This window comes from Nomascus leucogenys, chromosome 15 (assembly GCF_006542625.1).
Source record: "Nomascus leucogenys isolate Asia chromosome 15, Asia_NLE_v1, whole genome shotgun sequence".
Lineage (NCBI taxonomy): Eukaryota > Metazoa > Chordata > Mammalia > Primates > Hylobatidae > Nomascus > Nomascus leucogenys.
Window position 1 is genome coordinate 107,935,206 of NC_044395.1, and position 143,841 is coordinate 108,079,046.

The following is a 143,841-nucleotide window of genomic DNA, read 5'->3' on the forward strand; positions in this document are numbered from 1 at the left end:
ACAGTGTAAAGAAGGTGGAGATGAGAATATCACCTTTACTCCTGATACAGGCTTGGAGAATGCAGCTTAGTTGTGGGGCAGCATTAGCTTTCTGATATGAAGCTGAGATTAGGTGGATGTGCCAGGCCAGTCACGGGCAGCCTTGGGTACCCAGAGGCCTTCTCATGTAGGTCGAGGCAGGTGGTGGAGGTGGTGGCAGTGGTGCTGGCAGCCCCCATAATACTTCTGGGTGGAAGAACAGACCACCTGAGTGAGAGAATTCACTCCTGAGCCCTGGGGGAGAACTGTGTGGAGGGGCACATGGGAGCCTGGCGTTTTGAGGGAAAGAAAATCTTTCCTTTTGGAAGCCAGACGTAGGGAAGAAGCATATTGATCATAGTGACTATTAAAGAAAGCTCCCCAGCACCCCAGCAAAACACCCACAAAACAAGAAACACTTCTGCCAATGGTTCTAGCCAGTTTTCTCCACCACAGTTCATGACTGCTTCATCCTTTTAGGTGATCACACCCAAAACTTTTGGGTCTTCCTGCCTTTTTTTTTTTTTTTTTCTTTTGAGACCGAGTCTTGCTCTGTCACCCAGGCTGGAGTGCAATGGCACGATCTCAGCTCGCTGCAGCCTCCGCCTCCCGGGTTCAATTGATTCTCCTGCCTCAGCCTCTCGAGTAGCTGAGATTACAGGCATGTGCCACCATGCCTGGCTAATTTTTGTATTTTTAGCAGAGATAGGGTTTCACCATGTTGACCAGGCTGGTCTTCAACTACTGGCCTCAAGTGATCCACCTGCCTCTGACTCCCAAAGTGCTAGGATTACAGGCGTGAGCTACCACACCCAGCCTTTTTTTAAAACAAAAACAAAACCAAAAGAGACAGGGTTTCTGGTGTGCAGTGGTGTGATCATAGCTCACTGCACCTTGACCTCTTGGGCTCAAGCAATCCTCCTGCCTCCACCCCCTGAACAGGTGGGACTGCAGATGTGTACCATCACACTCATCTAATTAAAACAATTTTTTTTTTGTTAGAGATGGGATCTCGCTGTGTTGCCCAGGTTGGTCTTGAGAACTCCTGGCCTCCAGCAATCCTCCTGTCTTGGCCTGCTAAAGTGCTAGGATTAGGGGTATGAGCCACCGTACCCAGCCTTGGGTCTTCCTTGACCCCTGACCCTCAAACCTCATATTCAGTCCATCTGCCAGTCTGTGGTTCAACCTTCAAAGCAAACCCAGAACCTTACTGCTTCTCACCTCTCCCCAGCCACCGCTCTGGTCCAAGCCACCATCGTCTGTCACCTGGATTAGTGCGGGGCTCTCTTCCCGGTCTCCCCACTTCTGCCCTTGTTCCCTCTTCAGTGAGGCCACCAGAATTATCTTTTTTAAGAACCGAAGTCAGATCACGTTGCTCCTCTGCTCAAAGCCCCGCGGCGATTCCCTGGCACAGCGAGGGGAAAAGGCGAGACCCTCCCAAAGGCCTGTATGATCTGCCCCCAGCAGCTCCCTGGCCTCTTCATTTTCTGCCCCCTCTGCAGAGCCACGCTGGCCCTGGTAGTTTCTAGAACACGTCACGTTCGTGCCTGCCTCTGGGCTTTGCATGGATGGGCCTTCTTCCCGGGCATAACGTGGGGCTCTCCCCACTTCCTCCACCCGACAGAGGCCGGCCCCGATCAGCCGTTTTCTAATAGCTTCTCCCGATCAGTACTCCTGATCGCTCACTACTCTGCTCTGCCTTTTTTTTTTTTTAAGGCAGAGTCTCACTCTGTCGCCCAGGCTGTAGAGCAATGGCGTGATCTCGGCTCACTGCAACCTCCGCCTCCCAGGTTCAAGCAATTCTCCTGCCTCAGCCTCCCGAGTAGCTAGAACACAGGTGCCCGCCACCATGTCCGGCTAATTTTTTGTATTTTTAGTAGAGGTGGAGTTTCATCATGTTGGCCAGGCTGGTCTCGAACTCCTGACCTCAGGTGATCCACCTGCCTTCACCTCCCAAAGTGCTGGGATTGCAGGCGTGAGCCACGGCGCCCGGCTGCTCTGCTTTTTGTCCATAGCTCTGGCTCTAATATATGACACTGCCCCTCCCTGAGTTAGAATGGAGGCTACAGGGGGATGCTGGTCTGTTTAGTTGACTGATGCATCTTCAGCACTTAAGACAGTGTCTGGCACAGAATGGGAACAGAATATGGTCCTGTAACAAATACTGAAGGTTGTGCTCTGTGCACCCGGGATAGAGCAGGAGCAAGACACATCGTCCCTGCCCTCACAGGGTTATGGTCTCCTAGGTGACAAGGCGGTGCACACTTCCATAGCTCTTACTCTACAAGTACTGTGCCAAATGCTTCCTCCCAGCCGCCCGACGAGGTAGCTACTGTTAGTTATCACGTCTGATTTACAGGTGAGGCAAAGAAAGGATAAGTAATTGACCCAAGGTCACACCTAGCGTGTGGTGAGGCTGAGCCATGGGTCTTGGCTTCAAGAATCTGTGCTCTTACCCACCATACCTGCTGCCGCCAGACTCAAACCCGAACTGGGTTAAGGAATCGTCATACCCTGTTTGATTGAAGCTGTAAGGGAACTTTGAGCACGGTGAATGGGGCGCTCTGTGGAAAAGGGGTTCTGGGAAGCCTCTGTGGAAGGGAGGTTTTGAACGGAGTGATTGGCCCCCAATTAGCTTGCTTTTCAGACACTTTTCGAAAGTGAAGATATGCCTATTTTTTCCCCTCTAGGTCTATAAAGTAGATTTTTGCCGTTAGTAAAATTTAAAGTGATTGGGGGCTATAGTTACTGAGAATTCAAGAAGTGGATTAACGAAATAACATTTGAATGCAGTTTTATTTTTTGAAAAATGTTTTCGAGATGTCCTGTTTTTAGCCAGGAAGCAAACTCCAGGAAAACTCTCTTTTCCATTAAAGTGTGGATGGTGTACTGAAAACAAAGACTCAGCTCTCGTGAGCTGCCATGTTTCGGTAACTTACAGAAACAGAAGCTGTTTTTTTTTTCTAAAGATCCAAACTCATGTTGCCACACAAGCAACAAAATAAACCAGTGTGTTCCAAAAACAAGCATTTGCTGTACCCACACGCACAGTTGGAAAGATGCAGGGTTGATTGAAGAAGTCGGAGCCAGTGAGGTAATGGCAGATTCTTTTAGGGGCTCCTGTTAATTTTAGTAAGTCTGGAAGAAGCTTCTAGGTTGTTTAGTGTTTCTATTAGAACCATCACCTCAACGAATTTGTTATTGTAGAGATTGATTAGGAGATCTGCCTCCTTTGAGCAGCCAGGATCCCCCAGCCCCAGCTTCTAGCCTGCTTTTCTTCCTCATCTCTACTCTTCCAGAATAAATGCATGGCTTTCAGGTCCTGTGTGATAGGTGGCTTCTTAGCGGGCCTCTGAAGGGGCTGAGATTTGTTCCTGGGGCTGAGACTTTGTTCCTCTGAGTGGGCAGAGGCTGCTCCCTGCTCAAGCTGCCCCCACATTGCTCTTGTGTGCTGCGTGGGGACCAGTCCTGGCTCTGCCACCATGGCGGACGCTACTGGCTTCCTCTCAATCTCAATCTCTTCTCTCCTTTCTTTCTTTCTTTTTTTTCTTTTTTGGAGACGGAGGGAGTTTTGCTCTTGTTGCCCAGGCTGGAGTGCAGTGGCGCTATCAATCATTCAAGCGATTCTCCTGCCTCAGCCTCCCAAGTAGCTGGGATTACAGGCGTGCACCACCACGTCTGGCTAATTTTGTATTTTTAGTAGAGACAGGATTTCACTATGTTGGCCAGTCTGATCTCGAACCCCTGACCTCAGGTGATCCGCCTACCTCGGCCTCCCAAAGTGCTGGGATTACAGGCGTGAGCCACCATGCCTGGCCCTCTTCTCCTTTCTAACACAAGCCTGCTTCTCCGTTTCAGTCACACATAGGAGTGGCCACCTGACCCTGTGTTGGCAAATGATTGCAAGCTGTTGTCACCGGTGGGGCTCCTGGAAAAGCCTTCTATGGGGGATTGACTCTGGCATGACCGGGGTGTGGATGCTGTGCTCAGAGGTGCCGCAGTAGTGGTTCTGCTGCTGCTGATAGTAACACAGGCAGTGCTGTGTCATGCACAGTAACCCTGTAAGGGAGATGCTGTCATGATCTCTGTTGGGTGAATGAGGAAACAGTCGGAGGAAAGGCACCTGGGATCCTGGCACCAGCATTTGCTCTCACCACCTCTCTGTAATGTACCCCTCACACAGGTGCAAGTCCCACCCCAGAGGGGCCTTGAGAGGCTGCAGGTGTCCTGGGTGGGCTGCCTGCTTCGGGAGGACTTATTGGGGAAAAATACCCCCCTTACTTATTACTAAGCGCCGAATGCTTTATGTAGTTGATGGAAACACTCCATGTTGTGTGACTTTGGACATGTTCCTTAACTTTCTTTATCTTGGTCTTCTCAGCTCTGTAAAATTGGGATCATAATGGCACCGACTTACAGTTTTGTTTTTTTTTTCTTTTGAGACAGGGTCTCACCCTGTTGCCCAGACTGGAGTGCAGTGGTGTGATCTTGGCTCAGCCCTCGGGCTCAATCCCCCCACCTCAGCCTCCTGAGTAGCTAGGACTACAGACATACACCACCATGCCTGGCTAATTTTTTTTTTTTTTTTTGGTGGGTTTTGCCATGTTTCCCAGGCCCTCGGCCTCACAAAGTGCTGGGACTACAGGCATGAACTACCATGCCCGGCCAGCCTTCTAGGTTTCTTAAAAAAGTGCCTGGCAGATCCTCAGTGCTTGTTGTTCTTTTGTTGTTATTGTTAAAGGATCATTATCAACAACATTGGCAGGTAATCGAGCAACTGTTGGTCTCCTTGTCAATGTGGAGATAGAAAATTGCCTACGAGGTTGGACGAGGTGCTGGCGTCAGGAGAGATCGAACAAGAAAACTGATTTGCCCTTGGACAGCTTTGTTTCTGAAGCACTTTCTCATATATTCTCCCGTTTAATCATCCCCTCCCTGCCAACTTTTCCAACAGGTGCATACTTAGGTAGAGCTATTCTTTATCAGCCTGGGGCTAAGATTTGTTCCTGGGCAGGTTACCTCTGTCTCTTCCTGGGATAGAGGCAGGGGCCGTGGAGTTGTCATGCATTCCAGGCTACTAGCTATGCAGAAGCAGGAACAAGGTAGGAGCAGATTTGTATGAATGAGGGTGTCAGGGAATGTCTTAGATGTCCATTTAGTTGTTGAAAAAGAGAACTGATGCCTATATTTCAAAACCCAACTTTGATCCGGATGCAGTGGCTCATGCCTGTAATCCCAGCACTTTGGGAGGCCGAGGTGGGTGAATCACCTGAGGTCGGGAGTTCGAGACCAGCCTTGCCAATGTGGTGAAATCTTGTCTCTACCAAAAATACAAAAATTATCTGGGCGTGGTGGCACATGTCTGTAATCCCAGCTACTTGGGAGGCTGAGGCAGGAGAATCGCTTGAATCTGGGAGGCGGAGGTTGCAGTGAGCTGAGATTGTGACAGTGCACTCCAGGCTGGGCGACAGAGCAAGACTCCATCTCAAAAACAACAACAACAACAAAAGAAAAAACCCCTAACTTTGGAGAGGTTATCTCCTGGAAAGGAGGGTTTTGGTCTCTTTCGCTCACCGCTCTAAAATCGTGACTGGTACATAGTAGGTAGTCAATAAATATTTGTTGAATGAATGAATGAATGAAAGGTAATTGGCCTTCCCTGCTCAGTTCTCATTAAAAATTCTGGTTTTCACATACATGGGCAGTGCCCCAACAGGCTGCTGGGGGGTGGCCGTTTGTGATGGCCTCACCAGGCTTTCCCAGAGAGAGAAGTGCACATTTTTTAGCTACTTTTGCTCTGACTGATACACTTGGCTGCCTAACAAAAAGCCAGAGAAGAGCTAAGATTTTTAGCATCATTCAAAATGCTTGCCATTCCTTTTGCTTTGTGAAATCATGAGCTAGTTATTTTGAGTTCACATAAAGGTCAGAACTTGATCTGGGGAAGGAGGTTCCCCTTGGTTTATGTGAGGGGAACTTTTTCGCCCTTCTGTTTATTTTATCCAAAGGCTTCTGTTTTTCTCCCAAGCTAAAATCTGGCATTTGTTGTAGAAAGTTCTCAGCTTATGTGTGTGTGTTTTTAAAAAGAGCTCATATTTTGGCTTTAGTTTGGATTCTCAGTGATTTTTTTTTTTTCTGCCTGAGAGTTGATTTTCTGCTTCTTGAAAGTCCAGCTCTCAAGTGGGTGCCTGAAGTTGTTTGGTTTTAGAGGTGCCTTAATCATTTTTTTAGAGGTGCCTTAATCATTTTTTTAGAGGTGGCTTAATCATTTTTTAGGCCTTTAAGTGCTGCTCCCAGCTTGTGTTCCCTTCTATTTTGTTTTTATGTGGGACAGGGTCTGAAAATACACGGGCTCTTTTCCCCACCCTTCTACCCTCGTTTCCACTGTGCATCAAATGGGTCCTCTTTCTTCTTCGTGTATAATTTTGTGAGTCGGGGAAGCTGGTGAAGGCCCTTGAACTCTGGCTTTGTCATGGCCCTTCCTTAAGGACCCGAAGGTCTCTTCTCCTAAGGGCTGGGTTGGTTCAGAGAGTGAGATGGGCTGGACCTTCTGTGGGGAGAGGATACAGCAGGGTCCGAACAGCTGGGCTGACACCGGGCAGCAGCCCAGCGGCCGTCGGAGCTGCAGGGTCAGGTCACCATAGGCTGAACTTGGGCATTGCCTGTTTAAGCAGAGTCTGCCCGAGCCTTTCCTGCTCCCCGAGGGTCCTCCGCATGTTTTCCTGCTGAGCGAGGAGTGAGGAATGAAGCCCACTTTGCAGCCCGAGCTGCACATTTATTTATTTATTTATTTAGAGACAGAGCCTTATTCTGTCGCCCAGGCTGGAGTGCAGTGGTGAGATCTCAGTTCACTGCAACCGCCGCCTCCTGGGTTCAAGCAATTCTCCTGCCTCAGCCTCCTGAGTAGCTGGGATTGCAGGCGCCCGCCACGGGCCCGAGACTGAGTCTCATGCATCTAATTTTTGTATTTTTAGTAGAGACAGGGTTTTGCCATGTTGGTCAGGCTGGTCTCGAACTCCTGACCTCAGGTGATTCGCCCACCTTGACCTCCCAAAGTGATGGGATTACAGGCGTGAGTCACCGCCTCTGGCCAACTGCTTTGGTTTCTGAGTCCTCCCTCCTCCTGTAAGCCCGCTCAGTGTGTGTCATTCCTGGGAGGAGGTGGCTTTCCCAGGACCGCATGCCGAAATCTGCACTCTTCTTGTCTTCACTCCCCCACCTGGGGTACCCCTCAGTGTTTCCCCATTACACAGATTCACGTTTACATGTTCTAGAAATATCTGTAAGTCTTTTTCCTGTTTGTAAATTGTATATCCTCTGTTAGATGAAAAAACTTTTAAAAGTAAGCGTCAGCCGGGCGCGGTGGCTCACACCTGTAATCCCAGCACTTTGGGAGGCTGAGGCGGGTGGATCACGAGGTCAGGAGATTGAGACCATCCTGGCTAACATGGTGAAACTCCGTCTCTACTAAAAATACAAAAAATTAGCCAGGCGTGGTGGCGGGCACCTGTAGTCCCAGCTACTCGGGAGGCTGAGGCAGGAGAATGGCGTGAACCCGGGAGGCGGAGCTTGCAGTGAGCTGAGATCCCGCCACTGCACTCCAGCCTGGGCAACAGAGCGAGACTCCGTCTCAAAAAAAAAAAAAAAAAGTGAGTGTCTTTCTCTGTGGCGACCTATTTGTGTGGCATAGTATAGGTTACAAAGCCCTTTCATGCATTGTTTTACTGATTCTATGTTTATAGATGATCCTGAGGTAGACCCTATGGGGTGCTTACTATACCAGGTCTGTTCTAAGAATGTTATACATGTTACCTTACTAACCCACCCCAACCATCCATTGTGTTATTGTCACCCCTGTTACAGGGTGGAGAGAAGAAGGCGGAGAGAGGTGGAATGACCCTTCAGAATCCTGGTGTTTAACCACTATACCATGCTGGCCTTCATGTTATTGAGCAGGATAAGGAATTGTCACTTTTGACTTATTTTTGAAACATGAAAACCCTTCTCTTAAATTCAAAAGTAATACATAGCTGGGCACGGTAGTGTGCACCTGTAGTCCCAGCTACTCAGGAGGCTGGGGCAAGAGGATCGTTTGAGTCCAGAAATTTGAGACTGCAGTGAGCTCTATAATCATGCCACTGCACTCTAGCCTGGGTGGCAGAGTGAGACCTTGTCAAAACAAAGCAATAACAAAAAAACCCAAAGTAACGTGTATTGCAGCAAGTACTTAAATAATGTAGATGCATAAAAGCAAAAAGCGAGAATCCCCACTCCTCCTCCAGTGCTCTGCGATAGACTGAAGAGTTAACAAGGGACGTCCTTGAAGACTTTCCGCTTGGAAAGCTTGTGTATTTTATACATTGAGTATCATAAATATGTAGTTACCCTAATGGGTCCCCGCCATCGCTCTGCAGGCAGTGGGCTGAGGTTCAGGAGTTAAGTCAGCTCCAGGGCACAGGGTGGTGCAGCAGAAGAGCCTGAGTCGAATCCAGATCTCCCCTCTCCACGGTGACTGTTTCCTGGGAAACTAGTCAGGGGCTGGTTTTATAGGAATTATCCAGTCGTATTATTATTATTATTATTATTATTATTATTATTGTTATTATTGAGACTGAGTCTTGCTCTGTCGCCCAGGCTGGAGTGCAGTGGTGCCATCTTGGCTCATTGCAACCTCCGCCTCCCGGGTTCAAGCAATTCTCCTGCCTCAGCCTCCGAAGTAGCTAGGATTACAGGCTTGAGCCACTATGTCCAACTAATTTTTTTATTTGTAGTAGAGATGGTGTTTCACTGTGTTGGCCAGGCTGGTCTGGAACTCCTGACCTCAGGTGATCCACCTGCCTCGGCCTCCCAAAGTGCTGGGATTATGGGCGTGAGCCGCCGCGCCCAGTCTTCCAGTCGTATTCTTGACAAATGGTTTTCCATGAAGTTGTGGACACCTTCCAGGGTCACAATTAAATGGTTAAATGAGTCACAATTAAATAATGATTGTGGATACCTCCCAGGGTTTCAATGAAAAAGGGAATTAACCTTGGACAAAGACAGAATAATGCAAATCTTCAGTTTTGGTTTAGAAAGTCTGAAAACTGCGGTGGGGAATACAGAAAAGAAGGAAGTAGAAGGAGTCTGTCCCCCACCCCGCCCCTTCCTTTTTTCTCTCCTCTGGAGAGAGAAGGGATTAGGAGGCCTCTTGGAAAGGAGTTCCTTTCCTGTGATCAAACTCGCCCCTTCCCTCCCCCAGAGCAATTACAGAGCCTCCGGCCTGGAACCTTCCTCACCGGCCTGGAGGAGACACCATTCTGCGGACAATGGGGGGAAGGAAGGGAAAGCAACGCCGCTGCCAATGGTGCGGATAACTTCCTCAATGAAGTCCCTCCTCGGAGGTCCCCTGGTAGGACCTGGAGATAGGATGTGCTTTCACTCTCTACAGACTATTGTCCAGGAAAGAAAGTTTCAGACTTTCTTAGGCAGGGAAGGGCCCTCTGACTGTGAATTTATTTGGAAATTGGAAAGAGAAGAGAGTCTTATCCTAGGAAGTATTCTTTTTCTTTCCCCCTGGATTTGACAGGCCAGGCAACAGCAATTATCCAAACCACTGCTCTGCACCCAGAGGCAAACAACAGGAAAAAGAAACCCGAACAAGCAAGGAGAATAGAAGTTCCCCAAAGCATGCCTTCTTGTTCTTCTCAGAGGACAGTCTTTTCATTCATGTTTTACAGATTGGTCCAACAAGTGCAGTTCTTCTAGTTTCCTATCTAGATAAGCAGGATATTAGAAGGAAGAGGAGAGGCCTGCAAAAAGCTATGATAGACAGGGTGGAAATAGGATAGGAGAAACTGAAAAAAGGGGAGGCATGCACTCAAACACCTCCGTAGCCCTTGGGGACATGCTTAGTTTCTAATGAGAATACAGAAGGCCCATGTCTCAATAGGCCCGAAAAATATTAATCCATCCCAATATGAACAGTCTGCTAATTATATGACTAGGCCTGCTTAGAAGATCAGGGCGATATTACATTCGGAATACTCAGTTTAGGAAGATGACACAGTGTAATACGTACAGATTTCCATCATTTCTTTTATTCCTCATTTGGAGAGGCAACAGGGCTGAGATAGACATGTTAGCGATGGCTAGATTGACTGATTTATTGACTGAATGAATGGCCTGCTTTAGGCAGCGGGAACACTGAATGAACACTTTAAAATCAGCTGGTATAGGTCAGGAACTGTGCAGGTTGCTGGGAATGGGTAGATGAAAAGGCATTGCTGTGGTTTGGCTGTGTCCCCACCTAAATTTCACCTTGAATTGTAATAATCCCCATGTGTCAAGGGTGGGACCAGGTGGAGATAACTGAATTGGGGGGGTGGTTCCCCCATACTATTCTCATGGTAGTGAGTAAGTCTCGTGAGAACTGATGGTTTTATAGAGTTCCCCGGCACAAGCCCTCTTGCCTGCCGCCGTGTAAGACGTGACTTTGCTCCTCTTCCCCTCCCACCATGATTGTGAGGCCTCTCCAGCCATGTGGAACTGTGAGTCAATTAAGCCTCTTTCCTTTATAAATTACCCAGTCTCGGGTATGTCTTCATTTGCGGCGTGAGAACAGACTAATACAGACACGGACCTTGCCTGTAGGGAGTTTGCACTGTAGTGATGGCCAGAGCTCATGTGATCCACTTTAAGATAGAAGAGCGAGCTCAGTCAGAGGAACACAGAGCCAGGATGGTCCATGCACCGAATCTGGCCCTGCCCTTACTTTCTCCAGGAGCACGGGCTGGGTCCCTCTCCTCCCTAACCTTCACTTTGCTCATGTGTCAAATGTAGATCAAGTACGTTCTACACTCAGAGGTCTGTTGTGAAGATTAAATGAGAAAAGGCATGGAAACTGCCTTTGCACACAGCCTGCTATATCCTGATGTCTGCTGATACTCTCATTTTTATGTTCCTTGACATTCCAAATCTGCCCCAGGGGGAATTCCAGGACAGCTTTGGAGAGGAAGTGATCTTTGAATCCAATCTTGAAATCACCCTAGGAGGTGCAAAGAAGGTGACACCAGTTAAGAATAAGATGTGTACCCATTTTCAAATTTTCTTTTTTTTTTTTTTTTTCCAGATGGAGTCTCGCTCTGATGCCCAGGCTGGAGTGCAGTGGGGTGATCTTGGCTCACTGCAACCTCTGCCTCCCGGGTTAAAGCAATTCTCCTGCCCCAGCCTCATGAGTAGCTGGGATTACAGGCGCCTGCTACCACACCCGGCTAATTTTTGTATTTTTAGTAGAGATGGGGTTTCACCATGTTGGTCTTGAACTGGTCTTGAACCAGACTGGTCTTGAACTCCTGACCTCAAGAATCCACCTGCCTGGGCCTCCCAAAGTGCTGAGATTACAGGCATGAGGTACTGCACCTGGCCCAAATCTTCTCAATTCTAAATGGCTGTGATAAAAACTGCAGTGACAATTTTTTTTTTTTTTTTTTTTGGAGACGGAGTCTTGCTCTGGTGCCCAGGCTAGAGTGCAATGGCACGATCTCTGCTCACTGCAAGCTCCGCCTCCCGGGTTCACGCCATTCTCCTGCCTCAGCCTTCCGAGTAGCTGGGGCTACAGGCACCTGCCACCACCCTTGGCTAATTTTTTTTTGTATTTTTAGTAGAGACGGGGTTTCACCGTGTTAGCCAGGATGGTCTCGCTCTCCTGACCTTGTGATCCGCCCGCCTCAGCCTCCCAAAGTGCTGGGATTACAGGCGTGAGCCACTGTGCCCGGCCTTGCATTGACAATTAATTTTTTTATGGAAAGCCAGTTATCCAATGATGGTGAACAAATGCAACTTGACTGTATAATACTGATTTTGGTTTTGGACCAAAGTCACCATTAAAGATGCCAAGCTGTTGTTCAAGGGAACAGCTAATGTCGTGGACTTGCATCTCATTTGTAGTTGGTTCTCCCTGAAAAGTCAGTGCTGTGGGAGAAATGATACTTAGTCAAAATCATCAGTGAAAATCATCGCTTGGATTATCCCAAAATATAATGAACAGAGTGATATTTATCTGCCACATTGAGAAACATTCACCATATCTCAGTAGGCTCTCCTCAGCCAGTTGGTCCTTTTGTGGTTGAAAAAAGTGCCATATCTTTGGTTGGGCATCCAATAAAATATTGTATTTAGGGGCTACCTGTATGGAAAATCCATATCCTTAAAGGTTAGCTCACCAGGAGGATGCTGAGAAATGGCACAAGGGGCTGGGCACGGTGGCTCACGCACTTTGGGAGGCTGAGGCGGGGTGGATCACTTGAGGTCACGAGTTCAAGACCAGCCTGGCCAACATGGTGAAAGCCCATATCTACTAAAAATACAAAAATTAGCCAGGCGTGGTGGTGGGCGCCTGTAATCCCAGCTACTAGGGAGGCTGGGCAGGAGAATTGCTGGAACCCAGGAGGCGGAGGTTGCAGTGAGCTGAGATTGCGCCACTGCATTCTAGCCTGGGTGACAGGCAAGACTCTGTCTCCCCCCCCAAAAAAAAAAGGCACACAGGAATTGGATTGGGACTCAGTAGATTTAGATGTCCCAGCTTAGTCTCAACTCCATAGTGTGGGTGGGGTAGTACTCACACTATTTAAATTATTTTTATGTCACTACCTGAATCCCCTCAGCAAGTACAGTTTAATTCACCTGAGTAATACGCTTATGCGAGGGGATTTCTCCATGGGCCTTTTGTTTTTGCTCCTGCTGGTGATCTGATTTTAAATGTGAATGTGCCATTGCTAAGAGTTTTTGTTCTATGTATTATTCTGTGTGGAAGATTTCTTAAATGGGATTATTGAAATATAGTTCATTATTTATCTTCTGGCAATTTATCAACAACAGCAAATATTCATTATTAGTGTGTGGAGGACAGAACTATTTTTATATTCTTTAATTAAAAATGGCTTTGACATTTTCAAATTTAGAGGGAAGTTGATAATTTAGTGCTGTGTGATAGGACCTTTAGTTGGTCTGAATGTCACATAATTGTGAAAATTGCTGTTAAAGTATATTATTACTTATTTTCTGAGAGGTAGAAGGACTTGGTTTTCCTGGGATTGCATAATTATTGGTTCACTAGAACTACAGATGAGTTAAAAGAAGGGTTAGATACTCTCTAGTTCACTTTTCTTCCAGTGCAGGGAACATTCTATGGGGTTCCAAACACATATAATAGCTCATAATAACAGTGGCCATTGATTGAACTCTTTCTATCAAACAATGTGAAAAACATTAGTGGAGGTGATGTCTTAATCTGCTTTTGCTGCTGGAACAGAATAACTGAGATTGAGTAATTTTTTTTTTTTTTTTTTGAGACGGAGTCTCGCTCTGCCACCCAGGCTGGAGTGCAGTGGCGCGATCTCGGCTCACGGCACCCTCTGCCTCCCGGGTTCACGCCATTCTTCTGCCTCAGCCTCCTGAGTAACTGGGAATACAGGCTCCTGCCACCATGCTCGGCTAATTTTTTGTATTTTTAGTAGAGATGGGGTTACACCGTGTTAGCCAGGATGGTCTTGACCTTGTGATACCTTGTGATCCGCCTGCCTCGGCCTCCCAAAGTGCTGGGATTACAGGCGTGAACCACCGCACCCAGCCTTTTTTTTTTTGAGACGGAGTGTTGCTCTGTCGTGCAGGCTGGAGTGCAGTGGTGCCATCTTGGCTCACTGCAACCTCCACCTCCCGGGTTCAAGCGATTCTCCTGCCTCAGCCTCTCGAGTAGCTGGGACTACAGGTGCATCATGCCCAGCTAATTTTTGTATTTTCAGTAGAGATGGGGTTTCACCATGTTGTCCAGGATGGTCTTGATCTCTTGACCTCGTGATCTACCTGCCTCAGCCTCCCAAAGTGCTGGGATTACAGGCGTGAGCTACCATGCCTGGCCTTTTTTTTTTTTTTTTTTTTTTTTTTTTTTTTTTGAGACAGAGTCTCACTCTATCATCCAGGCTGGAGTGCAGTGGCATGATCTTGGCTCACTGCAACCTCCGTCTCCCGGGTTCAAGCTGTTCTTCTTCTTCAGCCTTTTGAGTACTTGGGATTACAGGCACCTGCCATCATGCCTGGCTAAATTTTGTATTTTTGTACAGACGGAGTTTCACCATGTTGGCCAGGCTGGTCTTGAACTCCTGACCTCAGGTGATCCGCTCACCTCATCCTCCCAAACTGCTGGGATTACAGGTGTGAGCCACTGTGCGCAGCCCCAAGACTGAGTAATTTATAATGAGCAGAAATTCACTGGTTCACAGTTCTGGAGGCTGGGAAGTCTAGTATCAAGGCGCCAGCATCTGGCGAGGGCCTTGTTGCTGTACTATCCCATGGCAGAAGTACAGGAGGGCAAAGAGAGGGGGCTGAACTTGCCCGTTTATAATGGCACCAACCCCACCCATGAGGGTGGAGTCCTAATGGCCTAATCACCTCTCTGAGATCCCATCTGTTAATACTGTTACAATGGCAATTAAATTTCAACATGAGTTTTGGAGGGGACAGACATTCAAACCATAGCAGGTGGCAAGAAGTATCAAACTAGTAGGTCCTTGGCATTGTGCTTTGTACTGGGGTGTATTTTTTCCAACAATCCTAAAAAGCATTCGAATAGAGATGGCAATATATATCATACCCATTTGGAAATGCACAGAGATTCAGGAGTGTTCACACAGAAACAGAAGATCATTGGCTTTTGTCCATTCCCAATGCCAGTGATCTGTTTTTCTTGACTCTTTTTGATCTGTGTTTCTGAATGTGTTGATATACTGCACTACTGGTGTGCAGGATGATTTTAAATGTTGCACAGGTGAACATTAATAGTCATCTATTTTAATATGTATTAGGAAAAAGCCCATTAAACAATGAAGCCCATTAAAACCCCATGGTTTCTTGGATAGTATTACATAGAGTGAAGCTAATTCTATTTCAGTAAAAAATATGCAGGTCAATTTAAATAAAAATATTAAATAGATAATAGTATAAATGGCCTGTGGCTGCAGCAAAAATGATGATGGTACTTGAATGTCCAAATTAATTTAAGTGATATATGTGTTCATAGATACCATTTCATTTTAACATGGTTCTGCTGGTCGGAACAGTCTTACGATGGGGTGGTCTCCAGGCTTCACCTTGTGCCCACTCACTCTGTTTGGTTCCCCTGGGCTCACACACAGGGAGCTATGTATGTCTCTCTCATTTCCTTTGGTACGTTCTCTGGGTTAAATGTCCCCAGCTATCTGATCTGTTCCCTGCGGGCCTTGGCCGTTCCTGCCCCGGCCTTTCTCCAGTGGCAGTCTCTGTTCTAAAATGTGGGCATCCCACGTGAGGCCCAGCTTCTCCTGAGATCCCCGGAGGTGCAGCTGCTGTGATGGTGACTTTGTTTAGCAGGTACTCCCTGCAGTCCAAACTCCCACCCGTTGTCCTGCCGTTTGATCCGTTTCCCATGCATTGCTCACCTCAGTTTTCTCATCTGTAAGATGGAGAGATAATAGCACAGACTACTGTTATTACTGTCAAGTCACTTTTCCTTTGCTGCCAGTAGGTCCTATTTTCTGTTTATGGCTTCTTCAATATGAACTGATCAACTGTAACTTGAAAATTTCCAGACTTAGGACTTTTGGACTCATAGTGAAAAGATCCTTTCCCAATTCCCTTGATCGGTTTTTCCTCTTAAAAAAAAAAAAAGATATTTGACATCTTTTCACTTTCGAGTTCAGTTTCTCTTCTCCTTTTTTTCTGGGTGATGGTTTATTATTTAAAAACTTTCTATGTATACGTGATTTAAAAGTAAACCCATGTAGCTGAAAATGTCTCACAGGTTTTTCTTGCATTTTCAGTTGACCTATTCATTTGGAAATCTTTAGAATATTATATTTAAGACAGCTTGCAGCTGTTTTCTTATATATATTTTACATGACAAAATTATATTTAAAACATATTAAACTTTTAAAAAATCATAGTTTATAATTTATAAGCCATGTAGCATATTTTTATTTTTGAGACAGGATCTTACTCTGTCACCCAGGCTGGAGTGCAGTGGCTCGATCATGGCTCACTGCAGCCTTGACTTCCTGGGCTCAAGTAATCCTCCTGCCTCAGCCTCCCAAGTAGTTGGGACTACAGGCACCTGCCACCATGCCCAGCTAATTTTTGTATGTTTTGTAGAGATGGGGTTTCCCCATGTTGCTCAGGCTGTAATTTTTAAAAACTAAAAAAAAAGAAAAAAAGTGTTTACAGGACTTTAAATTGAGAAACTTAAATATCTTCATGTATTCTGTGTTCCTAATTTATTTTTGCAGCAGTAATTATTTCAGCTGTCTTTAGTATTGACATGTTGGAACCTTGGATTAATTTGTGCATGGATATATTTAGAGCCTTTTACTTGACAAGAATCATGTATATCATGACTGAATTTGTAATTTCCCAGCATGAGACCCAAGTTAATAGACAGTATTTAGGCCAGGTGCGGTGGCTCACGCCTGTAATCCCAGCACTTTGGGAGGCCGAGGCGGGTGGATCACGAGATCAGGAGATCGAGACCACGGTGAAACCCCGTCTCTACTGAAAATACAAAAAATTAGCCAGGCGTGGTGGCGGGCGCCTGTAGTCCCAGCTACTCGGAGAGGCTGAGGCAGGAGAATGGCGTGAACCCGGGAGGCGGAGCTTGCAGTGAGCCGAGATCGCGCCACTGCACTCCAGCCTGGGCCACAGAGTGAGACTCTGTCTCAAAAAAAAAAAAAAAAAAAAAAAAAAAGACAGTATTTAGATTCTAGGCAATGATGCATTATATAAACCAGCATCATTTAGGGAATAGCAAAGACTCTCTCCCCACCTGTTCTGTGAACTTGGGCAAGGTGTGTAATCTTTCTGAGCCTTAGTCTAATTAGACCCTTTCTCCTGTAACCCAGAGGGGGTGTTAGTAAAGTTGGTGTGAAAAAAGTCAATTATTGTACTGATGCAATTTGGGTGAAACTGTGAAGTTCAGTGTTCACATGATGGTTGTGGAGACATTGAACCTTAATCCTTAGGCCAGGGATTCAAAGTTTTTTTGACTCTCATGTTGAACGTTGTCTAAAGTGCAGTGTGCCCTAGTTTTTAGGTAATTCTGAGAATTCTAAGGCCCTTGCTGGAATAATTAATGAGAATATGAGATTTCAGCAAATTAGGGCCAGGAGTCAGTGCTGTTGGCATGGAAGAATCTCAACCTCCAAAAATTTTATGTGGGTTTTACACATTAAGCAAGCATAGGTGAGGTGCAGTGAAGGTGAAGTGATGGCTGTCAGTCCTTTGGCCAGGTTCCTTTGCACATAGGGGAGCTAGTGGTTGTATACCAGCTGAGACAACTGAAGGAGGAGAACATGAAGAATAGTTGGAAACTATTGAACCTCCAAGATTTTTGTGTCTTTGTTAACAACCAGCAGTTACATGCTAGCATTATTTATTTATTTATTTATTTAGTTAGTTAGTTAGTTAGTTAGTTTTTGAGATGGAGTCTCACTCTGTTACCCAGGCTGGAGTGCAGTGGCACGATCTCAGCTGACTGCAACCTCTGCCTCCTGGGTTCAGGTGATTTTCCTGCCTCAGCCTCCCAAGTAGCTGGGATTGCAGGGGCCCGCCGCCATGCCCAGCTAATTTTTGTATTTTGAGCAGAGACGGGGCTTCACCATGTTGGCCAGGCTGGTCTCGAACTCCTGACCTCGTGATCCCCCTGCCTCGGCCTCTCAAAGTGCTGGGATTACAGGTGTGAGCCACTGTGCCTGGCCTTATTTATTTATTTTTGAGACAGGTCTCACTCTATCACCCAGGCTGGAGTGCAGTGGTGCAGTCATAGCTCACTGCAGCTTGGAACTCTTGGGCTGAAGTGATTCTTCTTCCTTAGCCTCCCAAGTAGCTAGGACTATAGTGCCACCATGCCTGGCTAATTTAAATTTTTTTTGTGTGTGTGTGTGGTGGAGATGGGTTCTCACTGTGTTGCTCAGGCTGGTCTTGAACTCTTGGGCTCAAGCGATCTTCCCACCTTGGCCTCCCAGAGTGCTGCGATTACAGGCGTGGGCCACCACACCTGTCCCGTGCTAGGCTCTTAACGTCTTTCCCAGATGTTATGTCCCTTCCCTTGGTGGCTGCTGCTTTCTGCTACATTCTACCTTGGCGTTCCGCACCTTCTACCATGTCTCCTTTTCCAGCCTCATTCCCTGAGACATAGCCGGAGTTCCAGTTCAGCCAACCTGCCCGTTGTTTTCTCTCCTGGAACTGGGTGTTTGAGTCTCCTGCATGGAGTGTTCTTCCTTCCCAGCTAAAGTCCTGGTCATCCCATTTCCACCTGAAAGGCCCCCTTGTTCATGAAGCCTCTCATGGTACTTCCCCCTACCCCAACCAGGTATACTTTCCTCTTGGAATTACCCTATAGGAAGAACATGGTGGCTTGACCTGGGTTCCAGTCTCGCCCATCTGTTTACCTGGGGAGTGATCTTGGGTGGGTCAATTTATGTTCTCAGTGCCTTACAAAATGGGGCAGAGGATACCTCACCCCCATGAGCTGGTGGACTGGAGTACCTTCCACAGGGCCTGACTGTAGTAGCTTCTCTCCAGGCATTGGTGTCTTACCTCTTCTGTTTCTCTAATGGTGTTTTGCACATTCAGTATTGTATTAGAGTTTGTTTTTTTGTCTTTTACCTTGTTTTAATAAATTATAATCTTATAGGAGATGACTGTCTTTTCTTTGTTTCATATATAAAAAGTGTTTTGCTGATATCCGTAGAATCAAGTCGGTCTGGAGTTACTCTGGATAAGGGATGAAATCAGAGAGCTCTTGTGTTCAAAGGGGCCTTCTTCCCTTTTTTTGTTCTGTCTTTCTCCTCATTTTTTAGCTTCCATTTTTACTTCCTTTAGTATTGAGAAAGTACCAGGCTCACTTCAAAGAGTTGACTTCAAAGCTCCCACCAGCCCAGAAATACTTGCCACTGAAGCCTGTAGGAATTGGCATCAATGGAAGACCCTGTGGCGGTTGCATTTAAGATTTTTTTGGGGACTTCTATTTTTATAATTCTTTTAAATGGTAAAGGGGGAGGGTTACAAAATATCTGCGCCTTTAAGATATCAAACATAAGCCAGTGAAGTTCAAAAAAAAAAAAAAGATGTCTTAGAGAAATGAAAAGGATTTTACAATTGGTAGAAAAGAACAACCCTTTTTTCTTTTTCTTTTTTTGTTTTTGAGATGGAGTTTCGCTCTTGTTATCCAGGCTGCAGTGCAGTGGCGCAATCTCGGCTCACCGCAACCTCCACCTCCCCAGTTCAAGTGATTCTCCTGCCTCTGCCTCCCGAGTAGCTGGGATTACAGGCACGTGCCACTACGCCCGGCTAATTTTGTATTTTTAGTAGAGAGGGGGTTTCTCCATGTTGGCCAGGCTGGTCTTGAACTCCCGACCTCAGGTGATCCACCTGCCTCGGCCTCCCAAAGTGCTAGGATTACAGGCGTGAACCACTGTGCCTGGCCAAGTCTTTTTTCTTTAAAAAAAAAAAAAAAAAAAGAAGGTTACTTTTACTGTTTTGTCCTAGTTACGAGATCTTAGGACAGAAATAAAGCCTTAACTTGTATGTAACATTTTCCAAGATGGCTAAGTAGGGTTGCAGGTTACATAGCAGAAAACAGAGGCTTGGGCCTGTTGAGACCTCACACCCAGTTCTTCTTGGAGCTGTGGGTGTGGGCTGAAAGAGAAGACAGGGAGATTAAAGACCAGTGATTTCCCTCCATGGACCCTTTGATGCTCTTGTTTGTTGACTTTTTGAGGCTTGGAGTGACCGACTCTTCCAGGAATGAGAAATGGAATCCCTCCCAGTTTTGATGGTAGTCCCAAAATATATTTCCTGAAGGCCTACTCTGTGTCTCAGCACCATGCCAGCACTCCCCCGACAGCCTTACGGAGCGTGCTACAGTCTTCCTGATCCAATATCCTGCCACCTGCCTACTCGTTCACCCTCGGCCCTACCCCATGCCTTTGCACGAATCTTTCCAGCCTGAGCAGCCTGAGATGGGTCTTTTTCCCTGCTCTGAAATCCTGACCTCATAATGGCTCATGAATCCCTATTCAACCTTCAAAACCTGGTTCAAGGGTTAAATCCTTTAAGGAGACATCTTCTGATTTTTCCCCAGCTGGTTGCTTTGTTCTCCAGTGATGTGTAACCTTGTGAACAAATATTCTACTCATTTTATTCTACTGAAATAATCTATTTACACTTATCTCCCTGCAAATTGTATCCTGCCCTTCAATGGCTAAGTGAATGACATAAACAGATGCTATAGGAATTGAGACTAAGTTGGAGCTGGGTGATCAGGGAAGGTTTTAAGGAAGAGATCTGGGACAAATAGCTAAAGATGGATTCAGTGTTTTTTTTTTGGTTTTTTTTTTTTTTTTTTGAGGCGGAGTCTTGCTGTGTTGCCCAGGCTGGAGTGCAATGGTGCCATCTTGGCTCACTGCAACCTCTGCCGCCCAGATTCAAGCGATTTTCCTGCCTCAGCCTCCTAAGTAGCTGGGATGACAGGAGCCCACCACCACGCTTGGCTAATTTTTGTATTTTTAGTAGAGACAGGTTTTCACCATGTTGGCCAGGCTGGTCTTGAACTCTTGACCTCAGGTGATCCACCCGCCACATCCTCCCAAAGGGCTGAGATTACAGGCATGAGCCACCGCGCCCGGCCTGATGGATTCAGTTTATGTGCAAAATTTAAGAGGATGGGTTTCGGCAGTTCAGGTTTTTAGGAGACAAGGATGGAAAGGTGTCCTGGAGCCCTACAGAGATGGGCCTCAAGTGCCAGCCAAGATGTTTGACCACTTTTAGAAGAGGAATGAGATGATTAAAGTGGAACTTTTAGGAAGATCTGCTTGAATAGGAGTGAGCGGGATGGATTTAAAAGGCAGAGTGAGAGGCATCAGGAAGGCTGGGTAGGAGAACATTGCTACAGTCTAGGAAGGAGGTGGCAGGGGTGTAGACCAGGGATCACAAAGCAATGACTTGCCATCTGTTTCTGTATACCCGGAGAGCTAAGAATGGTTTGTACCTTATTAAATGGTTGAAAAAAATCAAAAGAATATATGCTGTGATATGTGGAAATTCTATGAAATTCAAATGTCAGTGTCTATAAATAGTTTTTTTTTTTTTTTTTTTTGTGGAACACAGCCATACTTTTCATTTATGCATTGTTTGTGGTTGCTTTCACACAATCATGCCAGCCCTGAGTAGTTGCTGCAGAGACCATATGGCCTGCAAAGACTAAAATATGTACTTATGTACTATCTGGCCCTTTCCAGAAAAAATTAGCAAACCCCAGGTGTAGACCAACCAGGGTGAATGAGTGTATGACTGGAAATGCAAAGACGGGCAGGATCAAGGGACAGTTTAGAGCAGGGGTGTCCAATCTTTTGGCTTCCCTGGGCCACACTGGAAGAAGAATTGTCTTGGGCCCCACATAAAATACACCAACACTAACAATAGCTGATGAGCTAAAAAAAAAAAAAAATCACGAAAAAATCTCACAGTGTTTTAAGAAAGTTTATGAATTTGTGTTGGTCTGCATTCAAAGCCATGGTGGGCTGCGTGTGGGCCATGGGTTGGCCAAGCTTGGTTTAGAGGAAGATGCAGTACGGGAGAGTTTTCCCTTCTCTTCTGGTGTAACTCCATGTCTCGGTGATGGTGTTCTAGATGTAGGCATCTTTAGGCAGGGGAGTGTGTGTGGAAGGATGAAAGGGTTGTGCCTTCATGACGCTTGTGTGTGTGTGTGTGTGTGGTGTGTGTGTGTGAGTGATGCTGAGCTAGTCTTAGAGTAAACCCAGACACTGGATGGTTGCGAGTTTAGTGCAGTTTTTATGGAGGGACAGCTTGCTGCCTGCTGATGAAGCCGGACAAGACTGGGTAGTGAAGTCAAAGGCCCACACCTAACTCTGAGGCTCTTGGGGGCAACTGTGTTGTGCAGAGAAGGTAGGAGGGCAGAGGAAGAGGAGGAGCGGCCCCTGGGAGAATGCCTTCTGCCCAGCTGCAGCTTCTCCAGGGTGTGTTTGCGTCTGACCTAAGGTGTCGGAGCTCGTTGTTTCTGGCTGTGTTCAGGCTTTCCCCCGCTTGCCTTTAGGGGAAGCTGATGACTCCTTTAGAGTAAAGAGAGGGCCAGGAGGTCAACTTCCCTACAGTCCCGTGCCTGCTTCTGGGTTGGGGCTGGGGAGAGTGCTGCCCACTGAACTCTCTAAATGTGAAAAGATACAAAGAGGAAGCACAGAGTGAAAAGGGAGACCCCAGAGGACAGCAGAACATCCCGAAGCATATCCCCTGTCAGGGAAGAGGCATGATTTTCACCTGGCTTTCAGGTGCAGAATGGTCATCTCAGATGCTGTGAGTCTGAGGGCAGATGCCCATCAGTCCAGGACAGTTCCTGGGGACAAAAGCCTCTTCCCACCTTCAGAGAAATTGAGTCTTATTGTTAGAAAATATTTTAGAGAGGTTCTGGTCTAAGCCTCTCATTTTGCAGATGAGAAACCACCCAAGGCGCAAGATGGATGGATTTACCAAAGCCGGTTGGTGCTGGAACTTGGATTTAATTTCAGGTCTTTTATTTTTACTATGGAACAAATCTTAACTTCTTCAAGTGCATACCGTGTGCCCGGCTATGTGCTGGATGTTGATGCTTTACCTGCAGATTTAATCTTCACTACAACTATGGGAAGTAGCTATTGTCTCTCTATTGCAAGTGTGAAGAGTGAGGCTTAGAAAGGCCAACTTGCCTGTGATCCGGTAACTCAAGAGGGAAATTGGATCAGAGTCCATCTGAGACTGACTCCAGAGCCAATGTTCTTAGCCAATAGGGGCACATAAAACTGCTCTGAGTGGCTTCCTAGCTCCAATCCATTCTCGGTTTCTGTTCATTCATCAGATGTGCACTGAGTACCTGCAGGAAGTCCAAAGGGTGTTGGGCTGGCGAGGACAGATTGTATACCATCTTGGCTTTGGCCGAGCCAAACAGAATGCCAAAGATCGGCCAAGATAGGGAATGATTGTTCTTGGCCTCAGCTCCACGCTCCCCTCCTCTGTAAAACTGCCCCTGACATCCCGGCAGGATTGACTTCCTCCACCTTTAGGCTCCGAAAGTACCTCGGCTCTGTCTTTAGCACTTCACACTGCATCATGCCTCCCCTTGGGCCCTAAGGCCAAGAGCATGTGCCATTTATTTTTGTATTCCTACTTCTATAGCCCAGTGCATACTGGGGGCACTCAGGAATTGTTGAGCGAATAAAAGAATGAGTGAATACAGACCCACATTGTCAGCGATTCTCAAACCTGATTTTACAAAAGAATCACTGGAAAAGCTGGTTAAAGATTCAAAACTCCTGAGCCCTACTCCTGGTGATTGACTCCTAGGTTTGGGGTGGGACCCCAGAATCTGAATTTCCCGGAAGCGCTCAGGTGTTTCTGATGCGGGTGGTCTGCAAACCACACTTGCAGCAACCCTGGCACAGGTGCCCAGCCTTCTGGAATAAAGACAGGAACTAAGCATTAAAAATAGCACACCATTCATTTGCTTGTGCCGAGCCGCCAAGTGCCCCCTCCTGCCGGCGACAGGTCCGGATGTGGGCCAGTTCTCAGCCCAGGGAAAATGAACAGTGTCTTCTCCGTGGTGCCCAGAACAGTCTGAGTCAGTGGAATGTGCTGGCCAGTCAGGCAGAAGGGAACTTCCACTTCTTTTTTAAAACCTTGGTGGGAACTGTGCTGCCGAGGCAAACAGGGAGGAGAGGAAGCTCCATGTGGGGCTTGGGCTTGGCCGACGACGTGGGGCTGGCCGGACTTTGGGTGGCCGCCGAGGACCATTGCTAAATATGCCCCTTTCCTCTTGAAATAGTCACTTCCCCGGCTGGCTTGTGTGTTGGTCGGTCGCCACAAATGCGTGGCTGTTGTTCAAGGAGGCCTCCTGGGATATAAAAAGAGAGAATGGGGCCAGGCTGCGGCCAGGGCTGTGCAGGAAGACAGGAGAGCTGCCTTTTCTCCCGTCCCACCACGGACTCATTGTAAGATTCAGAGGGAGTGGCTTCTGGGCCCTGGGCTTACTTTTCCATCTGTAAAATGGGTGGGGGGAAGGGGCGGCATCATAAAGCTGCTTTCTTCTCCTGAAAGGGATGTTTTAAGGCCCATGTCAAGATTGAACACAGGGCTCTGTTGTTGGGCTGATGCTACTGATGAAGTCTCAGGAAGCTCGAATTTTGTAGTGAACTCTTTTCAGGGTAGATGTGGTGAATAGTCTCTTGGTGTTGATGGTGGCTCACTGGAACAGAAGGTCCCGGAGGGCAGGGGCTTGGTCTTTCTTCTTCCTCTCTGTATCCCCACTGTTTAGAACTGGGCTGGGCGCACAGTAGTCTCCATAAATGTTTATGGGGCCAATATCTCCAAATATTGGCACCTACGAAGCGTCAGTCCCATCTCTCTTTTGTCTTCTTCACAGGTTTAACTTGCTGTTTGAGAAGAGGGGATATGAGGAGCAGGGCATTTTTGGAGGAAGAAACTTTACCTCTGTTTTCAACGTTTCATCCAGTTTCTCTTCTTTTTATTTATTTTTTGAGACATGGTCTTAACTTTGTTGTCCAGGCTGGAGGCTGGAGTGCAGTGGCACAATTATAGCTCACTGCAGCCTCAAAACACCTGGCCTCAAGTGATCCTCCTGCTTTAGCCTCCTGAGTAGCTGGGACCACAGGCTTACACCACCATACCCGGCAAATTTTTTTTTTTTTTTTGAGAGGCGGAGTCTTGCTCTGTTGTCCAGGCTGGAGTGCAGTGGTGTAGTCATGGCTTGCTGCAGCCTCTGCCTCCTGGGCTTAAGCCATTCTCCTGCCTCACCCTTTGAGCCTCCAGAGCACCTAGGACTATAGGCATGCACCACCAAGCCAGGCTAATTTTTTTTTTTTTTTTTAGAGAGACAGGATTCATTATGTTGTCCAGCCTGATAGGCTATTTTTTTTTTTTTTTTTTAATGGAGATGAAGTCATCTTGCTTTGTCGCCCAGGCTGTTCTGAACTCCTGGCTTCAGGTGTGAGCCACTGTGCCTGGCCCAGTTTCTCTTTACATGGAGGAATATCAGAGGTTAAAGACTTGGTAAAAATTCATGCGGTGCAATAAACCATGTATTACTTAATAGGGGTGACACTTGTTAACTTCTCCCAGGCTCAGTTTCCTCATGTGTAAAATAGGTGAATAGTATCCAGCCTCCAGGAGTTGTGCAAGGCTCATGTATACATAGTGTATGTGAATGTGCTGTACGGGTGCAAGGGGTTGCAGAAGTGATAATGTGTGTAAGCAGATGGTGTGGTTGGCTCATTGGAGGGGTGGAAGCCCTAAGTGAGATGACCTCTGAGGTTTACTCTTCCTAGAGCGGTTGGAAAGCAATTCAGCCTCAGTGGTAAGCTCTCAACTCTTCTAGGGCAGGCCCCTCTTCCACCACCCTGTGTCTGCGTCTGCGTCTGCAAGCATTTTGGTATTAAGTTGTTTTTCTAAGGCCGGGTGCGGTGGCTCACACCTGTAATCCCAGCACTTTTGGAGGCCGAGGTGGGTGGATCACCTGAGGTCAGGAGTTCGAGACCATCCTGACCAACATGGTGAAACCGTATCTCTACTAAAAATAAAAAATTAGCTGGGTGTGGTGGTGTGCACCTGTAATCCCAGCTACTTGGGAGGCTGAGGCTGGAGAATCGTTTGAACCTGGGAGGCGAAGCTTGCAGTGAGCCGACATCATGTCATTGCACTCCAGCCTGGGCAACAAGAGTGAAACTCTGTCTCAAATAAAAAATATTATTTTTCTAAAAAGCTCTTATTTTATTGTGAGACACTTAAATTAGCAAATCTCAGGCTGGCTGAATAAGGCTTCCCAGGCAAACCACATCCCACATGTGCAAATGTCTAGTGACACAGTGCTTCATTTTTTTCCACTAGTACTTACTACTACCTGACATTATAGTGTAAGTTTACTTGTCTATTTGTGTATGGTCTGCCTATCCTATGAGAAGGTGAGCTGCATGAGGTCAGGACATTGTTTTTTCACTCATGAATTCCCAGCACCCAGGACAGTGTCTGGCATGTAGTGAGTACCCAGTAAATATTTGTGGAATGAATGAATGAATACTTAAGTGGGTGGGAAGTTCTTGGACCTTAGTCTAGACCCGTGGTTCTCAAAGAGTGGTCCTGGGACTCCTGGGGATTCCTGAGATCCTTTTAGGGATCTGTGAGGTCAAAGTATTTTTATAATAATAGTAAACTATTTGTCCTTTCACTCTCATTCCCTCATGTGTGCAAATCTCAGTGAACTGATATTTTCCAAATAACCAATGCATGAGGACACAAAGCCATGCAGGGTAACAAGAGCTATGAACAAAAGTTTTCCAGAGAGGAATCTGGAGGAAAGAGAGTTTATTCTAGTGAACAGTTTGCAAACTGGGAGATGCAGCGTTGGTGTAAAATGAAGGTGCATTCCAGAGAGCAAAGAGAGAATCTAGTTTTTTGTTGTTGTTGTTGTTTGTTTTGTTTTTTAAATTTTGAGATGGAGTCTTGCCCTGTTTCCCAGGCTGGAGTGCAGTGCAGTGGCGTGATCTTGGCTCATTGCAACCTCTGCCTCCGGGTTCAAGCGATTCTCCTGCTTCAGCCTCCCGAATAGCTGGGATTACAGGCACTCGCCACCACGCCCACACACCCTACTAATTTTTGTGTTTTTAGTAGAGACGGGGTTTTGCCATGCTGGCCAGGCTTGTCTCGAACTCCTGACCTCAAGTGATCTACCCGCCTCAGCCTCCCACAGTGCTGGGATTACAGGCATGGCGGAATCCAGGTTTGTATAGCAAAATTTCTGGCCCATGTTCCCAATCAGATTTGATTATGCAAATGAAGGGGGGGGGGTCAAACTTGCTTAGTTCTGATTGGTCGACACAGCTGAGTTCTGATTGGTGATGCAGCTGAGCCCTGATTGGTTGATACAGCTGAGCTCTGATTGGCTGAAGCAGACGAGCTCTGACTGCTTGGTTCATGTGAGCTCTGCAAGTCCCATAGTCAGAAAGGTGTGGGGTTTTGGGGAACTCGGAGTATGTAGTGTGACCTCTAGTCAGCAAATGGCTACTTGGCTGTATTTTAAATTTAGGTACACTTTGCCGCTTGGGGTCCCTCTTGAGGGATTGGCTTTTTCAGGTTCATGTTTGTTCACAGAGCCATTCAAAGTGCAATGGATACATTATAAATTATACAATTATTTGTAATTAAAAAAAGAACAGCAGCAAAAAACCCAAAGTGCAATGGATGCAAAGACCAATGGATTTTCATGTAACAGAATATGAAAAGTTCACCGACACAGTTTCACATTCCACGTTGCAGAGAAGTTTTTAGTAACTGCCGTCCACATGTTGAGTTTTGGTGTAACAGCAAAGAAAAATACCCACAGCTACTGAAAAGGCTGAGAAAATACTCCCTTTCTCAACTGCATGTTTTTGTGTGAGTCCAGAATTTATATTATTGTAACAGAGTGAACGCAGAAGCAAATGTGAGAATCCAGCTGTTTCTTACTAAGCAGACATTAAAGAGATTTGCCGATATCTAAAATAATGCTATCTCTCTCACTTTTTTTTTTGTATTGGAAACATCATTTTCCCTACAATGTCATTTATGTTAATAGGTGACAGATTTATTTATTTTTATTTTTTATTTTTTTGAAACGGAGTTTCACTGTGTCACCCAGCCACCCAGGCTGGAGTGCAATGGTACAATCTTGGCTCACTGCAACCTTTGCCTCCTGGGTTCAAAGGATTCTCCTGCCTCAGCCTCCTGAGTAGCTGGGATTACAGGCGCGCGCCACCACACTTGGCTAATTTTTGTATTTTTAGTAGAGATGGGGTTTCACCATGTTGGCCAGGCTGGTCTCGAACTCCTGACCTCAGGTGATCCACCCGCCTCGGCCTCCCAAAGTGCTGGGATTACAGGCATGAGCCACCATGCCCAACAACAGATTTATTATAAGCAAAAGCTCTTTGGGGTCCTCAGTAATTTTAAGAGCATAAAGGAGACCAAAAAGTTTAAGATGTGCTGGTCAAGACAGAGCCCTGTGGACTATGGAAGGGATTGAAGCCATTCTGTGGATCCTATAAGCTTCTTTTCTAAGCAAATGATTAGTGTTTATTCAGCAGCCCTATGTCAGGTGGTTTCTGTATGAATGATAGGTTTGCCTTTCCAGCGGTGGCGGGGCTTTGGGCAAGTTGCTGTCTCTGTGCTCCTTGGTTTGCTCATGTGTTAAAAGCTGGCCCAGGGGTCTGGGAGTGGGGTGGTAAGAAAATGGGTTGAGTCTCCTTCATCTCTAACATTTTCATATTTAATTCTTGGAACCTCCACGTGTTAGCTCTGTTCACTCCTCTGAAAGAGACTGGTGAGAATTGAAACAGTGAAAGAAGATTTTAGAGAAAAGGTGACACGTAAAGCTGAATAAGGGTTGCCTGTGAGACAGGCAAAAAGGACATTTATTATATTAAAAAAAAAAACTTTTTTTTGAGACGGAGTCTCTGTCGCCCAGGCTGGAGTGCAGTGGCGTGATCTCAGCTCACTGCAACCTCTGCCTCCCGGGTTTAGCGATTCTCCTGCCTCAGCCTCCCGAGTAGCTGGGATTACAGGCACACACCACCATGCCTGGTTAATTTTTGTATTTTTAGTAGAGATGGGGTTTCACCATGTTGACTAGGCTGGTCTCGAACTCCTGGCCTCAGGTGATCCACCCGCTTCGGCCTCCCGAAGTATTGGGATTACAGGCGTGAGCCACCGTGCCCAGCCCAGAAAGGACATTTAGATGTGGGGACCACTGCATCTTGCAGATGGGTAAACTGAGGTAGCAACAGGTGAAGGCTCAGTTACATTCATCCTGGGTCCCAGACTGTCTCCAACCTGTAGCCTGAAGCTTTGTTTCCTTCCTCCATAGCCCAGGATGACAGCAGTGACCTTCCATGGGATCTTTTCCTGGGATTTATTGAGCCACTGAGGTGATTGGCCTCAGGCCACCTGCGTCTCTCCACCGACCAGTTATTCTTCAAGGAAGACGCTGTGTGTGTTTGTTTTAGTTGCTCTTCTGTAATTTCCGGGTGCTCTTCTCAGAGCAGCAGTGCTTTAGAAAATGTCTCTGTGTGTGTTTCCCCACTTTGAGCCATGAAATATGTTCAATCTGTTTTTTTTCTAGTCCAAAGTGTTTCCATATCATTGTGCACCTGGGGAAATGCATACTTTGATAGAAAATGGACAAAAAAGTTGTATTGGGAGAGTTAAATGAACTAATGCATGTCAAGCACTGAGCACTTTGACTCAATAGTAATAATAATAATAACACGATGTATCATTATGATGACTTGTATAATTCACAGTACTGAAGCTTATTCTAAAACTAAAATGCTTTGGTTCTTCCTGTGTGCCAGGAACAGCAGTAAATTTTATGTCCTAAGATTAGTATGGTTGGAAATGCATGTGGCAGTGGTTCCCAAACACTGGTGTGCAGATGGAACACGGCCTGTGAAGGTTCCAGCTGTCCTTGTTAAAAAGAGATAAAGGAAAGAGATAAAGGATAGAGTGCTGAGATTCTCGTGAAGCTAAATGAAGCTAAATATTACTTGATTCAGATGATCATCCTTCAGTGAGAATATGTCCTTCCTGTAGTTTTTGGAGGAAAATATTTCCTTTTGTGAGACAAAAATGTTAGTAGGTGGTAAGTAGTTTTTATTTGGCAAAGTAAAAAGTTGTGGCCCTCTGTCAACCCTTCACATTTTGGTGTGTGTAACGTTTGAAACTGCATTGGTCTGTAAAATCCCAAACCCGAGTAGATAAAACCAAAAAGTGACAGGGCTGGAAGGGATCTTAGGAATTAGTTCATAAAGAACTTCAGGCTCAGAGAAGGCATGTGAGTTGCTTAAGGTCACACAGCCAATCTGAAGCAAGCCAGGGCTAGAAACCCACAGAGGATGGTCATGAGCACTGGTTTTGAGTCATCCATTTGAACACACCTGTGTTCAAATTCTACCTCTGTTACTTATGAGCTGATTTCTTACCTGTGAAAGTGGGATACCTGCCCAAGGGGTTCACGGGAGGATTTAATGAGATGATTTGGATTTGGAAAAACTGGCAAATTTCCCCTTCCTTCTTCTCCCTGCCTCCCCTTCACCTGTTAATAAACAGATCCTTGTGATAGGTCAGTGAGCAGCGCCGGCCAGAAGGGCGTTGTTTTCAGCAAGGTCCCTGCGTGTACGATTACAATCCTAAGTAATATCAGCTGTTGCTTGCGCTGGTTTCTCAGCTCTCTCGGTGATCTCTCTCTTTAGCTGTTGAATGAGTTCAAAGATCTAGGAAGAGCTTTGAAACCCCTCTACCAGCATTTCTGTCTCCAGTCCCAGCACAGGTCTTTGGAGGATGAGATAAAAAGGGTTTTGCCTAGGGTCAAATGCTGTGTAGGCAGCTTGGTCACTCTTCCGTTTCTTGAGATGACGTGTCCCCTTCTTGGAGACCCAAGATGATTGACAACAATAACATTCCTTTATAATGTTGTCTTCTCATCTAGAGCACTGGGAGGCCGTCTTTTAACAGAGATATCACAGAGTAGCAAGCATGCAGAAATTCTCATGACATCCTGGCAGATTTCAGACCAAAGAACATCCCATGTTCCCTCTTGAAGGCTTCTAATAACTGCCATAAATTATCTTGTGGGAATGGAGTGGCCCTGGCCTAAGCTGTGCTGTGCCGGGCTCTCCTGGTGACAGTTTTAGTGGCTGCATATGTTTGCAGAAGAAGGAAGCGTGGTAACTTGGCAAACAGCTCCAGGCGCTCCTGGCTTTGCTGCCACAGGACTGTCCTTGAGACCTGGGTACAGTGATGTGTGAAAAATGCCTACCTTTGCTCTTGGTGCCCAGTGGGCCTTCGGTGGGCCCTCTATAGAGGTCATCACCTGGGGATTCCTGACTCTGGCCAGGTCCTGAGGTCTTTCCATGTTACTCTCCATGTTACTTGAGTATCTGCTTCTTACGGCTCTTGTGTTCTGCAGGACGGATGAGCTAGGTACCCAGGATAGGTCTGTTTGTGCACAAGGCTGTCTCCTCCCCCTCCTTGGTTTCTCTACTGAGGCTTTGGGTGATGTTAGCAAATGCACTCTCCACCCTGCCGTGCCACATTAAGGAAATGCATGTTGTATTGGCTTCTGCCAAGTCAGCTCACATGCTTTGTTTTAGTGACTACGAAGAGTTAATCATCAGTTCTTTATTCAGGTAACACACTTCTATCCCTTAATTTCGGTGCTACTCCCATTTTTCATCCCTGGTCAGTGTGCTGTGCGGCCAGGAGGGCTGCCTGTTGTCTTTAAGAACCACTTTGGACATTTTTGCTTTGGTTATTTATTCATACCAACATGTTGTTGTTAAATGGCGTGAAATAAAACCCCATTTTAAAAAGAAATTGTAAAAGGAAGCTATGTCCTGTGTGGAAATCATGACAAGCACAGAAACATGTTACAAAAAATAAACATTAGGCAGGAGCGGTGGCTCACGCCTATAATCCCGGAACTTTGGGAGGCCAAGGCGGGCAGATCACTTGAGACCAAGAGTTTGAGACCAGCCCAGAGAACATGGTGAAACCCATCTCAACTAAAAATACAGAAACTATCCAGGCATAATGGCACAGGCCTGTGATCCCAGCTACTCAGGAGGCTGAGGTTACAGTGAGGAAAATCGCTTGAACCCAGGAGGCGGAGGTTACAGTGAGCCGATATTGCGCCACTGCACTCTAGCCTGGGCGATGGAGCGAGACTCCATCTCGAAAAAAAAAAAACCAAACAACCACACACAATAAAAAATAAATCTTGCCTGTTACCTATCACCTGGGGAGCCCATTGTTAATGGTTGTGTGTCTTTTCAGTCTTCTTAAAAATGTGTTAAAAAATTTAGTTGTCATAGTGTCCATATATAAATTTTTAAGTGGAGTTGATAGATTTCACTTGAAGGGCTGCTGTGTGATAAATGTAAAATGCAAATGCTTAGCAAGGTGCTTGGCACCTGGAGCTATTCACAGTAAATGGAAGGAATTTTTACGGAGGGTGTAAGGTAGAGTGGGCTCCTAAGCCAGACTGCCCTGGTCCAGGCCTGGCTCTGCTATATCTGGCTGCTAGAGCCTTGAGCCAGCCACTGAAGTGCAGTGCCTTCGTTTCCCCACCTGTAAAATGGGGGTAATTATCATATACCCCAAAGCGTTGTCACAAGGATTTAATGAAATATCCCATATAAGATCCTTAGAGTACTGCTGCTGGATGGTCATCTCATAGTAGGTATTGGTTGTTATTATTCAGGAAAATGTTGGAAAACACATTTTTAAACAAAACAGGTGTTCAGTCCCCTCCCTCCCCCCAGCCAAGGAAACTCTTTAATTCCCAGTCTACTGTGTGATTCAGTGCTGGCCTGGGAGCAGCCCTCGAGGGCAGACACAGCACTTGTCCCCTACCCAGCGCAGCACCTGCCCGTACATCCTTAGCTGATGAATGAGGCTCACAGCCCCAGGCGCCCTGCATCCTTCCCTTCCTCCTGTTACCCTCTTTTGTCTCCTCCAAACACTTGCTACTCAGGCTTCAGGGAGGAAGTAGGAAGTAGGAAGTAGGAGGTGGTTTCTCCCTCCCAGACCCCCAGCTCACACTGGTCTTGAAGGGCCTGGCATCTGACAGAGCCCGGTAGCTGGTTTTCATGTGTCTCCTGAAGCCACCCCTAAGGAGAAGGCTTCGATGTCATCTTCCGGTCAGAACTGAGCACAGTGACTCTCTTCAGAGACAGATCCGTGCAGCAGGATGGCACCTCTCTTGTCCTCCCAGACCAGCAGTAGGTACACGTGGGCCTCGCAGGCTGTTTCCTGCCCTGGAATGCTGCTGTTTTTTAGACCCAGCATACCTCAGTGTCAGAAAAGGCTGGTTGTTTGAAACGGTCAGAATTTCATAAATACCTTATGATGAACATTTTCCCAATTCGCTTAAATTCGAGAGGCCAGGAGTGCACCTTTCCCTTTCCTGAGAAGAGCATGGGCCACCGGCTTTCCCATCTTTGGTTCTCTCAGGTGCCTGTGCCCTGGAGCTGTCCGTGCCCTGGTCCTGCCTCCCTGGCCCTGTGGCCAGCACTCTCCATTGTGAGTCATTCAGGCCCGGTCCTTGTCCTGGTGGTGCATCTGCCTCATGATGTCAAGCACTGTGGGAAAGGCACCCAGCCTGCCCCACTCCAAAGGATGAGTATGGGGAGGTGGTGGTGCTTCTCAAACCCAAGGCTGTTTGTCATACCACATTCTGAGGACTTCAGAGGAGGGCATTTACCTGTTTGCCTAGGAGGGGTTCTTCAATCTGCAATCCAGCAAACCCCTCCTTGATGAAAGACGGAGGGCGTGTGGGCTTTTAGGGAACAGTTGTGCCCCGAGGAGGAAGGCGGGGCAATGTTAGGAGCCTCTGTGCCTTGGAGCTGCAGGCGAGTTGTCTGGTCTTGGGTGATTCCCTTCCTTTATGTTTGCATCTCAATTTTCCCTCTTGTAAAGTGGAGCTGAGAGCATCTCTTATATCACAGGAATGTTATTAGGATTACTTAAGGTGTTGGAATGTTTCCTTGCCTAGGGGAAGAGCTCAGTAGAAGCCTGTGCTATTGCCCTAATATCATTACTATCCCAGATTTGCATTTTCTTGTTATTTCCCTGTTAGGCGTTAAGTGTGTGAAAGTGTGTGTGTATACTTAAAAGGTCAAAGTAAAATTCTTTAGAACCTTAGGGCAGTATAGCTCTTGTTTAGTTTGGGGCATTTGGTGACTGCTGGAGAAGTCACCTACCCAGCTGATCTTACAATTACTGTCTGCTTAAAGGCAGCTCTTGACTTGGCCTTCTCTAGGGGAAAAACATGTAGTTTACACAACTTTTCTTTTCCCTTTCTGCTCTGGATTTGACCTTTTGTTCCTTCAGGTGGTTGGAAAAATTCTGAAAGTCACCTGTTTCCTCAGAATTGGTTTCAAGACAAGACTAAGTGAACCAACAAGAGTGAAGTCAGCTTTTTGGAAATACCTCCCAAGAGGCCTTGCTCTTTATGCAGGACTGTTATTTCAAAGGATGATGTCCCCTCCCCAACCGTAAGAACGATCCAAACCTGTTTTCTGGGGCCCAGAGTTTGCTGAGGATAGGACTGGGCTGAAACTTTCATTGCTGGTCTGTGGGGTAGAGGTAAAGCCTCCCTGTGAAGCTGGCAGTTTATAGGCTTTGGCAGCATGAATTGTTATTTCTGGAGTCCCATGGGTGCTGTTTAGAAATGCAGGTAGGTGGCTGGGTGTGGTGGCTCATGCCTGTAATCCCAGCACTTTGGGAGGCCAAGGCAGGCAGATTACTTGAGCCCAGGAGTTCGAACCAGCCTGGGCAACATAGTGAAACCCCAACTCTACAAAAATACAAAAATTAGCCAGGCATGGTGGTGCATGCCTGTAATCCCAGCTACTCAGTAGGTTGAGGCAAAAGAATTGCTTGAACCTGGGAAGCGGGGGTTGCAGTGAGCCGACATCGTGCCACTGCACTCCAGCCTGGGCCACAGAGCAAGATTCCATCTCAAAAAAAAAAGAAAAAGAAAAAGAAAAAAAGAAATGCAGGTAGGTGCTGCTAGCTACTGCTGTGGGATAGCAAGGTAGTTACCAAACTGATAAGGGTAGCATCTTACTTGCTGCTGAAAAATTCAGTGTCTTTTTTCTTTTTTTTTTTTTGAGACAGAGTCTTGCTTTGTTGCCCAGGCTGGAGTGCAGTGGCGAGATCTTGGCTCACTGCAACTTCTGCCTCCTGGGCTCAAGATATTCTCTTGCCTCAGCCTCCCAAGGAGCTGGGATCAGAGGCACTCGCTACCACACCCGGCTAATTTTTGTATTTTAGTAGAGACAGGGTTTCACATGTTGGCTAGGCTGGTCTCAAACTCATGACCTCAGGTGATCCACCCACCTCAGCCTCCCAAAGTGCTGGGATTACAGGCGTGAACTACTGCGCCAGGCTTGAGTTTGACTTTTTAAAAATATTCCACCTATAAGTGAAGTTGTGCAGTGTTTGTCTTTATGTGTTTAGCATATTTCACTCAGCATAAAGTCCTCCAGGCTCTGATGGACACTTGGCTTGTTTCCATGTCTTGGCTATTGTGAATAGTGCCGCAATGAACATGGGCAAATTGCCGTGTTGAGTTAAGGAAGCTCTTTTCCAGTCTGAGTTTGCAAACAGCTTTTCATAAATGAGCGTTGAATATTATCAAATGCTTTTCTGCATTCACTGAGATGACTTTATGTATTTAAAAAAATCTGATGCTGTAATAAATGGCCTATATTTTCTATTTTTAAACTACTCGTGTATTCCTGGTATAAATCAACTTGGTGTGTTACTCTTGTTTTTATACACAGCTGGATTCGTTTTCACTAATATTTTGTTTGGGATTTTTGCCTCAATGATCATGTATGTGATTGCTCTGTAACTTTTCATTCACATTTCATCCTTATCTGTCTTGGTATCAAAGTTATATTGGCTTCATAGAATGAGGGAAATGTTTATCCTTCTAAAAAAATTACTTAGTAGAGTGGTCTAAGATGACAGTATAAGTGAGTAAACTTTCTCAATCAAGTATTTTGTGATATGTTTCAGGAATTTCATTAGATGTTTGGTTCAATTTTTAAAACATTTCTTTTTATTATTTAAAACTTTTAGCATTGGTGACCATCCATGTGCTGCATTTATTGCCAGCTTAACTTGTTTTTATGACATCTTCAGGAAGAAAACCTCTGCTGTCTATTTAATGGAGATGAATTGTTAAACTTTTACCATTTGCAACTATACATCTCTATGAGTCAGACTTTTATTGATTGTGTACAACTAAATGAAACCCGGAAATTAAGGAAATGCAACAAGCGATTTTATGTATTTTTTGTTTGCTCAAATTGCGTTTTTAAAATAGATTGATACTCTATAATAAGTAAATGTCGTGAATTTGGAATTTTCAAATTAAGGCTTACTAATAATGTTACCTATTTTATCTGAGTTTATTTGGGTTTCTTATAAAATGTAATTTCTCAAGAAGATTTTGCTGCCCTAAAAAAAGGAAAAGAAAAAGACGAAAAGGGAAGCCACTGGTTGCTAATGGCTCCTGCGGCTCTGACGATCCTTGATGGAGTGTTCTTTGATTAAGTGTCAAGATGAGCGGTGCAGACCTTTGACAGGCACAGGATTGTGGCTGGAGAAAGCCCAGCATTAACTGCTGACCTTGCCATCTGTGAGCAGGTGTTGAATGAGCTCAGTTCCCTCCCAGCCCTTCTTTTTCCCTGGTGGGTCATTGGCTCCTGAGTAAGACAGACGCATGCGATAGAAGAGCTGTTAATAGCATTTACTCTTTCTTAATCCTTATTAATCCCATTCATATTTCAGTGTCTGAAACTTGGCAGGACGTCAAGACGCCACAGTGCAAGCAGGGAAATTTTTCTTTGAACAGCAAGGACCAAGTACAATGTTCCCCTGATATTTAATTTGCTAAAACATGTCAGAAGAAGAAAGTTCTTAGGTTGTTAGGTCCCAAAGAGAGTGCCACTGAGCAACCTTGCCAAAACCACCTTGCTGGAGCTTCTTGTTGTCTTTTTTTAGCGAATGGCAATAAAGTCATTTTGTCAAGCTAACCAAGTACCATAATGAGATCTTTGTGGCGTAAGTTTACCGAGTGGGGAAATAACTTTGACAGGGGTTGATGTCCGAAATGAAGTGTTGTCTGATGTCGAGCCTGTGGGGAATTTGAACCTTGCACTCTTTCCTGATAAGACATTAGCCTCTGCGTGGGCTTGTTGGCCCAACCTTTTGATTAACTGGATCTATTTTCTTGCAGACCTAATACAAGGATTTGGAGAACCCCAGTAAAATGCTAGAGGGACTTAGACTCTGATCTCTGTTGGGGTGTGTCGAACTGGAGATTTGGTGGGCTTTTCTGCCGTGTTTACTGCGATGGGTGTATTTGAAGCCTGTATGTGGCCTTTAAGGATGTGTTTGGTGCGCGGAAGTTCTGGGTAGCAGAGAGGCTCTCAAACGTTAGACTTTGGATTAGACTTCAGGTCAACTTCAGGGTAGCAAGAGGATGGATACCCGAGAACATGTTTTCCCTGACTTCCTGGCCCCTGTCTTCTAAGTTCTGGGTAGTGATGGGTCTTTGGAGGGGCAGCCCTTTCTGCCATGTGAATCTTTGCCCAGCCCTGAGGGGGTGAGGGCTGGCCAAGGGAGCCGGGCCACGGTCGGAGAGAAGGCTGAGGCTCCTTGAGGAGCATTTGGAGTTTGAGTCAGTTGTGTCTTTTAAAAAAATTACCCATTTTGGACTTGTCTGTGGAAGCAATTAGAGAGATCACAGGACCGTCTCTGATTCCTAATTCTGTCCAGTGTCTATTCAGAAAAATAGAAAACAGTCAACTGGAACAGGGGATTATTTGAGCACACACAGAGTCCTGTTGTCTCAGCAGCATGCCCTCAGACAATTTGCCTTTTAGTGAAGTTTAAGCCCATGAAAGGAAATAAAAAGTGTTTTATTAGATGGCAAAGAAAGATGGACTGGACTTATGAGACTTTGAGAATTTTTGCTTTTTCTTTGTTAATGCAAACTTTGGAAGAGAGCGGCTCTCTCTGTAATGCAATTTATTTGTACAATGTGGTAGTTATTGTTAATAGCTAATAATGATCTTCAACTGGGTAAAATACCATTGTGTGTTTGAGAGGGAGAGAGAGAGAGAGAAGGGTAGGAGGAGAGGGAGAATATCTTTTGTTCAAAGCCAAATGTTGCTACTTCTGAAGATGAGTGCACCTTATGGGCATAACCAGCTATAATGTTTATCAAACATATACTTTTTCTTTTTTTTTGAGATGGAGTTTTTGCTGTGTCACCCAGGCTGGAGTGCAGTGGCGTGATCTCGGCTCACTGCAACCTCCGCCTCCCAGGTTCAAGTGATTTCTCCTGCCTCAGCCTCCCTCGTAGCTGGGATTACAGGTGCACGCCACCACACCCAGCTAATTTTTGTATTTTCAGTAGAGACAGGGTTTTGCCATGTTGGCCAGGCTGGTCTTGAACTCCTGACCTCAGGTGGTCCACCCACCTCGGCCTCTGAAAGTGCCGGGATTATAGGCATGAGCCACCACGCCCTGCGTCAAGCATCTACTTTGTACAAGAGCTTGTGGAAGTTCTTTCCTGCCACAGCCGTGGTTGGCCACATTGCTCCCCCATGAATATGTGGAAACTGACGCTTTGGGAGAATTGGTGGCTCACCTGTGGCATTCAGCTCATGGGTTACGGGGCAGAGACTCAGACTCAGCCCTGATTCCCACAGCGTTGTTCTTTTGCTGTAAATTGCTGACTTAGTTGATCACAGTTCATTGCCGTTTACAGAATTTGTCTGCACCCATTGTGCCTTTTAAGTGTCGATTTTCTTTCCTGAAAGCACCCAGAGCAAAGCACGGGCTCTGCAGTGTGACCCACTGCGTGCTGTGTGGACGGATGATGCCAGTCAGCAGGCGGGAAAACGATCTGCTAGGCGCTGGGGGGTAGAGGATCGTTCTTCCTGACCTTGGTACGAAAACCGTGTGGAATCCTTAGTGAGGAAAATCATTCTTAGCCCAAATTCCTGCGAAGGCCGGTGGGATTGTTTTTAAGATTTGTTGGATTGCTGGATTTGTTGAAGGGAGAACTGGAAGAAGCTATCAGAAGTTTACAGGGCATTGGAGGGAGACCACTGCCTTTGGCCACTTTCTCCACCAAAACTATCCCGGTTTTAGCCCAACAGTTTCCCGTGCCCGCCCCCACAGCCTTGTTTGTTTAAAGACCATTAAAGAACGTCTTCAATTTATTCTGGATTGAGTTTTCCTCAAACCAAACCACCCCTCAGTTCACCCCCTAGAGCTGTTCAGGCCCTTCCTGGGGGCTTGTGGCTGTGGCTGCCTCAGATCAGAGCAGACCTTGGGCTGCGTCATCCTTCCACATTGTCTCTCTAAAGTACCTGAAGCCAGTTGTTCTCAAACTTTGGAGAGGGTTTTGAGTCACCTCGAGAGCTGGTAAAGAACAGAGGCCCAGGCTGATTGAAGTTGAATAGTGCTGGGCCTTTGTTTTTACCAAGTTCCCTGGATGGTTCTGCTACCTCCTAGCCTGTGAGAACTACTCCTTCGTGATTTCTCGGCATTGAAATTTTTTCTCACCTTCTTCTTGGCTTGATTGCTCTTTTGTGTTCCTTCCTGCTGTCCAAATCAAATTTAATTTTCACACCCAGACCCTGTCCCTGCTCTCATCCTTCAGCCCACCCTCCTGTTCCCCAGCTAGCCAGCCCCCCTGCCAGTCAGTTCAAGTGCTAGGCATGGGGTGTTGAGTCTCAGGCCAGTCCACAGACATTCCAGCACCTGGTGGGAAGAGGTGAGTGCTGCGTGGACGCACCGAGGAAGGCTCTGGCTGTGCTGGGGGAGGGGAGTTTATGCTCGTCCTCATAGAAGGATGAGCAGGAATTAAGTGGGCAAAGGAGGGAGTGAGGAAGCTCTGACTTTCTAGGTGGTAGGACCAGCATGAACCAAGGTAGGGGATGACAGCATGGCTCATTCAAGGAATTTGAGGTATGTCGATACATGGAAAAATGTACTGGAAATGTGAGTCCTGCTTTTGTGACTCACCCTTTCCTTTACAGAAGCATTGATTTACATCTGTTGTTTTTTAAAATGGTGTGTATATTGAAAAGTTCGGAACAAGATCAAGTGGAGACATAAAATGGTAAGATGTGAAAAGTTGTTCTTGCCAAATTAAATGGTTCCACCTGAAGAATTTTTATTTTTATTTTTATTTTTATTTTTTTGAGATGGAGTCTCATTTTGTTGCCTGGGCTGGAGTGCAGTGGTGTGATCTCAGCTCACTGCAACCTCTGCCTCCTGGGTTCAAGCAGTTCTCCTGCCTCAGCCTCCCGAGTAGCTGGGACTACAGGCATACACTGCCACGCCTGGCTAAGTTTTTGTATTTTAGTAGAGACGGGGTTTCACCGTGTTGCCCCAGGCTACTCTCAAACTCCTGAGCTCAGGCAGTTTCCTACCTCAGCCCCCCAAAGTGCTAGGATTACAGGCGTGAGCCACCGCACCCGGCCTGAATTTTTTTGTTGTTGTTTATTTATTTCTTGCTTTTGCTGGCCTTTAAGCAACCCAAGACTAGGGGGCTTTTCTCCGTCCCTAGAGAGCTCAAAGGGCCTGACTTAGCGGATACAGTCAGTGAAGGGAATGAATGAATGAGTTTCAGACCCAGGTGTTCTGGATAAGTCACTTTACCTTTCTGGGCCTTTTTCCTCAACTCTAAACAGAGGAGGTCGGTATAGACAATCCCTAGGATCTCGTCCCCTTTCTGACTGATCACACAGTTCCACTGCTTGCCCTTGAGGCCTTGGTGTCCACGTATATGCCTATTCAGCCTGACCCACGAGAGGCCAGGCCAGCTCTGTTCCAGGCCCTGAAAATCCCATTAAAACTCCACTGACCAGGCAGTTCCCCGGGGGTGCTGAATGAGCATTTAGTGGGGAAGGCCACGAGCTAGGCTCTGGTGGGTAGGAAGTTTGTGACTTCTCTTACCTCAACAGTTTCTACTGCAACTAGTGGGATAAGGTAAATCTATGGAAATGCAAGGCTTATGCCGAGGCTCACAGAGTGGGCCAGGCCGCATATGTCCTGGACACCACAGGGCCTGCTTTGAGAAGGCAGCTGTGGTCCCACGACCTTGACCACCAGGCACCATCCTCTGTTGCCAGTGGACCTGCATTTCAAATCATTTTATCTCCTAAATAACCTGTATTCATTTGTTCCTTCCCATGTCTTATCCACCAAAAATCTCCAATTGGAAATTCAGACAAGCATTGAGACCCTGTGTTCTTAAATTGGGTTGATTGAAATCTAGAAACAGTGATAGTAATAACAGAGTTATCTTCTCTCGAACATCTGCCTCATGCCTGATGTTACTTCACTTAATTCTCTCAAGGGCTTGAGGAGAGTCCTGCCATAATCCTTCCTTTCAGAGGGGAAGATTGAAATTTAGCTCAGATCTCAAGTTAGTAAGCGTCAGAACCAGGATATAGAATCAGGACCAGACCACACGGTCCCTGCTCTGGGCTGCTGCAGGTCCATCCCTGTGGCTCTGTCCAGGGTAAATGGATGATTTAGGGGAAGGGTCAGCGAACTACAGCCCACGGGCCAAATGCAGCCACTGCTTGTTTTTGGGTGGCCCAAGAGCCAAGAAGAGTTTCTACATTTTTAAATGGGTGGAGAAAAAAAATCAACAAAGAATACTGTTTCATGACACATGAAAATTACATGAAATACACATTTAATGCTTGTAAGTAAAGTTCTGTTGGAACTCAGCTACGGTCGTTAGTTTACATATCATCGATGGCTGGTTTCACAGCACAAGGGCACAGTTTAAAGCCTGCCAGGCCTAAACTGTTTACTGTCTGGCCTATTACAGAAGACGTTTGCTGACCCCTGATTTAGGGCATTCACGAGGCTTGATGAGATGTTGAAAATCACCTGTCTCCTCCCGTCACTCTCTGCCGATGGTGGGTAGGCTCTGGTGCACCAGCTCTCCAGTGATCTCCTATCTGATGCTCAGAGTTCTTTTTCCATCGCATGGATGTCAAATAAAAGTGTCTGCTTTGTGGCACTTCTGGCTTGAGAGTGCCTGCCCAATGTGATTTGCCAAGGTGCCATTTTATCAAAAGTCTTAGGATGACTGGATGGGTTTACCTTGAATTTGTTTTGCCTTTGCTGATGGTTGTATTTAGGTTATCGTTGAAAGAGGGTTGCAGAACAGCGGCAGTTTCCTGTGCTGTCTGGATTGAAGTCGAATGATGCCCTTACTTTTAATTGAAAGGGACTGTTGTAGGCAGGAGCCTGTCTTAAGAGCTGACCTATCACCACCACCTGAGATGTCTGAGCCCACCCTTGGACTTTCTTGGCACGTGGGGAAGAGGGGGCCTGGGTCCTGGGCTCCCAGCTAAGCTCGGCAGACCCCACTGGCAGGTGTGTGTTGTGGGGGTGATGGAGGCTTTGTGGAGGGCACTGAGCCCCTTGGGTGGAGGTGGGGTGGCTGCCTTGGGGGCTCAGTGCAGCTCTGGCCACGATGGGCAGAAGAGACAAGAGTGTAGCTTCTTGTTCTGAGAACTTCAGCCCAAGTTCCTCCTTTCATGCAGCAGAATCCAAGAGACACTGACTTGCCTCTCCCTGCTGTTCAGGCTTCTGTGCTGCAGAGATACCTTCTGGCCCTGCTTTATCCTAGTGAGGCAGCTCACCTCTCCCGTGTTGCATTGCTCAAACTCTCCTTCCCAAGGCCGTGCTAGTGGTAGTGATTACAATAATAGCTACTATTTATTGTGTGCCCCTCGTATGCTAAGTGCTTCACGTAGATTATATAATTTAATACTTGTCACAACAGTCTTATGAGGTAAATACTGTATATATATTTAAAAAGACTATTTTTAGAGCAGTTTTAGGTTCACAGCAAAATATAGAGGAAGTTTCACAGAGATATCCCAAGCACCCCTTGCCATTTTCTCTTAGTTATGAAAATGATCAAATGGGCTGGGTGTGGTCCCAGCACTTTGGGAGGCTGAGGTGGGTGGATCACCTGAGGTCAGGAGTTTGAGACCAGCCTAGCCAACATGGTGAAACCCTGTCTCTACTAAATACAAAAAATCAGCTGGGTGTAGTGGCACATGCCTATAATCCCAGCTATTTGGGAGGCTGAGGCAGGAGAATTGTTTGAACCTGGGAGGTGGAGGTTGCAGTGAGCCGAGATTGCGCCATTGCACTCCAGCCTGGGCAACAAGAGCAAAACTCTGTCTCAAAAAGAAAAAAAAAAAAAAAGATCAAATGGACTTCCAAGTGCCCATGTCTCGGGTTCAGTACTGATCAGCATTTTACCCAGCTTGCTTCAGCTCCCTCCTGTCGTCGCTCATTGCTGCGAGTGGGTAAGTGGCTTTCTCAGGTTCCTGTAGCTGGTAGGATCCCGCTGTCCTCCAAGTTCCTGCACTCAGTGGCCGACAGTGCCAGGTGACTCCCCCTTTTGGGGTCCGTGACATTTGCTGCTGTTTCTAAAGCCCCTACTGTGTGCTGCTAATCCCCTCACCAAGCGTGCAGAGCGATGGTAACTGACAGGTGAAAAAATGCAAGCAGTTAGGTCACTGGTCCGGGGACATCCTGCTAATAGGTGGTGGTGCCAGGCTTCAAACCCAGGCCTGACTTCAAGTCCTGCGGCTTCTCTGCCCCACCCTGTCTCTGTCCTCCTCACCTGTGTAGTGTGGTGGGAGTCGGCGGGGTGGTCGTTTGACTGTGGGAACTTCTGTTTGCAAAGCCTTGGAAGGACCCGGGTGACTGCAGATAGTTGCGTGAGAAGCATCTGGGACTGTTGACCTCACTGCTGATCTTCCCCGTGGGCCTGTGGCAGGGCTGACCCTTGGCTTTCTGGCCTGAGTGTAGACAGAGACCCGATGAGCATTTTGTGGTCAGTCGGAGGCAGTCTGTGAACCTGGAACTTGGAAGCTGGTGTCCTCCTCTGGGAGGGATGTGGAGCCTGGGAAGCCAGGAAGGCATGGATTGTATATACACCCAGCTGGGCAGTGGGGAAGGGAGGATTCCGTGGGGAGCCAGCCCTGAACACAGCAAGCATTTGGTGAATGGTGCCTGTTAGCTGTTTTTACCTATATTCTATTTTATTTTATTTTTTTTTGAGACGGAGTCTCACTCTGTCACCCAGGCTGGAGTGCAGTGGTGTCATCTCGGCTCACTGCAAGCTCCACCTCCCGGGTTCACGCCATTCTCCTGCCTCAGCCTCCCGAGTAGCTGGGACTACAGGCGCCCGCCAGCACGCCCGGCTAATTTTTTGTATTTTTAGTAGAGACGGGGTTTCACTGTGTTAGCCAGGATGGTCTCAATCTCCTGACCTCGTGATCCGCCCTCCTCGGCCTCCCAAAGTGCTGGGATTACAGGCGTGAGCCACCGCGCCCGGCCTTTACCCGTATTCTAAGGTGGACGAGCGGCGCAGGAGAGAGCTGGCAGGATTAATGGAGTTGTTTCATTATTCAGATTTAAGTGCATGCAACCGGAAGTCTTCAACTGAGGAACTGAAACTCTGCCCTGTTTTTTGCTCTTTTTTGGGGGTCGTGGTAGTGGCACTGTGAGGGGCTGGTTCATGAGTGAGGAAGGAGAAAAGGTAGTGGCAGGCAGAATGGTACATTTTACATTCACATTGTGCACATTATTCACACCTGACATGGGACAGAAATCCTCTCCTAAGAGAGACACTTAGGAAGTAAACAGTTTGTTAATCATTTGAACCTGTGGACTTTGGTTGCAAGGTGCACTTTGATCAAGGGTTACAAACACCAATGTCTTCAGGGACATTTGGGGACATAAATAAGTGGAATGGACAAAAAGATGGAAAAGCATACTGCCTCTCAGTCTTTCGCATGCTCATGTTTGATAGAGAAAATCAACAGCGTGGGGGCAGTGTTGCTTGGCAACTGCCATTTGTCCTCAGCGTTGGGGTGACATTACTAGGGAATGGCTGTGAACTCCAAGCACTTCCCCCCGGGAAGCAAGGCTGACACTCAGATCCAATTCATGTCTTTAATGTGGCCGGATGAGAAAGCCACATCTATTTCTGAGAAGCCAAAAAACAAGATTTAAAAAATGCTATCTCCCTAATTTTTTTTTTGAGACAGAGTTTTGCTCCTGTTGCCCAGGCTGGAGTACAGTGGTGCAATCTTGGCTCACTGCAGCCTCTGCCTCCCAGGTTCAAGTGATTCTCCTGCGTCAGCCTCCCGAGTAGCTGGGATTACAGGCCACCATGCCCAGCTAATTTTTGTATTTTTTTTTTTTTTCAGTAGAGGCGGGGTTTCACCATGTTACAGGCCAGCCTGGTCTTGAACTCCCTTGAACTCAGGTGATCCACCTGCCTCAGCCTCTAAAAGTGCTGGGATTACAAGTGTGAGCCACTGCACCTGGCTTCTATCTCCCTAATTTTTAAATACTTAAGATTTTAAGAAACATCACAGGTCAAGCAATGCATGGCAGTGGGCTAGATTCAGACAGGGGAGCCTCAATTTAGGACCCCCAGATTTATCTTACAAGGTGGAGGAAGGGTTCAGATAGGGACTTGGGGATTGCCAGCTCTGACCCTCTCTCCAGATGAAGAGATTAGCCCTGTGGAGGAGTCCAGGATTTGTGTTTTAGTCTTGGTACTGGGTGTTCTGGATTGAGTTGCTAGACCATTCTGGGACTTTCTTCCTCCATAAAGTCAAAGGGTAGGTAGATCACACATTTTTAAAGTGTGCTCCTTGAGGTGTGTCAGGGGTTCCATAAGCATTTGCTTTCAGTTTTATTAAAAGCAACCTGCACTTTCAAATTTGAGTATATTTGAAATTGTAATGAGAGCAATTGCTCAGGATGGAGTGTGGTGGCTCATGCCTGCCCAGCACTTTGGAAACCTGAGGTGGAGGAAACCTTCAGCCCTGGAGTTTGAGACCAGCCTGGGAAGTATAGGGAGACCCCATTTCTACAACAAACAAAAATATTAGCTGGGTATAGTGGGACACGTGTAGTTTGAGCTACTCGGAAGGCTGAGGCTGGGGGATCGCTTGAGCCCAGGAGTTTAAGGCTGCAGTGAGCTATGATTGTGCCATTGTACTCTGGCCTGGGCCACAGAGTGAGACCCTGTCTCAAAAAAACAAAAAACAAAACAAAAACAAATTAAAAAACGAAACAAACCAAAAAAACCAACCAACACATTTGCCCAAATAGTGAATCACATCAAATTTTAAAATTCACTGGAAACCATCTGCTTCTTAATTTGATTATACATCAATTATGTTCAAAGTAAAAAGCAAGGTAATTGGAAACAGCTGCTTTTATCCAGGTGTCTACACGGTATATACGTACACAGATATGTATGAAATGTGGAACTGTATACCCGTATGTATGGAGCTCCTTGTAAGAGTCTTTTTGAGAAAATAGTTCTATTGCTAAAAATACCCAATGGAAACTTCTGGCCTGGGATTTCCAAGTTCACCCTCAGCTGTGCGTCTCAAAGTCCACACAGCCTCACCAAAATAGCCCTTCTGGGTACTTTTTTCTGTGTGCTCTTGGAAGAGGCCATCGTGCCTCCAGCTCCTCAAGGGGGAAGATGAGCCAGGGGGATCTTTGCAGGGTGGTTGGTTCTCGTTCCTTCCACCGAAGCCTTCCATGGCATTTTTGGGACCTGGAATTGTGAATTATTCTGCCCCTTCCCCACAGTCCCTGATGACAGCATGAAGTTCAGAGAGTTTATTTGCAGATGAGGCAGGGAAGCCGGCCTGTTCTCATCTTGCTGTGCCTGATGCCTTGTGCTTGGGGCACTGTTCACCATGCTGCCTGCTGGCCTGCTTGTCCCTGCCTTTTGGACAGGAGATAGGCCACCCCACAATGCCACACCTGCCTTCGGGGAAGCTTTCAGGTGTTCATTGTCTGGCTTCTGGGTTCAGTGGGAGGGCCCACCCAGCCTGTCATTTTAATGATTGACCTTTGAGGAGCCAGTTTTATAGGGGGTTGTTGAATAATCTTCACAAGGCAGATAAATGGGAGAGCAGGAAGAATGATGGCCTTTCAGAGTTGAAATCTGTGCTGCTCCAAATCCCATAAACTGCTATTTGATTTTAAACATTGCTTGAAGCGGTTCACATTTTGGTTAATTACGTCAGTGGGTAAAAATAACTATTGTCATATGGTGTGTGGGCTTGGCTTTAGAAGGATAAAGAGTCTATTGTTACCCATTGTGCTATTCAGTCACTTATTACCCATCCTTAAGAGCCCAACATGGATAACAGAAAACCTGGAGAGCTTTGTCACTTGCTGAAATCCAGGCTGCCCTGTGAATTTACCCCCAAACACTGCTCCTTTTGAGAAACTTGTGCAAGCTGCCTTAATTCAGTCAATTCAAATGGGTTGATGGGGTTTGTGACCTGCAGTCCTGGAACTGCCTTTGGGTTTCGTGGTCTCAGTTGAGACGTGCCCAGGGTTGAACCAGCTTAGTGCTCCCTGGGGGTGGTTAAGGTCAAGGACTTCAGGGTCCGATTGACCTGGGGCTGAATCTCAGACTTACTGGCTGTAAGATGCTCGGTCAGGACCTTAACTTTTCCAAGGCTTGGTGTCTACATCTGTAAAATGGGGATAAACACAGGTCCTCTCTGCTGGGGTTATTGTAAGGCTTGAATGCGATAAATACAACATCTGACATGCGATTGGACAGTAGCAAAGGGTTTAGTTAATATTATAATGAGTAGAATGGAACAGCATTAGATTCTCACACAGAGTCACTATGTCGTTTTCTCCCATTCTACCCCTGCATGTTACCCTGAAGCATCCCCAAGCCCCTCCCTCCCCGTCCCCCAAGCCTCTCCCTCCCCGTCCCCCAAGCCCCTCCCTCCCGGTCCCCCAAGCCCCTCCCTCCCCGTCCCTCAAGCCCCTCCCTCCCGGTCCCCAAGCCCCTCCCTCCCGTCCCCCAAGCCCCTCCCTCCCCGTCCCCCAAGCCCCTCCCTCCCCGTCCCCCAAGCCCCTCCCTCCCCGTCCCCCAAGCCCCTCCCTCCCGGTCCCCCAAGCCCCTCCCTCCCCGTCCCCCAAGCCCTCCCTCCCGTCCCCCAAGCCCCTCCCTCCCGTCCCCCAAGCCCCTCCCTCCCGGTCCCCCAAGCCCCTCCCTCCCCGTCCCCCAAGCCCCTCCCTCCCCGTCCCCCAAGCCCCTCCCTCCCGGTCCCCCAAGCCCCTCCCTCCCCGTCCCTCAAGCCCTCCCTCCCCGTCCCCCAAGCCCCTCCCTCCCCGTCCCCCAAGCCCCTCCCTCCCGGTCCCCCAAGCCCCTCCCTCCCCATCCCCCAAGCCCCTCCCTCCCCGTCCCCAAGCCCCTCCCTCCCCGTCCCCCAAGCCCCTCCCTCCCCGTCCCCCAAGCTCACCAGGTCCTGGCGTACCCAGATCGTTCACTGCTTTTCTTGCCTGTGAGCTCTTGGGGAGTCAGGACCACCTTAAGCACCCTCTGCATCTTTGGCACCTAACCTGGGGCCCTGGGCCCTGCAGGGCCACAATTAGCAGCATGGACGGAGAGGGGCTCAGAGCCTGGAGAGCTCCTAGGGGCCGGAGCAGTCACAGGAAGTCACCAAGTGAATTGAAGGGTGGCTTTGGAGGTTCAGTGAGGCAAGAAGAAGGCTGTGAGGCTGGGAATTAAGGAACCTTGTGTTGTTCGAGTCTCAGGACAACTCAGATATGGGGTCTGTATTGCAGACGCCCCTGCGTCATTTTACAACTGATGAAACCAATGGCTCCATGAGACCCTCAAGTGCCAGAGCTCATGAGTGACAGTGGAAGTTGAACTAACCTCTTAACCACCCTAGTCCACACCTGTCAGGCTGACGGGCTCTCAGTGGTGATGTGATGGCAGCTCTGTGCCGCAGATCTGTGTGCTCCTGAGACCATGCCCGCCCGTCTCCACCCTGCTCTGCCCACCAGGAGGCTGACCTTTGTGTTCTACACCAGTGGGTGCCCTTGGCCTCCAGCTTCCAGTGGGCCAGCCTGGCAAGAAACCCTACCTGGAGATGAGGGGAGGCAGCCTTGGCCTCTCTCCTTGCCCTTCCTCGCTGCTGCTACCCCAGGATTCTTGCCCATCCCTTACTGGTTTTCCTTAACCCCACCCTCACCCATGAAAACAGACTCTTTAAAACTCTCCTCACTCACCCTCGTTGAGTGTGTCATCTGCTCCAGCTAGGTATCTGGGCTAATACTCATGTTTCAGAAAGAGGAATTCGCAGTTCTATTTATTTTTTTACTGTGGATTGAAGGGAGAGGCAACCAGGTATATGGATGAAGGAGTAGGGCCTGGCTGTCACCACTGGTGTTCACAAAAGGCACCCGTTTAAGGCCTCTTGTATTCCAAATGAGGGGTTATAGGTCGAGTCAGGGCGTTGCTCTAACAGAAGCAAAACCAAAAATACACGGCAGTAGACAGAACCCTGTTCTGGTACTTCCTAATTTTGTGTGTGTGTATGTGCACCAGGAGCTTCAAGGAATGAAAATGGAAACGGCCTGAGGGTTTCTCAGCTCTAGGACGAGGCTGTTTCTGTGATTTGGGGCTGGAGGTTATGAGGACTTGGTCTACAATACGCACAGTACAGAAGCGGGGAAGTCAAGGTGTGCTGGGCAAGGAAACATCTTTATGTGACCCACAAAGAATGAAGCGGAGGGAAGAACCAGAAGTTATTCTGGTTTGCAGACTGGGAGACAGGTTTAATGACACAGTCATGTCAGAGAGAGGGGAAGAGGAGAATACGTAGGGGGTCTGTTTTGATGTGTCTGTACATGTAGGATTTTCATGTAGAGGAGTTGGGGAAAATTTTAGAAGTTTTAGGTGTAAATGCAGCTGGTAAGATCCTTGTGACTTAGTTTCTTTTTTTTCTTCTTTTCTTTCTTTTTGTTTTTCTTTTTTTTAAGACAGAGTCTCACTCTGTTGCCCAGGGTGGAGTGCAGTGGCGCGATCTCAGCTCACTGCAACCTCCGTCTCCCCAGTTCAAGCGATTCTCCTGCCTCAGCCTCCCAGAGTGCTGGGATGACAGGTGCATGCAACCACATCTGGCTAATTTTTGTATTTTTAGTAGAGATGGGGTTTCACCATGTTGGCCAGGCTGGTCTGGAACTCCTGACCTCAGGTGATCCACCTGCCTTGGTCTCCCAAAGTGCTGGGATTACAAGCATGAGCCACTGCTCCCGGCCTTAGTTTTTGAGTGGGAAGAATCTAGTGTTCAGAGTGGACCACGATGTCATGGCTGCAGGTTTGGCTGAACTGGGCGTGTTAACCGTTTGTTTTTCTCTGAGGCCTGGAGAAGGATCCTTGTGACTGGAACCACAGTTGGGACTGGCAGTGATTTTTCCTGCTGGCAAGGAAAAAAAAAAAGAAAAAAGAAAGGGTTCAACTTATCAGCACAAACAAAGGAGGATGTGAAACTAGAACCATCTCTAGGGCAGTGGAGCAATGAACAAGGCTGGAAGGCTCACCGGCGAGGGGTTTCCCCTCAGGAAAGGGGACAGAGAAGCTTCCACCTCCTGGGTAGCATTGGGTGTTCCTGGGCACATCTGGGTGACTAACGGGTTTTCTGCTACACCTGGGGTATATGGGGAAGTCTTTGGCCAGAACTGTGGGCCGTGCTGCATTCTTCCCGTGTCTGTCACTGCTGAGTCTTGAGCTTGATCTCTTTTCTTAGTGTTTGCTCTTTTGTCCAGCTGTGGGGGGGGGCCAGCAGAAGCTTTGGGTCATCTGTACTAGTGACTTTGCTGTGAAGATGGAAGGAAGAGTGGTTGAGGTCAAGATCTGGGTTCTAGTTCTTGTGCCTCCTCTCTGGCTGTGTGTCCTTCAACAAGCCACTTACTGTCTCTGGGCCTCTGTGCCCTCTGCAACTGGGTTGTTAGTCTATTTAAATACTTGGAGAAAAAAGCTGGGCATGGTGGCTCATGCCTGTAATCCCAGCACTTTGGGAAGCCAAGGTGGGAGGATTGCTTGAGCCCAGGAGCTTGTGACCAATCTGGGCAACAAAGTGCGATCCTGTCCCCATACAGAAATAAAAAAATCAGCTGGGCATGGTGGTACACGCCTGTAGTCCCAGCTACTTGGGAGACGTAGGTGAGAGGATCACTTGAGCATGTGGGATCAAGGATGCAGTGAGCTGTGACTGCACCACTGCACTCCAGCCTGTGACAGAGTGAGACCTTGTCTCTTAAAAAAAAAATTATAAAAATAAATTATTCAAAAAATACTTTGGAAAACAATGCTGGGGAGAGTATGAGCTTCAGATTGCACATTGGTTTCTATCAGGAGGATCTGAGCCTCGGTGGTGTTACCTGTAAAATGGGGATAAAAATACCTCACAGGATTGCAGTGAAGATGTAAGGATGATGATGATGGTGATGACAGCAGCTCAAATAGATCATTTAACTTAATTCTTGTTAAAGCGAGGCAGATACAAAGATCGTGCTGTTGGCAGATACAGACAGGGAGGGACAGACAGGTTAATTAAGCAAGTTGCCTGCCCACAGTCACATGGCCAGAAGCAGTGGCACTGAACGACTTCCTTCAGGCGGTCCCAGCTCTTAGCCATCACTCCACGGTTCTGTGCTGAGACAAGGGATGTAGAAAGGCCAGCACAGTGTCTGTTACATAGTAGGTGCTTAGTAAGTTAGAGTTTCCTTTTTATCCTCAGAATGCACTTGCAAGTATAGCCTCCCACAGTGCTTTTACTTTAATCTTTCCCTTTACTGGGCAAAAAAATGTTTGCTGCCCTGTGCGACTTGCGTAGCTATTGACTTCCCTTTTTTCTCCCTCTCTCCTGTGATCCATCCTTGACTGTGGATTGAGGCTCAGCCTAGATTGAAGGGCAGGGGCTGGATGAGCTGAAAAAGGGTAGGCCTGAGATGCGAAGGACTTGATGGTAGGGTGGAAGGTGGGAATGGGGAGTTTGAGAGTTGGAGGACCTGGGGGCAAGACTTTCCCCCTCTGGGCTCGTTCTTTCCTTCCCGTGCCGTTTATTGAGTGCCTACTGTGTCCGCCATTCTAGGCACGGGGCACAGACAAGATCTCTGTTCTCATGGAGCACACGGTGCGGTTGGAGGAGTCAGTGATGGACAGAGAGTGAGGGGTGTTGGTTTCCATGGCTGCTTGGAGAGGGACTTGCCGAGGAGGTGGTGTTCTGGGCAGGCCACGAAGAGGTCTGGGCAGAGTGTTTGTAGGAGGGAATAAATATGTAGAGGCTCTAGGGGAGAATCAGTTTCGAGAATGTGAGGGGGCAGTGAGACCAGAGGGGCTGGTGGGCTGTGGCTGAGTTTGAATTTTATTCTAAGTGTCATGGAAAGTAGGAGGACGGTTTTTTCCACCAGGGTCCTTTTTGATTATCTTATTCTTCGTGACGACCCTACTTAAAAATCTTATTCACCAAAAAGGTGTGTTTATGAAACAATAGAGTGTACATCCTTGAATCACTTTAGATTTTTAAAGTATAGGGAAATAATTATGGATCACAATGAGTATCCTTGAGGGCTGCTCCCCTCCCCAGCTGACACTGTCAGCTAAACCTTTAAGGCCTCTTGTGTGCCAAGCATTAATTCTTCCCAAAGCTGCTTGACATGTGATTAAAAAATTTTACTGCCACCTACTGATAGAAAGAAGAAGATGAATTTTTGTACAACGAAAATCCCAAACCCAGTGGATTGCTTCTGCTGCCCATCTGGTTTCCACTGTGCTGTCAGGACTGGGAAATGGGTCTGGGGAAGGGGTGTGCTGGGCTTGGTATTCCCCCCAACCAACCCCCCTTTTTTGGCCCTGACAATCTGGTCTCACCTTCTGTGTCCTTCTGCTTCAGCTCATCGCACAGTGGGTGGAGGGAGGTGCTGACCTGGGGATTTGCTCTGGGGAGAGGGCTGGAGGTGGGGGGATGTGTCTGGGGAGAAACACTGGGCACTGGGAGTCAGCAGCCGCCAGCCCCCACGTAACCCAGTTAATCCTTTGAAATTGACCCCGAGGTTGCAGTGATTCCCTGTGTTTAATGTCCCAAGACGGCCTAACCCTGACCAGCAGACCTTTGCTTAATGTGCTTCTTACCACCCCACCCCCATTATTAAATCCTCAACTGCTTTATTTCTGATTTGCATTTTCCATGGCTGAATCAATCTGCTGACTTCCGTTTTCTTTTTCTGTTTCAGATCCTGTGCGCAGGTGGCAGTGAGTACCCTTTTCCTATCTATTCTTGTGTTGTTCGCTGCTGCCCCCTAATGGACACACAGCAACATTAACAGCAATGTGAAAATGCTAATTTATTAAAACCTGCTTGGTTTCCAATTTTTCTTTTCTTTTTCTTGTTTTCTTTTTTGTTTTGAGTCGGAGCCTCGCTCTGTCACCCAGGCTGGAGTGCAGTGGTGCCATCTCGGCTCACTGCAAGCTCCGCCTCCCGGGTTCAAGCGATTCTCCTGCCTCAGCCTAGCGAGTAGCTGGGATTACAGGCACATGCCACCATGTCCGGCTAATTTTTTGTATTTTTAGTAGAGACGGGGCTTCCCCATGTTGGTCTTGAACTCCTGACCTCAGGTGATCCGCCCGCCTTGGCCTCCCAAAGTTTTGGGATTACAGGCCACCACGCCCGGCCCCAATTTTTCTTTAGAAGTAGGAGTGAGGGTGGAAACAACAAATGAAAGAAAAAATTTTGATTAATTGTGCAATCATGATGAAAATTTATATTTTCTGTAATTTTTTTTCTAGCCTCATCTGTGGGCGACTTAACTTAGTTGAAATTGTAATACATTATTTGTATATTGTTTATGTGCTGTTATCCTTTAGGTATTTTTTTTTTTTTTTTTTTGAGACGGAGTCTCGCTCTGTCGCCCAGGCTGGAGTGCGGTGGCGCAATCTCGGCTCACTGCAAGCTCCGCCTCCCGGGTTCACGCCATTCTCCTGCCTCAGCCTCTCCGAGTAGCTGGGACTACAGGCGCCCGCCACCAGCCCGGCTAATTTTTTGTATTTTTAGTAGAGACGGGGTTTCACCGTGGTCTCGATCTCCTGACCTCAGGTGATCCGCCCGCCTCGGCCTCCCAAAGTGCTGGGATTACAAGCGTGAGCCACCGCGCCCGGCCGGGTATTTTCTTGTGTTGCTACATTGCCCTTTTGTTGCTGCATTGCTACATTTAAAGAACGGTGCGGAAGGTCGGCATAACCTTTGGAAAATGAGACCTGGACTCCCGCATGTTTTGCTTTCATGCACAGGGCTGAGTCCCAACTGCTGACAGTGCTGGTTCATTCCATGGTCTGTAATAAAATGAGAAAAATAAAGATATGACTAGAAGTTTTTTAAGGAAGCTTAAATATATTCAGCTGAAAGCACCATCCATCCCGGGATTGTGTCCTTACTAATTTTTTGGTCATAAAACATTTCTATAAGAATTGAAGGCTGGGCGTGGTGGCTCACGCCTGTAATCCCAGCGCTTTGGGAGGCTGAGGCAGGTGGATCAACTGAATTCAGGAGTTCGAGACCAGCCTGGCCAACATGGTGAAACGCCATCTGTACTAAAAATACCAAAAAATTAGCCAGGCGTGGGGCATGCACCTGTAATCCCAGCTACTTGGGAGGCTGAGGCAGGAGAATCGCTTGAACCTGGGAGGTGGAGGCTGCAGTGAGCCGAGATCACGCCATTGCACTCCAGCCTGGGCAACAAGAGTGAAACTCCATCTCAAAAAAAAAAAAAAAAAAAAAATTAAAAATAATAGTAGTTGGTAGTTTTAAAAAAATGTACCTTTTAGAAAAAAAAAAAAAAAAAAAACAGTGGTTTTTGTTTCTTCCCAAAATTTGGGAACTTTTTTTTCCTGATTGGTAAAATCTCAGTTTGTGAGATAAAATAATTAGATTGTACTCATGGAAGCATACACAGGGGCAGACCTTGCTGAAATCTTCTAATAAGGCAAACCTCAATTAATAATGATAATTAGAGCCTGTGCAAACAATGGGAAGAGTTCTGCAGTTGGTTTTTCTTCCTGTTAATTAGTTTAATAAATAAACTAGTGGGTACCTTGCGCAGGCTTGAATCCCTGCTGCAGAAGAACACTCCTGTGCAGACATCTACCATAGATAGTAGAGTGTTGGCCAGGGCTCAGTTGCGGGAAACAGAAATCATGAGCTATTTTAACGGAAAGAGTTTACCCTGGGAAGGGAGAGTTTACAGAGTCATTGGAAGGGCTGCTGTATTAGTTTGCCAGGGCTGCTATAATAAGATCAAGGTCTTGGGGGTTAGGACTTCAACATATGAATTTGGGGGTGGGGGAGCACAAGTCAGCTCATAACAGCTGGGGAGGAGGCTTTAGGCCTGGCCCTGAGAAATGACTCCCAGACTAAGGCTGCAGAACTGACCCCCTAGAGAGTCACCACCTCGGTCACAGACAGCAGAGGGAGGAATCAGGAAGTCCCTGCTGTAGTTGCTGGATCCAGCGGTGTATGAGCTGTGATCCTGGGATCAGGAAGCTGCAGCCACTGCCAGTGTTGGTTCTAGAGCCAGGCAGCATGAGATCCAGTCATCGCATCCACACTACAGCTATAAGGAGGAGGAAGGGCAGAAGGTTGTGCTCCACCCTTTAAGGACACTTGCTGGAAGTCAGACAGAACGTCTGGTCACACTCTGTTTGACAGAAGCTAGTCACGTGCAACATCTAGCTGCATGGGAGGCTGGGAAATGTGGTCTTTGTTCCCAACAGCCATGCACACACAGGGCCAAAAATCTCCAGGGGTATGATGAAGGGAAAATAGGGGAATGGAGTTTGGGGGTCAAGAGTGGTCTCTGCTGCACCTCCCTGAACAGAGACTCTAGGAGACTAGTAATGAATTCAAGATAAAGCGGCCAGTGTGGCCAAGGTTATCCTCCAGAGCCTGAGCTCTTGGCCATAGGAGCTCACGCATCCTCTCGTTTCCTGTGAATGAGTGTGTGCAGTGTAAGCATGGAGCTTCTGCACTCTCGTGGCCAGGTACTCTCCATGTGGCCAGAAACGGCAGTTTCTGAGGGGTTCATGTTGTAGGTGATGATACAAAGAAGAGAAAGAGAGGGATCAGTTTTCCTAAGTGTGCATTTCATTTCAGTGTAAATATTTTGTGAGGTGGGGCATCCCTGTCTCCTGGAGAAATATATTTTTAATCTAATTTTTTACTTTCTTTGCATAGCCCCTAGTCCAATTCCTGACCCTTCAGTAGCAACTGTTGCCACAGGGGAAAATGGGGTAACTCAGATCAGCAGTACAGCAGAATCCTTTCACAAACAGAATGGAACTGGAACACCTCAGGTGGAAACAAACACCAATGAGGATGGCGAAAACTCTGGAGCCAACGATAGTTTAATAACACCTGAACAAGGATCTAATGGGACTGATGGGGCATCTCAAAAAACTCCCAGTGGCGCTGGTAAGCATAGGCTTTTCTGCCAGTCATGTTTCTTAAAGGAAATCGGTATAATTTATAAATGTCATGTTTTCCAAATATTGTTCTTCTTTTAATTACCTAAGAAAATCTTTTAAAAATTTTTTATTATGATAGTAATGCATATTCATTATATAAAACATAGACAAGAAGAAAAGAATAACAAATAATTCATTAACTGGAGATAACCACTGATCACATGATATACGAGTTTTATAATTTTAAGATATATGCATGCCTGTGTGCATATGTATATACATATATATGTTTTATTTTGTTTTACAAATATCAAGGTCATCCTTTACATGTAGCTTCTCACCAGTATATTACAAATATTCTTCCCTGTTAGTATATACATTTCTACAGGACAGTTTTAATACCTGCCTGGCATTCTATTGTCTAAATCAGGGTTGGCAGATAATAATGGTCCTTGGGCCAAATATAGATCACTTTCTGTTTTTGTAAGTAAAGTTTTATTGAGTCTGCCTATGGCTGCTTCATGCTAGAATTGAGTAGTGGCAATGGAGAATTTGTGGCTTGTAAAGCCTGAAATATTTATTCTGTGGCCCTTATGGAAAAACATTGCTGATACCTGGGTTAGATCATTGATTCTAAAGCTGTGGTTCAGAGATCTCTAGGGGTCTCCTGGATTCTTTCAAGGTATTTCTGGGTATTATTATCATAATACTACTAACATGTTATCTGGCTTCTTTACTCTCATTTTATCATGAGTGTACAGTGGAGTCTTGCAGATTCTATATGATTTGGGATGACACTATCACTCTTACAGCTAATGGAATGTATGCTTTCATATTGTTTAAAAAACTTTATCTTTTTTATTTCTAATACAGTATGGTAAATATTAATCAATATAACCCATACAAACAAAAATTCTCCAGGAGCCTTAATAATTTTTAAGAAGTTAAAAGGGCCCTGAGACCACAGTGTTCAAGAATTACTTGTCTAAAAGCATTGTAAATTATTTAACTACTCCCTTGTTGTTGGGAAGGTAGATTTTTTATAATTTTTCATAAAAAACATTGTGATACAATAGTTTTGTTAGTTCTAGAAGTATTGATAAAATCATTTCACATACACAGTTAAAATAAGTCATTGAATTATTTCTAGGGTAATATGAGAAACTTTTAGAAATTCCTAAGGGGCTGGGCACAGTGGCTCATGCCTGTAATCCCAGCACTTTGGGAGGGTAAGGCGGGTGACCACCTGAGGTCAGGAGTTTGAGGCCAGCCTGGCCAACATGGCAAAACCCCGTCTCTATTAAAAATACAAAAATTAGCCAGGTGTGGTCGTGCATGCCTGTAATCCCAGCTACTCGGGAGGCTGAGGCAGGAGAATTGCTTGAACCCAGGAGGCAGAAGTTGCAGTGAGTGGAGATGGTGCCACTGCACTCCTGACAGAGTGAGACTCTGTCTAAAAAAAAAAAAAAAAAAAAAAAAAAAAAGAAATTCCTAGCAAGCTTATATTAATTATTGTTACAAAAATTTTGGCTTAGACCATACCAGATGGTCTTCCCAGAAATCTCTGGACAAGCTTACTGTTGAAGGGCATTTCCAGAGGAAGCCAGTCTACAATGATTGGAATAAGAACCTACTTCTTCAAATGTACAGACATCAACACAGAGTCACTAGGATCAAGAATAATCAGGGAAACATGATATTACCAGAGAGACAAAATAAAGTACAAGTGGTTGACTGTAAAGAGATGGGAGATGTATGAACTGTCTGACAGAGAATTCAAAATACATATTTTAAGGAAGCCTAGCAAACTTTAAGAAGATACAGATAAAGAATTCAAAGAAATGAGGAAAACAGTGTGACTAGATTGAGATATTTAACAGAGAAGCAAACAGAAATTCTGAAGCTAAAAAATACTTTGAACAAAATGAAAAATGTAATAGAGAGCACCAAGAGTAGAATTGATCAAGTAGAAGAAATAATCTTTGAACTTGAAGACAGATTATTTGAAAATATACAGTCAGAGGAGGAAAAATAAAAAAGTGGATAAAAAGGAATGAAGAATGCCTATAGGATTTATGGAACAGCATCAAAAGACGTGGTATTTGAATTGGAGTTCATCTAGGGGAAGAGAAAGATAGAGAGGTAAAAAGCTTATTTAAAGAAATAGTAGCAGAAAACTCTCCAAACCTGGAGAAAGATATAAATATCCAGGTACAGGAAGGACAAATGACTCCAATCAGAGTCAGTTCAAACAAGACTACTTCAGAACATAGTCACACTGTCAAACATCACTGACAATGGGGATTTGGAAAGCAAAAAGAGAAAAGAAGCAAATAACATATAAGGGAGCTCCACTTCAGCTAGCAGCAGACTTCTCAGCAGAAACTTACAGGCCAGGAGAGAGTGGGATGATATATTCACAGTGCTGAGGGAAAACAACCTGTCAACCAAGATTACTATACCCAGCAGAACTGGCCATCAAAAATGAGGGTGAGATAAAAGACTTTCCCAGAGAAACAAAAGCTGAGGGAGTTCATCACCACTAGACATGTCTTATAAGAAATGCTAAAGAGAGTTTTTAAGCTGAAAGAAAAGGACAGTAATGATTAATTGAAAACATATGAAAGGATAAGACTAGTAAAATAAGTACACAGTCAAATTCAGAATACATGAATACTGTAATGGTCATACATATCTTTAGTATGAAAGTTAAAAGAATACGTAAAAAATAATAACTATAATAACTTGCAGGGGGGATATGCAATATAAAAAGATGTAAATGGTGACATAAACAATTCATAATGTGAGGGGGGAATGGACTAGAAGTGTAGAGGTCAATTTGTGTGTGTGATCAAAGTTGTCATCAGCATAAAATAACCTGTTATAACTATAAGATTCTTTTTATAAGCCTCATGGTAACCACAAAGAAGAACCTTTAGTAGATACACAAAAAATAAAAAGCAAGGAATCAAAACATACTACTAGAGAATATCACTTAACCTCGAAGGAAGATAGTAAGAGAGGACGGAAGGAACAAAGAGTCTAGAAAACAACCAAATGGCAGTAGTAAGTTCTTACTTATCAATAATAACCTTGAAAGTAAAGGGTTTAAATTCTCCAATCAAAAGACAGAGTGTTTTTTTTAAAAAAAAAAAAAATCTCAATAATATGCTGTCTACAAGAGACTCACCTCACCTGCAAGGACATGCCTAGACTGAAAGTGAAGGGATGGAAAAAGATACTCCATGCTAATGGAAATCTAAAGAGAGCCAGGAGTAGCTATACTTGTAACAGATAAAATAGACTTTAAGTTCAAAACATTTAATAGAGACAACAAACATCATTTTCTAATGATAAAGGGATCAATTAATCAAGAGGTCTTAACAATTGTAAATATATATGCACCCAGCAGTGGAATGCCTAAATATATAAAGCAAATATTAATGTATCTGAATGGACAGATTGACTGCAATGCATTAATAGTAGAGGACTTCCAACACCTTACTTCCAGCAATGGACGATGATCCAGACAGGAAATCAATGAGGAAGCATCAGACTTAAACTACAGTTTAGACCAAATGGATGTATCAGACATATACAGAACATTCCATCCAACAGCTACAGAATCCACACTTTTCAACTGCACCTGGAACATTCTCCAGGTAGATCATATGTTAGACCACAATACAAGTCTTAATAGATTTAAGAAGTGTGAAATCATATCAAGTATCTTTTCTGATGATGGCATCAAACTAGAAATAAATAACAGGAGGAACTTCAGAAAATTCACAGATATATGGAAATTAAACAACATGCTCCTGAATAACTAATGGGTTAATGATGAAATTAAAAGGGAAACTAAAAAATATCTTGAGACAAACATCACTTCTTAAGCAATTTTGTTAACATATTTCTTCTTCTTCTTTAAAATGGTGCCATAACCTCCTTCATGAAATTGCTGTGAGACATAAATTAGAAAATGCTTGTACAGCCCCTGGTATAGGATCTGGGACATGGTCAGGTCCCCAGCAGGGGTCATGCTGATCTTGCCATCTCCCACAGTAACAATTGTTAATTGTTTTGTCACAAATGTCCCTGAACAATCAATGGGTCAGTGAAGAAATTAAAAGGGACATTTAAAAATTTCTTGAAGCAAATGAAAATGGAAACACAATATATTAAAGCCTATGGGATACATCGAAAGCAGCCCTTCCAAGAAAGTTGACAGCAATAAACTCCTACATCAAAAAAGAAAGCTCCCTGGGCACAGTGGCTCGTGCCTGTAATCCCAGAACTTTGGGAGGCCGAGATGGGTGGATCACTTGAGGTCAGGAGTTCGAGACCAGCCTGGCCAACATGGTGAAACCCCGTCTCTACTAAAAATACAAAGATTAGCTGGGTGTAGTGACACACACCTGTAATCCCAGCTACCAGGGAGGCTGAGGCAGGAGAATTGCTTGAACCCAGAGGGCAGAGATTGCAGTGAGCTGAGATCATACCACTGCACTCCAGCCTGGGCAACAGAGCAAGATTCTGTCTCAAAAAAATAAAAAAAAAAAAAAAAAAAAAAGGCAAGCTCATACCTCCAGCCTGGGTTTTGAGAGCCTGTCTGAAAAAAACAAAAAACCCTCAAGTAAACAACCTAATGTGGCACGTTAAGGAACTAGAAAAACAAGAACAAACTAATCTTCAAATTAGTAAAAGGGACAAAATAATAAAGGTCAAAGCTGAAACAAATGAAATAGGCACTAGAAAAACAATAGAAAAGATCAATAAACTAAGTTTTTTTTTTAAACAAAGAACATTGACTAAGCTTTAGCCAGACTAAGAAAAAACAGACACTACTCAAATAAGAAAATCAGAAATGAGAGACATTATAAACTGATACCACAGAAATACAAAGGAACAATTATGAGCAATTATATGCCAACAAATTGGATAACCTAGAAGAAATGGATAAATTCCTTGCCATATACCATTTGCTATGATTGAATTATGAAGAAGTAGAAAATCTGGATAATCCAGTAATGAGTTAGGAGATTGAATCAGTAATAGGCCATCTCCCATTTCTATTTATTGTTGTTGTTATTCTAAGAGACAGTGTCTCCCTCTGTCACCCAGGCTGGAGTACAGTGGTGTGATCATAGATCACTGTCAGTTGAACTCCTGGGCTGCAATGATCCTTCTGCCTTCGCCTCTCAGGTAGCTGTGGCTATAGGTGTGCACCACTACATCCAGCTAACTTTTAACATTTTTTTTGTAGAGATGGGGTCTCACTGTGTTGCCCAGGCTGCTCTTGAACTCCCAGCCTCAAGTGACCCCCCCACCTTGGCGTCCCAAAGTGCTGGGATTTCAGGTGCGAGCCACCCAGTCCTCTGCCAAACATTTAAAGAAGATCTAATGACAGTTCTTCTCAAATGCTTCCAAAAATTGAGGAGGAGGGAATACTTCCAAACTCATTTAACAAGACCAGCATTACCTTGATACCAAAACCAGACAAGGATACAACACAAAACGCTATAGGCCAAGATGCAAAAATATTTAACCAAATACTAGCAAACCTAATTTAACAGCATATTAAAGAGATCATTCGCCATGATCAAGTGGGATTCTTCCTAGAAATGCAAAAAGGGTTCAACCTGTGCAAAACAACAAATGTGCTACACCATATTAACAGAATGAAGGACAGAAACCATACGATCATTTCAGTAGATGCAGAAAAAACATTTGACCAAAAAATATTGTTAACTGTGCTTTCTTTTCTGAATTTAAGAACTTGCTTTTCCAAAACCTTCCCAGAATCTCTGTATGAATCAACAAAATTTAGTTCTTAACACATTTCTCCTTCTTTAAAATGGTGCCATTAGCTGGGCATGGTGGTATGCGCCTGTAGTCCCAGCTACTTGGGAGGCTGAGGCAGGAGAATCGCCTGAACCCGGGAGGCAGAGGTTGCAGTGAGCCGAGATCACACCACTACACTCCAGCCTGGGTGACGAGCAAGACTTCGTCTCAAAAAAATAAAAATAAAAATAATGGTGCCATACCTTTCTCATGAAGTTGTTGTTGTGAGGCATAAATGAGAACATACTTGTACAGCATCTGGGACATGGGCGGCCTCTCAAAAGGGGTGCTGCTGTTCTTGCTACCTGCACCACTGTAACTGATGTTTCATCATCCTCATCGCCATCGTTGTTATGATTGTAAATGGAAGCACAGTGATATTCCAAATATGCCACTCGGACTCTGTGAACTTGTCACTTTGTAAAGAGGAAATTCCAGCTTGGAGAGGCCTTCTGGCATAGCGTTTATTGAATTGCGGGGCACAGGATACTTCCCTGCTTGTTCCATTTTCCTTTCTCGTGTTTCTTCTCCTGCCTTATTTATTTATTTATTTTTTCTTCTGAGACAGAGTCTTGCTCTGTTGCCCAGGCTGGAGTGCAGTGGTGTGATCTTGGCTCACTGCAACCTCCGCCTCCTGGGTTCAAGCGATTCTCCTGCCTCAGCCTCCCGAGTAGCTGGGATCACAGGTGGCTGCCACCACGCCCAATTAATTTTGGTATTTTTGGTAGAGATGGGGTTTCACCATGTTGGCCAGGCTGGTGTCGAACTCCTGACCTCAAGTGATCTGATCTGCCTGCTTCAGCCTCCCAAAGTGCTGGGATTACAGGCATGAACCAGTGTGCCTGGCTTCCTGCAGTTTTTTTATTGATTGGATGAATGTTTGTATATCCCATGAGCCAGGTGAGGCACACTGTCCATGCACGTAGCAAGATGGTAACACTTGTGCCATCTTTACTCTTTTGGGATTAGTCCCAAGCTCCTTGAGAATGACTCTGCCGTCACCTGGGTTTTACTCTTCGGTTTCTGGTTGTTACCCCTCAGTCTTCAGCTTAATTAGGATGCATCCATTTGGTAGTTTTACAGTTAGTAACCCTGATGGCTTCCACTGATTTACGATCTTGTACGTCTAAGATGATGAAACTAAGGTTCAGAGAGGTGAGATGACTTTGAGTGAAATTGCATGGTGAGTGACTAGCAGAGTTGGACCCTGAAACCAGATTTCTAACGTCCAAATCTTGTCCCTTGTTTATCATATCATGGTGGTTAAATAATAATTCTTCGTGTTTGGTGTCAACAGAGGAACTTGAGACCGAGAGGTTTGAAGGGACTAATTCTAGGTCACACAGCTAATGGATGGAGCAGGTCTTTAATCCCAGATCTGGGTTCCAAGACCAGGCATTTTCTCTTTATGCTGCTCTGCCCCTGCTATCTTTATGTCAGAAAACCACTGAGCTTCCTTCTAGATGTCAGGGTTTGGCAAAAAAGTTATCATGTGCTTCTGCATCATGCAGCATTTTCTGAGAATGGGGAGATGGACTCATTTTGCATCTTTGATCTCTCTTTTTTATTTTGAGATGGAGTCTTGGTCTTGTCGCCCAGGCTGGAGTGCAGTGGTGCGATCTTGGCTCACTGCAACCTCCACCTCCCGGGTTCAAGTGATTCTCCTGCCTCAGCCTCCTGAGTAGCTAGGATTACAGGCGCCTGCCACCACACTCAGCTAATTTTTGTGTGTGTTTTTTTTTAGTAGAGATGGGGTTTCACCATGTTGGCCAGGCTGGTCTCGAACTCCTGACCTCAGGTGATCTGCCCGCCTTGGTCTCCTAAAGTTTGGTCTCTTTTTGCATCAGCTTCTATACAGACTTAACCCCATTTTTAAGTCATAGCCAGCATGGCCAACTTCTGTCAGTTTTGCTTCTTTTCCAAAGGCTTCTGTTTTACTGACATACACACATACATGTATGCATATGGATTTAAATAAATTCTGGTGCAGGGAAGTCTAGGAGGCAAAGAGACATAAAACTCTGTGATTGGAAAGTCACTTCTGGAAACTAGACATATAGAGCAGACCTCGCTCTTACATTTCTTTTTGAAGTGCAATAATTTTTTTTTTTTTTTTTTTTGAAAACAATATAGGGCCCAGTCCTGTGTTTGACATTAAAGCCGTTTCCATCAGTCCAACCAGTGTGATCTTAACCTGGAAAAGTAACGACACAGCTGCTTCCGAGTACAAGTGTGTAGTAAAGAATGAGATGGAAAATGAGAAGACAATTACTGTTGTGCATCAACTGTGGTGTAACATCACAGGCTTACGTCCAGCAACTTCATATGTGTTCTCCATCACTCCAGGAATAGGCGATGAGACTTGGGGAGATCCCAGAGTCATAAAAGTCATCACAGGTAAGATGACTGGCACCCAGGGATGATGACAAACCATTTCTTATTATGCTGTATTCTAGGGCCTTGTCCATTCAAGTTGCCTGTTGGAAAGAGAATGGTTTTCATAAACGGGAAGAGGAGGAAAGATGCTGTGTTGTTTCAAGCCTGGGGTTCTGGTGGCCACATCATTCAGTATTAAGGCCCTATGTGTTTCGGGAAGTTCTAACTACTTCTGTTTGGTTTGTAAAATCTTTTGTTATTGTTGGTTAACACCTACTTTTCTATTAAGACTCAGGAGTACAGACTTCCTTAAAAACGTGTGTTTTCATGGTAATTACCAGCCTTTTAAGCTCCTAGGAACTTGATGCTGTGTTTATATTCCCAGGAGTTTCTGTTGGGCGGGGAAGTTTGGTGTATTTTATAGAGGAGTGTGTGTTTCAAATGAAATAAGAGTTTGATGATATTTAAATTTTAATTCAGATTTGACAGTTTAGATTTTGATCTATCTTAGATGTCAATACCGAAGCCATCTATTATAGCTGCAAACTTAGCTCTTTTTTTAAGCTGAAAAGAACCAAACATTTTAAAAAGCAGGTGGAGAAACTGTTTTTTAAGGTGAGGAGAACCAAAGATTGAAAAAAGAGGCCTCTGTTAGTTTTCCGATCTAGGGGGCTGGGGAGTGTGACCTCAGTGGCTGGAGTCGGCCGTGGGACGCCTGAGCTCTTGGAGCCCACGGCTGGAGGCGAACGAGGTCCAGCGTGCAGCAGCAAATACGGAACCAGTGGCTTCCGACATTTTTAGTCAGGAAACTGTTTCTTTAAACAAAACCTTGCCCAGGAGCCCAATAAGTAAAAATAAAAAGAACTGGAGAGAAAAGACCCAAAGAAATGGGAGTCACGGGCACCCTGACAAAACTCCTGGAACCCCTTGGAGCACTGTTTCAGGGGAAAACCTGCCATAAAGGTTTGCTCTGTTACGTTGTGAAAGAGAGGGGAGGAGAGCACAGAGAGATGACAGAAGAGGTGAGAATGAGAGAAAAGAGCATAGAACTTGGAAATGGTGTTGAGGACAAGGTGACCCCGAGGGGGTGGCCGTGGGAAAGGGGATGCGGAGGTGCAGGAAGCACCGGTAGAGGGGCCGAGTGTCCTTATCTACCAGGGCTGCATTGGAGCAGGTCCGTCAGCTGCTGCGTATCGAGCACGGCCCATGCGCCTCTCTGTCCTTAATGTTATTTTGTCCTCACGGTAACCCTGGGGGCTGCAGCGGCAGACGCTGTAATGTGGAGAAGTTAAGTTTCTTCCTGTGTCCCAGATTTACTGAGTATCAAGTGGTGGGGCTGCAACCCAGAGTCTAACTCTGGACCACTGTGGTGCAGTGATGTTCCTAACATTACTTAATAAAACAAAAAGACACATGACTGACCTGATTTAGAAATCGTTGCACGGGAGACATGTGCTGTGAGGACTCATCTTACCGTTTCAGAGCTGGACGGTGCCTTAGAATCATCTAGGCCAGTGTCTTCACCTCAGGCCCTGCAGCCCTCAGGAGGGGTTTTGCTCTGTCTGCAGCACGCCTGTGCGTTTCTGTACGTGAAGCTGCAGCCCTGGGTTCTCCCGTCCCCACTGCTACCAGGAGTGTGTGTTCTCGAGCAAGCCGCCCTGCCTCTCTGGGTCTTCGTGTTCTTATTGGAAAAGTGAGGGGAGTGCATGTCATTCTGGGTGAAGTGGTTTGACTTATGTCACCATCAACCAAATAAGGCAATGGGAGGAAGGGCTGGGATATAGTGGAGACGGAATGTCTTCTGAAAAATCCCCTTGGGCTGGGATAGTGAATGTGCCGCTTGCTTGAAATGCCTTGGTAATTTAAAATGATATTGTTTGCACTATCTTGAATTGAGACCTTTAGATTAGAAGACAGTCACTTTATTTGAGGCTTTATTCCTGATATCTAAGACACATATAATTAAATGCTACCATTTAAAAGGGACAGTTTAGAAGAGTGTCCGGTCACTGTTGGGGTTAATCTTGGAGAACAGTGTGGATCCTAAACAATTTCAGTTTTAAGGTTTTTTTCTTCTCTTCTGCGTTGTTATTTTCTCCCCCAGCCTTGATGTGAAATGATGGAAATGCACTGGGCTCTGATAGAAAGGAAGTATTTTTAGTGAGTCACGTCGGGACATCAGTGACCTCAGTCATTCTTTCTTTTTTTCTTTTAAAACCTGCTCCCAGCACTGAACCCCAGTCATTCTTAATGAAGGTGACTGCATGTATCTTGTTCCATTAATGCATGTTGTATTTTTAACATAGAGCCGATTCCAGTTTCTGATCTCCGTGTTTCCCTCACCGGTGTGAGGAAGGCTACCCTCTCCTGGGGCAATGGCAATGGCACTGCCTCCTGCCGGCTGCTTCTTGAAAGCCATGAGGAGTTGACTCAAGACTCAAGACTTCAGGTCAATATCTCGGGCCTGAAGCCAGGGGTTCAATACAGCATCAACCCGTATCTTCTACAATCAAATAAGACAAAGGGAGACCCCCTGGGCACCGAAGGTGGCTTGGGTGAGTTACAAAGGGCACCTTCTGTCTCCTTTGCTGGTTCTCACTTTCAGTAACTAAATGTTTTAAAAAATAAATTGCTCTTCCATGTGTATGGAGATTTAGAATTTATAGAGGGCTTTTCCTCCACATTTTAGTTTGATCCCCCACCTGCATGAGGAAGGAAGGAAAGAGGTGTTCTGATTTTACAGGGGAACACGTTGGGGCTGAAAACAGCAATAGGAATTGAAACTTTTTAGAGTCTGGCAGCCAGAAAGTAGAGGCCCCTTTAGCTTTCTAACAGCTGTGTCAACCCAAGTTAGGCCTTCAGCAGAGCTCATCACGTCCGCTGGTTGACACTGGCGTCGTCATTTGCAGGTTTCATAGCATTTGCAGAGGATCCCCAGGATAACTCCATGGGAGGACAGGCACTTAGTCTGCATTTTACACTTAAGAAAACAGAGCTACAGAGTGGGTGTCAGGATCCTTGCTTGCGAGTGACAGAAACCAGACTGTGGATGGCTCAGACGGAAGGAACAATTTATTGGCTCGTGGATTTTCCTGCTAGCGGGAGGCCTTAGAGAAAGAGAAGAGGCAATTCTCATCCCTCCCTCTTGCTTCTTTCTGTTCATCAGCTTCATTCTCAGAGCAGCTCCCTCTGCACAGTTAAGGAGCCCACCTGCTCCCATTTCACACCCTGCAGCTGCCCCACCAGCCAGGGTCTGGTCCAGGGAAACGTGTCTTGAGTGGGGTCTGATTAGCAAAGTCGGCTTCACAGAGCTGTCCCTGGAAATCCGTGCTGGGACAGGAGAAGATAACATCCCAAAGAAGGGAGAATGACCTGAAATAAGCAGAGTTTGAAAGAGAAGCACCAGATATCTGTGGTGCTACTGGAATAACAGTACAAATGGAGATGGAGCTATCAGGCCTTTTTATGGGGCTGCCTCTCTCTCTGGAGGAGGAAGGGAGCAGATATTGATGGAGCACCAACTGTGGCCACTGTCTGATGGCCATCTGATGGGGTGGGGGCTCCGAAGGAAAATGGGGGATGTGTCCCTCTTGTGGTTGATGTCTTTTTGTCTCCTGTGCTTGAAACAGATGCCAGCAACACAGAGAGAAGCCGGGCAGGGAGCCCCACCGCCCCTGTGCATGATGAGTCCCTCCTGGGACCCGTGGACCCATCCTCCAGCCAGCAGTCCCAAGACACAGAAGTCCTGCTTGTCGGGCTAGAGCCTGGCACCCGATACAATGCCACCGTTTATTCCCAAGCAGCGAATGGCACGGAAGGAGAGCCCCAGGCCATAGAGTTCAGGACAAGTAGGTTGAACTTTGTAAAATGGTGGCAGCCAGAGTTTCCTAGCAGAGTTCTGTCTCCTGTGATTCCGATTCTGAGTGATTTCTTGCCTAACAGCTAGTTTTGATGTCAGAGGGAGCTTTCTGGAGGAGATTTTGGACAGAGCAGATCTGCTCAGTTTCTTCTTAACTCCATGGGCAGTGCACATCTCTCATTAAGTGAAATCGAATACATGGAGCAGCCCCATGTGCGGGCACCGGGCACTGCCTCGCGCCATCTTTCACAGCTCTGCGTGGTGGCTGATGAGACAAACTGGCATCATACTTTCCTCTTAAAAACAGATAATCATTGCTTATTTTTCCCTTGCTTTGAGTTAAGAAAGTTATGAAAGTGAGTTTCGTTTTTTCACCCGCCTTGTAATTCATACCAGTCTTTGTGTTGAAATGCTTGTTGACGTGCACATTGCTGCTTCCTCGCTATAATTTATCAGCACTTGACCTCTGTAAGTTCACCGATATTTGGTGGCTTTGGTAAAAAGAGTGGGGGAAACACGTTTGGGAATACTTAGAGGTAGTTACCGGCCAGGCTGTGTTACTCATACGGGGCTAGAAGTTTTGGCAAGACATTGGTGAGAAGCCATGTCTGTAGGGAATGACAGTTTTTCCTGGTATCCACGTTGAAGGAGGGTCCATTTGTGTCCTTCCTTCCCTTTGTACTTGTTTTGCTAACGTGGGAGTGGGTGGGGAGGATGCGGCCGTAGGACAGGCCGCCTGACCTCATGAGGCCTGCAGTGACCTGGCAGGAGTGGCAGGCGGGAGGCTCTCTGGTGAGGAGGGCTTGGATTCCAGAGGGTGGGTTAGTTGGAGGAGGAGGAAGGGGCTCCTGTGTGGGTGCGGTTGGCAGTGGTGGGGTGTCCTGCACACGGCAGGCTTGCGTGAGAGAGTGAAAGGGGCTGAAATCTGGTCTGTGCGCCCTGCGTCAAGTCATGCACCCAGGGCTGGGTGAGGCCAGGGGAAGGGCCCTTTGACTGATTTGCTAAAAGGACTCGTGGATTCGTGTGGGCCTGGGGTCCCTGCTTTTTAAAGCAGTTTGAGCAGAAGCAAAGTAGTAGTGATTACATCTCAGGCTCTTGGTGGTGTGAATTCACACACATCCTGCTTTGCGTTGAACTGTCTTCATGCTTGGTAAATAATCATTATAGTAGCCTTTTCCTCTGTAAGGGGCGAGTGTGTGTGTATAGATAAGTCTTAGTTTGGCCTGCTGTAACAAATGGCCATGCACTAGATGGCGTAAACAATGAACATTTATTTCTCAGGGTTCTGGAGGCTGAAAGTCTGAGACTGGGGTGCAGCATGCCTGGGCTCTGGGTGAACACCCTCTTCCTCTTCTGGGTTGCAGACTCCCTGGGTCTTCACGTGGTTGAACGGGTGAGGGAGCGGTTTCTCTCCAGCCTCTTTGATAAAGGCACTAGTACGTACCATTCAGGAGGGAGGTAATTCATGACCTAATTACCTCCCAAAAGCCCTGCCTCCTAAAAGCATCACATCAGGGGTCACGATTTCAACACAGGAATTTTATGGGGACAGAAACATTCAGTCTGTTGCAACACACACACACACACACACACACAGAGAGAGATAAACAAACACACATTTCCACCCACCCCAGAGCACCCTGCACTTTTCAAGTGACTAGTTAGGTGGGGCAGGGTTAAGGAAACCATCAGAGGACATTGTTGAGGCCACCTCTAGGGTTGAAGGGCTAGAGGAGGACGGGGTGTTTCTGGAGCCCATTGAGAGCCGGGGCAGTGGAGGACACAGCTGTGTCAGGACAGGAGGCCCAGAGCAGGAGGCGATGGAGGAAGGCACCGACTCCTTTGTCCTGTGGCCCTTCAGGGGCCTGCCCATTGGCTCATGGTGGAACCTGGTCACAGCCCATGTGGCAAGACCCCCCGTGATGCCTTGCACCAGGTCAGCCTCCTGGGCACAGAGCAGGTGAGGGAAGGACAGCGGATACGTCGGGAGGGTAGAGTGGGCAGGTGGCGAATAACTGGCACTTGGGTTATCTTTTCTTGAGGTTAGGATTGCTCTCCCAGTTTTATAGATGAGGAAGCTGAGCTCAAGTGGTTTTCCTGCGGCCCACCTGGGTGTCATAGCAGAGTGAGCCCTGGAACCCAGGCCTGCCTTGTCCTGACTTCTGTGATCTTGATCTCAGGTGATCACACAGATCGCAGTGTTCGCTCTTGCATCATGTGTGTTTGACAACTTTTCTGGGTGCCCCTGGCCCTAGGGTAAGACGTGCATAGAGTCCAAGTCATCATTTAGGTCAAATCTCTAAAGTCAACTTACAAAAAGGAACAAAGAATAACCCTGCAGGTGCCATTGGCCAGGCTGTTTCTTCACTGCCCGGTGATGCCTGACTTTGGCTGGGACCCTCATGCTTTCCTAGCCATGGTTGATGGTGCAGAGGAGGAAGGAACACTCCCCAGGAGAGTTTCCTGGGCTTGACAGCACGCCCTGATGACCTCCCCCTCCCTCTGCCTTGGCCGTTCTGGTTATTTTGAACTCCTCTTGTGTTCTCACAGATGCTATTCAGGTTTTTGACGTCACCGCTGTGAACATCAGTGCCACAAGCCTGACCCTGATCTGGAAAGTCAGTGATAACGAGTCGTCATCTAACTATACCTACAAGATACATGTGGTGGGGGAGACAGATTCTACCAATCTCACTGTCAGGGAGCCTCGCGCTGTCATCCCGGAACTCCGCTCCAGCACCTTCTACAACATCACAGTGCATCCTGTCCTAGGTGACATGAAGGGCACGCCCGGCTTCCTCCAAGTGCACACCCGTGAGTTCATGCCTGGCTCTCGCCACCCTTTCCTGCTGTCCTGCTATGTGCCCGGCCCAGACACAGGACGCATGATGTAATAATGGTGACTGTCGGCTGACCACATGTCAAGCTTCGTGTGACATGCTTTTCTTGCACTGGCACATTGTATGCTCACAACAGCCCTGTGACGTGGTTGGCAGTAGCCTTATTTTATAGATAGGAAGCCAAGGCTGAGAGAGGTGCTAGACAGGTGTCACAGCTGGAAAGTGGCAGAGGTGAGATTAAGCCTCTGGTGTTTCTCGCCTGGAGCCTGCGCTTGTAACTCTCTTTCCAGTGTGGAGGAGACCTAGAGTGAATTGATACAGGGAGACAAAGATGACCTGGTATTCATATCCCCTTGCGTCTTGGGTGCTGACATGATAATGAGTCACTGGCACAGCTGTATCTCATCTTTGTTTAAACGTCCCTTAAAAATAAGATTTTATGCAGCAAATAAAAAGCTTTAGGTTTCAAAGAAGGTCCAATAATGTAAAATAAAACAGTAATGGTGCACTAGTAGTACGGTGGTATAATATTGATTATATACTATTAAACAATAGTAGTGACACCAGCACTGCATTTTGCACTGTGCCATGAGATTTATAGACACTGCAGTGGCTTCCAAGGTAGGTATTGGGGTCCCCTTTTACAGATGAGGAAACGACACCCTCATGGCTAAAGTTTGCCCGAAGCCACAGAGCTAGTGAGTAGCAGAGCAGGACTTGAACCCAGGGGTGTGTGGCTCTGGAGCCAGGGCTTATCCCACAAGAATGTCCATTCCTTCGCAGGAAGCACGCCTTAGCATTCTTATAGATGTCTTTTGGACTAGATCTTTGGGAAAATGAAATATGCTTGCATTTCTTTACCTTTTACTCTTTTACTATTTGTTAGTTAGGATTAGGTTCAGCCACGAATAACACCACCAAAAACAACAACAACAAAACCCAAGTATCCACGGCTTAAACAAGACAGGAGTTTATTTCTCTCTCCTGTAACAGAAGCCCAGTGCTAGGCAGGATGGGGATGATAGAGGTTATCCAAGGCTCAGTTGTATGAAACAGAAACTGTGAGCTATTTTTACCAAAAGGGATTTATCCTGAGAATTGAGGTTTTGCAGAATCATCGGAAGAGCTGGTGTATTAGTTTGCTAGGGCTACCAGAACAAGTACCAAAGGCTGTGTGGCTTAAACAACAGAAATAGACTTTCTTATAGTTCTGGAGGCTGAAGGTCAAAGATTAAGGCAGCGGCAGGTGTGGTTTCTTCTGGGGCCTCCCTCTTGGCTTATAGATGACTGTCTTCTCCCTCACGTGGTTGTCCTTAGTCTGCGTGTGTCTATGTCCTCACCTCCCTTTATGAGGACACCAGTCTTGCTGGATTAGGGCCTACCTTCATGACCTCACGTTAACTTAATTACCTCCTTAAAGACCCTGTCTCCAAAGACAGCCACATTCTGAGGTCTTGGGGGTTAGGACATAAACATACACATTTGGGGGTGAGGGAGCACAAGTCAGCTCATAACAGTTGGGGAGCAGGCTTTAGGCCTGGCCCCAAGAAATGACTCCTGGACTAAGTCTGCAGAACTGACCCCCTGGAGAGTCACCACCTTGGTCACAGACAGCAGAGGGAGGAATCAGGAAGTCTCTGCTGTAGTTGCAGGATCCAGGGGTGTATGTACTGAGCTGTGATCCTGGGATCAGGAAGCTGCAGCCACTGCTGAGGTGTTGGTTCTGGAGCCAGGCTGCGTGAGCTCCAGTCATCCACACTACAGGTATAAGAAGGAGAAGGGCAGAAGGTTGTGCCCCAACCTTAAAGGACACTTCCTAGAAGTCACCCAGGACCTCTGCTCATGCTTTGTTGACCAAAACTTAGTCACATGCAACATCTAGCTCCATGGGAGCTGGGAAATGTGGTCTTTGTTTCCAACAGCCATGCACACACAGGGCCAAAAATCTGGGTGGGTATGATGAAGGGAAAATGGGGGAATGGATTTTGGGGGTCAAGACTGGTTTTCTGCTCTCCCTCCCTGAACAGAGGCTCTGGGAGGCTAGTAATGCATTCAAGATAAAGCAGCCAGTGTGGCCAAGGTTTTCCTCCAGAGCCTGAGCTCTTGACCACAGGAGCTCACGCCTCCTCTCATTTCCTGTGAATGATTGTGTGCAATGTAAGCACAGAGCTTCTGCACTCTCATGATCAAGTGCTCTCTCCATGGCCAGAAACAGCAGTTTCTGAGGGATTCATGTTGTAGATGATGATACAAAGAAGACAGAGAGAGGGATCAGGTGTCCTAAGTGCACATTTCATCTCAGTGTAAATATTTTCTGAGGTGGGGCATCCCTGTCTCCTGGGGAAATATATTTTTAATTTAGTTGTTTACTTTCTTTGCATAGCCCCTGTTCCAGTTTCTGACTTCCGAGTGACAGTGGTCAGCACGACAGCGATCGGCTTAGCATGGAGCAGCCATGATGCAGAATCATTTCAGATGTGTATCACACAGGAGGGGGCTGGCAAGTCTTGGGTAGAAATAACCACCAACCAAAGTATTATCATTGGTGGCTTGTTCCCTGGAACCAAGTATTGCTTTGAAATAGTTCCAAAAGGACCAAATGGGACTGAAGGGGCATCTCGGACAGTTTGCAATAGAACTGGTAAGCAAATAGGCTTTTCTGTTAAATCATCGTGTTTCTTAAAGGAAATCAGTAAAATTAATAAACATAATGTTTCCAAATATTGTTTTTCTTTTAATTATCTAAGAAAAAACTTTAAAAATTTTCATAACACTAATGCTTATTTATTATATGAAACACAGACAAGTAAGTAGAAAAAACTTACATGGAAACCATCAAGCAGAGATAATCACTTTTGATGTATGACATTTTACAGTTTTTAAACATATACATATAGATACACAAATATATGTGTGAGTATACATATATTTAATACATATATTTAATATTTAATACACACACATACATATATATATATATTATTATTATTATTTTAGACGGTCTTACCCTGTCACCCAGGCTGGAGTGCAGTGGCATGATCTTGGCTCACTGCAACCTCCACCTCCTGGGTTCAAGTGAAGCGATTCTTGTGCCTCAGCCTCCTGAGTAGTTGGAATTACTGGTGTGCGCCACCATGCCTGGCTAATTTTTATACTTTTAGTAGAGACAGGGTTTCTCCATATTGGCCAGGCTGGTCTTGATCTCCTGATCTCAAATGATCTGCCCACCTCAGCCTCCCAAAGTGCTGGGATTACAGGCGTGCGCCACTGCACCCAGCCCACAAATACATATTTATTTCTTTCACAAACATTGAGGCCATTCTGTACATGTGGTTTTGTAATCTGCCTTTTCCCCAACTTGCCAATTAATTATGAATATTCTTTCCTCTTAATACAATATTTCTACAGGACGATTTGAACACCTGCCTGGAATTCCATCATCTGAAACAGAGTTGGCAGATAAGAATGGCCCCTATGCCAAATTTGGCTCACTGTCTGTTTTTGTAAATAAAGTTTTATTGGATCAGAGCCATGTTCATTTGCTTATGTACTGTCTATGGCTACTTTGGTGCTAGAATTGAGTAGTGGCAACAGAGAATGTGTGGCTTGTGAAGCCTGAGATATTTATTTTCTGGCCATTACAGAGAATGTTTGCTGCCCTCTGGGCTAGATCAGTGGTTTTCAAATTGTGGTCCAGGGCTCTCTAAGGATCCCTAGGTTCTTTCAAGGGGTCTCCGAGGTAGTATTATCATAACAATACTAAAATGTTATTTGGCTTTTTCATTCTCATTCTGTTTTGGAGTTTTCCAACTTTGATCCGATATGGGATGACATTGTCTCTCTGAGGGCTAATGGAATATATGCTGTGGATTCTTACATTTTAAAAATTTCTTCATTTTAAATCCCTGATATCGTAAATATTAATAAATGTAACCTATGTAAATACAAATTCTCTGAGAGCCTTGATAACTTTTAAGATGGTAAAGAAGTCCTGAGAGCAAAAAGTTTAAGAACCTCTGGCCAAGATGTGTTAGAAGTTAACTACTGTGCTGTGTCGGGCAGGTGGACTGTTCACAGTCTTTCCTAAACAACACTGTGATGCAGTCCTTTGTTAGTTCTAGAAGGCTAATTGAAATTGATGAAATCATTTTATAGTCAGCCACGGTGGCCTGCACCCATAGTCCCAGCTACTTGAGAGGCTGCGGCAGGAGGACCAGCACCAGCCTGGGAGACCCTGTCTCAAAAAAAAATTTTTTTTATAGAAACAGTTTAAATTATTAAATTGTTTCTAGGCCTACAAGAGAAACTTCTGGGAAATCCTACAGGGTAATGTTCATTATTGTTGTTTTAAAATTTTGAAATAATTGTTTTTTGGAAAGGTTGAAAAACATACAGTCTTCCTTGATCTGAGATTCAAGATAGTTGAAATCTTTTATACAGAGGGTAGAATAAAGATACACCTAATGTAAATGACGAGTTAATGGGTGCAGCACACCAACATGGCACATGTATACATATGTGACAAACCTGCACATTGTGCACATGTACCCTAGAACTTGAAGTATATTAAAAAAAAAATATATATATATATATATATATAAAAAGAAATGGGACAGATTCCTTGAAACACACATGAAATGTGTTAGGCTTTTGAGATTCTCCTTGAAGAAGCTTCTTCAACTGTGCTGGTTGGGTTAAGCACCGATAGTCACTCAGAGGATCTGCTTCTGAAATAAGGGATCTACTAAAATGCATCCCTCAGATGAAATGCAGTATTCCCTTTGCAAATCTGCATTTCAGACTGTTGACATGAAGTCTTAACGTCAACATGTTTCTTCTGTACTTTAAGAATGTGGGTAATGGTGAGAGGATCACCACTGAGGGAGATGCATGATACTGTGCCACTTGCTACTGCCCAGAACTTACTGTAACAATAATATAATATGCTGGGGGTCTGCAAAGTGCTGAGTGCTCTCATACTGCATTTTACATTTTTAACACAACTTCATGGGGCAGGTGTTACTATCATTTCTGTCTTACAGAGTAAGAAATGGGGGCTCTGCGAACTTCAGTAACTGGCCCAGAGTGACAAGGTGGCAAACTGACCTGTGTCGGCTAAGACCAAGTGCTTAACCACCATGTAGATGGACACTTTGATGTGGCACAGCAGTAAAGTTTAGTGTTAGTGAGGAGAAGGCATCTCTTTTACTATAGTCTATTATGAATATTCTTTCCTCTTAATATCAGTATTTCTACAGGGTAATTTTAACACCCGCCTGGACTTCCATTGTCTCAAAGGATCCGTTTCATTCAATGGTCCTATTGAATGAAAGTCAAGAAGGCTTGCTATAAGATCTAAACTCTTAGGGGGGTTACCTTTCTATTATCAAATAACCTGTATTGTTATTGGGAAAAGTCAGCTTAACAGCATTAAAAGCAATTTCGAAAAAAGGAAACGAATACCATATGATCCAGTAATTCCAGTCCTATGTATATCTCTAAAAGAATGGAAAACAGGGCCGGACAGTTATTTGTACATCAGTGTTCATAGTAGTAGCATTGTTCACAGTAGCCAAAGGTGGACCCAAGATCCCATCAACAAATGAATGGATAGATAAAATGTGGTTCATCCATACAACAAAATACTATTCAGCCATAAAAAAGAAAGAAATTCTGATTTATGGTACAACATGGATGGATCTTGAGGACATTGTGCTAAGTGAAACAAGCCAGACACAGAAGGACAAATACTGGATGATTCCACTTACATGAGTACCTAGATTCGGCAACTTAATATTCTACAGAAATTAGAATGGAGGTTACCAGGGGCTGTTCAGAGGAGGGAGTGGGCATTATTGTTTAATGGCTACAGTTTATGCTGGGGGTGATGACAGTGTTTTGGGTACAGGTAGTGGTGATGGTTACACAACATTGTGAATATTGACGACACCGAATTGTACACTGACAAATGGTTAAGATGATGAGTATTATGGTATGTATGTTTTACCACAATAAAAATGAAAGAAACAAATATCTCTACTTTTCTAACCCAACCGAATTCCTTTTCTCTCTGTGTCCAGTCATACATTTTGCTTGTATTACTGTAATTATTATACAAATACTTTTATTTTTTATTTGAATTTTTTTTTACTCAGTCTATACCACAACTTTCCCCTATAGTTAGCATGGCCTTCATGTTTTTAGTGGCTAAAGAATATTTCATCATGCAGCCAGATCACAGTGCCCACAGCCCTCCCCGTGTTGTTGAATATTTAGGTTGTTTCTAGGTTTTTATGTTTATAGGCAAAGGCTGCCTTTCATGGTCTTTTGTCTGTGGAATCCCTTTGACATCAGGAATCTGCTGGTAGGAAACAAAGGCTCCTCCCAGTGGCTTCTCTATAAGGAGAACCCACTTAAAATTAAAAAATTAATTTTGGAGTAGATAGTACGTAAACATGGCACAATTTTTTTTTTTTCTTTGGACAAGGTGTTTGCAGTGAAAGCATTTCCCTTTTTTGTCCCCTACCTGCCCCTTTCCTCTCCCTGGAGGTGACGTTTGTTGCCAGGTAAAGAGAGACAGGGTTGAAAGCCGCGGTAGAAAATAGGCCCAGCCTCCGTGGTTACTTCCAGGCCTCGATGTAGGCATCCCTGGTGCGAGTGGCTGAGTGGGCCGCGGGAGATGATCGGAGGGAGACTCCACTTGTGACTCTGCTGTGAGGGTGCAGGGTGTGCCTGTCTTCCTCCCTTCCTCATCCGTCCTCAAATGCTGAAACTCAGCAAAGGTCAGCTCTCCATTTCAGTTTTCCTCTTGGTATGTAAGGCTGTGTCAGGGGAAGATGCTTCCTTCTGAGTGACTGATTTAAAAAACACAACAAAACAAAAAAACCTCTTTATTGAGATGTAATATACATACCGAAAAGGGATGTATCCTCAGCGCATAGCTTCATGAGCTTTTACAAACTGAACACATCCCGTTACCAGCACCCATATAAAAAAACCGAATGTGATTTCCACTTCAGATGACCCCTTGAAGGGCTTTTTTTTTTTTTTTTTTTTCTTTTTTTGAGACGGAGTTTCGCTCTTGTTGCCCAGGCTGGAGTGCGATGGCGCGATCTTGGCTCACTGCAACCTCTGCCTCCTGGGTTCCTGGGTTCAAGTGATTCTCCTGCCTCAGCCTCCCAAGTAGCTGGGACTACAGGCATGCACCACCACACCCGGCTAATTTTGTACTTTTTTTGGTAGAGGCGGGGTTTCTCCATGCTGGTCAGGCTGGTCTCAAACTCCTGACTTCAGGTGATCTGCCTGCCTCGGCCGCCCAAAGTGCTGGGATTACAGGCGTGATCCACCGTGCCTGGCCTTTTTTTTTTTTTTTTTTTTTGAGACAGAGTCTCATTCTGTTGCCCAGGCTGGAGTGCAATGGTGTGATATCAGCTCACTGCAACCTCTGCCTTCCGGGTTCAAGCGACTCTCGTGCCCCAGCCTCCCGAGTAGCTGGGATTACAGGCGTGTACCACCACACCCAGCTAATTTTCATATTTTTAGTAGAGACAGGTTTTCACCATGTTGGCCAGGCTGGTTTCGAACCTCTGACCTCAAGTGATCCATCTCGGCTTCCCAAAATGTTGGGATTACAGGTGTGAGCCATTGCACCCAGCCTAAGGGCTCATTTTTAAGACAACAACGAAGAACTGGAGAACTGGTAAGATAAACTGGGAAGTTCATCTGCGTTGCAGAAGAGCTAAAATCCTTGAGAGCACTGAGTGTGTGCATTTCTCAGCTCAATTTTGGAGTGTGCCTTTTGTGAACTCATTAGAAAGCGTAATGGCAAAAGAGCAGGTCCTCTCGACAGCACTTGGAGAGGAAGCTGGGCGTCATGATAGTAACAGTTTTCCCTTCTCCTTCCTTTCTTCTGAGCAGTTCCCAGTGCAGTGTTTGACATCCACGTGGTCTACGTCACCACCACGGAGATGCGGCTGGAGTGGAAGAGCCCAGACGGTGCTTCCGAGTGTGTCTACCATTTAGTCATAGAGTCCAAGCATGGCTCTAACCACACAAGCACGTATGACAAAGCGGTCACTCTCCAGGGCCTGATCCCGGGCACCTTATATAACATCACCATCTCTCCAGAAGTGGACCACGTCCGGGGGGACCCCAGCTCCACTGCACAGTACACACGTAAGTCTTTTAGGATGCCCTTCTAAGGAACAGCCTCTCTAACCGTCTCTTGGAGGAGGCACTGGTTAAATGATGGCCAGTGTGCTTCTGGGATCCAGGTTGACTCTGAAACTGCTGAAGTTGAAAACATTGGTCTCAGCAACGGTTCTGTTGTCCCCATGGGGCACTGTTCTTCAAGCAGTGTGCACTTAGAATTGTCGTTAGAAGCAAGAAGTGATTCGTTGGGAATGGAGACAAACTGTTCTAGTCATTCCTTGAGAATCCAGAGTAGAGAAGGGTCACCTTGTCATGCTGGTATTGGAAGACATTGCCTAGATGAGGAGCTTTGCCTGCGACAGTGAGGGAGGTGTTTTGCGAATATTTGAATTAAATACATGGTAAAGATGTTAGTTTGTAATATGTTTTTAGTATATCTATTAGATTTAAAAAACAGATTAGAAATTACATCTTAAAAATATATTTGAAATAAACTTGAAGTATTAAAAGAAGCCTAAATTAAACTTCTTTTGAGATTTAATCTGTATAATTATTTTCTTGATGTGTTTTTGCGACGTTTTCCATCGTTTGAGCCAGCAAATACTAGCTTTATTCATTCTTTCTAAAACAAGCCAGGCTATTTTTGGATATAGTAAATAGTCCTGGAATTCTACTTAATCTGTGCTTTTACATGAATTGCCTTTTTCTAAAATCAAGGGCCCAGCGATGTGTCCAACATTGATGTAAGTACCAACACCACAGCAGCAACTTTAAGTTGGCAGAACTTTGATGACGCCTCTCCCACGTACTCCTACTGCCTTCTTGTTGAGAAGGTTGGAAATTCCAGCAACGCAACACAAGTAGTCACGGACACGGGAATTACTGAAGCTACAGTCGCTGAATTAATACCTGGTTCATCATACACAGTGGAGATCTTTGCACAAGTAGGGGATGGGATCAAGTCACTGGAACCTGGCTGGAAGTCATTCTGTACAGGTGAGTGTAGCCCCAACTGCCTCTTGGACTCCTCCCTGAGTGGTGCTGACCTTGCAGGTCAGTCCTCCCAGTCTGTAGTTCGTTTGGTTTTGTGTGATGTGCACTGATGGACATTGAGCTTTCCGAGGCATCCTGTTAGCTTATCGGTGCTGTCTCGATGCCCTCATCATTCCTGCATTCAATAAATATTTATTGAGCGTATACCATATGCCAGTCAAGTCCTTGCCTTCTTGGAACGTTTCAAAGGAGGAAGTGGGATGTTTATCTAGAGTGCTCAGGAAAGGCCTCAGTGACAACGTGACTTTGAGCAGAGATCGGAATGAAGGGAAGGAGCCAGCCGTGTGGATATCAGGGCACGAGAGCATTACAGGCAGAGGCCTGTGCAGAGGGGCCTGTGCAGCATCACCACCGTGTCTGGAGGCGGGAGGAAGAGCAGGAGGCAAGGGTGGGAGGAGTGGACCCGCAGGAACAGGAGGGTGTAGGTGGGAGGTGAGGCCTGAGTGGGGCTGAGCCGGGATGTGGATGATGTCTGGCATTGGTTTGTCTTTTGTGCTGGAGAAGATGGAAAGGTTATTGTTGAAGTGATGCCCAGCCTTTGCATCCTTCTTGATCCTCACCTATCTCACAACTCACAATGTGTGATAAAGAGAAGAGCCCTCTGTGTAATTGAGGATGCATTCAGGGCAGCCCAGGGAAGGCTTTGCAGACAGTGGCGGGCACTTCTGCTCACAGTGCTGACTGTGGCACCTTTATCACTCAGCACCCGTGCACTACTCATTTTCTGCCCTTCTCGCTCCTGCCTCTTCCCCTTTTAGCCCAGGCCATTCAGATATGTTCAGGCTGATTTAGAAGTGATGGTCTCATGAGATCAGCCTCCCTGGTAGTGTAGGAGCTCCAGCCTTGATGGCCTGTGGCTTTTCAGTGGTGAGTGGGGTGGCCACAGAAATCCCTGCAGCTTTGGGTCACCTCTGCTCCATCCCACCTGGTCTAGACACCCATCTTTGATATTTGGGTGCCTTTCATTGCTGATATTTATCTTAGCTATAGTTATTTGTAGCCTATAGCAAGAGAAAAACTGTATCTGAGCATTTGTGACTGGGTGTGGGTGGAACAGGAGCTGTAAAAGTGGGTGCAGTGTTCAGGTTACCTTTCCAGGCCCTGGGTGGTGAATGTGGGAGTTGCACTAGGTGCCTTGGTAGAGCTTCTCCTGCTCTAAAATTCTGTGACATTCAATTAATGATAATACTGTCTTCCAGTTGTAACATGGAGTTTTCTATTTACATCAGTTTGATGTTAGTCCTCAGTAAAAATCTGTTGGCCCTCAGATAGAGACAGATAACACTGTATTTTGAAGATGAGGAAACTGATGCCATTCACCATTGATGATGCAGTAGAGAGTGTCTTGAACTTAGACTTAGAAAACTGGGGATCTAGTTTTGGCTTCACCACCTGCCCCATCATCATCAGCCAATTACTTAACCTCTCTGAGCCTCTGTGGATTTATCTGCAGATGGGACAGTATGGGCCTCACCTGTCTCAGAAGGATCATCAAGAGGACCTTGGCTGGGCCTGGTGGCTCACACCTGTAATCCCAGCACTTTGGGAGGCCAAGGTGGGTGGATCAGGAGGTCAAAGGATCGAGACCATCCTGGCTAACATGGTGAAACCCCATGTCTACTAAAAATACAAAAATCAACTGGGTGTGGTGGTGCGTGCCTGTAGTCCCAGCGACTTAGGAAGCTGACACAGGAGAATTGTTTGAACCCGGGAGGTGGACGTTGCGGTGAGCCGAGATCGCACCATTGCACTCCAGCCTGGGCGACAGAGTGAGACTTTGTCTCAAAAAAAATAAATTAAAAAAAAAAGGTCCTCATGATGAGATGGTGCAAGTGAGGAGGCTGCTACTTCTCACAGGATGATACAGCTGACTCTCGTGGAGCCCTGGTCTCTTCCAGGCATCTTTCTTGGTGCCTGACATCATAGTTCAATTTACTCTTCAAAGAGTCCTGCAGCTGAGGCTCAGAGCAGTTGGGTGACTGACCCAAGGCCACACAGTTCGGTGCTGCCCAATTCGGGGTCAGCCCCTGCCTCTTCCACCGCGTCACCCACGCACCTTCTCATCCCCAGGATTCTGCTACTCCCTGTTTCCATGTTTGCAAAGGCAAAAGTCCCGGAATCTCATGCTTTGCTGTGCTTGCTTTGCAGATCCTGCGTCCGTGGCCTCCTTCGACTGCGAAGTGGTCCCCAAAGAGCCAGCCCTGGTTCTCAAATGGACCTGCCCTCCTGGCGCCAATGCAGGCTTCGAGCTGGAGGTCAGCAGTGGAGCCTGGGACAATGCGACCCACCTGGAGAGCTGCTTCTCTGAGAATGGCACTGAGTGTAGAACGGAAGTCACGCATTTGAATTTTTCTACCTCTTACAACATCAGCATCACCGCTGTGTCCTGTGGAAAGATGGCAGCCCCCGCCCAGAACACCTGCACCACTGGCATCACAGGTGGGCTACAAGGCAGGGGCTGCTCAGAGGGCACTGTGATCACTCCTGGAGCGGCTGACCCACAGTGGGTCTGCATGTGTGGACTAGAAATCTGTTTTTGTTTTTTTATTTCCCCTAAAATACTTGCTTTTACTGGCATAGACTGGTTTCTCATTCTATAGAAATCAACCTAAGAAAGCAGAGTAAGAGGGGCTCATTTTTTACATTCCAAAAGGTTCCTTTTCTTTACAGCATAACTCATTGCCATGTTTTCTTTTATATTTTTTTGAGATGGAGTCTTGCTCTTGTCACCCAGGCTGGAGTGCAGTGACGCCATCTCAGCTCACTGCAACCTCTGCATCCTGGGTTCAAGTGATTCTGGTGCCTCAGCCTCCTGAGTAGCTGGGACTACAGACACATGTCACCACACCTGGCTAATTTTTGTATTTAGAGATGGGGTTTCACCATGTTGGCCAGGCTGGTCTTGAACTCCTGACCTCAAGTGATCCACCCGCCTTGGCCTCCTAAAGTGTTGGGATTACCCACGTGAGCCACTGCGCCTGGTCGTCTTTTAGCCCACATCTCTTGGTGGCTTACTGTGTGCCATGGTGCGGGATACTATGGTGAGGAGGGGCGACAGGGCCCCTGGAGCATAGGACCGAGAAGAGCATTGAGAGGCAGAGGATTTCCAGGTCTGGTGGTGGGTGAGCTGGCACGCTGCTGCCAGTTTTGCAGCAAGGACCTGGGGATGGACCTTCTCTGGCCAGCTACAGGGCATAGAGCTGATGGGAAATGCAGGAGCCTGTGCTAGCAGTTGACCATTAGACATGGGAATGCCACCTCCCAGTGGGCACTGCTGCCGGGTACTTGCGAGGTTGCTGAAGCTTGTAGTTTAGAGCAGGACCATCCACTAGCTGTGCAAGGTGAGCCTCAGGTATAATTTAAAGTTTTCTAGGAGCCACACTGAAAAAAAAGGAAAAAGGAGTAGCCGAAATTAGTATTAATAGCATTTTACTTAACTTAGTATATTAAAAGTATTATTTCAACATGTACTTTCTGTGAAGTATTAATGAGTTATTTTACGTCTTCTTTCGTACTAGGTCTTTGATGTCTAGTCTGTATTGTGTGCTTGTAGCACATCTGAATGCAAACTGGTCACCTCTCAGGGGCTTGGCAGCCGCGCGTGGCTGGGGGGTGGGGTGGGGGGGCTGCTGTATCAGTGCAGGTTTAGACAATTATGTTGTGGTTGTTTTGGAGCTCAGATTTCTGTCTCCTTGAATCTTGAATATATATAATAATGAGAACAGGCTGGGCGTGGTGGCTTATGCCTGTAATCCCAGCACTTTGGGAGGCTGAGGTGGGAGGATTGCTTGAGCCCAGGAGTTTGAAACCAGCCTGGGCAACATGGCGAGATCCCATCTCATTTATTTTTTAAAAATACAAAAGAAAATGAGAACAACCCAAACTGTATGTGTGAGATGAGTTTAGGTAGAGAGAGAGTGTGGAGTGGATCATCTAATTCAGTGTGTTCTTTCTTTTGTGTTGTTCAGAGAGTGGCTCCATGCCCTGGCTTCGAAAGGGTGTGCAGAATCAAGGAGGCCACCCATGGAGGGCTTTTCTGGTTTCTGGGAAGAGGATCTGTTGGGTTTCTCTAGGTGGTATTTTAGACCAACTCTGGGAAAAATGTGGGGACTGTTTATGAAGAACACGGAGCAGTGCCATGGCCAGGTCTTAGTAGAAAGTGTGTTCTCTCCTACCTCATCTGTGATTCTTCTCCTTGGACATTTGCTCCGTCTTTGCTCTCAGCTGTGACCAGCTGATCCTGGGGCCCAGCCAAGTCCATGTGGTGTCATTGTGCAGCTCCCAAGGCCACACCTTAGGATTCCACCACAGTCTCTTTCTCCCTCTCCTTCTTCCACCCCGGATCTCAGGATAATGAACCCGGCTCATCTTGAGTCATACGGGACTGGGGGAGAGGACAAGGGCAGGTTAGCTTCCCCATGCAAGGATACTAGCTTCTTACTCTAATGATGGTTTCTTTTACTGTGCAAACCCTTTTCAGTTTGATTTAATCTTGCTTGTCAGTTTTTGCTTTTGTTGCTGTGCTTTTTGTGTGGTATCCAAGCAACCATTGTAAATACTGTCAAGAAGCTCTTCCCCAATGTGTGGTTTTTTTTTTTTTTAAAACAAATTTTACAGTGTACAGCTTTAGGTCTAATGTTTAAGGCTTGAATCTATTCAGAGTTTATTTTTGTGTCTGGTGTAAGATAGGGGTCCAGTTTTATTATTTTGCTCATGGATACCCAGTTTTCCCAGCACCATTTGGTGAAGAGGCCGTCTTTTCCCCGTTGTGTCTTCTTGACATCCTTGTTGAAGATAAGTTGACTGTATATGTGAGAGTTTAATTCTGGGCTAAGTATTCTGTTCTATGTGTTGATGTCTGTCTTTATGCCTTTAATATACTGTTTTAATTACTGTAGCTTTGAATAAATATATCTTGAAATCAGGAAGTGTGAGGCCTCCAGCTTCATTCTTCCTCAACACTACTTTGGCTATTCCTGGTCTTTGATTTTTCCATATGAACTTTAGGATTTTTTTTTTTTATATTCTGTAAAAATTGCCATTGGGATTTTGATGGAGCATTGAATTTATAGATCTCTTTGAGTAGTGTCAAGTCTTCCAACAGTATGAAGGTCTTCCAATCCATGAGCATGGGATGTCTTTGCATGTATTTGTGTATTTGTGTCTTCTTTATTTTATCAATGTTTTGTGGTTTTCACTCTTCAAGTCTTTCATCTCCTTGGTTGTATTCTAATTATATTTCAATCAATCTGTTAAAAAATAAAAGCATGTACTGTTCAAAATAACAATAGCAAAACCAAACAAGGCTGTTGGGTGCCTGCCCTGGGGATTTGGCTGGATGCCCTGAAGGGGTCATTGTGAGCTAGGTGGGTTTCCCAGGATCTGCCGTCTCTGCTCCAGTTTCCTTCCCTGCCTTTTGCTTCTGGATTTGCTGCTTTGCATGAGCCCAGCATGTAGCTTCCAGAGTAAGATCTTGAGGAGGTCGCTGAAGCATGTTCTCTACCTAATGTGTTGCTTTGGTTTTCAATATTGGGTGATCATGTTTTGTTTTGTTTTAGATCCCCCTCCTCCAGATGGATCTCCTAATATTACATCTGTCAGTCACAATTCAGTAAAGGTCAAGTTCAGTGGATTTGAAGCCAGCCACGGACCCATCAAAGCCTACGCTGTCATTCTCACCACTGGGGAAGGTAAGGAGAGGCCTCCATGGGTTAATCAGCCCGTGAGTGATGCAGTGACCAGAGCTTTCTCTGTGCCCACTGAGGCATGTGAGTGATGCAGACACATGCCTGTCTTCTCACTGCAGCCCATGCTGTGTACTCAGACAGAGAAGGAGGGTGAGATGTTTGCCTGATGGTTGACAAACTTTCTGGAAAGGGCCAGATTGCAAATATTTTAAGCTTTGCAGGTGGTATAGAGTCTGTTGCAAGCATTCGACTCTGCCATTGTAGTGTGCAAGCAGTCATAGAAGATACAGAAGGAATGAGTGGGACCATTCCCACTAGATGTTATTTACCATGGCAGGTGGCTGGATTTGGTTTGTGGTGATCTGTGATCTAGGTTTTTCTTCTCTTTTACCTCACTGGGCCTTTTAGGTGGTAGAATATTAGTTTTAACCAACTCTGTCTCTCTCTCTCACTCAACACACACGTACACACATGCCATCCTCAGAAGATGACTTTCCTTTGAAAGAAAATAGAAAAAGATTTGCATTTGCTAGTGGGAATTTTCAGAGTATCTCCTTAGCTGAGAGAAGAGGTGGATTAAAGGCTGCTTTTCCTTAAAGGGCTCTGTTACATTTTGTGGTAGGAAAGGAATAATTCGAGAGTCTCTTTGGTAGCTGCGTTTGAGTGCTTGCATAAGGCCTAGATTTAAAAGCCCAGGTTTTGTTGTGGGGGTTCCCTCCTCCCCCTCCTCCCCCCACTTCCCCCCTCCCCCCCTTCACCTCTCCTTTCCCTCTCCCTCTTCCTCCTCCCCCTCCCCCCAAGTTTTGTTGTGGGAGTTCCTTTCTCCCCCTCCTCCTCCTCCCCTTCTCCCCTTCTCCTTCCCTTCCCTCTTTCTTTCTTTTAGAGACAAGGTCTCACCATGTTGCCCAGGCTGGTCTTGAACTCTTGGACTCAAGTAATCCTCCCACCTTGGCCTTCCAAAGTGCTGGGACTAGACTACAGGCATGAGCCTCTGTGCCTGGTCTGGGAGATTCTTTATGCATGAATAATGCAGTGTTTCCTCTGCCCACTCTCTCCTACTGTGGTGCTGTCCTCATGTCCTCGAGGAGGATAGAGACCAAACACACTGTCGGGGTTGGGGATCTGGGAGGATAGAAATTTGCTGGTGCCATAACCTGTGGCAAAATTTCAAAAAGTGAGGTTGAAATCTCTCTCTTTCTGTCTTTTAATTTTGGGTCTGTTTCCAGCTCTTAGTCATTTTGCTGTGATGCTTGTCACCAAGTCCCATTGAGGAAGGCCATGTTGCATAGCAGCCAGACTGACCAGTGCTGGCCTGTGATTAGATGAAACCTTGGGCTCTGAGCCCGACGCCCTGGATTGGGAACCCAACTCCACCTCGTAGGCGGTGTGACCTTGTGCCTGGTCCTGTTAGCCTTTTGTACCTTCGTTTTCTTGTCTGTAAACTGGAGACAATAAGCTTATGTGATGGGATTCATGGGGATGAAGTGAGTTACTGTAGGTGAAACCCTTAGAATTAAATGTAAGTCAAACCTGGCACAGAGAGATACTTGAGAGATGGCTGCTGGTATCACTGTCACCCAGCATCACCACCATGTAGATATGCAGGAGAAGAAATCTCTCTGCCATCCCTTTCTTACGATTCTCCTTCTGTGTACCTTTCTTAGCCGGTCACCCTTCTGCAGATGTCCTGAAATACACGTATGAGGATTTCAAAAAGGGAGCCTCAGATACTTATGTGACATACCTCATAAGAACAGAAGAAAAGGGACGTTCTCAGAGCTTGTCTGAAGTTTTGAAATATGAAATTGATGTTGGGAATGAGTCAACCACGCTTGGTTATTACAATGGGAAGCTGGAGCCTCTGGGCTCCTACCGGTAATGCCTTTTGGTTCTTACTCTTTGGGGGCTGAGCCTCATGAGCATGAAGCTCTACATGCCTGCGGTCAGACACGTCTCAGGGACCTCTTTTTGCTCTTTGTTATCCCACAGGGCTTGTGTGGCTGGCTTCACCAACATCACCTTCCACCCTCAAAACAAGGGGCTCATCGACGGGGCTGAGAGCTATGTATCCTTCAGTCGCTACTCAGATGCCGTTTCCTTGCCCCAGGATCCAGGTAGGGAGAAGACAACAGTCCTGGCACCGGTTCAGTGGCATTTTGCTCCACGTGTCCATAGAAGGCCAGCTGTGTACATGCCTCCCTCAGACCTTCAGGAGGGTTCGTGTGCCCAGCTCTCCCCTCCCCGAGGTTGAGATGTCACTGGGTCACCAGGCTCACTGGGCTTCCTTCTCCGAGGTCCCACAGCCTGGACCCCACACTCTCCCTTCTCTAAGTGCCAGTTGTTCTTCCAATCTGCAAAGATTATTGACTCCCCTTATCTATGTGTGGTCACTTGTGGGCCCATATGCCAGGTGCACAGTTTGACACAGTGCACTGAATCCTTAAATAGTAGAATCAGAGGAAGCCACATAAATTGTCTTGTTCAATCCTCTGTTTATTTTACTTCATAATTTTAATTATGTTTATTGATTTGTTTATTTATTTTATGGTTTTTTTTTTTCTTAGACAGAGTCTCGCTCTGTCACCCAGGCTGGAGTGCAGTGGCACGATCTCTGCTCACTGTAGCCTCTGCCTTCCGGGTTCAAGCGATTCTCCTGCCTCAGCCTCCTGAGTAGCTGGGATTACAGGTGCCTGCTACCACGCCCAGCTAATTTTTGTATTTTTAGTAGTGACAGGGTTTTGCTCTGTTGGCCAGGCTGGTCTCGAACTCCTGACCTCAGGTGATCTGCCCACCTTGCCTTCCCAAAGTGCTGGGATTATAGGTGTGAGCCACCATGTCCAGCCTATTTATTTTATTTTTGAGACAGAGTGTTGCTCTGTTGCCCAGGAGTACAGTGGCATGATCATAGCTCACTGTAACTTTGAATTCCTGGGCTCAAGGGATCCTCCTGCCTCAGCCTCCCAGGTGGGACCCCAGGTGCTCACCACCATGCCTGGCTAATGTTTTGTAGAGATGGGGTCTTGCTGTGTTGCCCAGGCTGGTCTTGAACTCCTGGCCTCAAGCCTTCTTCCACATTCTTCCAAAGCTCTGGGATTACAGGTGTGAGCCACTGTGCTCTGCCTGCTTTTTGGAAGTGAGACTTTTAAGGCCCAGAGAGGGGAAAGTAACTTGCCCAGGGTTACACGGTGGCTTTAGAGGCAGGCCTGAAATTCTGGTCTTGGACCTTTGTCAAGTGCTTCTACCCTTTATCACATAGACCTAAGTGATATAGGAGCTTCAGGGATCCAAGAGGGATGCATCCCCTACCTTCAAGCCAGAGGCGAATGGACTGACTGGTTTGTTAGTTTGTCTGCTTTTCTTTACTAGTTGGTGGTTGTTGGGTGCAGGAAAGAATGCCTGCCCCAGAAGCAAAGTTTAGGGAGTCCCTACATCCTTCCCCAGTAAACAAATGGGTTTCCTGTCACCTGAGCATGGATGCTGCTGTAGGTACCTCTGCTCATATGTGGGTGCTAGTCTCAAAACGTCAGAGGTGGCAGGAAAAATCTCTGAAAATCCAGCCCAGTTCCCTAAATTTGCAGTTGAGGAGACTGAGACCTGGAGAGGAACAGTAACTTTCTCAAGACCATCCAGGTAGTAGTGGGTTGGGAACAGGAACCTGGCTTCTGCATGCATAGACTAGTTTTAGGTCCAGAGCTATTTAACTCCCGTGTGTGTGTGTGTGCATGCATGTGTGTGTATGGCATACACACTTTAACTCTCTGGTGTTAGGGTCCCAGGCCAGTTTTTAGCGTGTTGTGTGGTCTGCACGAACACCTCTCGAAGTGTCTCCCATTTGGACTTTTCTCAGGTGTCATCTGTGGAGCGGTTTTTGGCTGTATCTTTGGTGCCCTGGTTATTGTGACTGTGGGAGGCTTCGTCTTCTGGAGAAAGAAGAGGTGATATTGCTTATGCTAATGATAATCCTCTGGTATTTAAGGAAGCTTTCTATTAAGGAACATTCCAAACATTCACAGAATCGGAAGGAATGATGTGATGAGCGCCATATTCCCTTACCCCATAGTGTTCTGCATTTGGCCAGTCCTATTTCCTCTGTGCCCCCAGCTGGGTGATGTTAACGTGCTCCCATCTGTCACATCAGGCCACTGATAGACGCCACAGTGTGGGATGCTACTTTCAAATGATATGTTCTTGTTTACAAGTCAGTTTCATAGTATTATGATGTTAAGAGATTTCATTTCAGAGGTAGCTAAGTTTGAACACCAGCTCTGTCTTTGACCAGCTGTTTAGGAAGCTTAGCCTTAATGTCCCCATCTATGATAGGAGGATAATCATTGTGCCTAACTTGTGAAGCTGAGGAGGATTGAATAAATAAGGCACTTCTCAGTGTCTTGTACCTTGTATACTATTATTTTATCTGTACAACTACCCTGTGAGGTCATTAAATGGTAAAAGTAGCAGCCCTGTTTTGAGTGCTCACCGTGTGCCTGCATCTGTGCTTTCCATGAATTATCTCATGCATGAGGCTCTGCGAGGCAGTTCCAGTAAGTCCCTTCCAAGGATGCAGAAGCTGAGTCAGGAAGTGTGGAAATAGAACTTGAACCTGGTCCTTGCACTTCATGGCACACCCTCTTGTCTGTGTAGTGTGTGAAGCCTGTGTGTGTTAACTGGGATTTCTTTGCTGTAAGGTGCTGCCAACCAGGGAATCTCCATCCTGCCCTAGGGGTCCTCATGCGGCCCAGGCCGGTTCCTTGTGCTGCCACCCTGCCCTGTTGGAGTGACAGGCAGAGCTCATGCTCCAGCTTTTAGATTAGGTTCTGTTTTTTTTTTGAGATGGAGTCTGGCTCTGTCCCCCAGGCTGGAGTACAGTGGCATGATCTCAGCTCACTGCAACCTCTGCCTCCTGGTTCAAGTGATTCTGCTGCCTCAGCCTCTTGAGTAGCTGGGACTACAGGCACCGCCACCACACCCAGCTAATTTTTGTATTTTTAGTAGAGATGGAGTTTCGCCATGTTGGCCAGGCTGGTCTCGAACTCCTGACCTCAAGGGATCTGCCCGCCTCGGCCTCCCGAAGTGCTGGGATTACAGGCGTGAGCCCCCGTGCCCGGCTAGATTAGGTTCTGGTTTTGGGGAAGGAAATGGATCAGTCAGTGGCTGGATAAAACAGTTTTATTGTTTCTTGTTAAAAATAAGAGTGGTACATGCTTACGGCAAAAAATATAGAAAAGAGCAAAAATAAATAGGAAATCTGCAATCGCAGAACCCACACAAAACTACTCTTAACATTTTGATGTGACCAAACTCACACACAAATGTGTGCACACACATGGAATCATGTTACATGTTAGTATCCAGCCTGCTTTATTCAGTTTAGACATTGTTGGCAGCTTCATTTCATCATCATTTTTTTTTTTTGAGACAGAGTTTTGTTCTTGTTGCCCAGGCTGGAGTGCAATGGCGTGGTCTTGGCTCACTGCACCCGCTGCCTCCTGGGTTCAAGCGATTCTCCTGCCTCAGCCTCCTGAGTAGCTGGGATTACAGGTGCCCGCCACCATATGCCCGGCTAATTTTTTTGTATTTTTAGTAGAGATGGAGTTTCGCCATGTTGGCTGGTCTTAAACTCCTGACCTCAGGTGATCCACCCGCCTCGGCCTCCTAAAGTGCTGGGATTACAGGCGTGAGCCACCGTGCCTGGCTCATTTCATCATCATTTTAAGTGGCTACAGAGTATTCAACTGTTTGGAAGTACCATGATCTAGTTATAACCAATTTCCTAGGTGTTCCAGTTTTTTTTTTTCTTGGCCACAGTTACTTATCCTTGTGCCTAAATCTTTGGCACATTCACGATTATTTCCTTAGGCTAAATTCCAAGCTAGGCAAGTGCCGGGTCAGTGGGTACGCATGCTTTCAGTTTCGACACATACCGCCAAATTACCTTCCAGAAAGTTTTTCTTAAATACCAATGCAGAGTTGAGTCAACAGTGCAGGAGTGTGCAGATGCCTCACCAACTTGCCAGTTCCGGATCTGATATGTTTTTTGGTTTATTGCATTCATTTATCAGAAAAGCTTTCTCAAAAACAAAGTATGAAATAACAAGACTTGCTTTATTACATTAAAGTAATGCCACCGCTATATATTTGCAAGGCAGTTCTTAAAAGTGACTTGGATATGATTTTTTTCATTCTTTTAGATAGTACAAAAGAAAATAACTTCACAAATTTGTAATTAGCATTTGCAGCTTGGGTCATTAAGTTTAGTATTGGGGGCAGGATTTGGTGTCAGCTGTGAACTAAAGCCTGAGGAAAAGGTGTAACACCTTTATTTCATAGACGACATCAACTCCAGATACTCAAGAGAAAAGCACAGGAAGGAATCCTTTTTTGTCTAATGGGTCTCTTTTCTCTTAAAACAGGAAAGATGCAAAGAATAATGAAGTGTCCTTTTCTCAAATCAAGTAAGTCTCTCAAATTATGAGCTTTATTTTAAATCCTCCAATCTGTTCAGTGACTATCTATAAATAATTTTTGATGGAACTTGCTGTCATTTTTCCTGATTAGCACATTTTGACCATGACCATCTGGAAGTTTTTGCTAGCTCTGTTTTCTGCAAGGAATCTGTGTTTTATTAGTCCCCTGAAGCTAGCTTCCTTGTCATGTTCTACTCTTCTCCCAATAAATATGGATTTCTTGATTAAAAAAAGTCAAATAGGTTATCAAGATCCAGGGGAGAGAAGAACTTACTTAAACTCACAAAACCAATTAGTTACAAAGTAGGGTCTAGAAATCAGATTTCCTGACTCATATTTTAGTGTTTTGTGAATAATAGTACTCTGACCCCCTCTTGCCAAATTCTACCCTGGGTTTTGTTGTTTTGGGAAGATTGTTTACTGTAATCTCTAGAGTATGAATGAGTCTAATTGCTTATTTTTTTCTTTCCCTTTCTATCATGAAGACCTAAAAAGTGAGTAATCTCTTTATTTTTTTAATAACTTGTACTTTTCTATTGAATATGGACTTCATTGAATGTAAAAAATCCTGATAAGTTTTGTTTTCTTAGATCCAAGTTAATCAGAGTGGAGAATTTCGAGGCCTACTTCAAGAAGCAGCAAGCCGACTCCAACTGTGGGTTCGCAGAGGAATACGAAGTGCGTCGCTGTAGATACTGTGTTTTTAATTGTGTCAGGTTCCAACCCAAGCTGGGATCCGAGGGGAGGTGGTGGACGGGTGGCAGGTAGCTGAAAGAACACTCGAGGGACTGCAGGCAGTTGGGACATGGCTTTATTCTCTCTCCTACAGAGTCAGCAGTGCAGTTATATTACTCACAGACAGTAGTGGCTCCAAGCCAGGTATGAACTCACACAAACAGGTTACATTAAATGGCTATAGATAATGCACGGGGTTGTTGCGCTCCAAACCCGTTGTGTCACACTGTCCTGGAGGTCTACCTCGGACTACTCCTGACTGAAGCACAGCCACCTTCTTAGAAATTGGCTTGTTTTTCCCGAAAGTTAGAAAACTGTTAACAGAAACTAGGAGTTCAGGTCAGGGCACTGTTAGCCACAATACTTAGGAAACTATATGAGCTGGAAAGAAACCAAATGGGCATGTAGAGGTCTGGGGCTTGGTGGCAGTGTGGCCTAGGATGGCTTGTGAGGCTCACATGAAGCCCTGCACAAGGACTTTCTTGGCCAGTGTCTGCCTGTCAGTTCCCCATGCTGTGCTCCAACCAGCCCAGGAACGAGCCCTGCTCAGAGTGACCATCTCACTCGTCCTCCTGTGTTGCCCTGTCCAGCATCTCTGCCTTTGCCCTCTTGAAATCCTGCTCAGCACTCTGCACATTGCACATGCTGCTTCCTCCATGGGCTTTCTGGGATCCCGTTAGGAGGACTTGAGTTCTGTGTGCTCAGACTGCCTTATTTCCCCTGTTGCTTGTTACCAATATTCAGCATTTCTTTAATTCTGCCTTGTTGTAATGTTAGTTTTTTCTGTGTACAGTACACCTGTCCTCCAGGTTGCAACTGCTTGAAGGCAAGGGTTATCCTTTTTCCTATATTCTAATCTTTGTATTAGTTCCCTAGGCTGCCATAAAAAAGCACCACAAACTGGGAGGCTGAAAACAACAGAAATTTACTGTCCCAAATCAAGGCGTGGGCAGGGCCACACTCCCTCCTAAACCTCTGGGCAGTGCCCTTCCTCACCTCCGCAGCTTCTGGGAGCCCCAGGCGTCCCTTGGTTTTGTGGCAGCAACACTCTCATGTCTGCCTCTGTGTTCACATGGCCATCTCGCCTCATGTGTCTATGTCTCTTTGTCTCTTTTCCTCCTATAAGGACACCAGCCATATGGGATTCAGGGCCCACTCTAATCTAGTATGACCTCGTTTTAATTTGTTTACATCTGTAAAGAGCCTTTTTTTTTTTATATACTTTAAGTTCTAGGATACATGAGCACAACATGCAGGTTTGTTACATATGTATACATGTGCCATGTTGGTGTGCTGCACCCATTAACTCATCATTTACAGTAGGTGTATCTCCTAATGCTATCCCTCCCCCCACCCCATGACAGGCCCCGGTGTGTGATGTTCCCCTTCCTGTGTCCAGGTGTTCTCATTGTTCAATTCCCACCTATGAGTGAGAATATGCCGTGTTTGGTTTTCTGTCCTTGCAATAGTTTGCTGAGAATGATGGTTTCCAGCTTCATCCATGTCCCTACAAAGGACATGAACTCATCCTTTTTATGGCTGCATAGTATTCCATGGTGTATATGTGCCACATTTTCTTAATCCAGTCTATCGTTGTTGGGCATTTGGGTTGGTTCCACGTCTTTGCTATTGTGAATAGTGCCGCAGTAAACATACGTGTGCATGTGTCTTTATAGCAGCATGATTTATATTCCTTTGGGTATATACCCAGTAATGGGATGGCTGGGTCAAATGGTATTTCTAGTTCTAGATCCCTGAGGAATCGCCACACTGACTTCCACAATGGTTGAACTAGTTTACAGTCCCACCAACAGTTTAAAAGTATTCTTATTTCTCCACATCCTCTCCAGCACCTGTTGTTTCCTGACTTTTTAATGATGGCCATTCTAACTGGTGTGAGATGGTATCTCATTGTGGTTTTGATTTGCATTTCTCTGATGGCCAGTGATGATGAGCATTTTTTCATGTGTTTTTTGGCTGCATAAATGTCTTCTTTTGAGAAGTGTCTGTTCATATCCTTCGCCCACTTTTTGATGGGGTTGTTTGATTTTTTCTTGTAAATTTGTTTGAGTTCATTGTAGATTCTGGATATTAGCCCTTTGTCAGATGGGTAGACTGTAAAAATTTTCTCCCATTCTGTAGGTTGCCTGTTCACTCTGATGATGGTTTCTTTTGCTGTGCAGAAGCTCTTTAGTTTAATTAGATCCCATTTGTCAATGTTGGCTTTTGTTGCCATTGCTTTTGGTGTTTTAGATGTGAAGTCCTTGCCCATGCATATGTACTGAATAGTATGCCTAGGTTTTCTTCTAGGGTTTTTATGGTTTTAGGTCTAACATTTAAGTCTTTAATCCATCTTGAATTAATTTTTGTCAGTTTCAGCTTTCTACATATGGCTAGCCAGTTTTCCCAGCACCATTTATTAAATTGGGAATCCTTTCCCCATTGCTTGTTTTTGTCAGGTTTGTCAAAGATCAGATGGTTATAGATGTGTGGTATTATTTCTGAGGGCTCTGTTCTGTTCCATTGGTCTATATCTCTGTTTTGGTACCAGTGCCATGCTGTTTTGGTTACTGTAGCCTTGTGTAGTTTGAAGTCAGGTAGCGTGATGCCTCCAGCTTTGTTCTTTTGGCTTAGGATTGTCTTGGCAGCGTGGGCTTGTAAAGAGCCTATTTCGAAATAAGATCCCACTCATAGGTATTGGGGGTGAGAAATCCAACATATCTTTTTGGGGCACAGTTTAACCCATATCACCTCTACATTTCCACTTTGTTCTTTTGTTACCAAAACACCACAGGTTTGGTCTAGGTCCTGCTCCTCACCTTTACAGAAAGCCAATCACTGAAATGACAAATATTGCCAGGGAAGAAAGCTTTAATCGGGTGCTGCAGCCAAGGAGATGGGAGCTAATCTCAAATCCATCTCCCTGACTGACTAAAACCAGGTTGTTATACAGCAGGAAAGAAATGTAACAATCGGTAAGAAAACAGGAACTAGGGGCTGGGAGTGGTGGCTCACACCTGTAATCCCAACACTTTGGGAGGCCGAAGTGGGTAGATCACAAGGTCAGGAGATCGAGACCATCCTGGCTAACATGGTGAAACCCTGTCTCTACTAAAAATACAAACAATTAGCTGGGCGTGGTGGCGGGTGCCTGTAGTCCCAGCTACTCGGGAGGCTGAGGCAGGAGACCACGCCACTGCACTCCAGCCTGGGTGACAGAGCGAGACTCTGTCTCAAAAAAAAAAGAAGAAAACAGGAACTAGGGAGGGGCAAGGAGGCATCTGGTGCAGTGATCTGACTAGTTTCAGTTCTTTGATACTCCCTGAAGGTCCTTTCCTGAGAAAGGAACTCAGATAAAACAAATACAAGTTTCAGGCTTTAATAGCAGAAGGGTAAATTTCTATGTTTATTCAAAAACAACTTGTCTATGAGACTGTTGGGCTGGTTTCACTGTCATATGCTGTGCTAAATATGAATAATATTTGAAGACTAAATAAATGAACACCTCATTTGTTTTGTTTTCAGGATCTGAAGCTTGTTGGAATTAGTCAACCTAAATATGCAGCAGAACTGGCTGAGAATAGAGGAAAGAATCGCTATAACAATGTTCTGCCCTGTAAGTTATTTTATCCACAGCATCTTCTCTGTTTTCTGTCAGTGGCCATCACTAACTGTAGAGGGGAGGGAATCAGTGATCTTGAGTAACCACTTCCACAACCATCCATTATTCACCTACTATGTGCTAAGCACTATATTTAGGTGCATTCTCTTTAATCCTCACAACAGCCTTATGAAGTAGGTAGTAGAATATTTGTTTTGCAGATGAGGAAAATGCACAGCGTGGTTAGGTGATCTTTCCAAGGTCACACAGGTAGTGACGGGAAAACTAGGCTCTGTACTAGGTCTGTCTGTCTCGGTACGGGAAAAGGCCAGAGTCTGTGTTCTTAACCCCTCTGTCTCACAACTGTTTATTTCAATTCTATAATTCTGGAATGAAAGTGAGCAGAGGGAGACGGGGAGTCACACTTTCTGTGTCCAGACACATGGGCTGAGTGAATTCCACAGCTAAGTATGACTTATATTTAGCTCATTTCCTGTTTTTGAGAATTAACAATGTCTGCATCTTAGTCAACAGGATAACAGCAAATTGAGTTTAACATAAGAATTATTTATTACATCAAACCATTAGATGAAATGTAAATACTTCTCCACTGAAAGTTCCTTGTGATCTGTCTTTTGGGTGGGGATTAGGCACAGAGAGGAGCATAAGTAGATCGTAGCCATGTTCTGATGGAGCTGAAATTGATGGACTTTGCAGATAATTTTTACATCAGGACATCATCATCTTTATTCGAAGCCGTGTTTTTCGTTCCTGGACTAAAACATAAAGTTCTTTTTAAATTCAGCATTTTCTAGTTCTTGGGTTCTTTCTCTCCATTTATTTCCTTGTACTTGACAAGGAATATTGGCCCATGTTCTGAGGGAAATGCTTTTAAAACTAGGCTGGGGGTATTGCCCTTGTAAGGGTAATTTGGGATTATCGGCCCCTTTTTGTGAATGTCTGTGGAGATTCTCAGATCTGGAGTGGGAGCTGGGAAGTGGGTGTTTGGGTATTGTTCTTATTGGGAAGCCTTTAGGCTGAGACTCAGGTCAGTACTAGACTTAGCATTGTTATGTTATTTTGTCCAGAGGAGGGTGAGGTAGTACAATCAGAGACAGGGAAACTGAGGTGGTGCTGCTTCTGGCTCAGCCTGACACTTGCAGTTCTAAGGTTATTATTTCATCTCTTAAGCTGGGCAAGTTTGTGTGTATGCTTTTGAGATGACAATAATATTTATAAAACATAATTCTGTGTTTTAGACCCTCCTACTCATACTAGTCTTATACATTCAATTTATACTTGAACTTGGTACTCTGTTTTTATAACAACTTGTTTATATGAGAATACAGGCAGAGTAGAATGGTTAACCTAGGGACCTACCCCGTCCTAGTGGAAAGGGCACTAGATTTGAATTTTGACTGCCCCTCACCAGATATATGGACTTGGAGAAGTCAATCTCTCAGTTTCCTCATGTGTGAAACAGGGCAGTGGCTTATAGGGTGGTTTTGAGGAGCAAATAAAATTATTTAGCACATTCCCTCATGGTAGACACCTGAGGATGCTAATAGTAACAGGTTCATTTTGTGTGAGAAGGCGTCCGGTGTGGTTAAGATCTTGGGTCCTGGTGTCAGGCTGCAGGTTCAAATCCTGGCCCTGCCACTCATTAGCTCTGCTCTGGTGATCATGTGACTTCGCTGTGCCATGGTCATATAGAGTGACCGTGGGGATTAAATGAGGTGGTCTATATGAAATGCCACACTGTGCATCTTCAAAGACACAAGTCCCAGTTTTGCCATTTTGAATTTCATTTTTTTTTCTGTTTTGTGTCCAACTTTACTAAAACATTTGCTTATAATGGGGAGCTTTTTTCTTTTAATGTCACAGATGATATTTCCCGTGTCAAACTTTCGGTCCAGAGCCATTCAACGGATGACTACATCAATGCCAACTACATGCCTGTAAGTTGGGGGACGGTCTCATAGTACTGGACTGTGTCGATGAAATCTTCAGTGTGCTTTGCTTCTTTCTGTTTCTTTGAGGTTGACTATGCGCTGTTTCCCGTTTTTAGGGCTACCACTCCAAGAAAGATTTTATTGCCACACAAGGACCTTTACCGAACACTTTGAAAGATTTTTGGCGTATGGTTTGGGAGAAAAATGTATATGCCATCATTATGTTGACCAAATGTGTTGAACAGGGGAGAGTAAGTATCTTTTTTAGTTTTTAAAATTTAAAATTACATTAATTGCTTTTTATTGTGGCAGAAGGGTATCTTAAAAACCACTTGTTTCTTTAAAAAAAATCTCAAACATTAGCACTTTATTCTTAGAAACTTGTTTTCTGTCTTTTTTTCCCCTTAAATGTTTAAAAACATTCTTTAAACAATTCTGTTTTGTCATTATCTTTTTTTTTGGACAAATATCAGTGTCTTCTGTTTATTACGTCGCTGCTGGAGTTAGTAAATGGCAAAATCTCCCAGGCCTAGTGCAAGATGGTGTTCACGGCGTGGCTCTGTTCTTCATTGGCCCCACGAACACGGACAAGCCCATCGTGTCTCTAAGCAACCAGTATCTTCATCTGTGAGATGAGGGTTTTCATCAGCGCCATGATTTTCAAACTTAGGTTGAGCACTGAACCCCTCCTGCCCCCACCCCAGGTTTTTGTTTTTTTTGTTTTTTTTGTTTTGAGACAGGGTCTCCTCTGTCAGCCAGCCTGGAGTGCGGTGGTGCGATCATGGCTCACTGCAGCTTTGAATTCCTGGGCTCCCTCCCACTTCAGCCTCCCGGGTAGCTGGGACTACAGGCGTGCACCACACGCCTGGATAATTTTTTTTATTTTTAGTGGAGGCAAGGTCTCACTGTGCTGCCCAGGCTGGTCTCAAACTCCTGACCTCAAGTGATCCTGCTTCCTTGGCCTCCCAAAGTGTCGGGATTACAGGTGTGAGCCATCACACCTGGCCTGGAACCCTTTCTCTAAGCAAAATCTCAGACTTATCCCTGGATAAGCCTCAGCAGCCTCCTCTCTCCTGTAACGTCTGAAATCCCTCTGCTGCTTCCACCAAAGATAAGATTTTTTTTTTTTTTTCAGATGGAGTCTCATTCTGTCGCCAGGCTGGAGTGCCGTGGTGTGATCTTGGCTTTTGCAACCTCCGACTCCCTGGTTCAAGCGATTCTCCTGCCTCAGCCTCCTGAGTAGCTGGGATTACAGGCAGGCGCCACCGTGCCCAGCTACTTTTTGCATTTTTAGTAGAGACAGGGTTTCACTACGTTGGCCAGGATGGTCTCAATCTCCTGATCTTGTGGTCCACCTGCCCTGGCCTCCCAAAGTGCTGGGATTGCAGATGTGAGCCACTGCCCCCGGCCAATATTTTCTATAGTGATAAAATTCTGTATTTCCGTAAATTGACGCGAAGGGAACTGAAAAACACATGCTAATCTAAAAAATGCTGTGCCTTAGGAATGGGACTTAATGTTGCCTTCGGAGTTGTTTTTAAGTGTAGGTTCATTGCTTGAGGAATAGGAGGCGATTCCTTAAGCCAGTGGATCTCAAACTTCAGCATCCATCAGCATCACCAGGAGGGCGGTTCTGCCCTCAGAGTTCCTAATTCGGAATTGCGTTTCTGCCAGTTCCCGGGTGATCCTGCTGCTGTGGCGCCAGGGCGCACACTTGGAGTGGTACTGTCCCCCGGGATAGTGGGAGCCCATCAGGCATCATTTCTTTTAATGTTCTTTAATTCATGATAAGCTAGCAGATGTTTATCCAGCCTCTGGTATATGTAAGGTCCTATGCTAGGGGCTGAGGATGGAGGAGGGAAGGATAACAGAGCAGTAAGAGATGACGCCGATAGAAATAAAAGCGTTTTTTAAATGAATGCTGATAGGCTGGGTGCAGTGGCTCACAGCTGTAATCCCAGCACTCTAGGAAGCCATGGTGGGCAGACCACCTGAGGTCAGGAGTTTGAGACCAGCATGGCCAATGTGGTGAAACCCGTCTCTACTAAAAACACAAAAATTAGCCAGGCGTGGTGGTGCGTGCCTGTAATCCCAGCTACTTGGGAGGCTGAGGCAGGAGAATGGCTTGAACCCAGGAGGCGGAGGTTGTAGTGAGCCAAGATTGCACCACTGCACTCCAGCCTGGGCAACAGAGCAAGACTCTGTCTCAAAACAAAACAAAACAAAACAAAACAAAAAAAGAAGAATGCAAATAAACTTTTTAATACTGTTGAGCCCAGGGCCTTATACATAAAACATTCTTATCAATCTATCTGTTACACAAACAAAAATGACGTAATTACATTAATGGAGAACATGAAGATGAATTTAAATTGTCCTTTGTTCATCTATAACCAAGATTGAAGTGAGTCTTACTGACCCTGGGTGTATGGGGAAGGTGGTGTATTTTCTGCACTAGATTCTCCATATATGTTATTTCTTTCCTGTAACAACCCTGTGAGGTCTTATGGTTTCATAGATGGGGGAACTGAGGCTTGGAGAGTTTAAGAACTTGCCCACAAGGTCGCAACAAAAATATACCTGATAAGAGGCTGAGCTGGGAATCAACCCCATGTCAGTGTGTATCCAGATCCTGGGCTCTTTCTTTGGAACCTGGGTCTTTAAAGAAATACAGATCCCGCAGCCAGAGTCAGAATCTCTGGAGGTAGAATCCAGGCATCTCTTTTTAAACAAAATAAGGCCAGGCACAGAGGCTCAGGCCTGTAATCTCAGCACTTTGGGAGGCCGAGGTGGGAGGATCACTTGAGGCCAGGAGTTCAAGAACAGCCTGGGCAACGTAGTGAGACCCCCATCTCTACAAAAATACAAAATAGCTGGGTGTGGTGGCACGTCTCTGTAGTCCACGCTCCTCTGGAAGCTGAGGTGGGAGGATCACTTGAGCCTGAGAGGTTGAGGCTGCAGTGAGCCATGATCGTGCCACTGTACCCCAGCTTGTATGACAGAGTGAGACTGTCTCAAGCAAACACACAAACAAAAAACAAAAAACCCAAAACAACTCAAACTTCTCAGGTGAGTCAGATAATCAATTAGCTTTGAAAACTACCAGCAGTAGAGCACACCTTAGAATACTGTGTGTGCGTGTGTGTGTGTGTCTGTATGTGTGTGTCTGCGTGTGTGTGTGTGTGTCTGCATGTGTGTGTGTGTGCGTGTGCATGTGCATGTGTGTGCGTGTGTGTGTGTGCGTGTGTGTGTGTGTGCGTGTGTGGGTGTGTAGTCATTTGCCAAATGCGGATTCAGATATTCTTGGAGAGCAGGTGTTTCCTGGTTATTTCTGCTCACATCTGCCCACCAACTTTATAGAAATCGAAGACCCCAGAATGATTTAATTTGATTTTCTTTATTGGTGTGTGTATTTGTATTGCAACCGATGTATATCTGAAAGCCTTGGGAAAAAGTCCTCATTTCTTCCAGCTGTCCGGGGTTATGGGAGAAGATGAGGTCAGCGAACAGTTGTGGAGTGGCCACTCTAGGGGCAAAGGGAGCTGGATGGGGACTGTGTCCTACGTCAAGGGACAGCTGCTGCTCTGCTCTACATCAATTTTCACGCTGAAAGCAGGGCCTAGTGTAGGCAGATCTGATTTTTAAAGAGAAAATAAGTCTGGATTTTTATGAGGAATTTTAAGAGTTGGCAAGAATTGTAAATTAAAAAAAGAAAAAACAAACAATTCCAACAGGTGCTGTGGTGTGCCCGTAGACCCAGCTACTTGGGAGGCTGAGGCATGAGGATTGCTTGGGTGCAGGAATTGGAGGCGGTAGTGTGCTGTGATCTCATTTATGAATAGCCACTGCACTCCAGCCTGGGCAGCATAGTGAGACCCTGTCTCTAAAAAATAAAACAATTCGAAGGGTCAAACAAAGCCCAACTGGAAGGTCTGATTCCATCTCTGATGCCAGTTTTCAATAGCTAGTCTCTCCCTTGTGAGGTTTTAGTGATGGCAGATGGCATGATCCGAGTCTTCTTACAAAAATGCAATTTTGTTCCAGACCAAATGTGAGGAGTATTGGCCCTCCAAGCAGGCTCAGGACTACGGAGACATAACTGTGGCAATGACATCAGAAATTGTTCTTCCAGAATGGACCATCAGAGATTTCACGGTGAAAAATGTAAGTAAGAAGTCAGGATCAATTGAACTCATGTAATTACCATATGCTAATTTGGGGCTGATATGTTTTAGGTTGATATTAACTAATATGTTTTCCTATGCAGTGAGAAATGTTTTGCTTCTTTCCTTTCAGAACAGAACAATCCATATGCATGTATACTCCAAGGCAATCCCTTGACTTTTCTGGGAAATTTACTTTCTTGGGAATATCCTAAGTTATTCCTGAATAAAATGAGTCTTAAGAGCATGGCTCTGCATCAGGAACTCTTTCCTTTCTTTCCACTTCCAGGTGACTTGCTCATCGATTTTACAGAACAAACTGTAGCCTTTTGGATTATTTGGTTAGAAATATGGCATCAGGAGCGGCCACTTGCTGTTAGGAGTAATTGATGACAGTTACATTAATAGGATTCCAGGGCATATGCACATGGCCCCCCTTCCCCTCAAAATGTACAAAAGCAAATCCAATTAAATCGTGCAGGCATTCTAAGAAGTCAAGTTTATGTGCCTTTTTTCTTTTTCAAGGATGCTTTGAAAATAGAGGCAGTGCCATGAAGCAGCATTGGTATCTGTTGATGGGTGTGTGCATTGGCATAACTCTTTGCTGTTTATATCGCAGGCCTAAAAATGTCTATTCTCTTTGGTTTGCTGGCTTGAAGTCTGATACTATCCTAAGGAAATAATCTGAAATGCTACCAAAGGCTTATTCAGAAAGACGAGTCTCAGCATTATTTATAACAGAGGAAAACTTTGGAAACCACGCAGATGTGGTTTTGTAGCTTGTGTAGAATGGACAACTTAACTAGGACTCGTCTGCTTATAATATCATTATTCAGCTGTTAGAAATGATGGGCCAGGTGCGGTGGTTCATACCTGTGAGGCTGAGGTGGGAGGATCGCTTGAGCTCAGGTTTGAGACCAGCTTGGGCAACATGCTGAAACTCCGTCTCTATGAAAACAAAACAAAACAAAACAAAACCCAAAAATTAGCCAGGTGTGCTGGCATACACCTGTAGTCCCAGCTACTTGGAAGGCTGAGGTAGAGGGATGGCTTGAGCCTAGGAGGTCGAGGCTGCAGTGAGCCGAGATTGTGCCACTGCACTCCAGCCTGGGTGACAAAGCAAGACCCGGTCTCAAAAAAAAAAAAGATAAATAAGGGATGGGTAGACTATATAATTACCATGGGGACATGGTAGGATGTAATGTAAAAGAAACATTCTAGGAGATGAAAACGTATGCATGTTATGAATAGTGCATAAAAGGAAAGCCGGGCAGCAGATTCACTGCAGTTGAATCTTGGATCTTTTGGGTGGGTTTTGGGGTTGATGGGTTCGGGTCTAGCTTATGAGATTATCCTTGAAGATTCCATCAGTCATGGATAAAGTATAGTATATTAAGTAGTAATTCTTTACTAATTGCTGTGTCTCAAAGGGTCTGGCCTCGATATTTCAGTTCCTGCTCTGGAGATGCCATCAAAGCTGTTACCATGATCTGGCCACCTAAATAATGCAGCTCACAGTAGTAGAAAAATGTCATGCTTATTTCTTTTCTTTTTTTTTTGAGATGGAGTCTCTCTCTGTCGTCCAGGCTGGAGTGCAGTAGCACGATCTTGGCTCGCTGCAACCTCCGCCTCCTGGGTCCAAGCGATTCTCCTGCCTCAGCCTCCTGAGTAGCTGGAACTACAGGCACCTGCCACCATGCCCAGCTAATTTCTTTTGTATTTTTAATAGAGATGGGGTGTCACCATATTGGCCAGGCTGGTCTTGAACACCTGACCTTGTGATCCGCCTGCTCGGCCTCCCAAAGTGTTAGGATTACAGGCGCGAGTCACTGTGCCCGGCCTCTCATGCTTATTTCTATAGATTTTGCTCATTTGAACCGACTGGCTTCTCCTTGGTTGCCTCCACTGCTTGGGGCTTACCTTGTGGAGGGGAATTTAGGGTGGAGTTGTCCACATCATTTTTAAAAATTGCTATTACTACGATTATTATTTGTTGTTACTTAAACTCCAGACTTTATTCAGATTTCATGTTTTTCCACTAAAGTCTTCTTTTGTTCCAGGCTCTGATCCAGGATACCACATGGCATTTAGTACCATGTTATTTTTTAATTATACAAAATGCATGAATACATTTTCCTTTAGAAAACTGAGAAATTACAAACAGAGCTAAAGATTTCCTTTGACTACCACCCCTAACCTGAGCCCCTTTGCTCCTCCATGAAGATAATACTAAGTATAACCGTCCTCACTTCTCCCTCTTCCTCTCCCCTCTCCCTCCCTTTTTCTTCCTCTTCCCCCATCTCCATCTCTTACAGCTGGTTTCTGTCTTTGGATCAGTACTTCTGGTTAAATTTGTGAATGCTAACTTTATCTGTCATGAGGTCTTCTAGCACCTCTCCCCTCACTCTGTCTTTTTTTCCTGCTGTTTTCCAAATTTTGAATACTGCACATTCATTGTTCTTATCATGAATGTACATTTGAAAAAATGAGTGTCAAAGGCCAGCTGTCATAAAGGAGATGGAAATGCCTGCAGTGCGGATATAGGTCTCATGGGTACGGTCATTCCCTGGTCATTCCCTGGTATGGGCATAACGAGTACAGCTGAGTCCTGTCAGGGACAGGACTCGCCCCAGCTGGGGTGGGCTTCTGGCGCGCTTCAAGGTATATTCTTTGGTATGAGGTAGGGAACCAGTCCGTGTAATAATGAGCTCTGTTGTCTTTCAGATGTTGAAATGGATGGTTTTTTTGGGGAAGTCTTTTCTCAGCTCTCTCCAATTCTAAATATTTGCATGGTGCTTGCTAGTGGCCTGTCACTTTATTCGCTTCTCTAGGGGACATAGTGAATTATGAGGCCATTCTTGCCCAGAAGGCACTGATTATCATGGTGTATCTGAGTAAATTATTTTTGGTTTTATTGTCAGTGACATTCTCAGGGGGGCTCGGGGATGGGGCTCATGCAGCTCTAAGGAGGTGCAGGTGTAAGAATGTGAGTTCATTATTGATAGGCAGCTGTGGCAGGAAGGGAAGGCTCTGAATGCAGAATTGGAGGATGGGGGACTTCTGTTGCATCTGAAATCAGTGTTGGGGAAATGACTTCACTTCTGTGAATCTCTGCTGCCTCATCGTTAAAGGGGGATAATCAACTCTCCTTGGGCATATTGTGAGGGTTTGATGAGCAAGCACTTTATCAGCTGCTGTGCAAATGTAAAGTTTAATTTTTAGTCATTACAGCTCCCGGTTAGTACTCAGGCTCTGCTTGATTTCCCCTGCCTTTTTGATGTTGTTAGGCAGCCTTTCTCTCTGGATCTAAACATTTTCTGGGCTTTTAGATCCAGACAAGTGAGAGTCACCCTCTGAGACAGTTCCATTTCACCTCCTGGCCAGACCACGGTGTTCCCGACACCACTGACCTGCTCATCAACTTCCGGTACCTCGTTCGTGACTACATGAAGCAGAGTCCTCCCGAATCGCCGATTCTGGTGCATTGCAGGTACGCAGATGGCACGTCACGTGTGACAGATTTCAAATGTCATTATATATTTATGAGCACTTTACAAGAGCAAAGCCTAAGAGGGAATGTAAGAGGCATTTACGAATTCAGAAAGGTTTGGATAAGGAACCATGGACTTACTCCCTAAGCCCTGAGCTTCCAAAACAGGGGTTGGCAAACTGTAACCCATGGATCAAATCTGGTCAGCTGCTGTTTTTGTAAATAACATTTTCTAGGAACACAGCATGCCCCTTTATTTATATATTGTTTCTGGTTGCTTTTCTGCTACGGTGGCAGAAAGAGACCATATGGTTTGCAAAGCTTAAGATGTTAACTATCTGGCCTTTTCTGAAAAAGTTTGCCAACCCCTAACAGTAAGAAGTTAGCTTTGAAGCTAAAGGAATTAATTTAGGACAGAAGACAGGAGGGGCTTCTGTTGCCCAGTGGGGGAAAATGGATGAAATGTGCCATCCTGGGTTATGGTGGCAACTTGAATGGGACTGAGATTGAAGAAGCTTGAGCAAAGGTTGTATGTGTGGCATCTGACTCAAATGCGAGTTTGGGACTTAGGCCCCAGTCCCAAGCTAGTGCTGTCTGACTTGCTGAGGCTTCAATTGAGCAAATGTGCACCGATCCTGCACGTTGCCCTCAAAGTGTGACAGTGAAGGAAAGCAAGATGTATGTACAAAGAGGCTTGCAGTCGAGGGAACCCACTGTAATAGTCTTATTTCTCTTTTCTCTCAGTGCCGGGGTCGGAAGGACGGGCACTTTCATTGCCATTGATCGTCTCATCTACCAGATAGAGAATGAGAACACCGTGGATGTGTATGGGATTGTGTATGACCTTCGAATGCATAGGCCTTTAATGGTGCAGACAGAGGTGAGGCCAAGATCTGTATTTGACATTCCACCCTTCCCCTCCATTTTTTTTTGTTGTTTTTTTTTTGAGACGGAGTCTTGCTCTGTCGCCCAGGCTGGAGTGCAGTGGCATGATCTTGGCTCACTGCAACCTCTGCCTCCTGGGTTCAAGCGATTCTCCTGCCTCTGCCTCCCAAGTAGCTGGGATTACAGGCACGCACACCATGCCCAGCTAATTTTTGTATTTTTAGTAGACGGCGTTTCTCCATGTTGGCCAGGCTGGTCTCAAACTCCTGACCTCAAGTGATCTGCCTGCCTCAGCGTCCTGAAGTGCTGGGATTACAGGCGTGAGCCACTGTGCCTGGCCCTTTCCCTCCATTTTTAAAAGGTTGCATTGTGTCATGCACTTGTGTTAAAATACGTCACCCTTCCAGATCTTTCCAGTTCTTGGCTGTGAACTAACACTGGATTTCTTTGCAGACTCTAAGCTGACTTGGAATTAAATTACCCAATACAAGTGACATAGTAGTACTGATGTCAGTAATGGAACTACTACTGAGATAGTGTCAGGATTCTTTACCTTGCTGCCTCTGACTCATTAAATAATCTTAGGACATCTTTGAACTTTGGCTTCCAGGTTTTAAACTCATAAAACTGGTATTTTCCACTCTTTGTTTCTAAGAAGGTCTGACCATCTTTAAAATAAGCTAATGAAACAAACTCATCAAACATTAATGATGTGACCTATCATAATGTCGCTTAAATGTTAATACAGCAATTTATCCTCACCCAGACTTGTACATTTTAAAGACTATCAATTATCATAGCTACAGAAGAGTGGCTGACCGGCGGAGAAAAGGAATGCTTAATATCTATGGTATAGTTTCTGTACTACTGTTGGATTTGGTTTTACCCAAAATGTTACTGAGAAGAAGTGTTTTTGAGGCATGTTTTCAACAGAACATACTGCAGTTGCTTTCCTCAAAGGGGTGAATGTTCCTTGACCAGGATGAGAGCAGAATATTAATTTTGTATCAGGCTATCGTCCTGTACCGATTTAGAACTCCATGAATATGTGCTGTGTTTTTGAGTCTAGCAGGGAATGTTCTAGATGCCTGGGTACATTGTGTGCCCTGGGGTGAGCTTGGTGGTTGTTGTGGAAAGAGTGAAATTCACCTCCTGTGTTGGTCAAAAGAGGTTTTCTTTTTTCTGCTATAAGTATATAAAGTAGTATTTCTCAATCTTTTATCCTTTTTTGAGAAACATAGAACCCTTATCCCTGCTACTAGAGTCTAATCTCTTTTTTATATTTTGAAAACAATACTTATCCATATGAAAGCATTTGACAATATATTTTTCTGTCTTTTTTTTTTTTTTCTTTGAGACAGAGTCTTGCTCTGTCACCAGGCTGGATTGCAGTGGTGTGATCTCGGCTCACTGCAACCTCTGCCTCTTGAGTTCAAGTGATTCCCCTGCCTCAGCCTCCCGAGTAGCTGGGACTACAGGCGTGGGCCACCACGCCCAGCTAATTTTTTTGTGTGTTTTAGTAGAGACAGGGTTTCACCATGTTGGCCAGGATGGTCTCGATCTCCTGACCTCATGATCCGCCCGCCTCGGCCTCCCAAAGTGCTGGGATTACAGGTGTGAGCCACCGCGCCCGGCTTCAATGTATTTTTCTCTTCCTCTTCCTTCCCCAGTCCTGCTTCCTGGAGGTAGCCAATGTTTATAGTTTGGTGTACATCTTTATAAGGCTCTTTATGTACATCTGTAAACACACACACACACACACACACACACACAGTACTTTGAAAAAATTGGATCCTGTTGTTTTTTTTTTTTGAGATGGAGTCTCGCTCTGTTGCCCAGGCTGGAGTGCAGTGGTGCCATCTCAGCTCACTGAAACCTCAACCTCCTGGGTTCCAGCGATTCTCCTGCCTCAGCCTCCTGAGTAGCTGGGATTACAGGCGTGCACCACCACGGCCAGCAAATTTTTGTATTTTTAGTAGAGACGGGGTTTCACCATGTTGGCCAGGCTGGTCTCAAACTCCTAACCTGAGCCGATCTACCTGCCTCGGCCTCCCGAAGTGCTGGGATTACAGACATGAGCCGCCGCGCCCGGCCAGATCCTGTTTTATATATGTTGCTTCTCTGTGATTTTTTTTCTCCTCTTATAATATCATGGATACTTTTCTGTGTCAGCTTATATCCTCATTTCCTCTTTTTTTCATCACTACCCACAGATTCTGATGTACCTGCCTGAAGGATAGTCCTCATCCAGCTCCACCTGATCATCTCCTTTTAACCTCGCTCCCTGGTTGAGTGTTACAGTTGCTTCTTACTCTGCACAGTCTCACTGGCCAAGGCAATCTTGTTGGACATTTGATTGTTCCAATGTGTGTGTGCGTTCTTTCCTCTACATTTCCTCCTTCCTTTGCCCTTCCCCGAGACTGTGGCATTTTTCCTTGGGGAGGGAAGGTGTGGAGTGTGCTCTTCTGGTGGAGAATCATTGATGAAGGTCATCTTGCTTCTGTGATTTCAGATTTCACTGCAACGTCGTTACCTCTTGAAACACGTTCACTTGAACTGTTTGCTGTTGGGTGGATGGGGTTTGGGAGTTGGGCTGGGGAATGACCTGGTTGAAAATAATTTTGGGTGCTAATTTCTGGGACCCATGTTCATTTTCTGTCTCTCTCTTTCCTTTTTCTATCAGGACCAGTATGTTTTCCTCAATCAGTGTGTTTTGGATATTGTCAGATCCCAGAAAGACTCAAAAGTAGATCTTATCTACCAGAACACAACTGCAATGACAATCTATGAAAACCTTGCGCCTGTGACCACGTTTGGAAAGACCAATGGTTACATTGCCTAATTCCAAAGGAAAAACCTTTCTGGAGTGAACCAGACCATCGCACCCACAGCGAAGGCACATGCCCCGATGTCGACATGTTTTTATATGTCTAATATCTTAATTCTTTGTTCTGTTTTGTGAGAACTAATTTTGAGGGCATGAAGCTGCACATGACAGATGACAAATTGGGGCTGTCGGGGGCTGTGGATGGGTGGGGAGCAAATCACCTGCATTCCTGATGACCAATGGGATGAGGTCACTTTTTTTTTCCCCCTTGAGGATTGTGGAAAACCAGGAAAAGGGAGCTATGATTTTTTTTTCCAAAACAATTTCTTTTTTAAAAAAGACTATTTTATATGATTCACATGCTAAAGCCAGGATTGTGTTGGGTTGAATATATTTTAAGTATCAGAGGTCTATTTTTACCTACTGTGTCTTGGAATCTAGCCGATGGAATATACCTAATTGTGGATGATGATTGCGCAGGGAGGGGTACGTGGCACCTCTTCCGAATGGGTTTTCTATTTGAACATGTGCCTTTTCTGAATTATGCTTCCACAGGCAAAACTTAGTAGAGATCTATATTTTTGTACTGAATCTCATAATTGGAATATACGGAATATTTAAACAGTAACTTAGCATCAGAGGTTTGCCTCCTCAGTAACATTTCTGTTCTTATTTGATCAGGGGAGGCCTCTTTGCCCCAACCCCGCTTCCCCTGCCCCCTGTACATTTGTGCTCCATTTTTTCTTCCTTTTTCCCTCCCAGTTTTCTCCAAAGACTCTTCTGTTGGCAACATTTTCAGCCCATTGGTTGGGTGAGAATGGCGACTCAAGTATCACCTTGAGAATTTCTGTGGGTGGGAATGGGAGAAGCAGAGGAATCCTACAGTGACAGAAATCCTTTTCTTGTCCCTGTATTATCCTTTTCCTCATGTCTGTATTTGGTATGAAGGATTATTTAAAGGTGCAATATGTGACTTAGTGATTCATGATGTTCTAGGTTTTTAGTAACGTTTTACTCAGGTTGGCATTTTATGTGTCTGTATGTGTGTGTGTCTTCAGAAGCGTGGCAATCTGTGAACACTTCAGCGTGAATTCAGTGTCAGATTAATCCCTCCTTCCCCAAAGTCCACTGGCTTTCGTCTCTCTCTGCCGTGACACATATCGGAATCTACTGTGTATATATATATATATATATACTAAGCTCTCAAAAACAGGCATTCCTATGAATTGAGGTGTACAAAGTTTGAATTTGTATCAAAGATGTAATTATTATTTTTAAAACCTCTTTTCACTATACTGCTGCTGTAATTACTTTGATTTTTAAAATGTAGATTAATTTTTTTTTCTTTTGCTTCAGGTGTGTATCCACCAAGAATTTCAAATTTATGTGGATTTATTTTATTGGTACCTAATCTGTAAACTTCTTAAGGCATTAACATGAAAAGATTTTTTTCTTCTTTTTATTTTATATTGTGGCTCAGGTTATATTTTGAAGACGTTTTGAGTTTATCCTCCAATAGGCAATGAAGTTGACAAGGTTTTATGAAGGAATAACCAAGTCCCTGGAGTCCTGTGGCTGTTTCCACAGTAACGCGTCCTGCTGTAAACAGGACAGGTGTGTCCTGTTGAGAATGGGAGTGGGCTCTTCCAGCCTCCTGGTCCCTCCTGACTCTGCCACGCCCCTCACCTCACTGGCACTTTGATAACTGACTGGACATGTCAATGGGTCTTTTAGGGTTCTAAAGGGTGAACCACACTTTTAAAGCCCCGGCTGTGGTTCGGAGGGTTAGTGCTGTATGCCTTTTATTTCCCTTTCCCTTTGAGGTACTGAAAGGATGAAAAGGTGGTGTCATGTTTTGGGGAGAATCTTACTTCTCAAATGGAAATTGCACTTTTTGCTGAATCCTTTGCATTTTTTTGGTAGTAAGCAGTTCATTGAGTATCAGGTCCTCAAAAGAATGAGTTGGCCCGGCTAGGGCGGGCCCTCTTGACCTAACTTCAGAGGGGTCCTTGGCTCAGTAGGTGTGAATCAGGGAAGCCACGCTGTCCTCGGGGTGCTGTATGAAGCTGGGTGTGGGCGGATTCCTCCCACACCTTCACACTGGCCTGCCTCCAACTCCTACAGATCTCCGAGCGGTCGCTACTTCATTCATAGGTCCCTGTTCAGGCAGCAGTTCCGTGGGCTGTGGCCGTCTCCCCTCCAGTGTGTCCGAAACCATCACAGAGAAGTCAGAGGAAGGGACTTGTTGCTAAAAAATCCTTCTTTAAAAGATTAAAGCAACATAATTGTAAACATATTGTATAAAAATGAAAAAACAGGAGCCCTCTTCCCTTCTGCCTGGTGTGGGCTTGGGAAATGGGCAAGCGGCCCCAGCAATCGTGGGAGGAACTCTTGCGCCGAGCGGTCTGGGATTCCAAATGGGCAGGTCACACGAAGGTCACGATGCTTCTCTGCATCCTGAAAAGGGCTGGGGACAGGGCCAGTGGGGGTGGTAAGGGTATTTATAGCACAGTGCTTGAAAAGGGAAGATTAATGTGTAAATATAAAGGACACACAGGCTGGGGGATGGTCAGAGGCAAGAGGAGGGTGCCTCTGAGCTTCGTCAACCCCTCCCAGGAGCAGTGAGCTCAAATTGGAAGAGTCCAGTGGAATCGGGGGGTGGTGCGAGTGCCCCTGCTCCGTCCTTGACAATGGCAGCTGGGATGGGTGTGGGTGTCAATGGAAGGGCCAGCTGGTTTCGGGGACTTGGGTCATTGATAGCATCTCCCAGGAACAACGACTTTTTGCCTCCAAAGTCGGATCTAGTGATGATCGGCACCAGCAGGAAATGACATTTGGTGTCTGCCTACTGCGGCCACACTGTGACCTCCAGCCAGACTTCCGCCTCATTGACTCCACTGGATTTGTGCTCTGTGGAGTCAGAGGCTGCCGGGGGTTGGGGATGGAGGGGCAGGGGTCAGCTATGCAGCCGATCACGTGTGTTTTTCATCTGGGATGAAAAAGCCTAGTTCTCTTGAAATGCTTGATTGTGCTTACGGAGCTGAACAAGTCTTGGTGACTGTTGTTGATTTGCCTCAAAAGTCTTAAGTTCTGGGTTTTCAGACTACTGTGTAGCAGCTGTGTGTTTAACATACTGTAGCGTTTTCTCCCTTGGGGGCACATATGAATAGGATGTGTTGATGTGGACTCTAAACTGTAATTTTCTTGTAACTATTTTGGAATGATGCACATTTCTAATGTTTGTTATACTTGTACAGAGTGTTGCTGTTGGTTGCTTTTTTTTTTTTTTAAGGAAAAAATGGCCTGAAAACATTTTTTTAAAGACTCTTACAAATACCAAATATAAAAAAATGTCAATGTATTATGCCTTTGCTTCTTTCTTTCTTCTTCTTCTTCTTTTTTCCTTCTTACAATGTACCGAGCAGTTTACTGGCCTGCATTTTACTTGGGCACCCTTAACAAAAACACATTTCTCTTTGGGATTTCTGGATTGTTTTAGTTTTCTAGGGCTGTTGTAACAAGTACCACCAACTGGTGGTTTAAACAACAGAGATTTACTTCCTACAGTTTTGGTGGCTGAAATCCAGGTGTGGGCAGGGTTGGTTTCCTGTGAGGCCTTTTTTTTTTTTTTTTTTTGTCTGTTTTTGAGACAGTCTCATTCTGTTGCTCAGAGTGGAGTGCAGAGGCATGATCTCGGCTCACTGCAACCTCTGCCTCCTGGGTTGAAGCGATTCTCCTGCCCCAGCCTCCAGGGGCCTCTCTTCTTGGCTTGCAGATGGCTGTCTTCTCCCCGTGCCTCCACACGGTCTTCCCTCTGCTTGTCTGTGTCCTAATCTTTTTTTTTTTTGAGAGGGAGTCTTGTTCTGTCACCCAGGCTGGAGTGTGGTGGCACGATCTCGGCTCACTGCAACCTCTGCTTCTCGGGCTCAAGCGATTCTCCTGCCTCAACCTCCCGAGTAGTTGGGACTACAGGTGCCTGCCACCACACCAAGCTAATTTTTTTGTATTTTTAATAGAGACAGGGTTTCACCATGTTGGTCAGGCTGGTGTCGAACTCCTGACCTCGTGATCCACCCGCCTTGTCCTCCCAAAGTGCTGGGATTACAGGCGTGAGCCACTGCGCCCGGCTAATCTCCTTATAAGGACACGAGTCATACTGGATCAGGGCCCACGCTATTGACCTAATTTTACCTTAATTACCTCTTCAAAGACACTCTCTTCAAATGTAGTCAAATTCTGTTTTGCTAGGGGTTAGAACTTGACCATATGAGTTTTGGAGGGGACCCAGTTCAGTCCGTAACACATATTCAGGGCAATTTAGTGAAGAGGAGGCTTGGAAGATGTGGCTGTGTGTCTTAAGATTGTGTGTGTTCCCAGAAGGTTGGAGGTATGAGTCTGCGGGTTGGCGGATACCCAGCTGGTGGGGGGTGTATTATGATATAGGTAGCTCTCCTGGGCTTTCTGCTTAGGGACAGCACTTGGGCTGCAGATAAAGTATCCATCATCTTCCTGTTTTGATTCAGGCCAAAGTTGTCCCAGAACTTTTCTGCCCATAGTGTTGGTTTAGAGGAGGCAGGGAGACACTGTATTGCTGACCTGTTATCTGCATACTAAAAAAAAACCCAAACTAGGCTACCCTGCAAAATAGCACAGCTAGCACTTAGTTTGACAAAAACTACCTTACCCAGGTATAGCCTAGGAATTGAGATATTGTGGGAAAGAAAAACCAAATGATCACCCGTGGTCTTATAAAATGTAAAGCTTAAGTGAGAAAACAAATTCATAGAACTATAAGCAGAGAACAATCCCAATAAGAACTAAATAAGTGCATAGAAGAAAAGAAACACAACTCCAATATAATAGTGGGATTAGGAGTGGATTTTATTTTTATTTTCGCTTGTTTATAGTTTCTAATTTCTCCCAACGAATATGGAGTACTTAAGAGTAACTAGTTTAAAACTTAGCGCTTTTCCCTCCTTGCCTCAAAAATATGAAGCTACAGTATAGTTTAAAATTTACTAGTCAAGTTACAAAAATCTTTTTTTTTTTGAGACACAGTCTCACTCTGTCGCCCAGGCTGGAGTGCAGTGGCGTGATCTTGGCTCACTGCAAGCTCCGCCTCCTGGGTTCATGCCATTCTCCTGCCTCAGTCTCCCTAGTAGCTGGGACTACAGGCACCCGCCACCATGCCTGGCTAATTTTTTTGTATTTTTAGTAGAGATGGGGTTTCACCGTGTTAGCCAGGATGGTCTCGATCTCCTGACCTGGTGATCCGCCCTCCTCGGCCTCCCAAAGTGCTGGGATTACAGGCGTGAGCCACGGCGCCCGGCCAAGCTTCCAAGTTGTGGTAGCCATCCCATCCCTTCGGGGGTCTCACAGCTCTGTTTGGGGCTGAACGTGGCAGATCTCTGGGGCCTCCAGCGTGAGAGCTGGGCTTTCCCTTCCTGCAGGCAGATGAAGCCTCCTGACCCAGAAGGTGAGTAGTGGGCCCCTGTTGGGGCCAGCAGTTTTGGATGATGCCACTAGAAGGCGGCAGAGAACTGGGCTGCGGAAGCCATCCTTGGCTGGGCTGTGGCAGGGCAGTGGAGCACACAGGATTGGAAAAGGAACTAGGAGGTCCATAACGGAAGGCTAAAAACCAACAACAGGGCAAAGGAAGCGCCCTTGCCAGCAGCTGGCAGCTTTCCGTATAATTTGTTACATAATAGGTTCATGGTAAAAAAATTTAGGAAAAGAAGGAAAATAAATCCTATGTTGTCACCATTCAACAAGATGTCCTCTAATAATCCTCCCGCCTGGTATTCACACTTTTGTGTAGCCCCTCCTCCACTGTAGCAGGGTTGGTCTGTGTGACTGGCAGATTGCAGAGAGGTGATGGCATCCCACTTCTGAGATAAAACTGTGCAGTTTCTCTCTCGCTGTCTCTCTCCCTCCAGCCCCACTCTCACGCCGCTCTCTCCAAAACCAGCTGGCGTGTTCTGAGCAGCCTTGAGAGAGGCCCACGTGGTGGGCTGCTTCTGAACCTCCTGCCAACAGCTACACGAGTGGGCCTGGAAGCAGATTCTCAGGTCAGCCTTTGGATGACAGTAGCCCTGGCCCACAGCTTGACCGCGCCTCCTGGGAGACCCCAAGCCAGAACCTATCCAGACTCCCTGACTTGCAGAAAGCATCTGAGATGATAAATGTTTACTGTTTCAAACGGCTCTGTTCTGGGATAATTTGTTACACAGCAAGAGATAATTAATATAGGCTAATACATCCCACCACATAGGTAATACCACTCTTAACATTTTACTGTAAATCTGTAACCTTTAGAATTCTCACAAACACACCACACACACACACACACACACACCCATATGGGCACACATGCATACATCTTCATCTTCATGTATTTGCTTTCATCTTTTTGCAAAACTGGAATCAAACATGTTCATATTTCTTTTTAAGATTAACATACTTCGAGTAATATTTCTAGTGAAACGTGATACAGACAGAAAAATGCACTAATCATAGGTTGGCAGTTTGAAGAATTTTCCAAAAATGAACACACCCATATAACCAGCACCCAAATTAAAAAAGTATATACAACCAGCATGCCAAAAGCCACCTTGGTGCCCCCTTTCAGCCACACCCTGGCAAAGCTAACCACTGTCCTGGCTGCTAACCTTTTAAGTTGGTTCTGTGCTCAATTTTTTGAAACTTGCTTCTTTTTTAAAATTAAAAATTTTTGTTTTTAGAGACGAGGTCTCATTCTGTCATGCAGGCTGCAGTGCAGTGGCACCATAATGACTCACTGTAGCCTCAGACTCCTGGACTCAAGTGATCCTCTCACCTCAGCCTCCTGAGTAGCTGGGACTACAGGTGCATGCCACCACACCTGGATAATGAAACTTGCTTTTTTTTTTTTTTATTGAGATGGAGTTTCGCTCTTGTCACCCAGGCGGAGTGCGATGGTGTGATCTTGGCTCAGTGCAACCTCTGCCTTCCAGGTTCGAGCAATTCTTCTGTCTCAGCCTCCCAAGTAGCTGGGACTATAGGCATGTGCCATCACGCCTGGCTAATTTTTTTGTATTTTTAGCAGAGACAGCGTTTCACTGTGTTGGCCATGCTGGTCTTGAACTCTTGACCTCAGGTGATCCGCCCACCTCAGCCTCCCAAAGTGTTGGGATTACAGGCCTGAGCCACCGTGCCTGGCTGAAACTTGCTTTTTATACTTGACATATTGTGAACTTTTTCTGTGTTATTAGGTATTCATCCTGTTCACCATTGTAAGAGCTGCATAATATTCCACAGTATGGACACATACCACTCTTGAGTTAACTATTCTTTTATTGATTGCCGTTAGATTATTTCTGATTTTACTCTCCTGTGAATAAGGATATGGCATCTATCACAGTAACCAGATCTTTGCAGACATCACAATTAATTTCTTAGTAAACTTTTCTATAAAATTAATGAATCAAAATATATATATAAAGGTAAGGCTTTAGGCTGGTCATGGTGGCTGATGCCTGTAATTCCAGGACTTCGGGAGGCCAAGGCAGGTGGATTGCCTGAGCTCAGGAGTTTGAGACCAGCCTGGGCAACATGGCAAAATGTCATCTCTACCAAAAAATGCAGAAAATTAGCCGGGTATAGTGGCACATGCCTGTTGTCCCAGTTGCTTGGGAGGCTGAAATGGGGGATCACTTGAACCCGGGAGGCGGGCTGTGCCAAGATTGTGTCACTGCACTCCAACTTGGGTGACAGAGTGAGATCCCATCTCAAAAAAAAAAAAAAAGGTAACGCTTAGAAGAAATTCTAAATTTTTCTCTAGATAGCAATTTACACTCTCATTATAGTGTGCAAGAATGCCTGTTTCTTTACAGCTTCATCCACAATGAACATTATAATAATGAACGCCCCGCCCTGCCACTTCTTGTAACTTGAATAGGCAAATGGAAAAGAAGCAAACTGTGCTAGGCCTTTCTTGGATTGGTGTAAAGAAACACCACCTGAGACTGTTTAATTGATAAAGAAAAGAGGTTTTAGTTCGGCTCATGGCCCTGCAGGCTGTACAGGAAGCGTGGTGCTGGCATCTGCTTCTAGTGAGGGCCTCAGGAAGCTACAATCACGGAGGAGGGTGACCGGGAGCCAGCATGTCACATGGCAAGGGCAGGAGCAAGAAAGAGAGGGTGACAGATGGGGGGACGTGTCACACACTATTAACTAGATCTTGCGTGAACTTGGAGGGAAGACTCACTCATCACCAAAGGGGATGCCTCTGAGCCGTTCACAAGGGATTCGTCCCTATGATCAGAGCACTTCCCACCACGTCCCATCTCCAACGCTGGCAATTATATTTCTTCCTTTTTTTTTTCTTTGAGGCAGAGTCTCCCTCTTTTGCCCAGCCTGGAGTGCTATGGCGCAATCTCGGCTCATCACAACCTCCGCCTCCTGGGTTCAAGCGATTCTCCTGCCTCAGCCTCCTGAGTAGCTGGGATTACAGGCTCCCACTACCATGCCCAGCTAATTTTTGTATTTTTAGTAGAGACAGGGTTTCACTGTGTTGGCCGGGCTGGCCTCAAACTCCCGACCTCAAGTGATCTGCCCATCTTGGCCTCTCAAAGTGCTGTGATTACAGGTGTGAGCCACCATGCCTGGGAGGAATTACATTTCAACGTGAGGTTTGCGGGGGACAAACATCCAAACAATATCACAAACTCAAAACCTCTGGGAGCCTTTATATGGAGTTGGCAGCACCGGTTCGAGTCTCCCGCTTAGTGAGGGCTGCACATCCAGGATCTAAGGAATTCTGTCCTGTGTTTCCACAGCTGCAGTCTTGGGTGTGAGACCAGGTGTCATGTCATGAGACCGATTGTGTTATGTCAAAATTGCATGCTCAGATGTCATGGTTGTGTCTTGGACAACCTGATCCAGATCAGCCTTGATAGGCCCTGATCCTGCAGCCTTGGCAGTGTGAGGGTCCTTCTCAGGCATTTCGTGTTCCCTGACATGGGCCATAGACTCCCTAGATGGGAAGAATCTGTGAAGGCCCTTTCAACAAATCAGTTGGTCCTATCCACTCCACCTGGCCTGGAGGCTTGCTTACTTCCAGAACCTTTAGAGGGAGGGAGATGGCATGGCTCTTTCTTGGAAAGTCTGGAAGGCCACCTTGGGCAAGAGGGGCAGACACATGCCTCATGTGGCCTCACAGGTCAGCCTAGGACCTGTGACAGTGACAGGGAGACAGGTTTGGCTCAACACAAGGAAGGGCCTTTTGAGGAGCAAACTCCCCTGAGGGGTCAGCCCTCTCATGGGAGCAGCTCAGGGGAGAAGGCTCAGCCTTGGCTGCGGGAAGTCCTCTTTCCTGGAGCGTGACTGATGACTTTATACCTCCCTCTGCTCTACCTCCTGGTGTAATGTTGTTGGTCCTGGGGGCAATGAGATGGAAAGAAGGCATCAGAGAACAAGACGGATCTGCCCTTTGCATTTGCTTCTGATGGGGAGGGGATCATCTCAGTCACTTCATGGTAACCAGCTGAAGCAGGAGGGTACCTGGGGTGGTGGATGGGACATGGCTGTGTCCCAACCACCAGCCTGCCTCCACTACATCCTGCTCAGAATCCACCCTCCAGCCATAATAAACCACTTACACATGATTTCTACACATGAGATTATTGGATATAAAATGCTCCAGGAATAAATGCTCGGTGCCGCGAAGTAAAACCAGCACTCAGGCAAAAGTTTAATTCTCCCAGCAAGGCAATTTATTTCTGTAGAAGGGTGTCAGTTGCATCAGTCAAAATCACAAGAGCACAGAGAACAAAGGAGACCAGGCAGTTTTTATCCTTAACACAGTCCCTATCTCTGTGTCACTCCCCCATGGGCTGGGGTCAGACTGCAAAATTTGAGCTGACCCATTTGGCTACTTGTACATATTTTCCTAAATATAGAAGGGGAGGGGGACGTGAGGTACAGAGGTGGGGCATGTGAGACGTGCAGTTTTGGGGGAACAATGGGTAAAGGTTGCCAAGGGAACAGATTTATTGATTAGAGCTAACGGACATGGGGTAGGCTCTTTATGCTAACGGGGCAAGGAAGAACAAGAAAGTTGAGTTTGAGAATGAGGGATAAGGAAGTTAACAGGCTAAATCCTTTGAAGAGAAACTCAGAAAGATTTATTGTATCTTACAAGATTATCTTCTTTTTGCCCAAATTCTCATACCCTTCCCCCTTTCCTTGGCCAAACTCAGCTTTAGGCATTCCTCACTCTAGAAAGCCTTCTCTTACTCCTTTCTATTTAGACTGTGCTACCACAGAATGTCACACATGACCTTGGGGCCCAGCTGGCTCTCCCGCATAGAGCTGTTGTCAACGTTAAGCGAAAAGATAGTGCCTGGAACATAGTAAGTAATAAGTAAATGTCTGCTACTATTTTTATCATAGCATTTGGAACACAGGATTATAATTGTGGCTTCACAATTCTGTGGGGCAGGAGCTATTTCTCATTTATCCCTGGATACCCGGATGCCAGCACACGGCCTGGCATCTGGATACACAATGTGTTTGCTGAATGCATGCATGCCTAAGTACATGAGTGCATGGATGGAGCAGGCCTTCTCCACCATAGTACAGTTACAGGGTGTCAGGAAGAGCCTTCTACCCAAACACTTGTATTGCATGAAATCCCAACTCCCCTTGGAGGAGGAGGACAAGCTGATGTTCACGGAGTGCCTGCTCTGGGTGGGGCTTGACACTGCCAAGCACTTGACATATATTCTATTAATCCTAGGAGATGAGTTTGCTGAGGATTCCAAAATGTGCCCTGCAGCTCAGGTGAGTACCTGCAGAACAGCACCCTGAATCGTTTAGAGCCGATCTCACCTTGCTGTCAAGCCCCGTCCTGCTGATGGCGAAGGGCTGCGGAAAACATGGACTTGTCAGTTAAAGGTGATTCAGTGTCTTCTGGTTAAAAACTTTTTTACATAGGAACAGAAAACCAAAGACTGCACATTCTCACTTATAAGTAGGAGCTAAATGACCAGAACACATGGATACATAAAGGGGAACAACGCACGCTGGGGCCTGCTTGAGGGTGGAGGGTAGGAGGAGGGAGAGGATCAGGAAAAATAACTAGTGGATATGAGGCTTAATAGTCACCTGGGTAATGAAATAATCTGTACAACACGCCCCTGTGACACATGTTTACCTGTACAACAAAATTGCACATGGATCTCTGAACTTAGAAAAACAACCCAATTGTTTTTTAGGTTAACTCAGGTTCTCTTTGATAAATGCTCAGTCTTGAAAGTTTTCTCTATCCACTCTCCTCCTTTGATTTTTTTCAATTTTTAAAATTTTTTTGAGATGGGGTCTTGCTGGTCTTGAACTCCTGGGCTCAAGCGATCCTCCCACCTCGGCCTCCTGAGTAGCTAGGATGACAAGCGTTGGCCATCGAGCAGGCTTCCTTTGTTTTTTTTAAGATGGAGGCTAGAGGAGGGGGAAGCCTGTGTCTTCTCATGGCGGTGGGGTGGAAACCCTTCTGGTCTTCAGGCCATCCTGTGGCCTTCACTGGCTCTTGCTGATATGTCTTACCCTGTGTATCTCCAGGCGTTGCCTGTTATTGCTGAATCTGATGGAGATGAAATTGGTCTCCCTCTCCCCTTGGCCATGTTTTTTGCTCCTGGCCATGGACTCTGTCATTACAGAGGATTAATTAATCATTAATTAATGATTCTCCTTAATCCATTATTGAGGACCCTGCTTTAGGCTGCCTCCTTGTCCGGACCTCAGATCTCATGGTCTGTGTGGCTTCAAAGCATCCCTGGGATAGGGTGCATGGGAAGTTCTCGTTCTCTCGCAAACGCACACTGCAGCTCTGCTTTCACCCATGCAGCTCTGCTGCTCCTTTGCTGTGCTGGAAGTGGGGGTGAAGTTCATATCTGGATGTTCTCAAAATCTTTTTCGGCCTTATCTGGAATTTCTTCCTGACTTTTTGTTGCCTTGAGTACCAATTCCCCTGCAAGAGGGCGGGATGCTGGCATCTTTGTTGGGGGCCCAGGTGGTGTCCTCAGTGACTCTAGTCTCATCCCTTCTGAATGCCTCTTTCCACTGCACCTTCAGCCAGAGCCTCTTCAGGCCCTCCCTGTTTTATCCTCAGTTTTCTCTCCCCATGGTTAGAATAAAATTGTGTGCTCAGATTCTGAGCTTTCCTCTTAAAAAAATTTTTTTTTATAAGACAAGGTCTTGCTGTGTTCCCAGGCTGGAGTGCAGTGGTGCGAACATGGCTCACTGCAGCCTTGACCTCCTGGGCTCAGGGCTCAAGCAATCCTCCCACCTCAGCCTCTCCTGGGTCCTTGGGACCACAGGTGTGCACCACCATGCCTGGCTTTTTCTTTTTTTTTTTGTAGAGACAGGTTCTCGCCATGTTGCCCATGCTGGTCTCAAATTCCTGGGCTCAAGCGATCCTCCTGCCTTGGCCTCCCAAAGTGCTGGGACTACACTTTGAGCCACTGCGCCTGGCCATTCTCTGGATGAGTAAAGACAGTTTTTGGAATTTAGAAATCCCTTTATCCTTCCACTAAACTTGGCTTTCCAGATTATTTTCACATGAGAGGTTCAAAAAGTCTATTTTAACAGCTATAACCAAACTAGAACTTTTTATAGCCAGGGCCTACCCTCCACATAAAATATTAAAATTCTTATAGACCTTTGAGTTTTATACACACACACACACACACACACACACACACACACACAGATATACATAGATACATAAACACATTTCGAGACAGGGCCTCACTCTGTCACCCAGGCTGGAGTGCAATGGCACAATCTTGGCTCACTGCAGCTTCCGCCTCTTGAGTTCAAGTGATTCTCATGTCTCAGCCTCCCAATCAAGTGATCCTCCCACCTTGGCCTCCCAAAGTGCTGGGATTACAGTGTGAGCCACTGCGCCCAGCCAATATCTGTTGGTTTGATGTGAGGGAAGCAGAAGGAACAAAGCACAGATTGGTTTAGCAAGAAAATGCAACAATCATCAATTTCTGTCAGCCCCTGTGAAGTCCTTATTAAAAAAGTGGAAACAAGTAGTGTCTTGTCAAAGCCACACAGCTAGTAAATGGCAAGCCACTGCAAAATCATGCCAAATTGTAAAGACCATCGAGGCTAGGAAGAAACTGCATCAACTAACGAGCAAAATAACCAGCTAACATCATAATGACAGGATCAAATTCACACATAACAATATTAACTTTAAATGTAAATGGACTAAATGCTCCCATTAAAAGACACTGACTGGCAAATCGGATAAAGAGTCAAGACCCATCAGTGTGCTGTATTCAGGAAACCCATCTCACGTGCAGAGACACACATAGGCTCAAAATAAAAGGATGGAAGAAGATCTACCAAGCAAATGGAAAACAAAAACAGGCAGGGGTTGCAATCCTAGTCTCTGATAAAACAGACTTTAAACCAACAAAGATCAAAAAAGACAAAGAAGGCCATTACATAATGGTAAAGGGATCAATTCAACAAGAAGAGCTAACTATCCTAAATATATATGCACCCAACACAGGAGCACCCAGATTCATAAAGCAAGTCCTGAGTGACCTACAAAGAGACTTAGACTCCCACACAATAATAATGGGAGATTTTAACACCCCACTGTCAACATTAGACAGATCAACGAGACAGAAAGTTAACAAGGATACCCAGGAATTGAACTCAGCTCTGCAACAAGCAGACCTAATAGACATCTACAGAACTCTCCACCCCAAATCAACAGAATATACATTTTTTTCAGCACCACACCACACCTATTCCAAAATTGATCACATAGTTGGAAGTAAAGCTGTCCTCAGCAAATATAAAAGAACAGAAATTATAACAAACTGTCTCTCAGACCACAGTGCAATCAAACTAGAACTCAGGGTTAAGAAACTCACTCAAAACTGCTCAACTACATGAAAACTGAACAACCTGCTCCTGAATGATTACTGGGTACATAACAAAATGAAGGCAGAAATAAAGATGTTCTTTGAAACCAACAAGAAAAAAGACACAACATACCAGAATCTCTGGGACACATTCAAAACAGTGTGTAGAGGGAAATTTATAGCACTAAATGTCCACAAGAGAAAGCAGGAAAGATCCAAAATTGACACCGTAACATCACAATGAAAAGAACTAGAGAAGAAAGAGCAAAAACACATTCAAAAGCTAGCAGAAGGCAAGAAATAACTAAGATCGGAGCAGAACTGAAGGAAATAGAGACACAAAAAACCCTTCAAAAAATCAATGAATCCAGGAGCTGGTTTTTTGAAAAGATCAACAAAATTGATAGACCGCTAGCAAGACTAATAAAGAAGAAAAGAGAGAAGAATCAAACAGATGCAATAAAAAATGATAAAGGGGATATCACCACCAATCCCACAGAAATACAAACTACCATCAGAGAATACTACAAACACCTCTACGCAAATAAACTAGAAAATCTAGAAGAAATGGATAAATTCCTCGACACATACACCCTCCCAAGACTCAACCAGGAAGAAGTTGAATCTCTGAATAGACCAATAACAGGCTCTGAAATTGTGGCAATAATCAATAGCTTACCAACCAAAAAGAGTCCAGGACCAGATGGATTCACGGCCAAATTCTACTGGAGGTACAAGGAGGAACTGGTACCATTCCTTCTGAAACTATTTCAATCAATAGAAAAAGAGGGAATCCTCCCTAACTCATTTTATGAGGCCAGCATCATTCTGATACCAAAGCCGGGCAGAGACAAAACCAAAAAAGAGAATTTCAGACCAATATCCTTGATGAACATTGATGCAAAAATCCTCAATAAAATACTGGCAAACTGAATCCAGCAGCACATCAAAAAGCTTATGCACCATTATCAAGTGGGCTTCATCCCTGAGATGCAAGGCTGGTTCAACATATGCAAATCAATAAATGTAATCCAGCATATAAACAGAACCGAAGACAAAAACCACATGATTATCTCAATAGATGCAGAAAAGGCCTTTGACAAACTTCAACAACCCTTCATGCTAAAAACTCTCAATAAATTAGGTATTGATGGGACGTATCTCAAAATAATAAGAGCCATCTATAACAAACCCACAGCCAATATCATACTGAATGGGCAAAAACTGGAAGCATTCCCTTTGAAAACAGGCACAAGACAGGGATGCCCTCTTTCACCACTCCTATTCAACATAGTGTTGGAAGTTCTGGCCAGGGCAATTAGGCAGGAGAAGGAAATAAAGGGTATTCGATTAGGAAAAGAGGAAGTCAAATTGTCCCTGTTTGCAGATGACATGATTGTATATCTAGAAAACCCCATTGTCTCAGTCCAAAATCTCCTTAAGCTGATAAGCAACTTCAGCAAAGTCTCAGGATACAAAATCAATGTAGAAAAATCACAAGCATTCTTATACACCAATAACAGACAAACAGAGAGCCAAATCATGAGTGAATTCCCATTCCCAATTGCTTCAAAGAGAATAAAATACCTAGGAATCCAACTTACAAGGGATGTGAAGGACCTCTTCAAGGAGAACTACAAACCACTGCTCAATGAAATAAAAGAGGATACAAACAAATGGAAGAACATTCCATGCTCATGGGTTTGAAGAATCAATATCATGAAAATGGCCATACTGCCCAAGGTAATTTATAGATTCAATGCCATCCCCATCAAGCTACCAATGACTTTCTTCACAGAATTGGAAAAAACTAAAGTTCATGTGGAACCAAAAGAGCCCACATTGCCAAGTCAATCCTAAGCCAAAAGAACAAAGCTGGAGGCATCATGCTACCTGACTTCAAACTATACTACAAGGCTATAGTAACCAAAACAGCAAGGTACTGGTACCAAAACAGAGATATAGACAAATGGAACAGAACAGAGCCCTCAGAAATAATGCCGCATATCTACAACTATCTGATCTTTGACAAACCTGACAAAAACAAGCAATGGGGAAAGGATTCTGTATTTAATAAATGCTGCTGGGAAAACTGGCTAGCCATATGTAGAAAGCTGAAACTGGATCCCTTCCTTACACCTTATACAAAAATTAATTCAAGATGGATTAAAGACTTACATGTTAGACCTAAAACCATAAAAACCCTAGAAGAAAACCTAGGCAATACCATTCAGGACATAGGCATGGGCAAGGACTTCATGTCTAAAACACCAAAAGCAATGGCAACAAAAGCCAAAATTGACAAATGGGATCTAACTAAACTAAAGGGCTTCTGCACAGCAAAAGAAACTACCATCAGAGTGAACAAGCAACCTACAGAATGGGAGAAAACTTTTGCAACCTACTCATCTGACAAAGGGCTAATATCTGGAATCTACAATGAACTCAAACAAATTGACAAGAAAAAAACAATCTCATCAAAAAGTGGGCAAAGGATATGAACAGACACTGCTCAAAAGAAGACATTTATGCAGCCAAAAAACACATGAAAGAATGCTCATCATCACTGGCCATCAGAGAAATGCAAATCAAAACCACAATGAAATACCATCTCACACCAGTTAGAATGGCCATCATTAAAAAGTCAGGAAACAACAGGTGCTGGAGAGGATGTGGAGAAATAGGAACACTTTTACATTGTTTGTGGGATGTAAATTAGTTCAACCATTGTGGAAGTCAGTGTGGCGATTCCTCAGGGATCTAGAACTAGAAATATCATTTGACCCAGCCATCCCATTACTGGGTGTATACCCAAAGGACTATAAATCATGCTGCTATAAAGACACATGCACACGCATGTTTATTGCAGCACTATTCACAATAGCAAAGAGTTGGAACCAACCCAAATGTCCAACAACGATAGACTGGATTAAGAAAATGTGGCACATATACACCATGGAATACTATGCAGCCATAAAAAATGATGAGTTCATGTCCTTTGTAGGGACATGGATGAAACTGGAAAACATCATTCTCAGTAAACTATCACAAAGACAAAAAGCCAAACACCACATGTTCTCACTCATAGGTGGGAATTGAACAATGAGAACTCATGGACACAGGAAGGGGAACATCACACTCTGGGGACTGTTGTGGGGTGGGGGGAGGGGGGAGGGACAGCATTAGGAGATATACCTAATGCTAAATGACGAGTTAATGGGTACAGCAAACCAACATGGCACATGGATACATATGTAACAAACCTGCACATTGTGCACATGTACCCTAAAACCTAAAGTATAATGATAAAAATAAATAAATAAATAAAAATACCAATGTACACGCCTTAATTTAAAATAATTTATCCATAAAAATGCTAATGATCATCAGAACTTTCAGCAAGTTGTAATCTTTTTGATGATGGGGATTCTGCCTCTATGTTGATTGCTGCCAACAGATCAGGGTGGTGGGTATTGAAGGTTGGAGTGCCTGTGGCAATTTCTCTTTTTTTTTTTTTTTTTTTTGAGATGGAGTCTCAGTCTGTTTCCCAGGCTGGAGTGCAGTGGCAGGATCTTGGCTCACTGAAACCTCGGCCTCCAGGGTTCAAATGATTTCTCTTGCCTCAGCCTCCCAAGTAGCTGGGATTATAGGCACCCCACACCATGCCTGGCTAATTTTTGTATTTTTAGTAGAGACGGGTTTTTACCATGTTGGCCAGGTTGGTCTCAAACTCCTGACCTCAGGTGATCCACCGGCCTCAGCCTCATAAAGTTGTGGAATTACAGGCATGAGACACAGCGCCTGGCCAGCAACTTCTTAAAATAAGATGACAGTGAAGTTTGCCACATCCATTGACCTTTCCTTTCATGAAAAATTTCTCTGTGGCATGTGATGCTGTTTGATAGCATTTTACCCACAGTAAAACTTCTTTCAAAATTAGAGTCCGTCCTCTCAAATCCTGCTGCTTCTTTATCAACTAAGTTTATTGAATATTCCAAATCCTTTATTGTTGTTTCAACAATGTTCATAGTATCTTCACCAGGAGGAGATTTCATCCCCCCCAAAAAAACAAACCCACTTTTTTGCTCATCCATAAAAAGCAAGTCCTCATTTCATCAAGTTTAATCATGAGATGCAGCAATTCAGTCACATCTTCAGGCTCCACTTCTAATTCTAGTTCTTTTGCTCTTGCTCTTCCTACCACATCTGCAGTTATTTCTTCCACTGAAGTCCTGAATTCCTTAAAGTTATCCATGACAATTTTAATCAACTTCTTCCAAACTCCTGTTGATATGGAAAATCCTTCCAAAATATGTTGATATTTTGCTCCCCTCCCATGAATCATGAATGTTCTCAGTGGCATCAAAATGATGAATCCCTTCCATAAGGTTTTCAGTTTACTTTGCCCAAATCCATCAGAGGAATCCTTATGACAGTAATAACCCTATGAAATGTATTTCTTAAAGAATAAGACTTGGAAGTTGAAATTACTCTTTCATCCCTGAGCTTCAGAATGATCTTGTATTAGCAGGCATGGAAACAAAGTTGATTTCCTAGTATATCTCCATCAGAGCTCTTAGGTGTCATGGAGTACTAATATTTTGAAAGAAAACATTTTCTCTGAGCAGTAGGTATCAACGGTGAGCTTAAAATATTGAGTAAACCATAGTACAAATAGACGTGCTGTCATTCAGGCTTTGTTGTTCCATTTGTAGAGCACAGGCAGAGTAGGCTTAGCATAAGTTTTAAGGGCCCTGGAATTCTCAGAATGGTAAGGGCACATTGGCTTTAACTTAAAGTCGCCAGATGTATTAACCCATCATGAGACTCAGCCTGCCCTTTGAAATTTTGAAGCCAGGCATTGACTTCTCTCTAACCATGAAAGTCCTAGATGACATGTACCTCCAGTAGAGAAGGCTCTTTCATCTACACTGAAAATCTATTGTGTAGTGTGGCTACCTGCATCAGTGATCTGAGCTAGATCTTCTGGGTAACTCGCTGCAGCTTCTCCATCACACTTCCTGCTTCACCTTGCACTGTTATGCTATGAAGAGGACTTCTTTCCTTAAACCTCATGAACCAACCTCTGCTAGCTTCAAACTTTTCTTCTGCATCGTCCACACTTCTCTTAGCCTTATAGAACTGAAGAGAGTCAGGGCCTTCCTCTGAATTAGGATTTGGCATAAAGGAATGTTCTGGCTGGTTGGGCCTTCTATCCAGATCATTGAATGCTCCATACCAACAATAATGCTGTTTAACTTTCTTAGCATGGTGTGCTCACTGGATTAGTGTCCTTCAAGAACTTTGCCTTTGCGTTCACAATTTGGCTGTTTTGTCCAAGAGGCCTAGCTTTCAGCCCGTCTCATCTTTTGACATGTATTCCTCACTAAGCTTAATCATTTCTAGCGTTAGATTTTAAGTGAGAAATGCATGAGACTCTTCCTTTTACACGAACAGTTATAGGCCATTGTAGGATTATTATTTGGCTTGTAGGATTATTAATTGGCCTAATTTTCATATTGTTGTGTCTCAGAAAATAGAGAGGCCCAAGGAGAGGAAGAGAGATGGGACAACAGCTGGTTGGTGAGGCAGTCAGGGTCCATACAGTATGTATCAATTAAGTATGACATCGTACATGGATGCAGCTCATAGTGCCCCAGAACATAGCAGTAATGTCAAAGGTCACTGATCACGGAGCACCATAACAAGTATAATAATACATTTTGAAATATTGCTAGAATTACCAGAATGTGACACAGACACAAAGTGAGCTCATGGCATTTGAAAATGGCACCAAAGCTTCTGGTTAGCTGCACACGTGGAGGTTCGTAGAGAAGGGTAGTGTCCAGGGAGGTGAGGAAGTGCCATGCCACATCCCCCATACCTTGCCTTATGTGTCTCTTCACCTGTATCTGTTGTAGCATCTTTTATGATAAGCTGGTAAATGTAAGTGTTTCTCTGAGTTCTATGAGCTGCTCCAGCAAATTAATCAAACTCAATGAGGGGATCATGGGAACTTCAACTTGAAGCCAGTCAGTCAGATGTTCCAGAAGCCCAGAATTGCAACTCGTGTCTGGGAGTCTGGGGAGAATCTTGGGTACTGAGCCCCCAATCTATTGGACCTGATGCTATCTCAGGGTAGACAGTGTCAGAACTGAATTCGAGGACACCCAACTTGTGTCTGCTGCTTGATGCATGGGGAAAAGACCCCCATACATTTGGTCATAGAAGTCTTCTTTTGTGCTGATGATTTTTGTGGTGTGAGAATAGAGAAAAAAAAAAAAAAGCGAAGTTTGAGAGAGTTTTTCCCTACATAATTGTCAGTGAAGTGGGATTTGCTTGAAAGGCCCTGACTGATGGAAGCATGTGCTTTGAAAAGAGAAAGGATTAAAGGCTGGGGGGACGAAGAATCTTCAATTCCCAAGTGGCCATGTGGTAGAGAAAGGATTAAAGGGTGGAAGGATGAAGAATCTTCGATTCCCAGGTGGCCACGTGGTCACCCATGGTATGAAGTTCCACCTATGTTGAGATCAGTTACTAAAGGTAAAAGTTATCAGCTGAATTTAGAGATGGATCCAACCTCCCAGGAATTGGTTCACTAGATGCATAAGGAAATGCAAACTAACAAGAAAAAAGCAAAAGATTCAGTCCCTTGGTTGTTGTTATCTATAACGGCTAAAATGAAAGTTAAAGAGGGTGCTGGGTCAGGCCTTGTGGCTGGACTAAACTCAGATGTGGGTCTGTCTCAACTCAGGCCACTAGCCTCAAAGCCACCCAGAAAGGGGAACATTAAGCCTGTGGCCTTCCGCAGTGTTTTGTGTCCCTGGGTACTTGAGAATAGGGAGTGATGATGACTTTTAACAAGCATGCTGCCTTCAAGCATTTGTTTAACAAAGCACATCCTGCATAGCCCTAAATCCATTAAACCTTGAGTCAACACAGCACATGTTTCTGTGAGCACAGGGTTGGGGCTAGGGTTACAGATTAACAGCATCTCAAGGCAGAAGAATTTTTCTTAGTACAGAACAAAATGGAGTGTCTTATGTCTACTTCTTTCTACATAGACACAGTAACAGTCTGATCTCTCTTTCTTTTCCCCACGCTATATAGGTCTATGTACACTTTTCTATATCTGAATTAGCCATATGCAAGGAAAAACTAAAACAGTTTTCAGAGGTTCCGGGAAAATTCATGGACAAATTTAAAAGGCTAACCTTGATGTATGATCTGACCAGGCAGGATTTGCAAATATTTATGTTTACCTGCTGCATGATAGAAAACCAGTGCATTATGGGAGCGGCTAGAGCACATGCTAATAGGGTGGCAGCCTGCAACCAGGGGCATGACACCTATCAAGTAGGAGGCACAGCAGTGCCTGACCAGGACCCAAAAGAACTAGAATCTAGAAAAGACAAATAAATTAGGAAGAAAGTGGGATATAGAGAGAAAAAATTATGATCATTTGACTCCGTGAAGGAATAAAAAAAAAGTGTGATACAGCTTTTTAATTTTTATAAAGTCTGGAAAATTATCCAGGGAAAAGATGAAAACCTAGCCTTCTTACAAGGGTGGATAATTTAGACTTTGAGGAAATACACTAACACTTACCCTGACTCCAAAAAGGGACAGGCATTGCTAGGAGTTTATTTTATAGCGTGGTCTCCTTCTGATATCTGCAGGAAGCTGCCAAAAGCAGCCTTAGGCTTCCAGACTCCCATAGATCAGATTTTAGACTTGGATTTTGCAGTTTTCCATCACAGGAATAGGGCAGAGAAAACATAAAATAAAGCAAATCTCCTAAGAGGCCCAGCTTCTAGCTGCAGCCTTGTGCTCTCCACCACTTCAGAGGCAGCCCCTTAACCCCTGGCCCTCGCAGAGGAAGTGAGAAGGTGAAAGTCCCAGTCTGTGCCTCTGGACCAGTGTGCCGTGGATATAAATCAATGTGCCTTCTGTAAGGTCGGCCACTGCCGAAGGAAATGCACTGTGCTTCCAAGGGAGCCATCATCAGAGCCCAGCAGACTCGAAAGTGGGAGGGCCTGATACTTCCTGCCTCCACTCCCATTGGACTATTAGCTTTCGAGAGATGGAGGAGCCTCAGGTGACTCTTGAAGTGGCAGGTAGGAGTATTAACTTCGTATTAGGTGTGGGAGCAGATGACTCTGTCCTGATTCAATACAATGAGCTCCTGTCTTCTCATGATGCACAAGCCCAAAAACACTGCTTTTCAGATCTTCTAAGTTGTCCTCCAGGGCCTGTGGGTTTCTCGCCTGCCTTTTTAGTACTGTCTGAATGCCTGACCTCTTACTGGGGAGAGGTTTATTGACTCAGGAGACCAAGTCATGGTCACCTTCACAGATCATAAACCATAGAAAGTGTCACTTTTGTTCCTGACCCCTCAGGGGTAGAAAGAAGTTAAGAATGAGCTGTCACATTTATCACCTGAGGTGTTGTCTTAAGTAAGTCTTGAGGTATGGGCCACACAGGCTCTGGGAAATGCACTAAACACCTCCCCATTCAAATCCAACTTCAGCCTAGTGCTCCTGCCCTCAGAAGAGACAATACTTTTTAAGGCAAGAAGCATGAGGGGAAATTCAACCCCTTATTGCCAAATTCTTGCCATATGAGTTATGAAGGCCGTGAGAGTCTCCTTACAATACTCGCATGTTACAGATAAAAAGCCTGATGGCAAGTAGAGATTTCTCAGAACCCTTAGAGCATTCAGAACGCAGTTGTCTCCATACACCTCATTGTCCCCAAAACTTACCAAGTCCCAGGGGATGCAAGCTGGTTTACATTCTTAAATCTGAAAGACACATTTTTCTGTACCTCAATGCATCCAGATTCATAATGTTTGCCTTTGAATGGACTGATCCAGATACGCATTCAGCCTTAAAACTAACCTGGACAGTCATCTCTGAAGGGTTCTGGGATAGCCCCCACTTATTTGAAAATGCTCTAGCTAAAGACTTAAGAAATCTACAGTTGGGAAGGGACACAATTATTCAGTATGTAGGTGACTAGCTCATTGCTAGCCCAACTAAAGGAGACTCATAATAATACTGTTAATTTGGTAAATTTCCTGGGAAGTTGCAGATATAGGGTATCACCATACAGGGCTCAGATTTTGACTCAAAGACTTAAATACTTGGAATCTATCTTAACCTCTGGAACTGATCAACATCCCTAGAAGATAAAAAAGTTATTTTATTCATCCAAGGGTCTCAGTTCCAAAAATGACAGTGGGCTTTTTTAGGAGATGGCTGGGTACTGCTGCTTATGGCTGCCCAGATTTGGACATGTAGCTAAGCCTTTATATGATACACTAAAGGGAAAGATTTAGAGCTCCTAGAATGTAATGAGAACTGCAAGCAAACCTTCAATACTCTCAAGGAGAAATTGGGCTCTGCTGCAGCCGTGGGAGTCCCCAAGTTGGATGAACCATTTTTTCTTTTTGTGAGCAAAAAGCAAGGCATAGGCCTTGGATAATCTTGTCCCAAAACTGGGGGACATTCCAAGGCCAGTAGCCTAATTTTCTAAGCAGATAGGCCAGGTGGCCTCAGGTGGCCTTGATGTCTTAGAGCTATTGCTGCTACCACTTTTCTAGTAGGCAAAGCTAATAAACTAACATTAGAACAGCACCTACAGGTTTTTGACCCCACACCAAGGGAAGGTGGTCCTAGAAGCTAAAGGGCAGCAGTGGATAATAGGAGAACATTTATGAAAGTGTCAGGCCTTATTGCTAGACACTCCAGACATAACCCTTAAAGCCTGCCAAACCATAAACCCAGCTACTTATCTGCCAGAGTCCACAGGTGCTTCTAGCCTTTCTGGCATACAAGTTGTATTAGTCTGTTCTCATGCTGCTAATAAAGACATATCTGAGGCTGGGTAATTTAAAAAGAAAAGAGGTTTAATTGACTCACAGTTCCACATGGTAGGGGAGGCCTCACACTCATGGCAGAAGGCAAATGAGGAGCAAAGTCACATCTCTTACATGGCAGCAGGCAAAAGAGCTTGTGTAGGGAACTCCCCTTTATAAAACCATCAGCTGTAACCCCAGCACTTTGGGAGACCAAGGCAGTGGATGACCTGAGGTGAGGAGATAGAGGCCAGCCTGGCCAACATGGTGAAACCCCGTCTATACTAAAAGTACAAAAATTAGACAGGCATGGTGGCGGGCGCCTGTAATCTCAGCTACTTGGGAGGGCTGAGACAAGAGAATCACTTGAACCCAGGAGTCAGAGGTTGCAGTGAGCCAAGATCATGATAATGCACTCCAGCCTGAGAACAGAGCAAGACTCTGTCTCAAAAATAAATAAACAAATAAACCATCAGATCTCATGAGGCTTATTCACTGTCACGAGAACAGCATGGGAAAGACCCATCCCCTGATTCGATTACCTCCCACTGGGTCCCTCCGATGATATATAGGAATTATGGGAGCTACAATTCAAGATAAGATTTGACTGGGGGCCAGGCGCGGTGGCTCACGCCTGTAATCCCAGCACTTTGGGAGGCCGAGGCGGGCGGATCACGAGGTCAGGAGATCGAGACCATTCTGGCTAACACGGTGAAACCCCGTCTCTACTAAAAATACAAAAAATTAGCCGGGCGAGATGGTGGGCGCCTGTAGTCCCAGCTATTCGGGAGGCTGAGGCAGGAGAATGGCGTGAACCCTGGGGGGCAGAGCCTGCAGTGAGCCGAGATCGCGCCACTGCACTCCAGCCTGGGAGACAGCAAGACTCTGTCTCAAAAAAAAAAAAAAAAAAAGATTTGACTGGGGACACAGCCAAAGCATGTCACAGGTTATGAAACAAATGTATTCTAGCAGGCCAGCCTTAGAGATGAGCCCCTTGACCATCCCAAGGAAGAGTGGTTAACAGATGCGAGTTGTTTCATGCATCAGGAAAACAGCAGGGCTAGATATGCTATTATTAGTCAGCACAAGAGAATCAAGGCACAAGCCTTGCTGGCCTCGACCTCAGCTCAAAAAGCTGAGTTAATTGAACTTAGCCCCTGCAGTTGGGAAAGGATTTAAAAGTTAACATTTCCACTGATTGCAAGTATGATTTTTTAGTGCTTCATGCTAATGCTGCAATTTGGAATGGGTAGGGACTCCTGGCCCCCAAGGGCTTTTCCATACGACATCATTCAGATTTTGAGCCTGTTAGAATGCTGCTTTGCTGCCAAAAAGTGACTATAATTAATTGCAGAGGACATCAAAAGAGAGACTGACCGTGTAAAAGGAAATGCCCTTGTAGATGCCGCAGCCAAGGCACCTGCACTGAAAGGGCCAATGAAGCTTATGGGCGTGCTGGTCAGCATGCGCAGAACTGGGCCAGAACACTCTGAAGAAAAACAAAAATGGGCCAGGGATTGCATTTCGGTCCAGGGCCCCTCTGGCTGGCTGAATGATGGTAATAAATTACTAATGCCAAGTACCAATCATAGGGATATAATTCAGCACTTTCATGATTCTTTTCACCCTAGAAGGGATTCTTTGTTTCTGTTAATGTCTCATTTGTTTATAGGGGTAAATCTTTTCAAGACACTAAAACAGGTGACTCAGCACTGTGAGCTCTGTGCCTGACATGACCCAAACGGCCAGAAATTTTCTCCTCCAGTTAAACCTGTCCAAAATTGAGGAACCTATCCAGGTGAGAACTGGCAACTCTAATTTACCCCGATGCCTTTCTGCAGGAGATTCAAATATTTGCTAATGCTTACTGATACCTTCACTGGTTAGATCGAGGCATTCCCCACCCCATCTGAAAAATGTTTACCAGAAGAAATAACTCCTCAGTTTGGGTAATCTAAAAGCCTGCAAAGTGACAATGGCCCATCTTTCACAGCAGGCCTATCCCAACACCTATCCTCAGCTTTAAGAATCCAATATCAGCTTCACTCTGCGTGGAGACCGCAGTCCTCGGGAAAGGTGAAAGGGCTAATCCTACTCTAAAGAAGACTCTAGCTAAATCAGAGGCTCGACTATCTCTAACACCCATAGCTTACTGCGGGTTTGAGCTGCCCCAAAGTAAAACGTATAATTAAGTCCTGTTGAGTTAACATATGGAAGGCCTTTCCCAACCACAGATCTCCTAATAGATGAAAAGACTCATCAATTTAAAAAAAAGTCATCAATTTAGGACAGGTGCAAAGGCACTCTGTGAATATGGAAACGAGTCTTCCCCTCCCACATGGGAGGAAAATTCAGTTTCAGCTCAGCTAGGGATCTAGTCTCACCAAAGACGCGGGAGGAAGTTCTCCAGCTGAGCAGCTTTCTCCAACGTGGAAAGGACCACAGCAAGGACACCTGAGCTCTCCAACAGACGTTCAACGCCAAGGGATTCACAGGTGGGTACACCTGTGTGGAAGCAAAGCTGTTGCTTATTCTGGGAGCCGAATCCGAGGCTGAGGGAGGTGGGCGCGGGGCTATTTCAGCGTTGGCGGAGGGCGGGCTGGGTCGCTGCGCGTCTGCTCCTCCTCCTCGCGTTTCTCCTGCCGCCCTAATCCTGCCTTGGCCATGAGGGAGATTGTGCTCACGCAGACCGGACAGTGCGGGAACCAGATCGGCGCCAAGGTTGGCAGCCGGGGCTCTGAGGGCCCAGCTCGGGCCTGTCAGGTGGCCAGGGAAGATGTTGGCAGTGGCGGGGCGGTGCCCCTGCGTTGCGGCCCTTGGGTTCCCTGCCGGGGACGCGGTGGAACTGGGCGGCTGGCGAGGCGGCCGGGGTGGACCCCAGGGACACGGAGGCCTAGGGATGGGGGTGCGGGTGAGGGTGGGTTGGGAGAGCGGCTGGGGCGCCTCCATGACTCAGCCCTGGCCTGTCTGGCCCCTCCCGTCTCTGGCAGTTCTGGGAGGTGATCTCCGATGAACATGCCATCGACTCCGCTGGCACCTACCACGGGGACAGCCACCTGCAGCTGGAGCGCATCAACGTGTACTACAACGAGGGCAGCGGTGAGATCCCGTCCTTCCCCCACCACCCTCCTGAGAACGGCGGCCCTCCCCTCGCTCATGCCCTCCCGCCCCTCTCAGGTGGCAGGTACATGCCCCATGCTGTGGTCATGGATCTGGAGCCTGGCACCATGGACTCTGTGCGCTCCGGGCCCTTTGGGCAGGTCTTCAGGCCAGACAACTTCATCTTTGGTGAGCTGCGGGGGAGGACTGGGGTGTGGCTCCTTAGCCAGGGCAGCTCAAAATCCAGGAGTGCCCCAAGGTCATCGCTGTGGGAACTGTGGAGCCAGGGCGCCTGAACACCCTCCTATCCGCCGAGTTGAGTCGCTCAATCCACCTCTTCTAAACGGGCTTTGGGAGGAAGGCCCAGGTGTCTCCTCAAGGTAAGGAGCTACTGATGTCAACTCCCTGTAGGGAGCTGAGCTGGGTCCGTGGCTACTGCCTTTCCTGAAAATGGGCAGGAGCCACCTGCAGCGAGGTCTGCTAGCCTGTCTCAGGTTTGACTCCTGACTTAATTACTAAAAGGGGAAGCTGCTGTCCTGTAACTCTGGGGGAGGGGGTTTCATTTGCTCCACCTGCAGGGCGCATGGTGCTCTCACCTCACACGTGACACATGGCCCTTTTTGCATTATGGTGGTGACCACTGATGACCGTATACCTGGCCGAGTGACTGTACTGTCTTACAGGTCAGAGTGGGGCCGGAAACAACTGGCCCAAGGGATACTACACAGAAGGCGCGGAGGTGATGGAGTCAGTGATGGACGTTGTCAGAAAGGAGGCTGAGAGATGTGACTGCCTGCAGGGTTTCCAGCTGACCCACTCCCTGGGTGGGGGGACTGGGTCTGGGATGGGTACCCTTCTCATTAGTAAGATCCGGGAGGAGTACCCAGACAGGATCACAAACACATTCAGCATCCTGCCCTCGCCCAAGCTGTCAGACACCGTGGTGGAGCCCTACAATGCCACCCTCTCAGTCCATCAGCTCATAGAAAATGCGGATGAGACCTTTTGCATAGATAAGCGCTATATGACATATGTCTCAGGACCCTAAAACTGCCTACACCCACCCATGGTGACCTGAACCACCTGGTGTCTGCTACCATGAGTGGGGTCACCACGTGCCTGCGCTTCCCAGGCCAGCTGAATGCTGACCTGCGGAAGCTGGCCGTGAACATGGTCCCGTTTCCGCGGCTGCATTTCTTCATGCCTGGCTTTGCTCCACTGACCAGCCGGGGCAGCCAGCAGTACCGGGCCTTGACCGTGGCTGAGCTTACTCAGCAGATGTTTGAGGCTAAGAATATGATGGCTGTCTGTGACCCCCGTCATAGCCACTACCTAAGAGCGGCTGCCATTTTCAGGGGTCGCATGCCCATGAGGAAGGTGGATGAACAAATGTTGAACATGCAAAATAAGAACAGCAGCTACTTTGCTGACTGGCTTCCCCACAACGTAAAAATAGTTGTGACATCCCACCCCAGGGGCTAAAGATGTCAGCCACCTTCATTGGGAACAACCCAATGAAGGAACAAGCCATCCAGGAACTCTTCAAGCGTATCTCAGAGCAGTTTACAGCAATGTTCAGGTGCAAGGCCTTCCTCCACTGGTACACGGACGAGGGCATGGATGAGATGGAATTCACCGAGGCCAAGAGCAACATGAACGATGTGGTGTCTGAATATCGGCAATATCAGGATGCCATGGCCGAGGAGGAGGATGAGTATGCTGAGGAGGAGGTGGCCTAGAACTCTCCTTTTCTAGGTAAAGGGGGGAAACTGGATTCTTTACTGTGTTCTGACAGCCATGTGTCACTATGCACTTGTTCACTTGTCTTCATCTCTCCTCCTGCTGCATTTTAAAGCACTTTTATAGTATGCGGTTTTGCCTAATGAAGTATTAGGCAACTTCACCTCCAACTTCTATGGGCCCTCTGGCTACTGCTGCCAGATGCGCATAGTTGTCCTGCAAGGCTGAAGCTGTCTGGGCTTATCACATGCCCAGGAACAACCATTCCAGTGGCTCCAGGAGGGGTTGGCATGGACTGTGGACATGGCAGGCAGGCTTCACACGAACCTGGGGATGCCCTGGGCCTTGGGCAGTGACATGGTGGAAAACCTGTTCCTGAAGGCAAGCCTTGGCTTATCCCATGTACCAAACTTCTAGGGGACCAGCTGGCCCTCTGTTTCTGGAACTTTAAAGTGGTCAGTGACTCTTGTGGACAATGTCCCCAAAGTCCCATCTCAGGGTAGGAATGTGGTCAGACAGCTGGCTCTAAACCAGCAATGAAGGGTGGGCAAGTAGGACCCCAGCCACTCCATCACCATGACGGCCTGGGTGTGTTTGTGTGGCCTCATTCTCTTAATGAGGTAGGCATGGGATATCTGGCAGGGACTACTGGGCAAGAATCAAGCCCAGTGTATGCTCACATGCACTGAATCCTATGTAGAAGGGGATTAGGTCCTGGAGGCTGTAGATGGCGGCTGGGCCTGTGTGCTCAGGGCAGTCTCTCCAAAGGCACAGATGGGGTTTATGATCAGAACCTGGGGAGACAGGCAGGTGCTCACAAATGCTGCTTCCCCTAACTGGCAACCAGTGAGAAAAACTGAGTGGAGGTCTGACCTGCCCCAGTCTGGAGAGCTCTGGAAAGGTGGCTAATGCGTTCTGCTGTCTCCCTGTCCTCCACTCCAAAACTTCAAGGCAAATATCATCTAAGGTTGTCAGGATGAGCCTGGTGAGGGTGACACCTTTGGGGATAGGCCTTTCATCGTGGCAGAGTCTCCTCCCCAGGCTTCTTGGGGAGCCCGGACTTCAAAGCCTGCTTCAGGGAAGCTTCAAGTAAGAGGTGTGTGAGCTGGATGCTGGGTAGCATGCCAGGACAGTGCTCTTCTCCCTGGCTCTTGTAGAACTTGTCCATGGACTGTGTGATGACCTCTTGGTAATTCCCACCCCACCCCCATCACACAGATAAGATGAAGCCAGCATAGTCTGGGGGTGGGCAGATGTACAGGTTCTACCCCAGGTCCCCTGGGCATACCCACCTGCCTCCGACGTGTCAGGGAAAACAGGTGAGGCCCCTTTTTGTTCTCTGAATGTTGGCAATGGTCTACTGCAGTCAAATCGGAACAGGCAGGCAGGAGAGTGCCTCATCTCGAAAGAAGCGGCTCCTGGAAGCAGCTGGGAGGTGGGAGAGGTTCCCCATACTCCCCCAACCTGTTCTCGGGGCACGAAAAGGGGCCTCTGTGACAGCCCCCCTCAGTGGCTCGGCTCTCACTCACTGAGGGATGTCCTTGCCCAAGCCAGGTGTACACCCATCTGAGATGGCCTTGCACAGACCTGGTTAGGAAGGTCCAGCTGCAGCAACCACTGGAACCTGCCCACACCTACTGTATCTACTCACGCGTGGGGCTAGATGTTCCGCCCTCCTGTAATGGTACAGCCAGAGTACCAGAGGGGGCAAGCACCGCTGCAGTTCCCACCTGGGTCTGAGTGGGGGAGGGGCGGGTCAGGCTTGGTGCCCATGTATTTCCCAACTACCTGGTTCCATCTGGGGGCTTCATGGACAGGAGTGGTGCTTTTCCAGGCCTCTTTTCCATATGCCAGCTACAGGCCCAGGTTTCCCAAGTTTCTAGAGCCCCTCTTCCAGCCTGGCAAGCATGGTGTGTTGTAGGGGAAGGACATCAAGCCTAAAGGCAGCAGAACCTGTCTGGGTATGTTCTCTACCGCTGGAGGCTCCTGATTGTTTACCTCTTTGGGTGAGAGTCAGCTTAGGATCGATCTCAACATTCTTGTAGGACTTCAGAACTGTACAGACAGGGGCCCAGGAGGGAGCAGGGGCTGGGACTGGCAGCTAACCAATGTAGTGGGGGTTGTAGGACTCAGTTTGGTCTTGCAGGGAATTCGGGGAGGCTTGGATTTGCTGAAGCTCTAGACGAGCTTGGGCTTGGATATGGAAACAGCACGGAGCCAGGGCCCTTCTGCACACTGGAGTCTGAGTCGTTGCACCCTGGTGCATCCATAGGTGTTCCCCACCTGGAGCACAGCTGTGGATAGAAGCCAGGAGAACTGTGGAGGGGAGGAGGAGGAGGGAGTCTCAGGGCAGCCCCAGCAGCCAGGAAGGGCCTCTGCAAGTGAGATGCAGATCCAGCCTGTTGGCCACTTAGCCGCTTGGCCGGCTGCAGATCACCTGACCTCTGCTCACCAGTAAATGGGGGTTGCAGTAGCACTTACCTTCTGGGACCTCAGCAGGTTGAAGAGGCAGCACACACCACGTGCTGAGGAAGCGCCGAACTCAGGCAAGCTTTTCCAAGAGCACCACAGCAGATTAGCATCCAACCTGTACAGGACACGATCAAATCTCCCCACCCCTCATTCCAACGGAAGAAAAGGGAGTCTCTGTCCTAGGGGAGCAGGCACAGGCATATCGATGCAGTCGGCACACGGCCCAGGTTGGGGGAAAGGCCCTTGGATACATGCTGGTTTCACCAACCATCTGTGAGTTGGGTTTGTCCTGGACCCCTGTACCTAGTAGCCCCTGCATGGGACATGACTGGCAGGTGGGTGGGAGGGCTGAGCTTTGAGGGAAGCCATTATTTGGCCTCATGGGAAGTGGTGCAGGTGGTTGTTGGTGGCTCAGTTTTGCAGGAACTGGGTGATCACCCAATGAGTGGAAATTGACTTTTTATGAGAAATTGCCAAAATTGGTGAAAGCTCATCAGTTGAAAAGGTGAGTATGCTGACAGTTGGCTTCACCTGCCCCTTCCCCACAAATAACTGGTGTTCAGAGGTGGATTTGGTTCCTTCCCAGCGTTTTCCCTTTGCATGTAGCTGTGTGCATGTACTTTTGTGTGTACACACACACGTTCCCTGGAGGGGTTACTTTTATTTTTTTATTTGGGGAGGATAACTAGTGAGGCAGCCTGACACTTGCTGATCTTGTCTTTTAAGTGTGGAGTCCTCTATGGAGTGGGATTGGGTACTTCCTAGCTGGCCTCTGCCAGCTGTTTGGCTGCCCCAGTTTCTGCCCTTCACAGACATGCTGGCCACCTGCTGTGATACTCAGTGGCCTTGTCTGCAGCTAGTATGATGAGACAAGTGGGTCAGGTACATTATAAACTGAAAAAGCACACAACATACAGAGGGAAAGGATAAATGACCATGTATGTACTGCTCTGCTAAAGTCCACATCACATGACTGAGATGACAAACATTTTTTTCACCTAACATTTGGGCCCTGAGAAAGGGCATTTATGTTTTACTTTTTATTTATAAAAGAGTTAGAAGAAATATTACCAGGCTTTCTTTTCCATTATCCCCAACTCCCACTTTACCCCCTCAAGTTTACCTACCTCAGAAAGAGGAGCTTGCATGGTTAATGAGAGCCTGAAATTATTTGAGCCAGGTCACTGTGTAAAGGTCATACTGCTTCTGTCTCCTTGTGCATCACTTGAGCAGCTCAGATATTTCATAGCTCCCTGTATACAGGTAGCTGTGTTACCCTCCTAGCTGCTTTCTTGGTTTGATACATGCCTGGGAGCATGTGGGAGCACTTAAGGTCTAGGCTCATGGGAGGACTGTTCTGCCCACCCCAGCTCATCTCTCCAGCTCAGCCTGCATGCATGCCTTCCTCCATCTGATTCCAGAGTGGGAGATGGCAGGTCTCACAATGACCTCAAATTTATGTGACTTTTTCCACCTCTGCTTTCCCAGACTGCCCCTGCTGTGGGACTTGTAAGATTTGTGAACGTCAGTATCTACTATTCTTGTGTGGGTGTTTATAAATTATTCCCCTGGAGGGGAACAAATGTTAGAGGTACTCCAAACCCCTAACATATAAACATCTAAGCCTGGCCCTTTTTTGGTGGTAAAATATATATAACATAAAACTTACCATTTTAACGATGATTAAATGTACAGTTCCGTGGCATCCAGTATATTCAGTGTTGTCCAACCATCGAATTTATCTAATTTATCCATATCTACAACTTCTTTATCCTAAACTGAAACACCATACCCATGAAGAAGTCACTGAACAGAAGACTGATGTATTTGACTCCATAAAAATTAAAACTTTGTATGAGAGAAAAATGTCTCAAAGTCAACTGGGGACTTAGTTCTGCAACATACATGACAGACAAAAAGCTAATGTGGAATATAGATAGATATATAGATGTAAATATCCATTTTTAACACCATTTAAAAAAATACTGTCCTTTCCCCATTGAATACTTTGACTCCCTTGTTAAAAATCATGACCCTATTTTTTGGTTCTTTATTTCTATTGCATTGGTCTTTATGTCTGTCTCTATGCTGGTACAGCATTGTTTTGGGTACTGAAGCACTGCAGTAAGTTTGAAACCAGGAAGTGTTAGTCCTCTAACTTTGTTAGTTTTTAAGATTAATTTGGCTACTTGGGGTTTTTTGAGATTTCATCTGAATTTTAGAATAGGTTTTTCTATTTTTGCAAATATTGTAATTTTTATAGTGATTTTGTTGAATCTGTAGATGACTATAGATAACAATGGCACCTTGACAAGATTTTGTTTTCCAGTCCATAAACACATGATGTCTTTTCATTTATTTGTGTCATCTTTAATACTTTTCTGCCATGTTTATAAGTTTTGCTGTACAGGTTTTTCATTTCCTTGGTTAAGTGGGTTTCTAAGTATTTTATTCTTTTGATGCTATCATACATGATACTGTTGTCTTGATTTTCTTCAGATAGTTTATTATTATTGTAGAAATACAACTGATTTTTGTGTATTGATTTTGTATCCTGCAGCTTTGCTGAATTTTATTCATTGCATCTGACAGTTTCACAGAAACTAAAAGATTTTTAATATATAAGGTTATCTACAGATAATTTTAGTTTTTAAAAAATTGAAATATCTTTTATTCTTTTACTCACCTTATTAACTAACTAGAACCTTCAGTACTATATTAAATAGAAGTAGTAAAAGCAGGCATCCTTGTTTTTGCGCTGAG

The 143,841-nt window shown here is 45.7% G+C and overlaps 1 protein-coding gene and 1 pseudogene across 1 annotated transcript; both read left to right on the forward strand.

The window, feature by feature from the left end:
* The first annotated feature begins 6,554 nt into the window (after positions 1–6,554).
* PTPRJ (protein tyrosine phosphatase receptor type J) lies at positions 6,555–113,345 on the forward strand. Its single transcript, XM_030828725.1, has 27 exons — positions 6,555–6,647; positions 9,257–9,406; positions 52,500–52,625; positions 52,759–52,858; positions 55,833–56,069; positions 64,037–64,300; positions 66,586–66,834; positions 67,909–68,127; positions 70,689–70,952; positions 73,362–73,619; positions 78,896–79,153; positions 79,847–80,125; positions 82,331–82,621; positions 85,741–85,872; positions 87,534–87,744; positions 87,859–87,983; positions 89,717–89,804; positions 92,280–92,321; positions 92,819–92,827; positions 92,924–93,011; positions 96,594–96,684; positions 98,554–98,627; positions 98,738–98,872; positions 102,666–102,785; positions 106,114–106,274; positions 107,019–107,154; positions 109,843–113,345. Exons 1-27 carry the CDS (start codon positions 6,555–6,557, stop codon positions 109,999–110,001), a joined length of 4,359 nt encoding a protein of 1,452 aa, XP_030684585.1. The 3' UTR covers positions 110,002–113,345.
* Positions 113,346–135,802: 22,457 nt separating this feature from the next.
* LOC100585003 lies at positions 135,803–139,334 on the forward strand (annotated as a pseudogene).
* The last annotated feature ends 4,507 nt before the right edge of the window (positions 139,335–143,841 follow it).

Bases quoted from the DNA above. Each gene is read 5' to 3' on its own strand.
- PTPRJ (XM_030828725.1), top strand. From the start codon at position 6,555: ATGGGCTGGACCTTCTGTGGGGAGAGGATACAGCAGGGTCCGAACAGC. The intron at 9,407-52,499 runs GTAGGACCTGGA...CTTCTGCTTCAG, and splicing joins CCCTCCTCGGAGGTCCCCTG to CTCATCGCACAGTGGGTGGA. The intron at 52,626-52,758 runs GTAACCCAGTTA...CCCCATTATTAA, and splicing joins CAGCAGCCGCCAGCCCCCAC to ATCCTCAACTGCTTTATTTC.